At 49.2% G+C, this 114,941-nt stretch overlaps 2 protein-coding genes across 4 annotated transcripts; one reads left to right on the top strand and one right to left on the bottom strand.

Moving 5' to 3' along the window:
• Positions 1-493: 493 nt before the first annotated feature.
• On the top strand, positions 494-85,952 carry LOC144169705 (amine oxidase [flavin-containing] B-like). Of its 3 annotated transcripts, none has more exons than XM_077699010.1 (16): positions 494-609; positions 36,923-37,044; positions 48,712-48,806; positions 55,208-55,348; positions 61,798-61,908; positions 70,113-70,204; positions 70,315-70,456; positions 71,123-71,183; positions 72,040-72,128; positions 72,771-72,930; positions 75,764-75,860; positions 80,320-80,431; positions 81,322-81,419; positions 83,571-83,682; positions 84,670-84,732; positions 85,551-85,952. In XM_077699010.1, exons 2-16 carry the CDS (start codon positions 36,957-36,959, stop codon positions 85,716-85,718), a joined length of 1,629 nt encoding a protein of 542 aa, XP_077555136.1. In that variant the 5' UTR covers positions 494-609; positions 36,923-36,956; the 3' UTR covers positions 85,719-85,952. The 3 variants fall into 3 exon arrangements, with proteins under 3 accessions (XP_077555136.1, XP_077555137.1, XP_077555135.1); XM_077699011.1 differs by lacking the exon at positions 494-609 and adding an exon at positions 16,384-16,402 and having other exon boundaries at positions 85,551-85,951; XM_077699009.1 differs by lacking the exon at positions 494-609 and having other exon boundaries at positions 36,783-37,044; positions 85,551-85,951.
• Positions 85,953-87,400: 1,448 nt separating this feature from the next.
• On the bottom strand, positions 87,401-104,525 carry LOC144168459 (jmjC domain-containing histone demethylation protein 1-like). The gene is made up of 3 exons (XM_077697440.1): positions 103,977-104,525; positions 92,069-92,312; positions 87,401-87,501 (listed from the first exon to the last, which is right to left on the bottom strand). The coding sequence occupies exons 1-3, from the start codon at positions 104,523-104,525 to the stop codon at positions 87,401-87,403; spliced, it is 894 nt and encodes a 297-aa protein (XP_077553566.1).
• Positions 104,526-114,941: the final 10,416 nt, after the last annotated feature.

Here is a 114,941-nt window from a genome sequence, read left to right on the forward strand (position 1 = left end):
ATGGACGTGGGCAGGGCATGTAATGCGAAGGCAAGATAACCGCTGGTCACTAAGGGTAACAGAGTGGATCCCTAGAGAAGGCAAGCGTTGCCGGGGGCGGCAGACAGTTAGATGGGCCGATGAGATCAAGAAGTTTGCGGGGATAAATTGGTCACAGTTGGCACAGGACCGAGATAATTGGAGAATAATGGGAGAGGCCTTTGCCCTGCAGTTTGCGTAGATAGGCTGGTGATGATGATGATGATGATGACTTTACGCTACTTTTTCATTATTTCTTAATTCATCTATAACACCTGATTCTAGACTCTGCTGAGGCCTATAGTTGCCTGCTTGTCGCGAAAGTCCCCCCACTGATTTCCCATCATGTAGAGACAAACGGGAGAGAAGTGCGTGCAGGTAGCGCTCTTTACGAGCAGCATGAAGATTAGGAGTCGTCGAAATATTCATATCTACGAGATAAGACGGCCTCCGTCACGCAGTCGCAGGTATCAGCTTCGAAGTTCACATTCCATGGTCGAGTTACCGAAGGCAGCAGCCACAGCGCAGGCAACAGGAAGCCCGCCTTGTGTCAAACCACCCGGACAAAAGCCAAGCAGGGAACTGCGAAACGTAAGTACACCCAAGAGGTCTGCGCGCTGTACCTGGTTTCTGGTAGACTGTGACTTTCATACGGAGTTCTTTATTTCAAACACCCTCTGGACCAACATGCATTGGATAATGCAGGGGTCAAAAGGCTACGAAAAGTAAAAAGGGCAGTGAGAGGCTTGGTTAAAGCCCAAACAGGCTTCTGATCATTTAAATTTAGTAGAAGTAGAAAACTTTTATCTTCCCCACAAGTCGGCTACGAAGTGGCTTCATATTGTAGAATCTTGAAGGAGCAGGGGCCCTATTCTCGACTGCATAAACTCACGGTGAATTCGCCATGTTTGTTTTTTTTTTTTTTCGTAAGCAACACGTAATAATCAGTAAAGTAATGCATGTATAGATATGACGACATGCAATGTAATTTAGCGCTGAGCCTATAAAGTTCGCAACCAAGCTATCAAATATTGCGCATAAAATATGTAAAAACACTTCGCATGTCTTATAAAATTTAGGACGACAGCTGAGGCTGGCAAGGGAAACACATTTCTTCAGGTTAAAATTGGCGTCAGCACCACAAGGGATCAAGTAACGTTGATCAACAATGGAGTGAAAGTCGGGTGTTAAGCTAAAGAACATCACACAACCTTTTTTTGCCTATTTATTTATTTATTTATTTCAATAGCTTTTAGTAACATAGTTGAGTTCTCTGCTTCAATACAAGCTTTGTTGCGTTATCGCCTTCCCGGCCGTCACCACCGCCACTCTATCGTCTGCTGCTATGTTTGAAGTTTATGGCGTGATCACAGAAAAAGACGGCCGTGACCATCGGTTGTGTGACGTGGTAAGGACAGCGAAACTCTACGCATGATAACAGCCTATAGCGTGCTGAAGTGACAACTAGTAAATAACGAACTATTTACTGAAGAACTAATGAATGAATGAATGAATGAATCTTGTTGATGATGGTATTCCGCCTTTCTTATCGTCGTGCAGGCGTGAGATGAAATACGGGGACAGAATACGCGGCCGACATCATTTCATTTCGTGTGGTGGAGTAGGTTACCGTAAAAACAAAGGCGGAGAATTTTTTCGTGAGACTCCCGTGGAGGTATATGGTTAAGACTGCACTTAAGGGAAGTTGGGCTATCAGTAATAATATATTGTCACCAAGAAATTAACGGAACATAGTTATTTCGAACCATTTCCAGAAAGTATACTAAATCGTCCTCACCGGGATCCCGAACGGATACAATATATTTTAGATTAGAACTGACTCGCATTTTAAACAACATTAGTGTTAGACGTGAACGTGCTTTTCAGATGTTACGTGGGGGTATTCCAACAAGCGGTCAGCGATTTCAGTTCAACATTGGAGGGTTTCAGGCTTGATCTGTAGCAACGCGTACATTCGAGTATGAATAAGTTGGCACGGTTGACGCACGATCTAAACTCGAGTTATGAATAACGTAAGCAGGAATGTGATGGCTGTGACGTATACGTACTAGCACTGCTCACGGGGTGGAGGTTCGATTTCCCCAGACTGTCCTGTCAAAAGCTAGCTTTGTTGCCTGTCAATATCAGTATACTGCAATGATCCACGCAACTTGTGTGCACGTAATATTGCCGTGTTTAGGGGCCATGCAGACAAAGTACAAATTTGTTTTATTCGAAAGCATCCCTGTTTTATAGTGTGTTGCGTCTTGTAGCGAGTTGTAGCGACCGCAGTCTGCTGGTAGCGGGGCCGGTCGCCGTCGCTTCGTCGAGCCAGGACTAGGGGAGAGCTTAGAGCAAACTCAACGGGTTTATTTACATTTTTACAGTGAGTTGTCGAGATGAAGACAGAAGACAGATCTTGGCGGGCCGCAGCACGCCCTTTTTGTTGACCCCCGATCCCTAGTTTCCTAGGTTAGGGATCCCCATACAAAACAATGCGGACCAATGGTGATGTGTACGTTCTTCGCTGTGAAGCACCGCCCTCGGGTAGTGATACGCCTTTCAGGAATGTCGGCAGATGCACAGCACACGCAGACACACACACCCTTGCCACTCGTCAGGAGCCTGTAGCAGAGGGGAAGAACGGAAGACGCGCGGGCGCCGCGTATTCTTTTTGTGTCTGCCGCGCGCTGCGTTCCCAGGGAGCCTAACAGCACAGATTAACAAGGTTCGTGGAATCACTCCGGGAAAGGTTAATGGCTTGACCATTGCCACTGCCTTCTTCGCTGTGCTGCCGCCGCCACGGGGTCCCATTGTCCGGTCGTCGCCGTCTGGGCTTTCACGCGCACACGCGTTCAGTTGCTCAGGCCGGGGGAATACCGGCGGCTCCTTAATCCGTTTTGGGGCAACAACACTCAACGCCGCTCAAAAGCCGCTGTCAATCAGTGGCCGCCGCGGCGTCTTGCCGGCCTCCTTTCGTTTCCGTCGACAAGCGGTGGGGTGGTCGACCGGCGGGCGACTGACCCGCGCAAACATGGCGCCAGTGAGTCATAACAAGTGCCCCCAGCGCTTGCCCTGCAGTAAACGATGCCGTATTCACTGAGAAATTCATCAATTTAGGTTAAAATTTTCCTTCTCCCGCCAAATCGTGTGTTTTCGTGACGTCTGCCATGAAATCATGAGAGCGGGTATTCAAACGAATTTCCACTGCGTCATTCCGCTCTGCAGCCTTGCTTACGGTCAGTCCTCCCAGAAGGTGCTACAATACTCAGCTGCAAACAACAGTCCGCCGTTGCTTTGTTTTTGACCGTATTTGCACATGGCTTGTTTTTGTTGCGGTAGAAAGTAATTGTTTCGTTAAACATGGGGTATACTCGACAAGCAGGTTCACGTAAGAAAATGTCGCTTATGCCAATCGGCCAGTATCATGTGAGAAAACCCCAAAGCGCCGCGTACGTCTTGTTTGTGCGATGGGCGTCCGCCAGCCAAAGCGACAGCCAAGGAACATGACCACGCTATTGCAGTGCTGCCACTTAATCGTGTCATTCAAATGCTAATGTGCAGTTAACGCACTGATAACGAAGTCTTTACTTTTCCCTCCACTGCGTCGCCGCTGTGGTCAAGTAGCGTATTTTTTTTTATATTTCAATACATACCTGTTCGGGGTACCTTTTCGGAGGGGGGCGGTGGTCGTTGTAACTGCCGTCAAGGGTAACCCACTGTGTCTGGAATCTGTCAGTGCTTTTCCATCACCCTTATCGCATTATGGGGACGTTATAAGCCACCGAAATCTAAGGCTCCGGACTTTCAAGACTCGCTTAGCAAATTATTAAATGCCACGCACTTGTTTTTCCCTTCCTTTTCTTTTCATTTTTTTAAAATTATCGGCTCTAATAAACTTTTTTCCAACCCGCTCTTTTCTCTATCTCTCTACTGCTTGTTTTTTGGGGACTTTATTTTGTAACGTAATTGACTGGCCTAGTTGGTATTCCGTTATGTATGTTTCAGCGCAAAAAAAAAAAAAAAAAAAGACAGGGACTAGAAATGTGTGTGGACTTTATTTTCTTTGTACATTATGGCAAATGGATTCACTCCCTTACTTTAAAGCCCAGTTCAGCCTAGTACAAATTGAAGTTCTAAACTAGTGCTTTGACTGGAACACAACCTAAAAGATTAGTTATTGACTTAAATAATTTGTACCTTAATTCAGATTAATGGTGTGAGTATAGGCTCTCCTCAGTGGCCTGTTCTTGGCCAGTCTAGGATGGAGGGTGGTCATTGACTCGGGGAGCGTAAATAGGCTTGGGATTTTCCGTCACGCGGGTGATCTTCTGTGATTCTAGACTGCTTTTGAGCTCCCATCGACTAGCGCGCAGCTGAGGTATTGCGTCAGTTCCAGAAGTGTTTTGACCCATTGATGTTCGTACATGAATTGCCGGAACCTAGCACCCTAAGGTTCCTCGGAGTTGGGGTACACTTTTCTGGTGACCACGTTTGTTGGCCGTACGAACCACGCGGAAACAAGCCACTCCTATAGAAAACTTCCGACGTACAGGTTGTCATACGGGTCTGCACAAATTGGCGACTATTTGCAAGAAGGCGTATCTTCTGAAGAACGAAGCCTACAAGATCGTCGTTCAGCACAAAACAAAATTTGGGGCATGCGTGTTCAGATAAGGACAGCCAAGGTGGTGTCATGGCCATTTTTTGTTTTGAACGATACTTTTACGGTGCATAGAATATTGTATTCTCACCAAGGACCTGACAGTATCTTAGCGAGAAACACCATAGTTGGCGAACAAAAAAAAAATATTAGGACGCGACAGGGCAAAGCCACTTCTCAGTGTGCCCGGTGTGGCAACTTTGGTGGCCCATAAAACAAAAAGGAAAATTTTCTAAATACGAAATATTTGCAAACTTTTCTGCTGAATTCAGCGAAATTGACTTCTTCGTAACTATATTTCTTCAGAAAATATTTCCCAAAATTAGTTGGAAAAGCAATGTCGTTCAAAAATGACACTTTTTAATTTTTTTTGTTTTTACCCATCGACTCAAAATCCAAGCTCTCAATTTTTTTGCCTAGTTTACCGAGGGCAGGCGAACATTTTGTACCCTTCTCATAACTGTAGGAAAGAAACTTTTCAAAATGACGCTATGTGAATTACGCAGGAAAATGCAAATCTCTGAAAAAGAGCCAACTTTCGACGTCATTTAAAAAAAATCATGTCTCTCAATTTTCTTGAAATTTTCTCAAATTGTGTCTCAATGAATGAATATTCTGAAGCAGTAAAAATGTATTGCATTATTTTTGTTTTAATTTGGGAAAATGAAGTCATATCCGACACGAGTTTTTGCCCGATTTCTAGGGAATGGCAGCGTGCAACGAACTCAGGCAAATAAGTGGGACTGTTCTTACAACTTTACAAAATATATAATGGGAATGAAAAAGAAAACCGGTCTCTATATTCATAATTAGCCATATTTCAACTTGTTAATTGCGGCATTTATAAACCATACATTCTTTGTATACGCGCTGACTCAACAGTTCCTATATCTCAAATTCACTACGGCAATAAAACATCGCTATTTTTTTCATAAATTTCTATCGTCTTGCTTCTGCTCTGTCAGAAACCCATATTTTACATTTGTGATCTTGCATAATCACACCTAATATAAAGTTTGCCCTATTACAAGCAAGTAACCACGCTGCAGATAGTGAGGTGCGGCAGGCAGTCGTCGTAGTCACGGTGTATTTTCGTTTTTCTGCTGCCTGTTAAGTTCTAATTTTAAAGACAAGCTTTTTCAATTATCCACCATTCAGGCTGCCGAGATTTATAAAATAATTTGCTTTTTTAAATCTTGATTTGTGTCCTCCGAAAGTGATGAAATAGAGGCAAATTTTATACTACTGCAAAACTTTTTACTTTTACATCTATAGGATCACTAAACAATAAAACAAAGGTGCAGCTTGCTCTTATAAAGGCCTTTGAAAGTGTCCACAAGCTCTGGTCACAACCGTCGCTGCCATTATGAGTCCGCATTGCGTGCTGTGTACATGAAATTTCCTTCATGTGATTTCACACTCTTCCACATGTGAGAAGACTGGATGCCAGGAACCGGTTTGACATTCTTCCAGTCCTCTTTCTTCATCTCTCTGAATGTGGCAAGTTCGCTGTCGTCCAAATGCATCATGACGACATTTTTCACTTTTCCTGCAAGCGTGTCGACGAACTGCTTTGCGCTTTGTATGGCTTCATCGGCCGCTGAACGCAAATTCTGCGCCGTAGCTTGGTGCTTCACAAGGCCACCCACGCCGTCACACGCATTTTTGCCATGTCCAGTTGCGGAGAAAATCCACTTCATCTCCCTACATTCACTGTTCTGCATCTCGTGGAACTGGTATTTGTTTTTAAAATGGGCGGCAGCACCATCACTTACATATGCAAGCATAGCGTATATTGGTGCGTTGTCTTCGAGATGCTGCTTGATTTTGGCGAGGGCCAAGCATGCATGGGCAGAGTCATGACTAAGGTCGTCGCAGATGATGGCATAATTTCTCGTCGTCTTTCTCGAGGTTACAACACAAGTGAATACACTTATTTGCCTCTTGCGCCAGTGGTAACCTTGTACTTCGTCTGGCAGCACAATCGTCCAGTTCTCGGCAAAATCAAAGTGTAGCACTACCGCGCTCCTTTCACAGTTCTGTTTCGCATCACGTATTGCTCTGGCCTGCACACATCTCGTGAAGTTGTGCGGCACCCATTTTTCGGTCAACCTTTGTAGCTCTTCAATGAATATTGGAGCGGTCATTGTTTTTTTAATAAGCTCACCCGAGTTCCAGGAAGCCATGACCACCTCCTCTTCAAAGTCAACATGGAGCTTATCCAAGGTCAAGTTTTCCGCTTTCGGGCAACGTTCACAATCTCCAAGAAAGCACGTGGCTGTAGGCTGCGCACATGTGTAAAGATCCAGCATGGTTTCGCTTGAAAACGAATGTCCACTTGCATTTTGGAGGGCTACTAGGGCCAGGTGAAAGTTGGCACAATATATGCACACACATACCTGGCGGTATGGAGCGCACTTCACCTATTTAGGACGCAGAGAAATGAACTTTGTAATCCCAACTCCGGAGGTAGTGTGAGCGTGCTTGTAGATACAGTAAGCTTCTCGCAGGGACCGTGTCATGAAGCGCTTAGGAGTCCATTGTTGCTCACCGTCGATCTTAGCACGCACCACATCCTTTTTGTTCGGGCTTTGCCTTGAGCAGTCCAGTTCATCAGTGGTGTAGTAAGAAATCACTGTACGGATGTCTTCTTCACTATACTGTAGGCCTCCACGGTAGACCACACGCCTTCAGAATTTGCGAGTTTTTTTGCCTTCTTGATGATGTGCCTAGTCGCCTCTGGGATTACCCTTTGCACTTCTTTTGCGGTCATGGCGGGTGGCAGCAAAGTCAGCAAGCGGCACCGCTCCTGAAAGGAGGTGCATCTGACATACGCCTGGCGCATGTTGCCTTTCCAGCTGTCACAGTCGCTGCAGCTTTCGTGCGTCATTGTAGATGTGCCTGGGACATTGTATGCCGCCCGAATATTCGTGTTGATTTCAGTGACCACGGAATCATGAATTTCCTTCTCCTTCCTCTTGACGTAGGAAGCCTTGAGGTGCTTCCGCACAGCATTCGGTTTTTTCAGTGGAGAGACCGCCAAGCGCCTGCCGACAAAGTCATTTAGGTTTGCGACAATAACTTGTTCAGGCCGAAAGTTGTCTAGTGCGAGGTGAAATTGCTCTGGCGTGCTTCGGGTATCCTCTTTAAAACGGCGGAAACAGTTCTGACAAAGCATGTCTTCTTCGTGCACCGTAGTGGCTGTGTCTGGGGGTAGTAGTTTCTTGATGGCGGCGACACCAATTTCCCTCACGCAATGAAAATTCCTTTTAAATTGAATTCTGCGCTTGTGTCTTTTTGAGTAATCAGCACAAAACTTCTGCCTAGGAAAAGGCGCCATGCTCCTCCGGAGGTAATAAATGCTACTTGTTCAGGGTTGGCCTAGTCTGGTTCAGTAAGAACGAAACTGAAACACTCACAGAAACGACGCTGAAAGGCACAAAAACTCGAGTGCTTCCGTATAGATGCCGGCCACTGTTTCAAAAATACCAGATGCCCCTAGGAGGTTGCTTGGCTGTCTGGTGACCCAGATGAGTGCAAGCAGGAGCCGCGGAGCTGATAGGGGCACAGGATGACAATGATCAGGCAGAAATGACTCGAAACTCGTGAATTGCGATAAAACTGTCATCAGTCGGGCACAAGAGGTCCACAGATGATAAAGCATTTGCGCTTGGTCATTTTGGCGTTTTACCAAGCGCGCGAGTGACGGCCCCATTTAGTCGAAGCATTTTTCTGGCCTTATAGGTTCTTGATTGTACGTGCTTTCGCACGGTATAATTGGAATTTTCTTGAAGCCTTTATGTCCTCAAGCTGCTGAAAAACATGCTGTTTTTCGATTGGCTGTAAGGAACAAACCTTTATTAGTTGAGCAGTTGACGGACCGCCAGGCAATCGTTGAAAGCAATAATCACTTAATTGATGCTTACGCACCTCCAATTTTGAACAGTGTGAAAATCTAGTTTTGCGATCCGTAACGGTTTATAGTTTGCCGTAACAACAGAAACACACAGAGCCAAGAATAACAACGCTGGGTATCAAGTTGTTGCCTCTCACAGGACTGCCGCAGTTAGCACTGCTCTTTGTAGTAAAACCTCATTCTCACACCCTTCTTCAGTAGTTTATTAACAACCGTCTGCAAAGTTTTCTCAAAAACGAGCCGTCACATGGGTACTAATATATTGTGAGCAGAAATACAAGGTGTACGCTTCCTTCAAGTTGCAACGGCCTGGAAGTGTGCTTCAAAACTACAAAATAAACCAACAAAAAAGGTCGAAAATATTTTGAAATATTATGTTCAGGCTATAATTAAAGCCCTGATCATAGTTCTAAAAAGGCGTTTCGATCCATTATGATACATTTTTTTTTTCTTTCGCCGCCATACAGAAAGCATGCGAAGGCTCACGTTCGGATTATAGGGCTAAGTATGACTTCATTTTCCCAAACTAAAACAAAAATAATGCAACACATTTTTACTGTTTCAGAATATTCATTCATTGAGACACAATTTGAGAAAATTTCAAGAAAATTGAGAGACATGATTTTTTTTAAATGACGTCGAAAGTTGGCTCTTTTTCAGAGATTTGCATTTTCCTGCGTAATTCACATAGCGTCATTTTGAAAAGTTTCTTTCCTACAGTTATGAGAAGGGTACAAAATGTTCGCCTGCCCTCGGTAAACTAGGCAAAAAAATTGAGAGCTTGGATTTTGAGTCGATGGGTAAAAACAAAAAAAATTAAAAAGTGTCATTTTTGAACGACATTGCTTTTCCAACTAATTTTGGGAAATATTTTCTGAAGAAATATAGTTACGAAGAAGTCAATTTCGCTGAATTCAGCAGAAAAGTTTGCAAATATTTCGTATTTAGAAAATTTTCCTTTTTGTTTTATGGGCCACCAAAGTTGCCACACCGGGCACACTGAGAAATGGCTTTGCCCAGTCGCGTCCTAATATTTTTTTTTAGTTCGCCAACTATGGTGTTTCTCGCTAAGATACTGTCAGGTCCTTGGTGAGAATACAATATTCTATGCACCGTAAAAGTATCGTTCGAAACAAAAAATGGCCATGACACCACCTTGGCTGTCCTTATCTGAACACACCCGCATGCATACACAATGTTGGTTATCTGTGAGATTCTCTCGTTATGTGGCAGAAAGTGCAGATATGTGAACACAAGGCCTCGGGAGCAGTCATGGGCACATTACCAGCAAAAAGTAACAGTGTTACAGTTACAGTTACGAAACCCAAAAAAGTAACTCTGTTATAATTACAGTTACAGAATTTTTAAAAGTAACTTAATGTTACAGTTACCGTTACCGTGAAAGAGTAACGTCATTAATTTCCCGTTACTGTATAAAACTGAGTAACTGATTGCCAAGCAAATGATAGAGTTTGTTTAGGATTAACGTACGAAGGAGTGCGGGGAGTCCAAAGTGCACGTGGCTAAACCCCAGACAAAGGGAGCCTAAAAGGGGCACACTCAAGCCCAACACCAACAATCGTTCTGTACTCCTCATTTCGTCGCGTCAACATTTTTTGCTTGTGCGGCCTTGGTGTAAGGGAATATTTTTGCGAAACTTCCGAGAGCTTCCCTCTGCCGTCTATTTTGCATCCGAGAGCTTCTCTCTTTTCAGAGGTCTATTTTCCAGTTTCTTTTTTTCTTGTTTTTGCTCGCCCAAGACAACGGAATATTTTTAGACATCACCTCCAACCTCGGCCTTCTGCGGGAAAGATAATCCATCCTCGTAGCGACCTTCTCTCCTAAACTGCGCGAGCAGCTGTGTTGTGGAAAAGTGAAAGGCGGAGAGAAAAAGTCCGAACAAGGAGAAAGCGCAATCTGTACGTCGGCCTTTAATGTGTGTACCGAATGGATATTTTATATACAAAAAGTAACTGTAACGGTGTTTTCTGTTATAGTTACTCTGTAAAAAAGTAACTAGTTACAGTTGCAAGTTACTAAAAAAGTAACTAGTTACCGGTACCGGTAACTGTAACTAGTTACCGGTACCGGTAACTGTAACTGTAACTAGTTGTAACTGTAACTAGTTACTTTTTTACAGAGTAACCATAACAGGAAACAAAAAAAAGTAACTAGTTACCGGTGCCTTTTGTTTGGCGCTCTTTGCCCCAGCTGGCCTTGCGCTAAAAAAACTCCAACCATCATCATCAGTTACCGGTACCGCGTTACTAGTAACTAGTTACAGCCCAAGAGTGCTCGGGAGCATCATTAAACGTGTACAGCAGCGTAAGAGGGAAATTGGGCATGGACTGTAGATATTGCCAATGCCCTAGAATTCAACCAATGCCAAGTCCTTGAGCGACATGGAGATCAGATAGCGTATCAAGGCCGCGGAAATAGCCAAGTTGGGCGACGTGTACGCATGTTCTTTCGATAGCCTTTTTAACTACAAGGAAGTTGCTTTTTTAGCGGCTGAAACACGGCTCCCGTAACATACCATAGTGACAGCTGGGGCACGGCCGCTCGATGGAAACTAGGACCTAGTTTCCATCGAGCGGCCGTGGCTGACCTAGTTTCCATCGAGCGGCCGTGGGGCAATTGCTGCGTTCCTTTTTGTTACAGTATCGATCGCCGACCGATTTTTCGGACCTGCAAGGGAACGAAAAATATATCCGAATAAAAGAGCAGTCCGAAAAATCCGTGAGTCATTACTCCTATGGGACAACTGGTGGTTTCCAGGGAAAGTCCGTAATATCCAGCAAGTCCGAATTTTCGGAGTCCGGAAAAACGGTCGGTGACTGTACTTGTCCTATCGTTGCTTATCTAGCTTGTTTATGTGTGTTCGCGTGTGTGCGCGCGTGTTTGTCAATGACATGCGTGATAAAGTTCAGTTAAAGTCAGCGTTCGTCTTGTGTCCGACTACTTTCGTCCTTATTTTGGGCCGCGCTGTTGTTGCCCTTTATGGGATTTATTTTCACTGATAAAAGCGTTGTCTTAGTTTGATTAATTGTAGGGTTTATATGTGCCGACGCAACGCAGGCGATGAGGCGCGCCGTATGGACGGCTCCGGATTAATTTTGACCTCCTGGGAATCTTTAACGTGCGCCGAAATCTCATTCACATGGGCGTGTTCGCTTTTCACCTCCATCAGAAAAGTGACCGCCGCGGCCGGGAATGGAGTCCGCGTCCTCGTGCTCAGCAGCACAACGCCTTAGCCACTGAGTCACCGCGGCGGGTGCGTTGTCTGAGTTCAACAGTGCATGGCGTGCTGTCAAAACACTTGAACATGGCAGGTCGCACTACATCAAGAATATTCGCTCGAAAAGTGCTTCTTGAGAAGCCGCAGGCAATGCTTCACAAGGTGTCAATTCGTCTCCTTAAAGCAGCACTCATAGCTTGATCCCGTAAGCTGTTGCAGGGACAGAAATTCTCAGGGAAATAGGCGAAACACTGACAAAGCCAAGATCTACAATGGACACCGTCATGATTCATCAGTCAGATTGGTTTGAGGAATGAAGAACCGCTAGATCATTGTAAACATTATGTACCAGTGACTCAACGGGCTCGCTCTGTGCTCGATGTAGAGTTCAAACGTTCCAGAACTCATTAAACGGAAGTGACACACAGTAAACCCCCGTTAACTCGAACTGCCATATCTCGGAATATCGGTTAAGTCGAACTTTTTTCTCGCTGTGTATTTACCTCCCATGGGTGCTGTGTTTTGCCACCCCACCCGCCTCCCCCTTTATCTCGAAACGTTTTCTTTTTTTTTCTTTTTTTGCTGGGACCAAGGATATATTGTCATAGGAGACACATGGCGAATTCCACTACAGACAGCCGATAGTCTCTGGGTGAACTTTTAGCTCCTACTAAGCTCCGGACGTGGTCGTGAACGGCAAAAATTCCGGTGAAGTGGGATTCCCTATTCAACGTGTGAAGGAACTGTGGGAATGATAACGTGTGCGCTACCATGGCGCCCATGGGCGGCGCCACTTGTGGGCGGGCGATCACGTTTTTTTTTTTTTTTTATCGGTAAGTCAGACCCCGGGTTGATCCACCCAACCCTTGCACGTGCACGAAGGAGGTTGCTCTTTACTTTCGCCTCGTGCGACCACGTGTGACGCATGTCGAATTGAGTCCTGATGTGTAGCGTGTGGTCGGCATTTTCGACATTTCGCAGAAACTTGACACTCCGCTTATCTCGAAAATTTCAGCGGATTTTAGGATTTCGAGTTAACGAGTTATTACTGTATATGACGTTCAAAATAACATGGGTACGTTAAAACTGAGCGGCGCGAAGGAAAGTAAAGCACAGAAATTTTTCACTGAGCTGTTAAATTAGATTGCCCTTTTTTTTATTCATGTATGGATGTACCAATCACTATAAATAGAAGGCACTATTAAAGTGGTCTTTCTAAAAAGATCGATGATTGTATGGGGTGACAATATTCAGAAATTTGTGCCTTAAAATTATTTCCTTAATTTATTGTCGGATTTTCTGCCTGTTTATTCCTGGCGTGTCTTCGTCTGAATCACAACGTATTTCACTGAGACACAGGATCTGTTAGCGATGTTGGCCGTTGCTCCCCGATTAAAGGAAGAAAGGCCGCACTGGGCTTGCTTCTGCCAGGTCACCGGCTTTGCAAGTGCACTCAGCGAGTGTAATGTCATATTTTGTTGGAAGCGTTCAGAAATGGACACCGTAGAATACCGTGCAATGCAGGAAGCACGGATGAATATCTTAAGCGACCTGAAAACGACGCATTTCCTGCAAAATGAATATAGCCCGTCATACAGGCAAAAGAGAAAACGTGCAACTAGGTCGTGTACGCAGCAGTCCCAAATGGAAGCAACATAGTCGTTTCCTTGATTGATCGCGTAGCGGTGCAGGATGCTCACACCTTTTATACAGACTGTTCTGCTTTTTACGGAAATTTTGTTAGGAAATGCGTTTTCCCTAACGTTTCGGGGTATTTTCATCATGGTTAGCCTTCGGCTATTGTTTCAATTTACAGACTTATCTGGGGAAATTCTTCAACATCTCCCAGTCAGCCACTACAACCAGCTGATTCAATCTGTGTCGATCTATCATCAGAAGAGCCGTGTAGATCAATCAACAGAGCAGACGACAGAGGAGCACACACAAAACTACAGGGGAGAGAGAGCGCAGAGAGAGCTCCTTTCGACGCTGCCCGGGTGCCGACGTTTCCAGGGTGACGTCAAGTGAAAGCGCGGCGCGCTACTTACCTCTGCACCACCTCGACGGGTCTCGTGACTCCCGCCACCGCTTGCAGGCAGCATGGAGTTGAGTGTAGCATGCAGCCAGTGCAAGTAGGCAAAACAAAAAGCAAGAGCAAAGCGTGCGCATCGTGCAGAGAGAGAGAAAAATGTAGAGAGAGAGAGAGAGAACAAAACATATAGCATTTATCTTAACAACAACGCGAAAAAGATGAGGACGAAGGAAACAGGCACGACGAGGGCTGACTCAAAATTGATTTCTTCGCAGCGCACGGAATATAAACGCTAGCATCAACAGAAGAAAATGAAGAGAACACAGCATTCCACTCGAACATACTCCCCCCCCCCCTTCCCCCCCACCCTTTCATAGTGAACGCTCGTAAAGCCTTGACACACCCGAAGCTTCAACGACGGACCTCTGCCAGAGTTAAGTGAAGGCATAAGGGAGGAAGAGCAACTTCAATGCGGCACATGTTTCGCGGCATGCGCGGCGCTATTCTATTCGCGCCTACTGCAAGCTTCGCACAGTGCTCTCGTGCTGTGTGGCAGAGCCTACCACTATGTGCGCCTTTCGCGTGGGCGCCTCTCTGTCGGTGACTCAAACCATCGCAGCGACAGCCAATGGATCAAGTTGAAACTTGCACTGGCGGGGTGGACGCCGCAGCCGAGGAATCCTCTCCCGTCTTTCTCAGACTCAGCGAGTGCCGCTGCTGCCGGCCCCTCACGAACTAGAAAATGTTGTGTGCGTCTGTACTATTTGAGTGCCGTGTGCACAAAAGTACTAAGAAAGGCGCGCGGCCGTTGCGGCTATTGTGTATAAAACCGCCCTCTCGGCGGATAGTTCGCGTTCGTTTTGCAGCAGCGAATCCATGCTGTCGCTCTGCTCGAGACCTGTACTGTAATCTCGCCCGTAAGGGCATTGCTTCTGCTCGTGTATTGCTTCGACTCATTTCTCGCTATGCAGTAAACCAGTTAAGTTTGCCTTCGGCTTCTTGTCGTCATCTCCAAGGCAGAAACCTTTGCTGGCCGCTCACCATCACGCTACCACACGCATGACGGAGGTGACGGAGCCCGGTTCGGGGACGCCTTCCCGTATGTCAAAGAACGCACTCTTTGTCACAGAGCGCTATCGAGGTATGGCTAACGCACATGATCGTGTCTCCCATTTTTGGAATATGAAACACTTAGATTATTTCTCAGCCTGTCTGTACATCTGTTGGCTATGAAGGAGCCCTTTTAAAGCGAAGCTTTGTACCTCTACCACCCAAGGGCTCGATCGCGACCGTTGGCATCAACAGAAAACTCCTGCAGACAAGTAAAAGAAAATACTGGCACCACCAGGAATTGAACCTTGAACTAACAGAGAAACGGAGCGAGAGCCCGTTGATTATTGATTGGTAGTAGAGTTTAACGCACCGACGCAACGCAGGCGATGAGGCGCGCCGTAGTGGAGGGCTCCGGATTAATTTTGAACACCTGGGGGTCTTTAACGTGCGCCTAAATCTCGTACACACGGACGTTTTTGGTTTTTGCCTCCACCAGAAAAGCCGCCGCCACGGCCGGGAATCGAACCCGTGACCTTGCGCTCAGCAGCGCAATGCCTTAGCCACTGAGCCCCGCGGCGGGTGCGCGCGTAGCGAGAGCCCGTTGTCTTACCGATTGAGCTACGAGCGCTTTTTTTATTAAATTGAGCTACGAGCGCACGCGCAGACGGGGGAGGCAGACGGTGTACTCACCGAGGACAGCTGCGGGTTTACCCCCTGCGTTCTCGCAGAATGCCACGTGATAGCGTCACACGACATCTCGCGCCGCTGTGCGCGCCACCCACGGCACGTGCAGCGGCGGTGTGCGCGCCTTGCACATGCGCTCGGACACCTCACTTCTCCGTCTCTGCCGCCCACCTCTCGCCTCCAAATTCTACCACGAAAACCACCTGCCCACCCCGTGGTCTTGTTGTGGGTCCCCGCCCATACGGGGATAGGTGCCAAGGAGGCGCCCAACCGAGAAGCTCGAGCTGTGACCACCCGAGTAGGCCCTTCGTTGGAGACCAAACATGGCCTCCCCAGCTCCCGGGACATTCTCATCTCGTACCGGGAGATCACACAACATTACCGCCTCCTCCGCCACCACTATCCCCCCACCCCCACCCCGCACCCCAGCCTCACACAGGAGGAGGCCAGAACCTGGCGCCTCCCCCAAACGCACTCCTTCCCCAACAGAGCCTTCCTCTTCCCCTCCCCACTCTTCCCACTCTGCGGTGCCCGGGACTCTCAACTACACTCTCTCTGAGTCCGCCCGCGCCCCCCTTTTTCCCCTTTCCCCACACCCACCCACTGGGAGCAGGCCCTGCGGAGCTCGACCCTGGAGACCCAGACCACCCTCGTCTCCAGGGCCCAACAGGTCGCGGAGGCCCTCTGGGCCCCCGTCATCTCCACCACCTGACCTAGCCTTAAATAAAGTGGTTCTCTCTCTCTCGTCGCCTCCGTCGGCTGCGGCAAAGCCGAAGAAGTGAAATCGTCTAACACCAGGTTTGAGCTTCCTTTAATTTTATAAAAAAATTCCACTTATGTGCTTCACCAATACAACTCTACGAACCACCATTCATGAATCATGCATTGATTTATTATTAGCAAAAAATATCTTGTTGAATTATTAAATGGTGTGGTTAAATACATTTCACTTGTCTCTGGTTTCACTCTTTGTAGAGCCACGTGTGTGAATTAAATGACGCAGCATGGGTAATCGTTGTGGGTGTAATTTACAGCTTCGCTTTCCAACCACTTTCGTTGATTGATTCTAGGGTTTAACGCGCCGACGCAACGCAGACGATGAGGCGCGGCGTAGTGGAGGGCTCCGGATTAATTTTGACCACCTAGAGGATCTTTAACGTGCGCCGAAATCTCGTACACACGGGCGTTTTTGCTTTCGCCTCCATCAAAAAACCGGCTGCCGCGGCCGGGAATCGAACCCGCTACCTCGTGCTTTCCAACCACCTTCACATGGTGGATTGGCGCGCATTTTTTATTCGAAGGAAAAGGGTGTGTATAGGGTCAGGAGTTGCTCGGTGCTAAGAGACTTTTTCTTGAGCAGAGTGGACAGCAGGCTTGCCGCCAGCCTAGAAGGAAAGGTTGTTCTTGTGTGCCGATAGTATACGCTGATGATTTTCTGGTACTGTTCAAAACAGCAGAACGCGCCAATTCAGGAAGCTCTTTTCTCGACCTTTTTACGAGTGTGGCTTTGGGTTTGAGTTTATGGTTGAGTTTCTGCATAATGGGGTGCTTCAGTCTCTTGATTCTAGCCCGACCTTTTTGCCGTCGTGTGTTTGCTGGTGCTATCGGCAAAGTGTTAAGAAACCCCTGATCCCGTATGCCCCTGGTCCCTCAAAAGTCATTAAGCAAGGTTTCGCCTTTTGATCACTAAAAGCCGCCCTGTTGAAGCCATGCCCTGATAGCGTTCAAAAAAGCTTTGAACAGCAAGTTCACCAACTACTGTGCACCGGTTTTCAACGTCACATAATGTCACGCGCGTGCGAAAAACTGATCAAGCGCCTCCCGGCTTTGGTCTCGGCAGACGCCCCGAGCTCTTCTTCCAAGCAAGAACGGTTTGCCGTTGTACCATACGCACATATAAGCTGCCTCATGGGTTAAAAAATAATGGCGCAGCGTTATGGCGTCGGTGTTGTTTTTGCGGCGCCACAAAAGCTCGGCAAGACGTGTGCGCAAGTGCACAGCCGCGCAGAGGGTTGTTGTGGTCTCCAGCACAAGCCAAGGGATGTTCCTTGCAAAATAGGTATAGTTTATCGGCTCCCTGATAGATGCGTGATTACCCGCCGAAGCAACGTACCATGGGCAGTCTCTGAAAGCGACAGCCTCTTCTCGACTAGCAGACCACTGCTGCGCATGCGGATATTATCCCGTATTAAAAGAAACAGCTGTTCTTTTCAGACATGCCATGGCAGGCAGACAGGCCGGAAAACAATCCAAGCGTTTCACATTCCAAAAACGCGAGACACGATTGCGCTAGCCAAAGGTCGATAGGGCTCTGTGACAGAGTTTGCGTTCCCAACCAGCACATGCCGCGAAACATCAGTGCCGCATTGAGCTTGCTGTTCCTCCCTTATGCTTTACTTTGTAAACTCAGGCAGAGGTCCGTTGTTGTAGCTTCACGTGTGTCAAGTAAAAAGGCTTTACGAGTGTCCCTTATGTGGGGGGAGGGGTGGGGTCGAGGAAGTATGTTCGAATGGAATGCTGAGTTATTTCCCTTTTGTTATGTTGATGCCGCTTTTCTGATGGAGGCGAAAAGCAAAAACGCCCGTGTGTACGGGATTTCGGCGCACGTTAAAGATCCCCAGGTGGTCAAAATTAATCCGGAGCCCTCCACTACGGCGCGCCTCATCGCCTGCGCTGCGTCGGCGCGTTAAAACCCTACAATCAATCAATGTTATGTTGATGCCAACGTTTATATCCAGTGCGCACGCCACAAATAAACTAGTTGTGAGTCAGCGCTGGTCTTACCTGCTTCCTTCGTCCCCGTCTTTTCCGTGCTGTTAAGATGACACCATAGCAACTCGTCTAGCTCACCACTCTGTTACACTTTAGTATTAACCAAGGCCCCCATGAATCATTTGGCTAGAGCTACCCAACGCCTCTCTTTATATCAAAGCTCGCTGCTGGAGGAGGGGGAAAACAGGTTATTAAAGCTCATGGGCTCAGGGACTGGGGGGGAGGTGTCGGAAGTCCACTGGGCCTCCAAGACTTCCAGGGCCCAGGTGATCGCCACCTCCTGCGTGGCTAGATACGAGCCCCCCAGGGCCTGTATCGATATGAGGGATGGGGTGATAAGGGCACGCGGACATGGAATATCCCAGGGTGGCACGTTGGCCGCACCGGGGGCAGTTGGGAGAGCCTCAAGTTCGTGAGGGAGAGCCCGGAAGGGATGTTCGCCCGTTCTTGGAGACCACCAAAGGATCTCCAACTACTTTTCCCCTACGCCATAGAAGGCAATTATAATGACGAGAAGTTTGCGTCTGTATACTGCCCGGAATCGCCATTCTATGTGCAGCGGCATGAAAAAAAATCCCGGGCCGTCTCCACTAACGTAAAACCTGGGGAGGGGCGAGTGTATTCTTGGCGCCTTGGCTTTTCATCCAAAGCAGATGAAACTGTTGCTTTGCTGTAAAAGTCTCTTGTCTTTGGAGCACGAAGCTCACGCGAGGCGTAAACGAGTGTCCCGGTGTTTTTTTTTTTTATTATTACGCGTTACCTTCTAGAGCGAGGCGTAAACGAGTTTAGAAGAACTTGTTGTGGGGCAAGTTGGTGCATCTTGGCGTAAACGGGTGTCCCGGTGTTTTAGTACCGTGACTACATGAGACGACGATTACCATGACCGGAGGCGCCAACAGCCCAAAAGCGACGGCAGGAGATGCCAACAGCGTAAAGGAGTGTCACGTTGTTTTAGTACCATGACTACATGAGACGACGATTACGATGACGACAGGAGACGCCGACAGCCCAAGCCTCTAAGGGATTCGCCCCTAAAAGATTGCTTATCGGATATTAGGAGTTGTCACGCTGTCACCAGCATTTTTGTAATAAAATTAGCGTGCGATGAACGAGACACGAGAAGAACGACAACTGGGCACGCCTTTTTTGCTAGTTTGGACTCCCCGGCAGGAGTTTGTCGCAGGTTGGCCTTGCTGCTACCGGCCAGGAGCGTACGCTGAAGGAGTGGCTCAACGACACCGCGGTTTCTCCGCCGTTCACGACACTTGATGCCTGACAGTTGCAGTACGGCGCCAGGGACGCTCTTCGAAGGCCGGGTGGTCCTCCGCGAGGTATCGGTAGTATCGGTGCCGGCGCTGCCTGCCCTCGGCTCCAGTCGCCGGTGCTCTCGTCAGGAACGGTGCGTGAAGGCGGGCGCAGTACACAGCGGCTCCAACGGCTCAGCCCGTGTGGCGGTAGACCTGCGCCATGACCTCCTAAGACACGGGGGTGCTTGCAGAAGCCCAAGCGTGGCAGGGTCTCGTCCGTGGCTCGTGCTCCGAGGGGTGATGTCTGGCGCAGTCGTCAGCAGCTGTCTCTGCAAGCAAGAAAAAAGGGCCACCGGGCCAGTGCGCACGCCGGTTATGGAGAATTGTCTGGGCCATTGCACATATAGTTCTGCGCAGGGATATTCGCTTGACGTCTTCCTAGCGCGCGCTCCACAAGATACGCCGGTCGCGCTGCTTCGACGCTCGCACGTAACCTCTGTTGTGCCAGAGCGCCCAGCCCAAATTCGCTGCGCGGGGCGACACGCTGACAGCGGGGCCTATTCGCGCTTCGACCAAACCGTCAGCGTCAGACATGCCCAAACATGCCCGGAGACGGCGGCTCTGAGTCGACGACGGCGTCGCCTTCCTTTTCCCCGTGGTGGCGGCTCAGCTGACGCAATCGCTTCGCCTCCATTCGTCGGATTCAAAACTTCGGCCAGCGAGAGTCCTGATTGGAGCGATTCAAACTTCTCGCGGCTGCAACGGACTCCCGGGGGTATAAAACCCCCCCGGAAGCACAGCGTGCGCGGCACTTTTATGAGGCACCGAGTAGAGACGTGCTGTCGCCTTTGTGCGAGCCATGTAACGCTTCTGTTACCCTTGTACATACTATGTTGCTTCAACTCTTCGTCGGCTCGAGAACTTCATCGCTCTGCTCTAAGCCACGTCGCTGGCGGACGGAGCGAGACAACGTCGCAGCACAGGTAACTGCGCTCGGATGGCCAGTCGCAACAGTGGTCGCTTCGGTAAAATGGCCCAATCCCATAAGTGGTGACAGCGTCGGGATGGCTGATTCCCAACAGTGGTGGCAGCGGTGGGATGGCTTATTCCCAACAGTGGATGGCAGCTGCGGGATCGACCGGCAACGGCTACTACCTAGTGTGGTAAGTGCTCAATGTTCGCTCTCAGTTCCCCAGACTTCTCTAGCACAGGTTATCGTAGTTTAGAGAGGGCTGTGTGAAGCACTGTGTGTAGCTTTGGTTGTTTCAAGCCTAGATAAAGTGTTTTGAAACCAGTGCTAGTGCCGATGGTGTAAACAAAGCAGCGTAGGGAATTACTTGCGCGTACCTTACTAGTACCTCGATGGTATAAGAACGGCAAGGGAATTCTAACGTGGCCAAGCAGCAAGAGGCTAGTGCAAACGATGGTGCACATTAAAAGGAAATCATCGAAATTTGCGAGGGGCTAGGCCTTGACTCAGGCCGTGCGAAACGGAAGCATGCGATCCTTGAGATCATGCTGAAGGAGAACGTAACGGGTGAGGAATTTGATGAGTCCAGGGCTGAAATCAAAAAGCGCCGTGAGCGCGAGGAACCGAAAGGCAGGAACGGAAGGAGGAAGCCGTAAGGCAGGAACGGAGAGCAAGCCGAAAGGCAGCTCGAGTTGATGAGGCTAGAGTTGAAGCTCTGGCAGTGCTCGCCGGCGTCGGGCGTGGCTTGTCCAACGGTTCAGGCAAGCGGTCCGAGAATTCGGGACCAACTGGCGCCGTTCGTTGTTGACAAGTCAGGGCCGAAACGCGGAGCGTCCCAGGACAAACGCGAAGCGACCGCAATCGTATTCTTGGACAATGAAACAAGCCTGGAAAACGAGAAGAACGCGGAGGCAGAGGAGCTGCGTCGAAAGAAAGATTTCGAAACGTGCGAACAGTCCGCGAATTGTGGCGAGCGCATGGCACTCACAAGATTGCAAGCGGGGAAGCTCTCGCAAACTTGACTCTTCCCCAGCGAGCGAGACACGAAAAGACGCCGAGCAGCGTACCCCGAACTACGAGACGACAGAAAACTCTTGTGGTAGCGTAGTCGCGTCGCCAGCGGCTGAGGTGGTTGCGTGAAACCCTTCGGTGGAGAAACGCAGCCGGGCGAGACGAACAGTACGTTGTCACCGGTCTCCGATCAGCTGTTGCTCGAAAACGAGTTCAAGGTCGGACCGCCGCCGAGAAAGAAATCCAGTGAGCTCGTGGCGAATGACGCGAAAAGTGAAAGTTCTGCCGTCTCGGAGAGCAAAGGGGTAGCTAGACGAGATAACGTACTAGCTGAGACTTCCGATAGATGGCCGTACGAGTCCACTGATTGCGTTCATGTATCAGCCTCGGTTAGAGCGATCTCGGCAGAATGATCAGAATCAGGGGAGGCCTTTGAGACTGCTTCCAACCGGAGCGCGAACAGTGCGTGAGATAACGAGGTTTCGCGAAAGAGTGTGAACAGTGAGGAGCCCGACGAAGCCGCACGAGCCCCCGGAAACAGAAAGGGTTCCTTCGGGTGCGAGCTCTTACTCGGGCGATGTTGTGGCAAAGCCTGTGAGCGGGACACGAAAGACGCGCGAGCAACGAAGCACGTGCGGCGAGCGGACCGAAAGCTCTGGCGGTTGCTTAGTCGAGCCGCCAACGGCCGAAGCGGATTGCCATCCCCATCGGCGGGAAAACGCAGCTGGCCTGGCCGGGCAAGGCGAACTCGACATTGTCCCCAGTCCTTGATAGCTGTCATGCAACCAAGGTAGTACACAGCTCTAACTTTCATCCGCATTCCAACCCAGTGGAGCGAATGCACTCGGGGCGAAAGCGATGGTTGAGAGCTCTCTGCTTCGAGCGAAAACGTGATTAGGAGGCATGCGTGCCCGCCGCTGTTGGCCTTGGAGTCAGCTCCGCACTAGATTACGGGCGTCAGCCCTGCGAAGCTTGTATATGACCGGGGAAAAAGAATGCGTTTAGAATGACGAAACGAGCCGGGGGCGAAGCGCTAGTTCTAACGCTGCCGTCGTTTCCCCGTTCGGAACAGTCCGTCCCGTCATGTTGAGCTTCGGCCTCAAAAGCGCGCCGCATTGCTTCTCGAAACTAATGAATTACGTGTTTCGTGGCCTGTCAGTGTACGCGCTCTCTTACCTCAGCGATGTCGCCATCTTTTCTAACACATGGTAGGAGCATGTAGAGCACTTAGTCGTGTTGAACAGGCTCAAAGAAGCCGGCGTAACAGTCAAACCGTGGAAGTGTCACATAGGATGCGCTGAACTGACGTATCTAGCGCATGTTGTGGTAGCGCGGCCGAAGCAGACCGTCAGAAATCAAAGTAGCCGGAGTCGTGAACTATCGCCGACCAACCACCATAAAGTATTTCTTTCTCTACGCAACCACTGAGTCCGAGATAAGGGCTTTTTACTGCAAAGCAGTATATATCTCACCCCCCCCCCCCCCCCACCCTTATTCTCATCCCCAGTTTTCATTCGGGTGAAGCAGATTTACTCGGCGCCCCTCTGAGGCTCCTCCTCGCCACCGCCGACCCCTCTTTCACAACGGTTATCACCACCGATGCGTCTTTCGCAAGTTGCGCAGTTAGCTGACAGCGGCCGTAGCGCCGTTATCAGATCATTGTGGAGAATCAACACCAGCGCGAACGGGTGTAAAGACGCCCGAAAGGCGCCGCCAGCACCGCCGCCGAGAATGTAACCCTGCCGCCCTGCCGTTGCCGCTTCAAATCGAACCTCGCCCACTATCGGCGCGCCCCTGCCGGTTGAAAGCATGTTGCCCACTGCAGTTGGAACGCCGGCGTGAGCACATTATTCATTAGCCTGAAAACCATTCCGAGCAACATTGTCGCGTCGGTGGCCATCGTTGACCAGGGGCGGTATTCTCGTAACTGTCCCTTTTGAAAACGTCCCTTTTTAGTCCCTTTCATCGTGACGTACTTCCGGTTAAGCAGTGGGCGTTGACAGTAGGTTTGCCGCGCTTGCGTTACGTCACTTCCGGTAGTTTGCTTTTAGCCAATCAGGGCTCGTAAAAGGGACACTTTTGGAAAGGACGCAAAAGGGACAAACCTCGAGAATACCGCCCCAGGTGGTCATAGTTCTTCTGGCGGAAGAATAGATCTTAGTCTGGTCGCATATAAAGTCTCTCTCCATTCGCCAGTGTATTTCACGCCTGATTAGGCGTCTATCCACCGTTGCCGGTTTAGGCGTGAGCGGGTTGGGGTGAAGGGGGTGGGGCATGCACGCACAGCAGGGCTTAATGCCGCTACCGATGACATACCTGTTGTGGTGGTGGGAGATTTAAACGTGGCAGTCTCATGGCTCAATGCGCCCAGTCAGCTGTCCTCCGCAATCGAGCGGTTGGGTCTGGGTTGGTGTGTTGCACAATCAATAAGATACCTGCGAGTGGGCAGCGAAAGGGAAACCCATGTGTGTGTCCATTAGTATAGAGGTTGAAGCCCTCCAGGTGTTAACTCGCTATGGGACGGACGCATGTCGCTCACTTGGAGGAGGAAGAGCGGGAACTTCAGCGTCAGCCCGAACAGAAGCGTGAATGGGCGCGAAAACCACAGAATGCCGCGGCCGCCGCCGTTGCCGCCTCAAGTTCCAGCTGGTCATGTAGCTGCGAAACCCTCCCGGATGAACAACAACTGGTACGCTTGGAACGCCGACGTAAGCCAATACCACTCGTTTAGCTGAAAGGCCTTTCAGAGCGACAATTCTACAGTACCTTTCCCTTCTAAGCACCCGCGCATGACCGGTTGCCGGTTTATGCGTGCACGGGTTGTGAAAGGAGAGGGCGGTGGGGGGGGAGTACGGGCGCGCACAGGTATAGGTTTCATACCCTTACTGGTGACATGTCCAGTGTGTTGGCGTGAGGTTCAACGTGGCCGTCAAACAGCCCAATGCGACAGGTCGGGTGTCATCAGTGGAGTGGATTATTGGATTGGTGGGTTACACAAACAGTAAGATGCCTACGACACGGGAGGAAAAGAGACAGCTCTACGTTTGGCCGCTAGGGTAAAGCTCGGGTCTTTTCCAAATTACATTCAGGTAATTGGCTAGGAGGTATGCTCAGCCTTAAATTACAAACAAACGTGTTTTGTTTCGTGCACACCAAGGGGGACGTGCTGCTTTACAGGTCATCCTTCTTCACAGAGTGGAAAGGCACTAAATTTTGGGGGGGTTTGGCTGGATATTACCAGCTCCACACTTGCTAGTCCTTTAACTGACGCTCCTTGAAAGACTGAGCCAGTAAAGGTGGAGTGGGACATAGAGAAGGAGGACGAGTTTCAAACGCTGAAACGAGCCCTGAGCGAAGAGCCAGTTCTAATGGCCCCCTACTTTTCAAAGGGTTTTGTGATTCAGTGCGATGCTAGCGATCGTGGCATGGGAGCTGTACTATGCCAAGAGGATGCGAACGGCTGGGAACGACCAGGTTTGTACTTAAGCCGCAAGCTAACTTGCAAAGAGGCGTACAGTACATCCGAATCCGAAAAGGAATGTGGCTGCGTCGCGTGGGCAGTGCCGAAGTTGGCGTGCCATCTAGCCGGTTCCCAGTTTGTTGTAGAAACTGATCACTGCCAGCTAACCTGGATAAATAACATGTCGTCTGGAAGCGGTCGTTTGCTAAGGTGGAGTATGATACCCCACCAGCACAATCTTGCAGTTCGCTATAAGAAAGGAATGTTGAACGCTAACGCAGATGCACTAAGCCGTGCGTTCTAAGTAATGCTGCCTTCGTCCTCTCCGTGTCTTCGGTTCATCTCTTCGTGAACAGCTTTTAGTCTAGTAGGTATATGGGAGAAAAATTATTGCACCCATTTGCTGCCTCAGTTGATTATTTCTGCACCACGTGATTTCAAGTAATCAACGTTAGTTATGATCATTTCATGTGTCGTGTGTTATCTTTGACACATAGTTTGAGTTCTTATTTTAAGAGTCTTGCGTCCCGCATGGGTCTCTTGATGTAGAGGGTCCAAACTGGGGATAGACACTTAACTTGGCTAGGAGAGCTTATCACGTTGTTTGGAGTCTGGTGTTCTGACGGAGGATAGATGGTGCTTGTTTGCGCTGGGTGTTGCCTGTTGCCGGTCGGTTCTGTGCAAGCTGCAGAACGATGAGCGACTGGCGCTGAGAAACGACACCGGAAGAGCCGGGCGAAGCTGGTTGAGACACCTGTGCGGCACGGCGATGTACCTGTGATCCGGACCTGGCAGGTGGTGCCTGTTCGTGGAAAGGAGCGTGGTGGAGCCGCCCTTTTCCTGGAGCACTGGAGGTGAACCTGGATGAGCCTGGCGAACGAGCGCGCCCAGCCAAAATTAGCTGCGCGGGGCGACGCACCGACAGCGGGGCCGATTCGCGCCTCGACATGCCGCTACATGCCTGGAGACGGCACCGCTGAGACGGGGACGGCGTCGCCTTCCCTTTCCCCGTCGTGGCGGCTCAGCTGACGCAATCGCTTCGCCTCCATTCGTCGGATTCAAGCCTTCGGTCAGCGAGAGTCCTGATTGGAGCGATTCAAACTTCTCGCGGCTGCAACTGACTCCCGGGGGTATAAAACCCTCCCGGAAGCACAGCGAGCGCGGCACTTTTTCGAGGCACCGAGTGGAGAGGTGCCGCTGTCGCCTTTGTGCGAGCCATGCAACGCTTTTGTTACCCTTGTACATACTTTATATAAATGTTGATTTAACTCTTCGTCGGCTCGAGAACTTCGTCATTCTGCTCTGCGCCGCGTCGATAGCGTACGGAGCAAGGCAACATCGCAGCACAGGTGACTGCGCTCGGATGGCCAGTCGCAACAGTGGTGGCAGCGTCGGGAAGGCTGATTCCCAACACCACATGCACGTGCCCAAGCGTAGATTGGCAGTCCTGGTTCCTACAAGCTATAACGCAGTGGTCAGGGAGCTCTTAGATGAATTTCATATTAGGAAAAATGGTGAACAGCGTGTAGGCGACATGTCTGTACTTCTGCGTGGCAGAGGAAAAAAAAAATGATTTTCGGGATTTTCAGGCTTTTCAGGATTTTTAGGTGCCTATCTCAACTTTTTGTCCGCAATTTTTAATATGTGTGCTCCCAGCAATTAGGCATAGATTTATGTTGATTGATTATGGTGTTTAACGCGCCGACGCTACACAGGCGATGAGGCGCGCCGATGGAGGGCTCCGGATTAATTTCGACCACCTGGGGATCTTTAACGTGCGCCTAAAACTCGAACACACGGGCGTTTTCGATTTTTTCCTCAATCAGAAAAGCAGCCGCCACGGCAGGAAATCGATCCCGCGTCCTTGGGCCATGAATTTATACGAGACGATGCTTAAATCCAGTTGCGAGTCAGCGCTTGTCCCGTCGTCCTTATTCCTTTCTGGTTGTGTTCTTCGCGCTCTAATATATATAACCTATGGTCAAGCCTGCTCAACGATGTGTTTTACTGAAGCTAGCATTCTTGTTCATTTTTTAGAGTAGGCTGGCTTGATTTTTTATTCTTATCGGTGTGCCCTAAGGTATATTTTTTGTCTTCTTGGTTTTTCTTTTTTATACCCTTGTGTCATCGCGATCGTTACAGGCAACCCGCTGCCCCGTTTAATTTTGGAGTCAGTGCTCCTCTTTATTGATTACATTTTATCCACGTGCCATTGTTCGTGCTATTTTGGAAGAAGACTCGGTTTACGGCTTGCACTAGTTAAAACATAGAGCTAGGTTTACCTAGCTTATTCAAGTCCAAACAAAAGAGCCCTTTTCAGCTTTCACATGTTTTAGTAATCTCCTGAAAATACTTTTTTTGTAAGTTGTGTCGGCTTTTGAACTACTCATGCATATTCTGTCACATAACAGCGGAAATGTGACCTTTTTCTTCGCCGCACTTACATGCTCTATTACGTTCTGCCGGAAATGCAACCTATTCATGCCTTCTGTGCCCCGAATCACACCATCGTTTTTTTTTTTTTCAAGACTCCGTCGTCTTGCTATCCCGAATTTGCATCTATTTTCGATGCCCGCTATTCGTACAGTATTTGTACTCTATGTGCAGATTTTACTTGTCGTACATATACTGTACCGAATTGAACGTATTCCGTCTTTTAAATGAATTAAATCAGCCAATGAACAAGTGAGGCGTTTTTTTTTTTTTTTTTTTTTGAGATGAGCCAGATCCACCTAACGCGAATTCGTGAAACAAGCGGAGGTTTGTTACCAGACCTGAATGCAGCGACGTCAAAAGTATTATAATATATATTTTACATGTCAGGTAGGGGAAGTTTATGGCCACGAGTAATTAAAATTATGCCGTGAATTTGAGCAATATTGGGGTCATAAGTTCGGATTCGGCTCATATTGGATTGAAACACTCAATTTGATGCTGCATTCTTATGAAAACTTTGTTGAATTGACTTTCAAGCAGTGTGCGATTGGGTTTTAGTGGAAAACGCATTAAAAATATGCAACGGGGCATCAAGAACAGTATAACTATACGTGGAGAACAGGTGAGTCGTCTTGGCGCCATTAGCTGTTCTTTTCCAGTTATTCCCTAAGGTAATTATCTCGGGCACGATTCAAGGCATTAACGAAGCAAGCAAGCTCTCCCTTGCTTTGCCATGAATTTCCAAGACGCTTCACAAGAACGCTGCTCGTATCTTATTCTTCACCTTTAACGAAGTGGTTCGCACTCTCGAACCGAAAGGGGGGGGGGAGGGGGGGGGTTCTTTCCAGGGCTTGTAAGCGGCCGCTATTTAGTTAAGCACTGAGATGGTAAATATGGCAGTAAAAAAACAAATAAATGTAACCAGAGTTACTTCCTTGGAATGGGGAAGACGAAATGAAATCATCGTTTCACATCTCTGTTTCGTTTCGTTCACTTCATTCGTTCAATTGGTCGTTGACATCTGGGGACACATCTTTCGCCGATCTCCTCATTACCGTCCGAATTCATGATAAGCCAGCTCCGCAACGCAAGAAAAAATTTCCGAAAACACCCGTGAAACAGTTTGAACACTCAAGCCAAAAGCAAACTCCCATTGGGTAAATGCATTTGGCTCATTTTGATCCGTGAAACGGCAGGATCTGGCTCATTTTCGATACGAACTACGATCTGCGTACACGTTTTCAAGGCATTATCTCAACTATTTTTAGCCACCCCCTTTTTTAGGAAAAAGTTGCCGAGTTTTTCTTGTCACTGCAGCTTTATCCGACTCAGTTTCGATTTCTGAATCTGGCTCATATAGAAAAAAAAAACGCCTCGAATTATGCCTTACGTGACTCATTTATTGTGCGCATAGAAGATATGCGCACATTGATATATTTCTAGAAATCATGCACCCCTCCGTCTTAGGACGACGATGTTCGAGCACGAAGCTTTCCCGCGATGAATTTTTTGGTTGGCCAATCCCACAGCGCGAGTATGTGCTACTCTGGAGGTACGCAGCCATTTTCTAGAATACCCACTGCAACTATCGGGTGTGCACCCCGTAGGCCTAACGATATGGTTTGGGGTGTACGGCGCGAATCGCTACCTGCTGTTTGGCGTTCGCTTCGGCCATGCCGAAATGGAGCAAGGCGCAGGCAGGCCGTCGAACTGCGCGAAAAGGCCGAAAAATGGAAAGGCACTGGTCTTTCAATGTTTGCGAGAGCCTCAGTGTACAATGTGTTTTTTTATGAGTAAACTATGTTATGTTCTACAGGTATTGTACTGTTCGCGGTAGAACGTACATACACTCCACCACGTTTTTGCAGTGTTTATTTGGGAGACAACATGGGAACAAACGATCCGCACGAACCTGTTTCGGCGCGTGCGCCTCGCAGGCTTTTCGCTCTCGCATTTGTTTTTGCGGCAGGTCGTCAACCGTTTTTTGTTTCTGCGTGACGTACCTTTCTTGCGCACTGCCTGTCAGATGAAACTAGGCCGGGGTTTATTGTTTCGACAGCGTGTTTTTCATTTAGCGCACACAGAGGATTTTTCCGTGAAGTGGTTCTGGCAGTCCAATTTTTGCAAGCCCGCTTCACTCTTGAATACTTGTCCAGTGTGACGTCAAAAAAGCTTTACCAAGGCCTTGCAGATATTGTATTACCTGTGCTATTGCATAGATCAATGCACCGCGCAGGGCGAGGCCAGGGTGTGCTTAAGCGCGTCAAAAGAATGGCGGTACCGCCATGGGTGAAGACATTTTTCCTTAAACTTCACACTGGCGTGCTACCTGTAAAGACGTGGCAGAAAGAGAAGGGTTTCTACCTTCCAGGGGGCGTTCAGTGTTATCCGTGCAAGAAACCCGAGTCGATAGAACATGTGTTTTTAGACTGTTGGGATAGGGTATTTTTCTGGGACGTGCTTTAGCGCACATTAAAGAAGGATTTTCCTCTAGACGCACACGGAATACGGTTTTTGCCCGTTGAAAGTGAGGAAGGTCTACCGTACGGCCGCGTCATGGTTCTGGCCCTGCACGGCATTTGGAAGTCGTCTATGGCCATACGCCATCGTGATGATGATACCAAGCGCTCTAAGGAGTATTTTTCTGAGTTTATTCGGTTGATTATTTAAGTATGGAGGGCTCAGCCTGAGCCTCCAGAATGGTTGCCTGTGATGGAAATGTTAACAAGCATGAAACAATTTTAGCTGGCTTTCTGCTACCCGAGTGTCGGCTAGCAGTTTTATCAATGTAGTGTTTTGTTGTGGGTGTTCGTATTGTCAAAGTAAGGCAATAAAGAAAAAAAAATGTCGAAATGGAGCAATCGGATAGACGCCGGCTTCAGAACGCGAGGGAGCCAGGTTTGATTACGGCCACGGGAAGCGTTTTTTTCCTTATCTTCACCCGCGATTATTCATCATCATCGTCAGAGAAAGATCTCCTCTCTGCAGGGCGTATTGGCGCACTACGGCATCAGTGGGGACATTATAAGGCCGGGTTCAAACTTCTTTCGCAACTGTCGTAATATCTTTAAATAATGATGTCATTTCACGTCTCAGCCAACCGAACTGCGTGAAACGCCGTTTTTTTACGTCCGTAGCGCCCGATATGTCTGCTACGTCGGTTGTCTGAAGATAGCATAAAGCTTCGCATTAATATTTATACGTGCCATTCCTCAACGCGAATATCGGAGAAGGGTGTGTTAAAAGTGAAGAGATCCTTGCCTGTGCATTCAGACGATTTGATACAAGATGAGCGTCGTGGCCAATTTACTCCGCTTTAGATTGAATCCACTGGCCGACTCGAAAAATACCGACAGTTAAACGACGCGGGAAAGTATGGTCGGGTACATAAACACCCGGGGACAAAAGCATTCTCAGCTCGTTTCGGTGTTCCTACGTGTGCAGGACCCATTAGTTTCGTGCCACTGGTGCTTCGCTGCACTGAATGCTGCTGGGGCAATGACGTTACCGGTACGGCCGTCATTGGAAATCACGACGTCACCGGAAATGGCGTGCTGACGTCATTGCGGCTTCATAACACCGAACTTACGGCCGCTTGAAGTGCTAACAGAATCGGGAACTCAGGACAACTTTTTGCCTTACCATGGCACGCTTTTCACTGGAAAAGAATCGCTGGAGGGAAATTTGGTAAGGTTCCTGGAGGATAACTCGCCAAAGGCGACCTTGTCTATGCCTTGAGTCCACGCTTGTGGTTTCGCACGGCCAGCGATATTACTGAGTTTGTCTTAGGGACAACTCCCAAAACGGTCAGCATGAAACGGTACAGCTGCCTCGACCAAAAATCACCGACGGCGAGCAAGGCATATATCTTCAGGTTTGCCCTGCCCAAGGGTGAGACGAAGCCACGCGAGTGCACCCAAGCTGGGCAGGCGGCTTCTCAGCAGATTGAGTCAACTGCTTGTAGGACAGTGTTAAGGATAGGAACAAGGATAACAACGAGGCAGCAAATGATTTGGCTTAGAAAGTGGTGGTCACGGCACGAGGGTTGGGGAAGTCGACAACAGAGAAAGATGTTAACTTATCTCATCCGGGAAAACAGACAAAAAGATGTACCACCAAGGTTGCTTGGTGGCACTTTTAAGGTTGCGACAGGTATAATTTTATATATTGTACGTAGATTTAAAACAACAGCTCTCCCTTGCTTAGAGACTTGGAGCACCACATACTGAACAGAAGGCATGTTTTTTCCAAGGCGGCATTGTATTTTGCGTCTCGTCCTTGAGTTTCAGCGAGCACAGTATTCAGGGCGAATTGCTCACTCACTCACTCACTCACTCACTCACTCACTCACTCACTCACTCACTGCTCTGTCCTCTCCGTTCTATCCCCATATTATGTGCACCCCTGGCTCCGGACTTTGTGTGTGTTGAAGCTTTACAAGTACAAACCGTTTGGTGGCGCTGAGGTCATATATTCGGCACTGCATACACCTACAGTTACACGCCATATCGCCTGAAAGCGCGCGCACTGCGCATGTGAACCTCATCTACATACAGTGGCTGAACGTGTACTCCACTTCAGTGCAAACGTTGCGGGCGACTGGACTATGCGACGGCCTCCTGCCCAGGCCCCGCGAGGTGTGCGCGCTGTGGGGGCCGCGTCGACTGCGTTGCCAGACTGCCCACCCGCGCAAACTGCCGTGGCCGCCCCCACTCTGAATGACCCCCGGTGCCCCCGTTGGCAACATGCACGACGGGTGACGTTACAGAGCTGGTGCGGGCTACACAGCCTGTCTCACGAGTGGCCCTCCAGACCTCGCTCCGCCAACCTACACCCCCTCAACCAGGTTCCTAACCCGTCGTCCTGCAGCCCTCCTCAGCTCCCCTGGCAGAGCCTGGCTCCACCTTTCTGACACATGGCCAGCTCTAATGAGCCAAGACCACGCGTTCTCCAGTGGAACGTTCACTCACTGAGGAGACGCAGTGCAGAGCTGGCCGACCGCCTCCTACGGGCTTAATTCGATGTACTGGCCCTGCAGGAGGTTATGGTGAGGGGGAGCCCCCCCGGCTTCCTGGCTACGTAGGCTACCTCAGCCGCACTTCGTGCGAGCTAGAGTTCTGCACCCTGACCCCCTGTCTGGATCTCAGTCACCCACAGGGAACGTCACGGGCGGCCCTGTACGTGAGACGGGACCTATCAAGCCTGGCTCTGAACCTGGATGAATCAGCTGGTGGCCCTATGGAGTGCGTCGGCGTTACAGTACGTGTGGGTGGCACAGACACCTAGGTTGCAAGTATTTACATCAGGCCAGGAGAACCTTGGGACGCCGGCCACCTGGGCCGACTGCGGAGCCTCCTGGGTCGTGACTGCCTTATCTGCGGGGACTTCAACGCCCACCACCGGCACTGGGGAAACCGCCGGAACACCAGAAGGGGTAGGGACATCCTAGATGCGTCGGTCACTGCAGGACTGCTGATAATCAACACTGGCAGCCCAACCTTTGTACGCCGAGCCTGTCAGACGTGCATTGACCTCGCACTGGTGTCCGAGCGCTGTACCTACTACTGGGAGACGGCAAACGACACCTGGGGCTCCGACCACTTCCCGGTCCTCCCCACCCCGTCCTCCCTGTACCGGCGTTTTGACACCAGACGCTGCAGAGTTATCAACTGGACCATCTTCAGGCAACAATTGAGGGGGCGGCTGGAAACAGCAGACGACAGCACCCTCCTAAAGGAACTTGTTCCCTGCACTGAAGCTGCCATTACCCATACCGAAGTGACCCGGGGAAAGCCGGTGCCTGATATTAAGGCACTCAACCTTCGGGCCGCCAGGACCAGAGCCCAGAAGCAGGCCGTCCGCCACAACACCCCTGCCCTTTGGACGGCCTTCAGACGACTGGACGCAGCAGCCAGACGGCACGCCAACCAGCAGCGCAAGACATGCTGGCAAAGCCTCTGCAGCTCCCTTGACAGCAGCCGGGACCCTGCCCGGGCGTAGAAGCTGTTCAAGTCTATCACACAGCCGGCCTGCGCTCTGCACCCGGTCCACTCCGTGGCCATAGTGGCAGGGATAAGGGAGCAAGAGCTGGCTGAGCTCCTTGCAGAGCAGTTTGCCCCTTGCGTCAACCCGATGCACCCACCTCCAACGCGGGTCCCTATGGCCACTATCTTCGGGCTGGCCCACACGAGAGCAGGGTGCTACCTGCATCCATACAGCGTCCCCCTCGCAGAGCCACTACGGAGACCAGCTGACCCTCGGGTAGAAGCGGCCTGCAATGCAGACATCTTTCCGGCTGTGCGGTGCTGCCCCCGGGGGCACAGCAACCCTGGCGCCGACGGCATCACTCATGCCATGCTGCGAAACCTCGACACCGACCAGCAGCTGCGGCTACTGGACTTTTTCAACCATGTCTGGAGGACTGGCACCATCCCTGAGGACTGGAGGATGGCTATTGTCACATCAATGCTGAAGGCTGGCAAACTACCGAGCGAGCCTTCCTCACATCAGCCCATCTCTCTGACCTCAGCGGTGGGGAAACTCATGGAGACGGTGGTCCTGGGCAGACTAGAATGACTAACAAGTCTACGAAACGCTCTTGATGAAAAGCAGAGTGGCTTCCGAAGGTCCCGCTGCACCGCTGACGCCCTCGCAGATGTGGTGTCGTTTCTATAGAGCAGGCCCGACACGAGAAAGAGGGGGCGTACCTCCTGCTCCTGGACGTCAAGTCAGCTTTTGACGCGCTACCGCACCAGACCATCCACGGTGCCCTTGACCGCCTGGGAGCAGAGGGGAGGCTCAGAGATTATGTAAGTGGCTTTCTCAGAGACCGTACACTGCGTGTACGCGTGGGCAAGACTGAGCGCCCCGCGCGGAGTGGGGACTGGTGTCCCGCAGGGCAGCGTCTTGAGCCCTCTTCTCTTCAACCTTGCCATGGCGGCCCTTCCCAGCCGTCTTCCGGAATCCCTGGAGTGCCCAGTAGAGATGGCCAATTATGCCGACGACGTGGCACTCTGGACCCGGGGCCCCACCAAAGTCGGCAGGCGGGTTCGCGTGTCCCTACAGGCGGCCCTCGACGCAGTGGCGAACCACCTGACGAGTAAAGGACTCAGACTCTCCGAGGCCACAACGGAGGCCATCGCAATCCATCCGCGCCTAGCCCGAGCCCGACACACTGCTCCACTGCATCTCAACGGCAGACCCCTCCCCTGGCGACGCAAAGTCGTCTACCTCGGCCTGGCCATCGACCAAACCCTCTCATGGAGGTCCGCCGTTGGGGTACAACTGGACCAAATGACCCGCGCCGTTATGGGTACCAACCAGCTCGTGGCACAGGCTAGAGGGTGCTCGCACCAGTGGGCCCTCCGGATCTACAGAGCCTGCGCTGTCTCACGTGTTCTATACGCACTCCCCCTGGTGAACCTCAGGGACGCCCAATGGAAGACCCTGGAGCTGGCTCATCGAAAGGCCCTTCGGTGCATCGTCGGCCTTCCAAGAGACTCCCCAGTGGCCAGCACTCTGGCGGAAACCGGAAGCTGGCCCATCCAGCTGCTCGCCACGTAGATAGCGCTGCGACATGTGGAGCGCCTGCACCGAGCACCTAGAGGTGACCACCTCCTGGCCAGGCTTCGCTCGAGAGGCCAATCCCGCATGGGCAGCATGGCCGCTCTATTCGAGGACTATGTTGAAGTCCCTCAGAGAGCGTGCCTTCTGCCCCCACCGCCACCTGCAGCCGTACCCCTAGACATCACAATCACGCTGCCAGGAGTTAAGTCCCGGGCGAGACTGCCATAGATCGGGATTCGCCAAGAAGATGCTGCCCTCATAGACTTGGAACCGCCGGGACAACTGCTGGTATGCACAGATGGCTCGGTCCTTCCAAGTGAGGGCCGAGGTGCTGCTGCCTGCACTGCCCCGGCCAGAGGAGCCCATCGGCAATGCCGGCTGCCGTTCCCCACCAGCTCCACAGCGGCCGAGCTGGCAGGCCTACACTTGGCCGCGGACATGCTGCGGGACGATCCACCACCAGCGGCCACCATCTTCTGCGACTCCCGGCCGGCGCTACTTCACCTGAGGGAGGCATCTGCACCACGAGGGCGAGGTGGCCACCTCGAGATGTCGGTAGTTGCCAAGCTGCGCGACCTGCAGGGACAAGGCTGTAACCCCCGATTGCAGTGGCTTCCTGCCCACGTTAAGATACCGGGGAACGAGGCTGCAGACGATTTAGCCAAAGCAGCCCACCATTCCCCAATGGCCCCAGTTTCCGCGTCCCTGGTGCGCTATGATGTTGCCAGGGACGTCATTAGGCGAGAGGTGGCCGCCCGCCACCTCTGCAAACGAGTGGCCACCGGTGACGCCCCGCGGCTCCTCCCACCAGAGGGATATCCCGAATAGAGCGGTCCCTCCTCCTACAGCTCCGCACCGGCTGCTACAACACAGCAGCACGCCTCCACAGGGAGGGTCGCAAGGCCACACCCACCTGTGCCCACTGCCCCGACCCCGAAACATTAGATCACATCCTCTGCTCCTGCCCTGCGTACGCTGGTGCCCGGAACAAACTGGTGTCTGGGTACCGGCGGCTGGGGCTACTGTCAAGCACTGCAGAGGACATCCTGCGTCCTCGGGGACCCTTCATGCTGCACCGAGAGGCCTTCCGGCTGCTCCTCTCGTACCTCGACGAGTCAGGCCTCAACACGCGCCCATGAATTGTAGAAGCTAGACCCCACCGGCTATCCACCCCCTGTTAACTCTCTTGTGTGCGTGGGTGTGTACGTGTGAGTGCGTGTGTATGTAAATAGTCTGTATGTAACCTGAGTGTGTATGTATATAGTCTGTGCATTGCCTTTTATAGCATGTTATATTTAATTTTCCATTGCCCTTTCACTTTTTTTTTCAAACCACTTTTTCCCCCGGCGAGACCTGTGGGCCTCTGTCGAGACGCAAAACTTCGCCTTGTCAATATTTTCATTTTAATAAACACTTTCTCTCTCTCTCAGAAGAAAATGGCAAGTGTTCATAATCAAGAGCCAAAGCAACAAATACGGGCCGGGCGGATGAGTACGCACTCAATTACGCCATCTGTGACATAGCTTTGCGGTTTGTACCGGATGCCGACTCGACGGAAACACACGTGTGCGTTACTGGAATCGCACGTGTTTTTAAAAGCTGAGCGAAAGGTGAACGCTGCTTTCCCCCGCTTTCTCTCTTCTCTCCTTCAGCTTCGTTGTCATTCAAGGCTATGAGAAGAGAGTTCATACAGGTTTCGTTTATATAAAAAAGCATCTTTTTTCCAATGATACAGCTGGAGAGCCCGTTATGCCAGCAAAGTGACTCAGTAGCGGAGCCATGAGCTCAGAAAACGAACCGGCGGTACCGCGGCTGAGCGGCGACAAGGGACAATCGTCTCCGCCCTTGCGACGCAGGTTTCGTCACCGGGGCTCGGCGTCGCAAGACGGGATGGCGCAGAATGGCGCGGCCTGCCTCGCGGAGCCCGCGGACAATAGGAGGACGACGACGGTGCTCATCATCGGAGCGGGCCTAAGCGGTAAGAGAGGCGCACTACCGCCGCGCTTCTGAAAAGGCGCCTTCTTAGGTATCCGCAAGCGTCGTCTAACGAGCATACTGATGTATTCATCATCACCATCATTACGTTTGTATGCAGTGCAGGATGAAGGCCTCTCTTATTAACTTGCAACTGCTCCTATCCTTCTCACTTCGAACTCATGCTTTACTGCCAAATTGTCGTCACCCGGTGGATTGCCGGTTGTCACTTCTCCCCGTAGTATGTCCAGCAAAAACTTTTTAAATGCAGATCATTTGTATAACTCACGATGTCACCCGTGCGTCGGCGTCCGCAGCAGCCAGCCTCCCCCTACACTATAAAAAGAAATAACAGTTACCGGCGCCTGGTTTCGATCCCACGACCCTGCGGGCGGAACGCAAGGTACATGGTGCTCTACCCACTGCGCCACAAAACCGACACAGAATGAAAGGCTACGAACGCGCCTTATATCCTTGACTCATTCAAACTACGTCAAGAAGCTGCTGATACAACGCATTCACTACCTGTGGGCGGAATGCGAGATACATGGTGCTCTTCCCACTGCGCCACAAAACCGACACAGAATCAAAGGCTACGAACGCGCCTTATATCCTTGACTCATTCAAACTACGTCGTCAGCGGCGTGCGCTGGCGACTCAGCGGCGTGCTAGCGGCGTGATAGCTGCGCGGTGTACCCGTGATAGCACCAACCTCCCAAACACTAAACGTTAACGCAATACACCCACCCCCTATGCGACGCATTTACTCAAGTCCCCTCGCGGGGAGATGGGCCCATTTTTTGTGTTCGCTTCGTGGTTTTTCCTAGCGGCGTGTAAAAGGAGCGTAAGAAGAAAAACAAATTGAGAAAAGAAAGTAAAGGAAGGAGGGGCATATGAAAATAACACTTGAAAACAAGAACAGTGGTGTAGTGGGTGAACAAGACTGTCCGGTTATGTGTAGAAACTGCAATAGAGGCTTGTAGCAAGCGCTGTTCTGCACCCAGTGGTTATATAGGTATACGCTTTCACTCTTTTCTCTCAATATAAGTGAGAATGTGAGCTCAACATGAGTTAAATAGTTTGACAAACACCCCCCCCCCACACACACACACACATATTTATATATATATATATATATATATATATATATATATATATATATATATATATATATATATATATATATATATATATATATATATATATATATATATTTATATAGCAGAACAGAGAGATACGGGACGAGGGACTCGGTAAAGATACATATCAATGTTGCAGTCGTCATTGCCAGTGCTATTCGGCTTTTTTCGAAATATTTTAATAGGGCCGAATGACGTGTGCTTGTCACGTTGCTTTGATTCATTGATAAATAAGCGAAAATATAAGTCGAGAAAAAATCCGCCGTTTTCCGGGAGCGGGACTCGAACCCACATCTCCGCATAACCGGTGCGGTGCGTTAACCAATTACGCTATCCCGCAGCGGCTTCTCTCTCGACTTTAAAGCGGGGGTTTATATTTACAAGAGCTCTGAGGCCGGTCAACTAGCGCCGCCCCTCGACTACCGCGGGAGACGTAGAACGTCTTCTTTCCCAGCGGCCGCCACGTAGAACGTGGTCGGAGGTCGGGGTTAGCAATTGGCATATCCGAACTGCTGGAGCCAGTGCCTCGTAATGCATGTAGCAGAACAGAGAGATACGGGACGAGGGACTCGGTAAAGATACATATCAATGTTGCAGTCGTCATTGCCAGTGCTATTCGGCTTTTTTCGAAATATTTTAATAGGGCCGAATGACGTGTGCTTGTCACGTTGCTTTGATTCATTGATAAATAAGCGAAAATATAAGTCGAGAAAAAATCCGCCGTTTTCCGGGAGCGGGACTCGAACCCACATCTCCGCATAACCGGTGCGGTGCGTTAACCAATTACGCTATCCCGCAGCGGCTTCTCTCTCGACTTTAAAGCGGGGGTTTATATTTACAAGAGCTCTGAGGCCGGTCAACTAGCGCCGCCCCTCGACTACCGCGGGAGACGTAGAACGTCTTCTTTCCCAGCGGCCGCCACGTAGAACGTGGTCGGAGGTCGGGGTTAGCAATTGGCATATCCGAACTGCTGGAGCCAGTGCCTCGTAATGCATGTAGCAGAACAGAGAGATACGGGACGAGGGACTCGGTAAAGATACATATCAATGTTGCAGTCGTCATTGCCAGTGCTATTCGGCTTTTTTCGAAATATTTTAATAGGGCCGAATGACGTGTGCTTGTCACGTTGCTTTGATTCATTGATAAATAAGCGAAAATATAAGTCGAGAAAAAATCCGCCGTTTTCCGGGAGCGGGACTCGAACCCACATCTCCGCATAACCGGTGCGGTGCGTTAACCAATTACGCTATCCCGCAGCGGCTTCTCTCTCGACTTTAAAGCGGGGGTTTATATTTACAAGAGCTCTGAGGCCGGTCAACTAGCGCCGCCCCTCGACTACCGCGGGAGACGTAGAACGTCTTCTTTCCCAGCGGCCGCCACGTAGAACGTGGTCGGAGGTCGGGGTTAGCAATTGGCATATCCGAACTGCTGGAGCCAGTGCCTCGTAATGCATGTAGCAGAACAGAGAGATACGGGACGAGGGACTCGGTAAAGATACATATCAATGTTGCAGTCGTCATTGCCAGTGCTATTCGGCTTTTTTCGAAATATTTTAATAGGGCCGAATGACGTGTGCTTGTCACGTTGCTTTGATTCATTGATAAATAAGCGAAAATATAAGTCGAGAAAAAATCCGCCGTTTTCCGGGAGCGGGACTCGAACCCACATCTCCGCATAACCGGTGCGGTGCGTTAACCAATTACGCTATCCCGCAGCGGCTTCTCTCTCGACTTTAAAGCGGGGGTTTATATTTACAAGAGCTCTGAGGCCGGTCAACTAGCGCCGCCCCTCGACTACCGCGGGAGACGTAGAACGTCTTCTTTCCCAGCGGCCGCCACGTAGAACGTGGTCGGAGGTCGGGGTTAGCAATTGGCATATCCGAACTGCTGGAGCCAGTGCCTCGTAATGCATGTAGCAGAACAGAGAGATACGGGACGAGGGACTCGGTAAAGATACATATCAATGTTGCAGTCGTCATTGCCAGTGCTATTCGGCTTTTTTCGAAATATTTTAATAGGGCCGAATGACGTGTGCTTGTCACGTTGCTTTGATTCATTGATAAATAAGCGAAAATATAAGTCGAGAAAAAATCCGCCGTTTTCCGGGAGCGGGACTCGAACCCACATCTCCGCATAACCGGTGCGGTGCGTTAACCAATTACGCTATCCCGCAGCGGCTTCTCTCTCGACTTTAAAGCGGGGGTTTATATTTACAAGAGCTCTGAGGCCGGTCAACTAGCGCCGCCCCTCGACTACCGCGGGAGACGTAGAACGTCTTCTTTCCCAGCGGCCGCCACGTAGAACGTGGTCGGAGGTCGGGGTTAGCAATTGGCATATCCGAACTGCTGGAGCCAGTGCCTCGTAATGCATGTAGCAGAACAGAGAGATACGGGACGAGGGACTCGGTAAAGATACATATCAATGTTGCAGTCGTCATTGCCAGTGCTATTCGGCTTTTTTCGAAATATTTTAATAGGGCCGAATGACGTGTGCTTGTCACGTTGCTTTGATTCATTGATAAATAAGCGAAAATATAAGTCGAGAAAAAATCCGCCGTTTTCCGGGAGCGGGACTCGAACCCACATCTCCGCATAACCGGTGCGGTGCGTTAACCAATTACGCTATCCCGCAGCGGCTTCTCTCTCGACTTTAAAGCGGGGGTTTATATTTACAAGAGCTCTGAGGCCGGTCAACTAGCGCCGCCCCTCGACTACCGCGGGAGACGTAGAACGTCTTCTTTCCCAGCGGCCGCCACGTAGAACGTGGTCGGAGGTCGGGGTTAGCAATTGGCATATCCGAACTGCTGGAGCCAGTGCCTCGTAATGCATGTAGCAGAACAGAGAGATACGGGACGAGGGACTCGGTAAAGATACATATCAATGTTGCAGTCGTCATTGCCAGTGCTATTCGGCTTTTTTCGAAATATTTTAATAGGGCCGAATGACGTGTGCTTGTCACGTTGCTTTGATTCATTGATAAATAAGCGAAAATATAAGTCGAGAAAAAATCCGCCGTTTTCCGGGAGCGGGACTCGAACCCACATCTCCGCATAACCGGTGCGGTGCGTTAACCAATTACGCTATCCCGCAGCGGCTTCTCTCTCGACTTTAAAGCGGGGGTTTATATTTACAAGAGCTCTGAGGCCGGTCAACTAGCGCCGCCCCTCGACTACCGCGGGAGACGTAGAACGTCTTCTTTCCCAGCGGCCGCCACGTAGAACGTGGTCGGAGGTATATATATTTATATATATATATATATATATATATATATATATTTATATATATCCAGCGCCACTCAGACTACACGGGGAGAAGGGGACCTTCTTTTCAACTCCCGGGGCGTTACGCGAACGTCTACAGCCTGTCATAAGCGGGTAACTGGCGGGAAACCCTGTTATGCTACCTTGGCATCAAGGCTGCCATAACTGAGGCCCTCGCTAAGCTTTCGCATGATAATAGGGTTAGGAAATGAGGGGCTCGTTAGTAAATACAGAAAGAAATGCCGGCAGTCTACAACGCCAAAGAAGGCATAGGGGAATGATTAGACTATTTTTTTTACCGTTAGTGACGTTACATTATTTTTTTGTTATTAATTGCATGAGAAAGAAAGAAAGAAAACATGCGCCCAGAGTGGGGACCGAACCCACGCCTTTCAATTAGATCTCGAATGCCTTACCAATTCGGCTATCTGGGCGACTGTTTTCTCCGTCACTTTCTGGGGTATTTATATTTACTACAACTATATCTGACGCTTGAGGTTGGTAGCCAGCGCCACTTAGACTACACGGGGAGAAGGGGACCTTCTTTTCAACCCCCGGGGCGTGACGCGAACGTCTACAGCCTGTCATAAGCGGGTAACTGGCGGGAACCACAGACAACGGGAACCACTACACAGGCGGGAACCACTACAACCACAGACAACTACAGACAACTACTTTATGGACGCGAGCCGACCTGTACACTGTACACCATCCTACCTTACAACCCTGACGCCACAGAATTTAACCCGGTTTCGCAACTAGCGCAGCACGCCGAAGAATGCCGCCAACTCACTCGTTCCTTTACAACTGCAGATCAACAGCGCCAGCCGTGACGATTTCACCACTCCTCCGACATTTTACACTGGCTCGCATGTCTGGCTTTGGGTGCCCTGCCCAGCACCGGGTCTATCCTCAAAACTTGTAGCCAAATATTACGGCCATTACAAAGTCATCGCCCGCACTTCGCCCGTAAACTACATTGTGAGACCAGTCACCCCCTCCTCTGACCTTCGCCGCCACGACCCCCTATTGTCGTCCTCACCCTAAGTCGCCAGGTTGGCTCCTTTTCACCGGGGGCGGTTGTAGCAAGGCTAATGAGCAGCTCTTGTAACGCGTCAGCTTATCGGGGTATGCGCCGCATCAAGAAAGAATGCCATGTGATCGTGGCCAATCTATGCACGACCGTATGCGCGCACGCTGGTAGCAGCGGAAGAAGAAGTACGGCAGAAGGTGCTCCGAGTTGGGCCATCGTCTGTACGCTTGTACCTACGCTAGCCTTGCTTCTGCTCCTGCCAATAAACGACGTTCGGTCTACTACCGGAGGGTCAACAATATCCATGGGCACATGAAACGTGCCTGATACTTCTGTGTCCAATCCACCTTGCACTCCGTCTGCTTCTCACGACCATTATCATCATAACGTCGTACGTTATATGTTTCTCACACCCATCCACATAATCACTCCCGGTGCCAGAGTCCTGGCTGCCGGTCGGAATAAACGCGCTGTGTCGACTGTATCTCCGGCGCCCTTCCTGTGTGACGGCTGTCCTTGACGCGTCTCTCAATATATATTGTTACGTGGCGGCAGATGACACGAACCATGTAGCGACGAAGCGATGGATTTACATAGTGGGGAAAAACTATTTACATCAAGCCCACCGAGTCCGCGCTGGCTGCATGCGCCGCGCACACAGCTCTTCTTCGTCGTCATCATCCTTGGTGGTGGGCCATGGCGCTGCGGGGATTTTCCGCCACGTCCAGTGACAATATATATATATATATATATATATATATATATATATATATATATATATATATATATATATATATATATATATATATATATATATATATATAATATATATATATATATATATATTTATATATATATACATACATATATATATATATATATATATATATATATATTTATTTATTTATTTATTTATTTATATGAATATAAAGTGGAGGGGAAAATAGCCCCGCCGCGTAGTGGTCATCCCACCAGATGCGTATTCTGGAAGTCGTGGGTTCGTATCCCACCCGGCGGGCATTTTTTCTCCACTTTCTGTCTTTCCAAATTCTTTATCTGTTTCAATGACCTACCACATTCTGCCCTTTGCTTTCTGCCAACCCTTATTTCTGTCTTAATTCACCGAGCCCCTCATTTTCCCATTCTGATTTTTCTATATATATATATATATATATTGTGAGGGTGAAATTGGCAAAGAAGAGGTTTTGTAACAGGAAGCGGCCAATATCCCTTTTATGCTTCGTTGTCGTTTAGACAGTGTGCGCATTCATGATCATCTCATTTCATCTTCCTTCTCGTCGGTTGATCATCTGCTCCGCTGCTGGAACGTTTGCTGTCCTTTTGTGTCCGTGCTCGGCGATCGCAAATAAAGCGTACCTCAAGCGTTCCCGTCGACTCTCTGAATATACATATACATGTATATCTTTTATATATATATATATATATATATATACAAGAGAAGAAAAACTTCGAACAAGGTAACAGCACGATTGTGGCCTACGTTTCAGCAAAGAGAACTTGCTTTCCTCAGGGCCATATATATATATATATATATATATATATATATATATATATATATATATATATATATATATATATATATATATATATATATATATATATAAAGGGTGTTACAGGGAAACCTTTAAGTAATTTTTCAAACGGCTTTCAGAGGTAAAATTGTTGTTCTTGTGCGAAGTGGTCGGAGACCGTGGCGGATGCAATAAAACTGGTTCGAAGTGCTATTTACCGAAATTATTAGCTATATTTTGTTAATCAGCATTGTAATTATTCTAGTTAGGTGTTTGGTGGTAATACGGCAATTGTAGAAGAACATCGAGCAAACTGATAACCATCACCGGAAATGATAATTGCGTGCACAGCTGCAGCGCTCAGAACCCCACAGCTCTGCAGGTGAGCGCCACGGGCTCGCTCCGGCAGCTGCACCCACGTCACTCGGAGCTGTAAACGTCACACGCCCACCACGCTTTATCTTCGTACGCAGATGACGGCCACGGTGCAACAATTTCCGCTCATCGCAGCAGATGCGCCTTCCTTCTCTGCTTTGTTTTGCGTCATTTTTCTGAGAGTTGCTATCGAATGCATTTACAGTCAAACCCGGTTATAGCGAACTGCAATATGCGCCACTATTAGTTCGATATATCCAATAGTTCGATATAGCCGAACCCGCCTCTAACGAGTTTATTGTTACGAGTTCGCAACACGTGGGAATCCCCCTGCCATCCCCGCATGCAGAAACGAACAAAATAAAGTATGTCATTACCATACACAAAACATTCGATTTATTGCAAATAATAAAGCCACTTTCCGCTTTAACTGCCTACTTCCAAAATAAGCGGTAATTTTTGTTTTCCCTTTCGTTTCGGCAGCGTCAACTAGCACAGCATTCTTTACACGAGACATTGTTTGCACCAGTTCGAGTCTGCGTCCTTCGATTTCGAAGAAATATTGGCGGAGGACATCAACTGCCGAAAACATTTCATTAAGCGTCGGACGGCATTCATTCGCGACATCCTCTGCCTCCTCGGTGCTTTTCATCAGCATTACGACGGTGCTGCTGACGTCGCCCGCGTCTGAGGGGCTTATAGTGACGGAAACGTCGTCGTCGACACTCAGGAAATCTTCAAAGGACACTCCTTTTGGCACAGCATCGGGAAGGTTGGCGAGCTGACGTCTTGGTCCGGACTCACTGACTGGGCGGGTTCCGTCGTGAGTTCCGCGCGTCGGAAACTGTTACGGAAAGTGTCGGGTGTCATGTCGCTCCATAGGAGGCGCAATATGTCTCAGTCGGGGCTTTTGCTCAGTGGTCGCGGCTAATCAACATCTCAATCGCCGCTCCGAGACCCAGCATTTTGGTGGCCATTCTAGGCACCATTAGTTCGATATATCAGATGTGAACTTCGTTATAAGGAATAAGTTTCGCGTGTATTTCCGTAACTGATTTATTTTTGTTCGATGTATAGCACAATTCCCTCTATCCGGGTTCGTTATAGTTGGGTTTGACTGTATTGTTGCCCTGTTCCAGGAATTTTGCTCTGGGCGACAGGTGTCATTTCAGTTGTGCGGTAATTGCTTTTGTGTGTGTGTGTGTGTGTGTGTGTGTGTGTGTGTGGTTTTCCTTTTTTTCTTTTTTTCATTTGACCTAGTTATTTTCCCCCTTTCCTTCCTTTTTTTTTGACCTGGGGCTTCCAGACACCTTCTAATAAGAACTTCTTCACCACCTGTTCTGCTTCCGGCGTTTCTGAGAACCTTGCTGTAGGCCACGCGGCGTGGCAACAAACCCCCTCTCACCTTTTTCTCCTCAATATCTCCCCTTGCACACGCCCAAACCAATCCGGTTCCTACATTCCACTTCCTTCTCTCTTCTCTCCTGGGACCTACCCCTATATAAAGCGTGCGAGTCAGGCGAGGGTTTGCCCTGACGAAGGCAAGTCTCTTTGCTGAAACGTTGGCAACAACGGTGTTCGCTACAGTTAAATTTCGCCTCTCCATCTTCTTGGCGAACTGATGGAGACGAATAAGCGATGTTCTTTTGATGCGCGAGCCGAGAGGACGATCTCGACTCGCTCCGATGACCGACGACCGATGCTTGGAGCAGGTGAGGGATGAGGACTGCTTTCCTTGCTGGATATTAGGTTTATTTACACTATTTACATTACTCCAAGTTTACATCAGGCCAGAGTGGCGGTTACATTGTCACTCTGCCAGCAGCAGCCTGTTCGGCCGAGATCTATACTGAACTAGATCCCCTTTCGACCGACCCCCGACAAAACCCAACACTCCGGTTTTGATACCAAAAACCCCGCCTCCAAAAAGGGGGCGTTCAAGAAAGAGAGAAAAACCTTTCAAACAATTACTAGAAACCATTGATTGGCCACGGGAACCAGCCAATCACACATGTGTCCCCACCTGCGGTCACGTGACCCAACCCTCTCTCTTATACCCTTATAGTGCGTTTCCCACGCACGCTTATTACACCCGACAAGCAAATACAGGACGTCTGCGTCCTAAAGTGGACACACCATTACGTTCAGCGGGCGGCTTCTGCTCAAAAGCCAAGCCAACGACTTGGAGCGGTCTTCGCGCGGCTAACCTCTTCCTGCGTCCTCGCCTTGGCGCCTTGTCTGCGCGCGCGCCGGGACAAAGAGGGAGCCGTTGCTAATCCCCTCCCAGACTAAAGGGGCGCCGCCGCCCGCCTGAACAGCCCACGGGAAGAGACGCTGCCGGCCCAGGCGACCATCGTCGAGGCGAACGACCCGTCATCGAAGAGCGCCCGGCGCCGGCTTTGCAAATTCTCAAAAACTTACACCGCGCGCCTTTTCGACACTATGCGACACACCGTCATTCAGCTTCTTGTCAGCTTGTCATGCCGAATGACCCAGCCACCTCCGATGCGACAGAGGTACTCAGGCTAATCGCCCCCGTCTTTTGACACACAAAAGGACGGGCACAAAACACGCTCTCCGCGGCTCCGAACTTGGCGTCCGTGCGGTTAAATGAAAGGGACACGGGATAGCCTCAACCAGCGTACGCGACGCCGAACATGAGCCACCGGCGGCTTTCCTTAATTAAATGAGGAGCCCGAACTTAACATCTACCTTGTTCAAAGTTTTCTTTCCTTGTATGTACGTATGTACGTATGTATGCATGTATGTATGTACGTATGTACGTATGTATGCATGTATGTATGTATGTATGTATGTATGTATGTATGTATGTATGTATGTATGTATGTATGTATGTATGTATGATGTATGTATGTATGTATGTATACTTAAACCGGGATATAACGAAGTTGACGAAAAGACGCAATTTTTCGTTACATGCAGGTTTCCAGTTAAGGCTCGCGTGAACGAAGTAGAAGGGAAACCAAAATGCTAGACATCGGTGACGGTGAACTCACCCTTCAAAAATTTATTTCACCGTGAAAAACTGCGTGATTTCCGCCTGCGGCTTTCCCACGAGCTTAGTCACTGCACGGCACTCCAAAGAAGCAAGGTCACTTAAGCCTGTATTAACAAACGTGACTTGAGTATCGCTTTTGCTTTTGGCACTTTTCAGTGTCTTCACGCGTTTCAAAGACCAAAGTTATGCTGAACTGTCGCCTATTCGCGAACTTGATGCTCTTAAAACTGGTGAGAGGGCGCCAGCTGGGATACTGTATACCAGACGGCGACATACTTCTTTCTCGCTGACGGACACGGAATTTAAAATTGGCAGCTTGTGTTGAGAAGACAACGTTTCGTTTCCTGGGCGTAGAAATCATCGCCGACGAACCGACACCACAGATGGAAGTGGAGAGTCGTGACTACACGTGATCGACACCGCACTCACACGTGAAAACGCGCGGTAGTTTGCGGGGCGGGCAAAATTCACTAAATTAGTGCATTTCTCCAGCCGATTGTTCAGAAAAAGTGCAAAAAAACAAGGGCTCATTAGCGTAGCGAATTCGTTACACCCAGGCACGGCCGGGCTATAGATAATAAGCCCATTCCATATGGTTTACGACGTATTGGAAATTTGAGGGTAAGTGATTGGTGAGGGTAAGAGGAGTGTAGAGGTGGAATGGGAGGAAGGAACGTGGTATATATATAGACAGTACGGGAACAAGAAAGTGAATTTTCGTGTCCCTGTTTGTGTGCGCTATTTGTCAAGATGCATCAATTCCAACTGGGCCGGCTTGCAGTTATGAAAGCTACTGTGCTTCCACCGAGCGACCTATACTTACTAGCACCCGAAACGATACATTGGCGCATGGGCGAGCGCGTGGAGGAAGTGTCAGGTGTAGCATGAATGTGCAGCCACACGCGGCGGGGATAAAGTCTTGGGGCCGTGACTATAGCAAAGGAAAACCTCCGACGATGGCTTCTTCTGGTCAGCCGGCAGTTATCCAAGCGCTGGAGTGCGGCGGGACAAATTCTGGGACTTACGTCACATTCGCCAAATAGCAACGACTTTTCGCCATGCACAACGTTAGCTGCTTTAGAGACTTACTTCCGGCACTTGCAACGACGATGATAGGTGGCTACCAAACTTGGATCTTCCTGCACTATTATAAACGGCTGGCTGAAACGAAAATTCAATTGAAGAAGAAATGAGTATACATAGCAAGTCTTCAAAGTTGATTTATTTCGAAGCGTTAGTTTCTTTAACTCCCAACGCTTCATTTATTTTTTTCCTGGTTGTGTTTTGCTGCCTCACGGGGCGAAAAAAAAAACAGGTCTATCGGCGGCCAAGCTTTTGACCGACCATGGCGTCGACGTGATGGTCCTCGAGGCTCGAGACAGGGTGGGTGGTCGGACCTTCACCGTCAAGGTGAGGCACGCCCCTCTAAATTCTCGGCCTTTTGTCCAACAGAATGCGCAAGAAGTGAACGGCGCTGCGCTTAGGAAACCACTCAGGAAGGCAACGGAGTATGCATTTTTAATAATAATAATAATAATAATACCTATTGATGGCGTGAGTGCAATACAATACAAGAGACGGGCCTGCCAAAGCCGCAGTGGGCTTGAACGGCAGTGCCTGGCAGACAGCGACAAAGCCATCAGTAGCAACTAATTAGCACGAAAACAACAATGAAATAAAAGTTCGGAAGCATTACAGGATTCCGATCACGCATTAATGTGTCTAAGAGCCTTTCTGAGACTACGTTTCGTTTTAACTTCTAGTATGCAGGGGGGAGTGAATTAAACATTGCAGGGACATAGTAGTTACGGAGTCCTCTACAGTATACTTGTATTACAGCGGGGTGTAACATCAGGATTTTTAGGTCTCAGGCAACGAGCAGGCACGTGGGAAATTTTGTAGTGACTGTACCATAAATGGTTTAAGACAACGGTTTCGAGAAGCAGAGAATTGAAATCTGGTAATGACAGGATTTTAAACACATCGGATTTGGGAGAGAGATCATAAGCAACACTTTTCAGGATACCACGAAGGATGGAATTGACCCGGTTTACCAAACATTGGGCGCCATGACCATATATATATCCCATGCCGGACTACACAGTATCATAAGGCATGAACTACGAGCATTCGGATAGACAATGGCATGTAGAACTTAATATTGTAATTCGCCACACAGACATCTGGATAGACGATTTTGGCGAGCAACTATAGGTTGCCGGCAGCGTTGCCACACTAGAGCGACTACATAAGTTACGCAGGTATACACATAACTGCTTATGACTGCCCTTTCTTCCCTGTGGCGAGGGAAGAAACAATTAACAATTAATGGATTAACAATTCGCATCGTAAACAAAAAGACACAGTTGGTGGCATACCCCACTTGCGAGGTACCACTTTGACCGGAAGCGTGTTCGGATTTGCTTGGCTTTCAGTTGTTTCACGTGCTTCCAACTGTTAAACTGGGTGTAGGTTAAACAGCTGTTAAACCTGGCGTTCCACGACATTTAGGGGCGCTGGTTCTAAGGTCTACCTGTTTTAGAGCGCAGCTGTTAGGAGCCTGTCCAGGTATTGAGATGTCAGCGTAACCGACAGAACGCAGAGCACAGCGGATGATTAAAGTACGGCGATAGCGAAGAGGGCGACAAGGAAAACGAAGAAAGAGGTGGAAGCTTGGGGAGTACACCGGGGGCCGAGAAAATGGCGGGAGAGGGAAGAGGTAGGCGAAAAAGAAAGCATAGTTACACTCCTTCCCGATCGTGGTATCGCGGAGCCAATCACTTGACCAACGCCGTCGCTATGGTTGCGCGGAAGAAGTGCGCTGTTATAGTAAGTCTATAGGAAAGCTCCACTTTAAGGGTAACGCGGAGGGACTAATCCGTGAAAGCGGCATACACTTTCTTTAAGGGCACAGTAAAAGTTGACTCTCTCTCTCTCTCGACCTTTTGAAATCCCTATGTCCGTATAGTCTGCCTAAACAGACTGCAAGATTCAAATATGACAGCTGAAATACGCGCATGCATGATGCTAATGACCAGTAAAAATCGGTGATTTTGAAACCGAAATTTAGAAGAGCGCGGCCATTACGGCATGGCTGAAGTGACCTTGCAGCCGACGAGCCGGAACCCAGCGCGCAACCGCTTTGCGAGCGCGACAGCCATTGGAGAAGCGCCCTGCGGAGCTCGACGGGCTCTCCTGGCTGGCATGAGGACCAAGCACCCGGACGACCGCCATGTCACTTCCGCTACATGGCTGTTTGCGCAATCCGCCAGCATGATCTGCACCCACGTTTACATCGACCCGACGAGGGCAAGTTGAGTCAACTAAACAGGTTTTTTGGACTCAACCCCCTCATGTATAAGCGAACGGGTTGGGTCAGAGAGCCGTCGTGGTGAGTCCAGTCGACCCAGAGTCAGGGGTACGTTGATTCGTTCGTCGGGCTAAGTCAGCGGGCCACGAGGAGCAGAATACCGTATCTGCGCGATTCTAACGTGCCCCCAATCGCAACGAGTGGGTAAGTTCGCGCAGAAAATTTCAAAAAAATAATTTCACACTGACTCATCAGTCACCTCACCTACAGCTGCCCTTTCGTCAACCTCAAGATACAGGAAGCTAACAAGCTGGACGCTCTGATCAGCAAGACCTACAAAGCAGCCTTAGGCCTCCCTACCTACACCTACAATACACGCCTCCTCCAGCTTTTCCTCCACAACACCGTCACAGAAATCTTGGAAGCCCAACGCACTTCCCACCTGCACCGACTCTCCCTCACACCGGCTGGTCGACTGGTACTTCAGGTCATCGGACGCATGGCCCCTGCCATCCCACACGTGCCCCAACGTATTCCCCTCTCCATCCGTCAACGCATCCACGTCCCTCCCGTCCCCAAGCATATGCACCCCTTCTACAACCAAGGCCGCCGCAACGCCCGCGTCCGATTCCTCGAAAAAAAAATTTTCACCATCTTCCGCAGCGGAACCCTGAGTAGTATGCGAAGCAGCCATGGGGTCGACTCAAGTTCCCAATAGTTTTCAGTTTGATCGGGGCGTTGCGGAAGGAGAATAGACAGATTTAGTTGGGCGTTCCGGGCGTTAGCGTATTGCTGGGCGTAAAGCGGAGCGTACGCTCGTCGCGACGCGCCCATGGATAGTTTTAGTACAGCGTTTTTCGTAGCGTGCGCTAACGCTTGTGGCGCCACCTGTTGAACCCAACGCGAAGTACCCAAATTTAACCTTGCGGCGCCACGTGTTGAACCCAACGCGAAGTACCCAAATTTAACTTTTTTACGTGGCTAACCAAGGCAAACTGTAGCTGGACGGCGTTTCTTTTTTTCAATGCGTTAACGCTGGTTTCGATTGTAAAAATCTTGCAAGTACGATAAAAAAGACCCTCTTACCTTGATTCAGTATTAGGGAAAAATATGATACACCCGTCGCGATTGTTTTGCTCAACCGCGCGACGCCGAAGTTTTGAAGCAACACGCAGTGCTCGGGATACTCACTTTATTCAGCTCTGAAATATGGCAGGACCATGCGACAAATACAACTGAGCATGGCATGCGACGCGCAAAATGAAACAGCGGGTAGGCTGACACGGCGGTTTAGTGATACACTTCACCCGGGTGTAGCAACTCAATAAGATACACGATGCGTTCCTATTACTCACTTCATCTTATTCGTGGAGTCCAACTACAAATCCTTCACGTTTCACACGGTAGCGCAAAGTCCTCAGCTCGCACCCGAGGGCGCGACGACGGCGCAGGCGAAAACTCTTGAATTCCCTAAATGGAGGCCGCCGATCTGCACCAACACTGCGCGCATTCCACCGCCGCGACACGCACACAAACACCGCCGCCCGCTTCGGGAGCCATCCAGGTTGTCCTTGGTCGCTCATTTCTGGTCTGCATGCCTGTTGGAACTGAAACGTCGCCTAACGAGAAAAACACGCGACGGTCCACGTTTTCAGTCGGGGAACCTCCTGCCTCGACCGGCCGCCGACATCGCCGAGGCAGCAGCCATTTTGAAAGCAAGGGGCCTCCCAGCAGGTCCGCAGCGCCCCGCAAGCGCCCCGGAGCGTATACGCTCCCAGCCGTTGCGTGCGTAGCACCGCATCGCCGGGGCGTTTACGTAGCGTACTGCGCATGCGCAGTCGCGAGCCGCCCCGCCGGGGCGTACGCTCGTCCAATGAGGGGAGCGGAGCGCGCGCGCACGTCATTTATACCGCGGAGCTACAGTGGCGCCCCCAGCGGAGTATGCAGTGGCTACCGTCGTGTCTCTAACCTTAAGCTGCTTCGCATTATCGCGCGCGGAGCCGCAGGTGTTGCCATTCGTTGCGCAATCTCGGAGAGGAGAGGAGCTTCGGAGAGGAGAGGAGGAATGCCGGAGAGGAGAGGAGCGTCGGAGAGGAGAGGAGGAATGCCTCGCATACTACTCAGGGTTCCCCTACGGGAAGATGACGACGGTGGTTGAACGCGAAGCTATCTCGTGATGGATTCTTTGGTTGGCCAATCCCTAGGGGCATCCTGCCACAATCATCATCAGCGGTACCTGGCCAGGCATGCGCAGTGAGGGTATGGTGGCTGAGGGTGTGGACTCCGCACAACGGCGCCCACACAACGGCGGAGGGAACAGGCTCGACCATAAGCTGCTTCACATCTAAAACGCTAAGGCACGGATGCCAACACCCGCCATACCGACATAGCCCAGTCCTCCACCCGCCACAGCACCACCATCGCAGTACTCACCAACGAGGGCCGCCTCCCCACCGCGGCCTTTTACCGCCACATCCCCACACTCACCGCCGAGTCCCTCCCCATCGCCCATGCTGCCCTGATCCGCTGCCACCCAACTCGCAGCAAGCCTGCCGCCTTTACCAAGCCGGCCTCGCCACGCCAGCAGCCATTCACCTCCTTCAACACCTCCCCGAAGACATTGACCTCTCCATTGTCTGTACCCCCGGCCACTCCGGCCTGGCAGGGAATGAGGCGGCCCACGCCGCAGCCCGCGCACTCATTACCCGGGCACTTCCCTCGCCTCGCCTCGACCAAGCAACTCCCCCACCCCCCGACCCAGCAGCCCTGACACCTCCAGACCTCACGTACAACTCCATCCTCTCCCACCACACTAGCTCCCGCCAACGATACCCCATCCCCACCCTTCCCGCACCACCCAACAGGCCTACATCCTCCACCAACTACAGACCGGAACCTACTTTAACCACATCGTCCTATCCCACATTTCCCATTCTCTCTCTCCGCCCGACTGCCCACATTGTCACATCCCTCTCAACACCTACCACCTTGTCTTCTCCTGCCCCCAACACCCACACCCCCACCCCTCCCCTTCCCCTGAGCAGTGGGAGTCCGAGCTGACCAGCTCCGCACCGAAGCGCCAGGTCGCCCTGATGCGGTGCGCACTGGAGGCAGCCCGGACAAGAGGCCTCCTGGACTTAGGAGGCTGACCACGTACGCCCTTCTACCCCTTCCCTTTGGCTCATTAAACGTTTTGTCGCCACCACCACCCTGACTCTAGATTAAAAAGACAAGACACCACGTATCCGGAAGAAGGAAATTTTATTTGGCGTATGTAACTGTGGAAGTCAAAAATGAATTGTGCTTCATAAATTGCTTATCCAGCTTGTGCTGGAGATAATGTTATAGCGGGGAACATTGAAGCTGTTTGCGATTCAAGTGCCTTGATATTCATAATTCTAGGCGTGACGGGCTATTTGCAGCAGCACAAAAAATTGTGAAACAGCTGACCAAGGTATGCCGCATGCCATTGAGGAATTAGTGCTCCGAAATTCACTCACGCGGTGTTGACGGATTGTTTTTATTGGATAGAGTTGGATTTGGCGGGGACTTTGTGTCCGTTCCGTATGAAAATACTGCTGGCCGCTTTAAAGCCTATTTCTGTTTTGGGCCCAATTGTAACGCGCACACAAATATTAAGGCTACGTTTTAGCAAAAGAAGGTGCGCGTTAGAATCGAGAAAATACGGTAACTCCTTTTCCTGGAACCCCTCCGCTCCCCTCACCTCGATTCTTTGGACGGGGTTCATATAAACGCGGGAGGGGTCAAGGTAGTTGAACCCGCCAGTCGACTCGACTCGACGATTTCTCGTCGAGTCCATGTATGCGGGGCTTGCTTCGTCTGCTACGGGGATATGTTAAACGCTTCTAACTGATTAAAACGTCTTTCCTGGAGCAACCAGTCATGCGCCAATTGGTTTGGTGGTATGTACTGTATATACAGAAATAAATTTGTCCGAGGCGAAATTTTAGTAGAGTTGGCCTTTAAATGGGCGTAACACCTGTGGATCGTCGGTTAGGCCCCATTTGTGTGCGCCGGAATGAAAGGGAGCACACTGAAAGCAGCCACGCTAATGAAAATAATAAACCCTCCTATTCTCTTCTGTGCCCCTATAGAACCACACCTAGTTTACATTTTCTTTACGGTCTCCGAAAGAACTCCCAGTTGTCGCTGGGAACCTTTACGGTAACTCACGGGCACAGTAGCCCAACTCAATGGTCAGCGCAGCGGTACTTTTCTTCAGAATAAGTTTCATTTACCAGCAGGAAATGGTGGGTGTTGCTGTTGCTGTTGCCAGTGAAACGGTTTTTAGTTAAGAGGAATACTTATCCACCAGCTGTGTACATCGTTCAGAAAGGGGAAGAAAAGCGGGTCTTCTCGAACCACCAATTATATATTTTACCAATCCACCTTCGCGACTTCAACGTCATGTGCTGTGCAACAATGCGCAACACATGTCATTTTCCTATTTATTCCTTTGTCTTCTGTTCGCCCCACACAGAACGACACGGTTGGTTGGGTGGACCTCGGCGGCTCGTACGTGGGCCCTACGCAGAACTACATCTTGCGCCTGGCTCACGACCTCGGAGCGGAAACCTACAGGATCTTCGATGGCGGCCTCAAGAATATCCACTTTGGAGAGGTACTCACGCTCGCCGGGCAGTACTAGAGACCAACAACGCTTTGTTCCTTCCTTCCTTGTCACTAGTAGTAAGCTCCTTAAAGTCCAATGCATGAGCCACAGAAACTTAGCCAATCTAAGTGTACGCCAGTGAAAACTAAGTGAACTCACACTCGGTGCTTGGAAGTCGATAGCGAGCGCCGAGTCCCGTTCGCCCGACGGGAGCTAAATTACATGGCTGCCCGTTGCACACTTCTGACCAAACTAGTATGAAGATATCGAACTGCGATAGCTGGTGAGCTAGGATTCATACTATTTGAAATTAGCGTTACAGCAGCACCGATGTCACATACCCAGGGCACACACTACACGACTAGGCTGACCGCACACCGGTATCTTTCCCACTAACCTTTCCTTCCTCTTGCACTTACCGCCACCCTCAGTGATGACCTTAGGTGAAAGCGCCGCCACCAGATGTGCGGGGCTAAAGTCACACCGTGCAAGCTCGCCGCCTAGTTTTATTGTTCTACGGTACGCCACACTTCCGTAAAGGCACACCCCAGTTGCTACAGCCTCTGCATGGTCCTTCTTTAGATGCACATTCAAACAACCCAAAGAAGGCGTAAACCACCTGATCGAGACTCCAGGATTGCTAGTTTAACGCCATGCAACCCACGCATTTTTAAAGCTGATAGCCTTTCTTGGTGAGGAATGCTGAGACATGCGTCAATTGTTAGGCTGGAGCTTTCCCGCCACCGTCATTGATTGATTGTAGGGTTTAACGCGCCGACGCAACGCAGACGATGAGGCGCGCCGTAGTGGAGGGCTCCGGATTAATTTTGACCACCTGGGGATCTTTATCGTGCGCCGAAATCTCGAACACATGGGCGTTTTTGCTTTTCGCCTCCATCAGAAAAGCGGCCGCCGCGGCCGAGAATCGAACCCGCGACCTCGTGCTCAGCAGCGCAACGCCTTAGCCACTGAGCCACCGCGGCGGGTGACCGCCATTCCTGCTGCTTTTTTTTTTTTGGGGGGGGGGGGGGGGGGTGCTAACGACCTGTTGTTTACTTACACACGCCAGCTGTGCTTTTTCGCTCTGAAATGCGTAATGCCGCATTTAAGACTACTCAAGTGGTTTCGCCTTTCGTCTTGCAGATATGCGTCAAACACGTCTAAAGTTGTCTGGCAGTTTTTCTTGCAACATCTTCGGATGACCTAGTCGCTCTATAGGAGTGACTCAGGTTTGGGGTGTTACCCAACGCGGTGGCTCAGTGTCTGAGGAGTCAATTGTGCTGCTGAGCACGAGAACGCGGGTTCGATTCCGGGCCGCGGTGGCCGCTTTTCTGAACGAGGCGAAAATCAAAAACGCCCGTGTGCACGAGATATCGGCGCACGTTAAAGATCCCCAGGTGGTCGAAATTAACCTGGAGCCCTTCACTACGGCGCGCCTCATCGCCTGCGTTTGCGCTAAACCCCACAATCAACCAATAAATCTTTCTTCGGCTACTTAAAAGCGGAAATCTGGTGTCTTGTCCGTCTGTCTGTCTGTCTGAGTTTTATTAATTCAAATTAGTCATGCATGCTTTTTTGTGCTATCAAATAACAAACACGTTAAAATTATTTTAACTGAGAAAGTCTAAAAAGGGCTCGCGCTGCAGCCTCTAGCTGGAGACGCACCCCCCGTCCAACCACAACAAACAGACTCAACAGTTGGCACGCCACAGTACGGACCCGGTAAAATTAACCTGCATTCAGCGAACCTCCATTCCGTTTATAACGAGAGGTGCGAAACGCGAGGGCAGGAGCGTCAGAGGTGGGTGGTATACTCGGTGAGAACGGCACCGAACGTTGCCGCTGTGCCTTATCACCGTAGCCGGATGTTTCTCCGCGCGGCGCAAGTAGGGAATATTTACTGGGAATATTTTGAAAATGGCGTGAGCCGTTCCCGTGATTTTTTGGACTTAATATGCTTATAAACGACTCCAGTGACGACAAACCAACTGCGTGAGACAAGGCAGACGATATCACGCATTCATAACAAACCCCTTTCAAAACGCGCGCGCACTGACATCATGGGTCCGGCGTTTTGACGGAGTGATACACTACATGAGGTGGCGCCGTTCTTGAGTTGTACCCGAGTATAGAGAGAGGTGAGGCAGTCACGTGTTAGGGGCGGCAGAATACTCCCGTCTTTCGGCGGCGGCATTTCCAAAGAAGCGAGCAAGTAGATGGACAAATATCTATTGAGTGAGCGTTGTACCGTTACGTCACTGTTTAACTGCGAAAGTCTCCCTTAAAGTGAAACTTCCGGCAGAACAAAATTCATTTTTCCATGATCCAAGCGAGTCAGCATAATTTTATTGCCTATTTGTGCAGTTCCCAAAATTCCGCTCATTATAGCACTGCCACGGCTACAGAATTCGCATACCAATTGCAGAGAGAAGTGAAACGCCCACTTCTACATGGCTTTAGATCAAGTACAAAATTCTATACGACTGTTGCTCTTAATTAACAAACTGATCCGTCTTCCTTGTCACTCGTGAGTGGTACACGTTTAGGGAGCACAGCCCTTACAATCCATCTGTGAGACGTCCGTGTGGATGCACATAACCTCCAACGAGCAACACTCGGAGGAACGCAGGAAGGCAAGAACAGTAACCGCTGCGGCGGCTCAGTGGCTAAAGCGTTGTGCTGCTGAGCTCAAGGATGCGGGGTCAACCCGGGCCGCTGCGGCCGCTTTTAGGGGTGAAGCCCTTTAGGGGCTCGAGCAGTTGGCGTCTCACGTCGTCGTAATATCATGTAGTCATGGTACTAAAACACCAGGACACTCATTTTCCAACGCTTCACGCTATAGAACGTAACGCGTACTAAAAGAACACACCGGGACACTTGTTGTCCAATGGCTCGCGCTAGAACGTTTCATCTCCGTGGGAAAAACGCATACTAAAAGAACACGCCGGGACACTCGTTTTAAAGACGATAGTCTCTCTTGGGCTACTTAAACCCAGAAGTTTTGGTCTGTCTGTATGCCTGTCTGTCTTTCTGTCTGTATGTAACTCGATTCAGCCACCCGGCCAAAGTAAAACAGTGCCTGCACAATAGTCTTATATAGTCACAGCTAAATCTACCCGTCTAAGTCCGGTGTAATGTTCATATTTGTCAATATTGGTGAAGAACAACAAGGCATTACGCAAAAATTACTCCCACCTCCCCTCGCGGGAACCCCTGTGTAGATGCGACGCATAGGGGGTTCCGTTGTTGTTTCCGTTAGGTTGATTCTCCCATCGCGTGAAACGTGCCGTGAACCCCCTGCCGCGGCTATGACGCAACACAATCCAACACAATCCACTTTAATCCAATCCAATCCAAATCCAAGCCAAGCCAAGCCAATCCAATCGAATCAAATCCAATGCCCCTTGCGAGAGAGTGTTCGCTATCGGAGAGGAGAGGGGGTGAGCGGCGGAGAGCGGCGGAGAGCGCAGCTCGCGCGGCGAGGAGAATGGGGCAGGGGTGTGGACGGACAACGACAACGCCGTATGGAGGGACAAGGCGAGTGAATGAGATGCCGTCGCATCTAATATAACGCAACAAATTAATACAGAAGTGATATTTGCAGTGTACCTTTATAGAAAGTCATACATGCTTGATTTTCGCGAAATAAAATACTTCATCAACTGAAGAAAAAAAATTCACTCCGCCGTCGCTTGCTGTCGCCCGCGCCACTATAGCTTCTTGCGCCATTTTAAGAAATCAACCGGCAACAGTTACGAAAGGTTCCACTAGATTGGTTCCACGTTCTGTTTGCAATGCACGTGGAGTATGGAAACGCGGTTCTATAAACGTTGAAGTAGGGCGCCTCGATTCACGCGCGCTTCGCCGTACGGCAGCGTTGGCATGATTTAAATGATTTAAGCAAACCTTTGGCGTCTTTACCTTGGGAGGAGCGCGACGCAAGAGGAACAGCATGAGAGGTGAGCGGGAAAGCGAAGGGAGGTATTTACTTGGCAAAAGTCGATAAAGACTATCGTCTTTTGTCGACATTTGCAACGAAAGGAGCAGATACGCGGCCAATTTTTTTCAATGCCTTGCGCTAGAACGCTTAGTGCTTAAAAGACACGTGACGTACGGCAAATCTGTATACCTCTACCTCGAAACGGTTTCATCTCCGCGGGCAAAAACACCAAGGCGCCAAGAATACACCTATACACTGCATGGTTCGCTCCTCCGCAGGTTTCCCATTAGTAGAGATGGCCCGGATTTTTTTCTGATGGAGGCGAGAACCGAAAACACATGTGTGTCGAGATTTCGGCGTGCTTCAAAGGTTCCCGGGTAGTTCAAAATATTGCTTAGCCCTCTAGTCTGGCGCGCCTCATAGCCAAGGTGTAGATTCGGCTCGTGAAAGACGCCTATGTTGAATGAGAAAAGCAAAGGTAACGATGTATACTCTGCGGGAAGGCACGGAAACATACATTCGAAAAAGAAGCTTACTGCCAAATTCAAACACAAATCTTAAAACGAGCGCGAAAAGCAGAGGCACATAGGAGAACACAAAAATACTGACCGAAAATAAAGGCAAGATATTACCTGAAAAGCAAAAAAAGAGATATGCTCGGCAAACAGGCGTTCCGACAGACATTTTCTTGTTTGAACTGTCTTTTCGCAATATCACATACATAGTGTGGGAACGCGACCTTAGCGCGTTCCCTTTGGTTCGGCTTCGCCACACCGCTTGCTCCTCGCGGGAACTTGCTCGGCAAGACGTCGGCGAGGGGGATCTACCTCCTCGCCGTAGGAGTTGTCTTTAAGCCGGCGAGCACGCGCGGGAGGCAAGCTGCGCGGGGGGAAGTCGGAGCTCGGGAAGCGAGGCGTCAGGACGCGCCTGGTGATCTCCTTCCTTCGAGGATCGGGCAAAAAGGAGGGCGACGATGGCTGCCATCGGTGTCCCAGCGAGGCAAACGCGAGCGCGCTGAGGCGGCGCCCCGGCGATGACTGTTGTCGCGGTGAGTCGAACCTCTCGATTCCCTTAAATTGCCCGGGCGAGGAACTAGATCCTCGCCATCAACCAGCTAGCCTGCATGCTCTTTGGATGTTTGTTATTCAGTAATAAATGTCAATGAGCGAAAACACTTGTCGCTTCCTTTGTTCCGGTGAGCCACGGCCCGCCGCGGCTGGCGCGGTACAGCGCGCAGCCGCGGGGTGGGGGCAGATAGCTTGCTAGCTGGACGAAACGAGAAGACGAAGACGGATTAGTCTCTCTCGTCGCCGGTTTCGCTATTGCAGGGAAAAGTAAACAAATCTACTTTACCCCTCTATAACCCCACATCAGTTAGAAAAATGCGCAACCTGTGAACATTGCTTGTCTTGCTATCCTATGCTTGCATACATGTTAAGGCCTTGTCCAGATGGTTTCAGTAGCTCGTCCCGGCTTTGTTGGGCAAGGTGTTAGTTTATTGTTTGACTTACCTTACTTTACTACAGATGCACAGACAGCTGCGGGAATAGGAAAGCTAGGACAGACAACATTACGATCAACCCCCCACCCCCCAACCCCACCCCACTAGAACCAACCAACTGAGGCAGCAGCAAAAAACGCAAATAAAAATGTAAGCGTGTGAAATTACAGCTATATACATGTGTAACTACGTGCGGTATCGCACACATAGCGATTCCTTCCACCATAGCAACCCATGAACGCTTTCCCAGATAAGCACAGAAGGCATTCTTCGTGGATGCAATAAGTGGAGAAGACAAGGAAACAAAATACAAAATGCGCAAAAATTTTTCCTAAGGTGATCAACGCAATAGACACAGATTTAATAAAAAGCTTAAGTGTTGTGGTTAGTTTAATATTTGTCGAGAAATGAGAAAAAAGGAAGTCGTTGGTTCCATGCACCTTCGGCGAGAAGGAAAATACTCGGGATTGCTCATTTAACTCAGAAAACCAAACCACTTCATCGTGAAGCCAAGCCCGGCGAGCTATATGAAGACGTAAGTTGTTATACTCGGTTACAACTCAAGAACGGCACCACCTCATGTAGTGTATCACTCCGCCAAAGCGCCGGACCCGTGACGTCAGCGCGCGCTCGTTTTGAAAGGGGTTTGCTATGAATGCGTGATTTCGTCTGCCTTGTCTCACGCAGTTTGTTTGTCGTCACTGGAGCCGTTTATAAGCATATTAAGTCCAAAAAATCACGGGAACGGCTCACGCCATGTTCAAAATATTCCCAGTAACGCCCTACTTGCGCCGCGCGGAGAAACATCCGGCTACGGCGAAGGCACAGCGGCAACTTCCGATGCACTTCTTAAGTTGTCACCGAGTATAGTTTATTGTTTCCAAAGATGCCTCACGTACAAAGATGGCTCACATACCCTTTCTTTACCACTTTCTAGTCCTCGTTGTGGTTGTACACAGCATACAACATCAGACGGCGTTGTGCATATATACCCCGCCATTTCCCTCCAACGTGCAGGGTAAACCGTACCCCTACCAGGGCTCGTGGGCCCACTTCGGCCTGAGCGACCCGTTGGCCTGGTTCGACATCAACTATGTCATGCACAAGATGGAAAAGATGATGGAGCAGGTATGCGAACCGCCCTCGCACGTTGTGCGCGATTACACGAAGTTTCAGAAGGCGCGGGTCACGAGCGACAACCCGCTAGGCTAAAAAAATGTAACTTGTTTTCGCGAAAATTCAAATTCAAATGAATTGTTGAATAGTTGGCGTGGTGAGTGTTCTTTGTATAAATCTGTACATTGCCCCCGCCTGCTATGGTCTCAGTAGAGACTGGCAGTATTGTAAATAAATAAATATAAATATGTTCACCGTTGGCAGGACGCGAAGCGCCTTCTCGCGACGATATCTACATTTTTCTTGGTCCTAAAAATCTGGTCCCCCACGTTAGCACGTAGTGTGTTTATTAAGTGGTCACTTAATAAAAACACTACGCCTTACCGTGAGGGACCAGATGACAATTGTCCCTGACACCACGGGCAGGCAGGTTCTCACGAGGAAAGACTTGGGGTTTGAGCAAAACTGGTTTGGCACTTAATCAGAGGTGGGTTGATTTAATCCAAGCTCACTTGAAAAGACAGACACGGCTAGTTAATTTCACGCACGGTTAACTGTAAACTTCGCCAAAAAATGTATGCACACGCACAGTGAATGTGTGTGTGTCTGGTGCAACAGTGTTGACTGAGATTGCGCACGATAATAGAAGCATTTCAAAGTCAGTGGGGGAGACCTTCATACCTCAGTGGACATAAATAGGTTTATGATGTTTCAGTATTTCATGACACTTGTTTCAAACCTCCAATCAGGCACATTATCGCAGGGTGTAAAGTTACCCCAGGACTTCCCCCGCTACTATTCCCTTCCCCCACCCTCAAGAGCAGTGGGAGACACTGCTGTCTAGCCAATCCCTCCCGGACCAGCTTATCCTCGTCGAGACGGCAGCCGCGGTCAAAACGGCACATGGACTGCGGGAACAGGGAACCACTACACGTGATCTTCTGATCAATGCTCTTAATAAACTTGTTACTCTCTAGCGATAGTAGTTTAAATTCTTTTTTGTCCCAGATGGGAGCTGGGGGATGATGTGCGAGGGTTTTGAGGTGATCATCCCCGGTGGTTGGCAACCCTATAGTCCGGGATGTCATGGCCTGCCGCAGCACCAGTGTTGTACGGAACGGCGTTACAAGGAACGGCGTTCCTGGAACTAGTTCCTTTTTGGAGGAACGGAGGAACGCCACCGTTCCATTAAGGGTCGGTGGAACTGTAACGGTAACTCGTTACGTTTTTGAAGGAACGGCAGGAACGGCGTTCACCGTTACATCGCTAGGATTTGGCTGTTTTTGATGCCAAGGCTCGAGTACAAAAATCCGCAAAGCGCTACTGGGTCATTCCACGCGAAACGTCCCAGCCCAAAAATCGACCATCGCAAAATTCATTGAAAAAATTTGTGCTACGTACCGATGAAGTGTAGGAGGTCGGCAGGGAGTATTTCCCTTGAAAAAAAATTTTCGGTCGTGGGAGCGCTCCTTGAAATTTCTGCAAACACGCAAAATGCGGTTGGAGATAATAAATTTTAAATAAATAGTGAAACTATGTGTAATGACAAATATTATTTTGGATCATTCCCCTTGCATTGTTCTTTGATGTGGGACTGTGTCTGAAGCTGTGTAATTATTTTTGGCGTTGTATTGGCTAAGTAAAAACACAAGAAATGGCACGTTTTTAGGAATTTTTCGCAAGGGCACCGTGAAAGTGTCACCCAAAATATTTCTATCGTGCATTGATGTGGCCTTTGAGTGTCGAGTAAAAATAATTTAAGCCGATTACAGTGCGTACTTTGCAAGCAAATTGCTTACAAAGATGCAAGAAAATGAGTTTTTGCCGAACTTCACACCTAAGAAAAGCCCCAAGGCCCTCGAGGTAAAATTACATGAGATGGCTCATTATACGCACCAGCACCTTACCTTTTAATTTAGAAAATTTGATTCGGGTAAATTTTGTTTGAGGCGAGAAAAAAATTTTTAAAGTTCACAATCAGCCGCACTTGTGTCCACTATGGAACTGTGCCCCCAACTGGGAACGCGTTCGTGCCGCCACCCCTTTTTGTGGAAGGCATGTGCACACGTGGCTCGATACTGAATGAACATTGGTTGTGTCGCTTGACAACACAAAAAATGCACCGTAAACAACATACTCCACTCTGCCACTTTTGTATTTTAAAGTCTTTGCCCAGCCACTTCCCATCATTGCAGTTTACATATTTAACAGCGCAGTGCTCGGAATACAGAAACAAAATCAGCCTCAACTAAAAGAAAAAATTCATTATTTCTTTGACGGAGCTTCTTCGCAATAAAAGAAAAAAAAATAACTTCGTCTCTTCTACACAAGGATGGCCATAAACTGTCGGCATAATAGAATTTCTTTGCCACTTTACACGGCAAAAGTGGATGTCACGGCGTTGGCGGCGCACTTAAACGTCTGACGGAAAGAGCATTTCTCCAGACACCTTCTCAAGATCAGATTGAGACCCGAAAGGACCTGTATGCCTGGGCTAAAACAATATCAAAGGAATAATGGTTCCAAGTTCTAAAATACAAGAAACAAGGGCACAACTTGGTTCAACATTCGCCATGGCAATCCCAGTCAAAGGAGCGCGACAATTTCATCACTTCAGACCAGCTACTCTTTCAACACTTTTTTTTACCATTGCATCCTAATCAAGCTAGAAAGAAATGAAGGTAAAAAAAAACAAAAAAGAAGAACAAGGGAGACTTCGTTGACGGTGATTATTCACCTGGCGAAGCGTTGAATATCTGTGAACAACAAAAAAAAACCGTAGGCAAAAGAAACAAGTGGCAAGAAATGGTATGTTTGCAGTGAAAAATATTGTGCGTTGAATTTTCTGGGGCTATGTGAAGTGTGGTGCGCAGGCAAAATTACTCTGCGATCGTTCTTCCTCCGCATCAGACAGATTAGGTCCAGCTCGCTGATAACTGCCACTACAAAACACTCACTTGCTGTGTTCACTGTACGAAGACCCAAAAATAAAAATAACGGAAGCTCACACTAACACGCAAGACTTGAAAGTAGCGAAGCTGCATGCAACAGTAGCGTGTTTCCTCTTTTCCACCTCACGGCGTCGTTTAAGCCTCGCCACTTTATGAGTGACCACAGCTGGATATTCATCTTCCTTCATCGCACACGGCTCTGCGCCGCACGTGACATCCTGTCCTCCATTCGTGCTGCGCGCTTATCATTGCGGCGGCGGCGGCTTGCTTGCACATTCCCGTTCCCTCCTCGCCTATCTCTCCCCTGCCGTCTATCTGTCCCTACCCTAAGGCCGCTGCTCCGTGCCGGGCACTTGCGGAAGGGGGTTGACCTCTAGCGCTCAATGTCAAAACTGGTCATCCCGCGAAGACTTGCCGAGATAGTGTAGTGTAGCTCCCGCCACAAAAGTGGCAGAGTGGAATATGTTGTTTACGGTGCATTTTTTGTGTTGTCAAGCGACACAACCAATGTTCATTCAGTATCGAGCCACGTGTGCACATGCCTGCCACAAAAAGGGGTGGCGGCACGAACGCGTTCCCAGTTGCGGGCACAGTTCCATAGTGGACACAAGTGCGGCTGATTGTGAACTTTAAAAATTTTTTTCTCGCCTCAAACAAAATTTACCCGAATCAAATTTTCTAAATTAAAAGGTAAGGTGCTGGTGCGTATAATGAGCCATCTCATGTAATTTTACCTCGAGGGCCTTGGGGCTTTTCTTAGGTGTGAAGTTCGGCAAAAACTCATTTTCTTGCATCTTTGTAAGCAATTTGCTTGCAAAGTACGCACTGTAATCGGCTTAAATTATTTTTACTCGACACTCAAAGGCCACATCAATGCACGATAGAAATATTTTGGGTGACACTTTCACGGTGCCCTTGCGAAAAATTCCTAAAAACGTGCCATTTCTTGTGTTTTTACTTAGCCAATACAACGCCAAAAATACTTACACAGCTTCAGACACAGTCCCACATCAAAGAACAATGCAAGGGGAATGATCCAAAATAATATTTGTCATTACACATAGTTTCACTATTTATTTAAAATTTATTATCTCCAACTACATTTTGCGTGTTTGCAGAAATTTCAAGGAGCGCTCCCACGACCGAAAAATTTTTTTCAAGGGAAATACTCCGTGCCCACCTCCTACACTTCATCGGCACCTAGCGCAAATTTTTTCAATGAAATTGGCGATGGTCGAGTTTTGGGCTGGGACGTTTCGCGTGGAATGACCCTACTGCGTTTCTCTTCGTATAAGATGGTCAGTTTGCCCGCCCTTCAGCCGTACGTGCTTCCTCGAAGGCCAAAGGCAGAAGAATAACCACGCAGCAGGCCGCAGCTTGTGCTTGCTTTCATGCTGGTTGCTTACGCGGCTCTCGACGGGGGAATAGCGTAGCCGCGAGAATGCTTTTCACCCTTCATCATTTGTCTGGGGAGGCCAGAAAGTGCGTCCGGCCGATAGAATTGTTCCCTGGCGGGGAAGGAATAGAGAGTTTTAGCAGTCCGTCCGTTCTGTCGTATGCGTTGTTACTGGGTTGACCGGGACCCGGCTGGGCACTTGGGCATTCGTCGCGGTAGGGGGATTAGTTCCGCGGGCCTGCCTTCTCCATGTCCGTTCCTCCGCACCCTTTCTAGTCACCGTTACACGCGCTCAGGAGCAGACCGGTTGCGGTCAACCCGGTAACAACGTAGCCAACGAAACGGACGAACTGCTAAATGCGATCCGGACTTTTCGGTGTCGGACATTTCGGTCCAGGACGTTTCGGTGTGGAAATTTCTGTGACGGACATTTTGGTGCACGACGTCTTGGCCCAGACATTTTGAGTGAGGGGATGTCTCAGGCATTCTTTGAACATTTTAGCTTTAATATTGTAATTTCGTGACTTAATATGATTTTACGTTCGAGACTTGTGCTTGCGCCGCCGTTCGTGGAAACGAACGGCGGTGTTTTGTTTCCTGACGGAGCATTGCCACGTGAAACCCAATTTCTGTAGCAGATGGTAAAAATTAACGTTGTTAATTTGGATCCGTTCAACCATTTTTTATTATTTTAACATTCATGTGAACAACCCTAATACTTAAAGTGTTACCAAAGCGCTTTCCTTTCACTTCACCCAACGGTGCAAGACGCTGTTTCTTTTAGTCTATTCCTCCCCCCCCCCCCAGCAAAACTTCCGCGAAAAAACAACAACAGAAAAACGAGGTCGATTAGGCGCGTCGGCATTCCGTTTTAATTATTTTCTCAATCAATCTCGCCTTCGTTGCATTCGGTGTCAGTTCTACTTAAAACTAACAAAGCAACGATCGCACTTACGGTGGCGTTACTTAGGGTAGGGGAAAGCTGCGCCCCGCCGGCAATCATCCCCCTAAGTAGGGAGAGAGGGGTGTCACTTGTGTTTCACCTTTGCGTCCACTGGACTTCGAAAACTTGAAGACGACTGTTGCCCCTCTCGTCACACTAGCCTATTCATTTTTTTTTTTGCTCTTTATAATGGGAGGAAGCGATGTATACCTGGGGTGTCCATGATATGCGCGACTTGATGAGTTAATTCACAAGGGGGCGACTGAAGGCGCAGAAAGAGCGATTCCTGGAGTGGGGGCGCCGTCGATATGACCGCGACGCGCGGAAGCGCGTAGCCAGGAAACGATAGTGGCCATTGTGTTCTCAGCGGCTTTTTGGGTGGCTTTTTGTGTCACATTATAGAGGTTTCGTGCGCCCATGGTGAAGGTAAAGCTCTTTCTCTGTTTTAAACGCGAAGTGTGCTATGTCATTGTTCTGAATGTATCACCCACTTCCTGCAAAAGCCTCCACTAAGAGGCTAGCAGTATGTTCTAAATAAAAAATAAAAAATCACTGCGGTGACGCTTCGGAGACCGTGAACTCCACTACGCCAGTAGGATTTTCAGGGGAAACCGAAAATAATATGGCTGAAAAAGAAATCTGGTCGAGATTCGAGCGTACAGGCGGGAGGTACGTGGGAGGGGGTGGGGGCGCTAGAACAAAGAATTAAAATGTGGTAAATGTAGGCTTGTAAACATTAAACGAAGGTTGGTTGTCCCGAAAACAATGGGTGGAATTTGTATGCACAACCGGTACGCGCTTAATCAGCATTTAGGACATTAGAACCTGCGGCTGTTTTCCAAAAGGCCCGTTTTTCCTCCCCGACAATATCCTAGACCAGTGTTCGCGAATTCATTTCAGCAAGGCAGCCCAGCCTACGTAATACTCTTCATAAGGTTTTCATCACTCTGGGGGGCTAGCTAATGTTTGTTTCTTTTTGTATATTGAGTGTGCATGTAATTAATGTAATTTGAGGGTGTGTAATTAGGAAAATACAAGAGAGGCGGTAAACCATCGTAAACACGGGTAATTGTCTTAGCTAAAAAAGAGCGAATATAAATTAACAACCTGTCATAAATGAAAAAAAAAAACGTGAGCTAGAGAATTCAATCGGCTGCATAACAGGTGTCCCTAGGAAGAGGTATTAAACAAAAATATATAAATGTAGAATTTCTAAAAATACCTGGCAAACATCGAACATGGCATCAATCAAGAAAATAAATTCACTGCTCCAGATTGTTGTCCATAACCCACGTTAAGCGGAAATAAAAATATAACGGCTTTCGCAAACAGGCAAGCACCGGATTATTTGGTTGCCGAAAAGTCTGTACACCGAAATGTCCGTACACCGAAACGTGCGTGCACCGAAACGCCCGTACACCGATATGTCCGTACACCGATATGTCCGTACACCGATATGTCCGCACCGAAATATCCTGCACCGAAATGTCCTCGAGCCGTCTGGAGTTTGTCCGGTGCTCCCTGAAACAATTCGCCTAGGAGCGTTTCTTTTGATTATCTTTATGTCCAGATAATCTGCTGCCGGTGGTGTTAATATTCGTATAATATACGTAGTTCGATGTGATTTGTAAATGCCTCACTTAATTTCGACCCAGGATTATCCGACACTATATGTTAATTTAAAAACCTAATTGTAACGTTAATGTAACGACACGTTCCAATTTTCGGAGTGGAACTGGAACGCGTTCCTTTCGCAATAAAGGAACTTGTAACGGGAACTCGTTTCAAAATTGGCAAAGAATGAGGAACGGGCTTTCGTTTTAATTTTGGAGGAACGTGTACAACACTGCGCAGCACGAACTGCCCGGGTCACCACGCCACGCCGGTTATCCAGATTCGCGCTGGTCAGCACGGCCTCCCACTCGTCCGGTGCTGATGTCAGGGTCTCCGGGAGTTCCTTAACCCCCTTACAATCCCATACCATGTGGTACAGGAATTCACTGAAGTTTGGTGCCAACACGACATGTCACCACATTACAACGGGCCATGCCCCGACATTTCGATTGCAACTACAGTGGAACCCCGGTTATATTTCCCCGGGTTTACGACAACCCGGGTTTCACGACGGGCTATTCTAGTCCCGGCAAAATCGCCGTAGAAACAATGCATTGAAAACCTCAATTATCCGACGCGATTTCATGCCTGAACCGCGTTATCCGACAACCCACGCCAAGCGGGCCACCGGCAGACGGACGAAATGAAGTGCCCCTGGCCTGTTCCCCAGATCGTGACCCCGCTCAGCCGATTCTCTCCGGCACTGCTTTCTTCTCCGTCTCACCTTTATTTTCTCTTCCTCATCTGCACAATCTATTTCCCACTCTTCTCGCTGGCGTCTCCTCTTGCTGCGCGGCGAGTGCAGGGGCAGGGTGCAGGTGTTCATTTCTCCCACTCAACAGTGAATCGCCAACGAGGTTACGATGACAGGCTTAGGCTTCCACATGTGTTTGTCGTGATCGCGTGTGCCATTATTCGAACAGGCGGGCGGGGATGGTGGCAGTGGACTGCGCTACAAGGTTTGTTTTAAAACAGCGTGATTGCCACTGCACTGCAATATTCTTTTCGCATTTACTTTTTGTCAGTGATTAGGGTTTCCGAGCACTGCAAAGCATTAGTTTGTAGTTCACATTGAAGTTTTCTAAAAATCCGTTGCGCGAAACTATTAATAGGCGTAATTGTAGTTGTTCAGATTTTGCAACGCCTGAATTTTACGACGCTTTCTCACGATCCCGAGAAAGTCGTATAATCGGGGTTATACTGTACACACAGCACTGAGTCGCGGAAGGGGAACGTAAAAGTACCGCGCAGCTTCAACATTATGCAGAAAGTTCGGGGAACGTATTGGGCTTGCGTGTATGCTTGCTCGCAGATTCCTGCCGTCGATCCGTGGAACTGCCCTCACGCTGACGAATGGGACGCCATGACACTGCAAAGCTTTTACGAGAAGGAGTCCTGGACAAAGTACGTTAGCAGAAGTACCCACACGTACACGCACGCACGCAGCCGTGTATATACCAACGCGTGCGGGGCCTGTATAGTTGCCAGCCTATTTGGGGATCCCTTTGATGCAGGAGCTGCCGGGACTACCTGAGCGCTTTGGCGCAGGTCAACCTGGCCAGTGAACCCAGCCAGGTGTCCCTGCTGTGGGCGCTGTGGTACACCAAGTGCTGCGGAGGCATGCACAGGATGTGCAACACGGACAACGGGGCTCAGGTATTGTGCGCTCCGCTTGCACGCCCGCGGGAGGCGCACGCGAGATGGCGCATGCATGTCCTCTGACTTAAAACGTTTTGGCCGCGTCTTGCAACCGTCTACGGCGCCTGGCGCCGACGTGGAACGGGCGTTGGAGAGGGCGAGCAACCACATGAGACGCGCGAAGAGCGCTTCTCCGATCCAAGTTGCCAGACTTACTTTGGTAAAGGCAGCATCGTTCTGTTTAAGTCATTCTTAATAAACTGAAGAATAATCAAAACTTCAACAAACAAAACACGTTAAATTGATGTTCTATTAAATAAAGTGCTAAAGAGCCGCCAAATAAAGAGCCGCCATGTTGCGTGCGGAGGGGGACCGGAAATTGAGGACAGCAACATCCGGCGCAGACGCCGAAAACGCACCGAAAATCTGGGATGCGCAGACACCGGCGCTCCGAGCGCGCTGCTGTGTATTTGGTGGCGCGCGCTGAACGCGCGTCGCCGCGGACGGTCTCCAAACGCGACCAAAACGTCGCATGTGGTTGCGCCTTTAGGGTGCCTCGATTCACGCGCGCCTCCGCCGTACGGCGGCGCTGGCATCGAGGCATCCTTCCCTGACTGACAAACACGGGGGAGGCATCGGCGGGATGTGTGCTGAGTGAAGGTTGATTGCGCTCAATGTGTGCAGGAGAGGAAATTCGAGAACGGCTCTATGACCATCTGCGAAAAGCTCCTGCGGCTACTTGAAGGTACGTTCATTTAATCTGACAGAGCAATTTGAGCGCAGAATTATCTATGCCTCGTTTGGTTTCACCTCGTGCAAGAAAGATAGCGGCTCTAATGCTTGTATTGGGTATTTATCAGACCCCGCGTAGCAGCCGCTATTGACATGATGATATTGACATGATTCATAGCAGAGTATTTTCAGGTGGATGAAAAAACGCGTAGGAATGGCGATAAGTGCAATCGAAGCACGAATGAAATATTTCACGCTGGATTTGAAATGCGGTACTAAGGTTTGTAAATTCGACATTCATTGTATGTTTGTAAGATATTGTAGCGATTACCTGTCTATTTAGCTCGCTCTATACCGCCCGATTTTCCCGCCAGCATCTCCCGAACATATGGTTAACGTTTCCCCGTTCACTACTCCTTGTGGTGCAGAAAAACTGCGATTGCTTTTTATTCCCAACAGGCATTCTGCTAATCATTTACACAGCCACAGCGACAAACCACCTTGAGACTTTCCCCTTCCCCTTCATGTAGGGGTCGTGCACACCCTCGCATAGGTTTCCCCGAAAGCGCAGTTGCCGATTTGCCGCTGCTTTACCTGGCTTACACATAAAGCTTGGCAAAACATTGTGCTGATCAATTAATGGGGAACAGGACTGGGAATAACGTAGATATACCGGGCGTGTTGGTACATGATCGAGGAAAAACCAGCGAAAAAAAAAAAGACAAGGAGAGAGAGAGCACGACTAAGACTGCGCTGATTAGGAGTGCGAATCTGCTCCCAGCTGCTTTCTCCACAAGTCGCCGGGAATGTGTCCGGCGGGAAGGCGCTTTGCGGGTGCCCCCTCCCATCGTACCTATGGCTGGTTACAGGCAAGGTCGAGTTCGATGCGCAAGTGTGCGACCTCCAGCAAGACGAGAGGGGAGTGGTCGTGGCCACGCTCGATGGCAGGGAGTTCCAGGTGAGTAGGTACAATACTCCGAGAATAAATTTCTGAATGTTTTGTGCGCTTGATACGAGACTATCATCTACCTTATTCTCTTCTCTTCAGTGAGGAACCAACAGACAATGATTAAGTTCGGTTACAAAATACTAGAGCTTAATGCTAGGAACTGTAGGAACGTTTCGTGGGCCCAAACGCTCGCACTAGCACACCGACGAATATGGAAGAAAGGGGGAAAGTAGGTGGGAGAAAACAAATACTACCACCCTTATAAGTGTTTCTTCTTTAGCCCACTGGGGTTTGCGTACGAGATGGCACCTTCACTTCACCGCTTGATACGGCGCCAGGTTAATGTTTAGTATAAAAGAGCTGAGATGTACTATCTTGATCACAGTTAGGGTGAACACGGGAGCCGCCTGTCGGAGTTCCGGGTAACTTCGCAAGCATGCGCAGTTCGTTTGCAACGAGGATATGTGATGCGCGTGCGAAGTTACCCGGAACGCCGGCAGGCGGCTCCCGCGCACGGAATGACGCGCGCTCCCGTGTTTACCCTAACTGTGATCAAGATAGTACATGTAGACCGTTGAGCTCGTTTGAGCCCGGACCTCCTGAGTTCGTTAAGGCCAATAGTTTCACCCCCCCCCCCCCCCCGTTCCCCAGGCTAAGCACGTGATCATGGCCATCCCGCTGCCGCTGCAGCTGAAGATTCACTACGAGCCTCCGCTGTCCCCGCTGCGCAACCAGCTCATCCAACGGACGCCCGTCGGGTCGGCCTTCAAGATGACCATCTACTACACCAAGCCCTTCTGGAGGGAGAAAGGTGTAGCCTCTCTCACTTTGTTGGGATGGACCTCATACCTCATTGTTTTGCACGAAATTCCATTTCAAGGGAATGCACACAAGCGGCGTTTCGAATGTTTTGTCAACGCTATGCCCTTCCAGTGACCAGGATTCTCAGCGCAATCGACCAAACAGTGTAGCCGTCTAGTGGGCGGCCGACGGGCCACTTACTGTATTGTGAGGAACTGTCACCGATCAAGCCTTATCTGTGTGTTTAGCATTTCCATCGAACGCAGAAGGTAAAGGACTGTGTGGACGTTTTGAACACCCACTGTCGCCACAAGGCTAGTGGAGTGACGTTGACGAAAACAACAGCCCTCTGGCGTATACAGCATGTGACGGTGTAAACTGTGGGCAGTGGTGAGCGCTCGTAAATGTTCAAACTGGAATTTTACGCGCCAACGCTATGAGGGCTATGGCTATGAGGTACACCATTCGGCAGCGGAAAAATCTGGACCACTTGTTGGTCTCTTACGTGCGGAAAAAGTCTGACGCGCGGACGTTTTTGAGCGTCTTCTAAAGTAGCAAACGCTTGGGGACAATCCAGTGCATGACGATTACGATACTCCCTAATTAAAAATTTGAGCGCAGCTGTCTAGCTGTTCCGACTTTGCAAATATGTTGAGGCAAATTTCAGACAGAAATATATGCATGGGCAGCGGCTGCAAGCCTCTGCGTCGGCGCCGCGAACATAAGAGACCTCGGGGATAGCGCATAGCTGCTGCTTCGGCGGCGCGCACCTCTGTGTTCTGTCGGCGGTGGCGCTTACGCTCTGCTCAGACTAAGGCCCCTAAAGTAATTTTAGGGACCTTAGCTCGGACAGGTCGTTTAAGGTGCCTGGATTCGGTGCGCGCGCATTCACGCACCTTAAGCTCGTTTAGCTCTGGCCCCATTTCGTAGCGGGTCGCCGCCTCGGCGCACGTCTCCAGCGGCACTCGCGGCACTTCGCTTTCCTCCTCAAACTTGCGCCATACCCTCTGATGATGATGATTGCTATTGGTTTCCCCTTTGTACCGGGGTGATGACATGTCATCTTACCAAAAAGGACTAATATACCCATGTTTTACACTCTTGGTTTAATACTAGCGCTGCTTAGGGCAGGCACAAAAAGCTTATTTGGCACAAAATACTTTTTTTTTCCTGCTACAGGTGGTAACTGTCCTAGGCAATATTCCCCTCTCTGGTTTTCGTCCACCAGCATTCTAATCTTCTTTTCGTCCCCTCGACAGCCTTGAAGTTAACTTCCTCTGTGATACCCTTAAATCCTAGGGCTTCTGGAAACCCAATATTTCCTTCATGTAGATTTGGATGGATACCCTCACATTCTAACACTATGTGCCGCATAGTTTCTGTTTCTTTTCCGCAGACCACGCATACCCCATCATTTTGTGAATACTTCCCCACAAAACTCTTAGTTCGCAGGCAACCTGCTCTAGCCTACATTGCGTGCCATTTTTATTTAACTTTTGTTTTCTCTCTATTGCTGCTTTCCCGATTTCTCACATTCACTTCACTGCATTGTAATCATCCCCATCTGGCGTAGCAAGCACTGCCGCTAGCAGAGCTGACCTCTCCAGCCCACATTAAAGAGCTCTCTCTCTCTCTCTCTCTCAAAAAGCACAGCACTGCCCTGGGAATTATCGTAGAAATTTTCCTTTCTGATGTTCAATTTCTCAGCCCTGCACATCTCTAACGACGTTTTAGCTTCCATTTTTTTCCCTCAATTTATTCGTTTCAATCTGCCTTGCCTCTTTTTTGGTTACATTGGCTGCTTTGGATTCTCCACTGTTCTTTCCGTATTTCATCGTTAGCCTTCTAGTCTTTCTTAACCGCTGCGTGTCCACGCTTTTCAAGTATAGGTACCTAAAAACCTTATCTGCCCACCTTCGTTGAGCCATTGCCCTCAACCTCATCTCAAAGCATATTTTACTCTGTGCTTCTCTAACTTCAAACGACGCCCAGCCCATGTTTCCCTGAACTGCTTCGTTAGTTGTTTTTCTATGCGCGCCTAAGGCCAAACGTCCTACCGTTCTCTGGTTTACTTCAAGGCCTGATGGAACGTCTGATTTTAAGCAGAGTACAGCATTCACAAACGTGAGACCCGGAATCATTACTCCTTTCCACATACCTCTTACTACTTCATATTTGTTATACCCCCCCCAGAGCTCTATGCTTCAATATAGCTGCGTTTCGCTTTCCCTTAACCTTAAGTTTCTCCTCGTGAGTTTATCCCCTTCGTTTATCCACACTCCCAAATATTTATATTCCTTCACTCTAGGTAATTCGCCTTGCTGGATAGACACTACGTCAGTGGTAGCGTCATTGAAAACCATTATTCCTGATTTTTCTGCACTGAAATTTAACCCGATGTCGGTGGCTTTCTGGCTGCTAATATTTATTAGCCGCTTCATATCGGTTTGGTTATCAGCTAAAATCTTATCAATGTCGTCTGCGTACAACATTCCCGCTTCTTTTTTCCACTTCTTTTTGTCGTGCCACTTCTCTTTTTCCGCATTCCTCCTCTCTCTCTCTTCGGTGTCCTCCTCGTTCTCTCGGTTACATCGAGGGACGACGGCGAGGGACGCCGCGCAACCACAGGAGCGGCCGCTTAAGAGCTGTACTCTAAAATAGAACGTATAAATAAATGTTAGATTGTAAGGCACCGATCCTGTTCACATAATTGTTTCGCAGCTGAACACGTGGAAATGGTATGTGTTGCTGCAAATGATATCAATAACGGCCACAGGCTGCGCGCCCTTTTACTGCAAGACGTGGCCAAGTACTACAACGAGTTCTTATGCTGCGCGCGACAGGGTACAACGGAATTGTCAGCTGTTGCGATCAAGAACTGGCCTTCAACAGCACCACGGACGACTGCCGACCGGGCTTTTCGCTGGCTGCACTCACGGTGTAAGGACAAACTTTATCTTGGAGATGCCGTGCGTACTCGACAAAAGCAACACCGCTATAACTAGTACTCGCCATCCCTAAGTGCAGTCCAAAGTTTTGACAGTAAACACGCGCTCCGTTTACGTGCAGGGCGCTTTAACGGACCCACTACCTAAATGCGCTCTTAGAAGTATATACTCGGAGATGAGAGATAAAGACATTTATTCGGTGAAATCCGGCACCGGGGGGTGCGTCACGCAGGACTCCGCCCCGTCCGTGGAGTCCCCGAAAGGACCGGGCTGGATGACTAATGTGCCTGGGGAGACCGGGCGTGAGGGGCATTACAGCCACCATCTTGGTGACTGCCCGATCCGCCTCGTTTCTGTCTAGCCAGAGCTAGCTCCAGCTGCTGGATCACCGTCCGTTGCGCACTGAGGTCCGTAGAGTTGAGCGCGCACTGCACATTCGGGGGGAGCACCCGCGGGTACCCCTGAGTTTCGTGTTCTACACATCCCCACATTACGTGTGGTAAGTCTGCTAGCACCAGTTCACACACACAGCACTTGTCACTTGCGTAGTATCCTGGACACACATAACGCGCCAACGCCGGCGTAATCACTGTGTTTGTCTGTAGTTGACGATAAAGCACTCCCTCGGTACGGGTGAGGAGTGGGTGTGGCTGCACTGTCTTCCTCCGTTGCTCCCGATGCCAGGCGAGTACGTCTCCATAGTTCAGGATTGGGTGCATTTCATTGGAGCTGTCGCAGTCAGTCTCATTTCCCTCCGCCCGCGACGTGAGAGGTTCGGCAGTCGCTACACGGTGTGCGAGCTCTCGTGCAACTTTGTCCGCCTCCTCATTGCGGTTGGGGGTCCCCTTCGATAAGTTTCCCATGTGCGCCGGGAACCATCTGAGGTATGCTCGGGCCATTCTGTTTGTGGGTGCCAGTTTCCACGCGACGCTGCTTATCGCATCTCTGCTGTATCTGTGGACAGCAGAGAGGGAGTCGCTCAGTATCGTGATGGTTTGACCGGGTTGACAGGTCAACGCAAGCGCTATGGCAGCTTCTTCAGCTTGCACGGCCGTACGGGTCCGGACACTGCCGGCCGTTACACACTGACCATCGCGTGCTCGTATTACCGAGAGTGCAAAGACCCCGGTCTTGTGCTGATGTTCGGCTGCGTCGACGTAATATGCCGAGCCATCGTTTTCATACATGTGCGCTAACGCATTTGCTCGTGCTCTACGACGTCCCTCGTCCAGCCCCGGCTGCACGTTGCGGGAAAGTGGAGGCACGACTAGTTGCTGCGCAAGTAGATGCTTCTTGCCCGCGTGTATCCTTTGGTCTCCCTCTTCAGGCAGGGGGTCCACCGGCGACGTCAGACCCGCCCTGTGGAGTATCTCCCTGCCCGCTTGCGTGGTGCCAAGCCGGACTATTTGCGATATGCGTTGCGCCTCCCCTATTTCTTCAAGGGTGTTGTGCATTCCCAAGCCAGCCAGTGCCACGTTACTGGTGCTAGGTAGGAGGCCTAGGATGGCTTTGTAGGCCTTGCGAATGGCCGCATCGATCTTGTCCTTCTCATGTCGGAGCCATTTGTGAAAAGCTCCAATGTAGGCTACATGGCTGACCACAAAGGATTGCGCCAGTCGCAGGAGGCTTGCCTCCCGCATTCCCTGTTTCCTCGTGGCCACCTGCTTGACTAGGCGCGTGGCCACTCCTATCTTTGTGATGAGTCTGTCTACTGCCGTCGCGTTTCCACTGCCCCGGTTGATGTGCATGCTCAGAACGCGGATGCTGGCCACGTGAGGGATGGTGCCGTTATCACCGGTGTGCAGGACGATTTCGGCGGCCTCTGCCTCAGCGCTCTTCCTCCAGTGCCCGGCGGGGGGTAAGACCAGTAATTCAGATTTTTGCGGGGAACATTGCAGTCCTGCCCCTTGCAGTTGCGTTTCTATTCGATCTATGGCTTCTTGCAGCTGTTCCTGTATGTGCCCCGTGGCTCCTCCTTTTACCCAGAGGGTCACGTCGTCTGCATAGATGGTATGATGCACGGAGGGGAGGTCGGCCAGGCTGTTGGCAACCGGGATCATGACCAGGTTAAACAGGAAAGGGGAGATGACCGCACCCTGTGGTGTTCCCTGGCCTCCCATCACTCGTTCCTCGAACTGGATCTGGCCTGCTTGGAGCTGCGCCGTTCTGCCCGTGAGAAAGGCTCGTATGTATTCGTAAGAGCGCTTCCCGAGGCCGACGCGCTGAGCTTGTGCCAATATGGCCGCGTGCCGGACGTTATCGAAAGCGCTCTTGACATCTAATCCTAAAATCGCTCGGCAATCAGTGACGCTGGGCTGGTCCAGCAGGTCACTTTGTATGAGAAGCATGGCATCTTGGGTGCTTAGCTTATTACGGAAGCCGATCATGGTGGGAGGATAGATGCCGTTCTCTTCCATGTAGCGTTGCCATCTGTTGTTTAGGATGTGCTCCATGACCTTGCCCACACACGATGTAAGGGATATGGGTCGCAGATTTTCGATGTTAGGTGGTTTTCCCGGTTTGGGGATCAGGACCGTACGGGCCGTCTTCCACTGCTTCGGTACGTGACCAGTGCTCCAACATTTGTTGAAGAAGTACGTGAGTGCCGTAATGTCTCCGTCGCCCAGGTTGCGAAGCGCCTTGTTGTGCACTCGATCCGGGCCTGCGGCGGATTTGCAGTTGAGTTCACTAACGGCTCTCCTAACCTCGCCTTCGCTGATATCGGCGTCCAATTCGGGGTTTGCCTTCCCTGCATATTCCGGATGGGCGACGCTAGGCGTGGAAGGTAGGTACTTGTTATTGAGATAGTCTCGTACTCCGTCCTCCCCGTGCTGTTTAATCGCTGTGTGCAATATCTGCTCGAGCCGGTGTCTCTGGAAGGACTTGTTTTGTGTTTCGTCTCGGAGAGACCGTAGCAGCTTCCAGGTACGGCTAGCATGAAGCTGCCCATCCGCTTCCTTGCAGACTGCATGCCATTGCTGTCTGGCTAGCTGTTGGCTGTACGCCTCTATATCCCGACCGAGTTGCGCAACACGTTTTCGTAAGTTCCTCCTTGTTCTATTCCTCCTCCATCGACGCTGAAGGGACCTTCGCGCTTCGATCATGTGGGCCAAATGAGGGTCCATTGCAGGAACGGTGTCCTCAGTTCTGACCTCCGTGCTCGCGTCCTGGACCGCTTTATTTATGTTGTGTGCCCATTCCTCGATATCTTCAATGACGGTGCAGGTGCTTTGCCTGCGGAAGGCTGCCCAATCCGTGAGCTTGTGCACGCGCAAGGGAGTGTTAGCGCCCTCGATACCGAGTTCCAGCGTGATTTCTATTATGTAGTGATCGCTCCCTAAGTTCATACCAGTATTTCTCCAGCTTACCGGACCCTCGCTTGGCGCGTTCGTGAAGATGAGGTCCGGGGTCGTGTCGGTGCACTGTGGACGTGCCGATTCTTGAGGGTTGCTTGGCATCTGTATGAAGGGTGAAGCCCGCTGCCTCGGCCTCTTCCAGAAGGTTCCTTCCCTTGGCTGTCGTGCGTGGATATCCTAGTTTTTTGTGAGCACAGTTGAGATCACCTCCCACGACACAAGGTGAGCCCGGAACAAGCTGCTGAACTCTCTGGAAGAGAGTCTTGAATCGCTGGCTCCCGTGCTGCGGGTTGCTGTATACATTGACGAGAGTGAGGGAGTGACGCTGACGCTTTCCCAGCACCACCTCCGTAGCGCAGGTTTCGAGCGCCGTCGAGCCATTGTGCGGCGGATCGAGTGGGATGAAAGTGATGCCCTTGCGTATGAACGTGCAGACCCCCTGCGCCGCTCCCTTTCCTTGCGTACGAGCACTTGGGGGTGAGAAGTGAGTGCGGTACCCCAATAGTTTGGGGGGATCCTCCATGTGTGTTTCTTGTATCAGAATGACCTCCGGGGGGTCCGTCATGGTGCTAACGACCTGTTGTAGAAGGGCTTTGCGGCACCGGAGTCCATTTGCGTTCCAGTGCCAAATACGTATACTGGTCTTTTTACGGGCCATCGTTGAATATACTCGGAATGGGCTGTTAGAACCAACACGGATGCAGGTTCTCAACAAACCGCTTCCGTAACATCACTTCAGTTTTGCATCTTTCCAAGTTGCGTTAACATGGCATAAATTATAAGGAGGTGAATGGTTGCTATAAGGAGAGTCTGCACAGTATTCCCGAAATCTCTTGCGGTATATAGCACGGCTGTCACGCCATCCTCGACACCTTATCCGAACCTTCTCGATACTTAAGCAGGGAACGGTCGCATTGTCCATTGCGTTACCTCGTGCATACACGCGACCCGTTGCGTTTGCTTATGGAACCTGTGCGTTGCCTTGCAGTTTCCAGTCTCCATGCAGTCTAAAATTCTTTAACGAGCACTTGTGTTTCCTGCAGTGTCGCCTTGCTAATTCCTTGCCGTGGCGCATTTTCTTTCAACCGCGAGCAGGTTCGCGATCGGCGACAACGCCTTGAAGTTACAAGAACTTCCCAAGCACATCCGACCGAAGGTTATTGCAGCAGACCTGGCAAGGGCCTTCGAGCACGAAGCAGCTTTCAACGTAAGAGTACCTTCAGCGTCTACGAGAACCATGTATCGTGACGGCTGTCCAGTGACAAACAATCGTCAGATATTCCCCAGAGTTCACTCCTTCATTTATTGTCCCTCCCTGCGCACTTCCGCAGCGCTTGGTGTACACTACTTACCGCGACATGGAGAGCACTCAATGCTATAGGGTTCGGAAGTCGTCTTTAGCGATAACTCGCTATTCCTAGGGATAATGCGTTGCGAAGCCCGCACAGGAGCAAGCCCAGCGCGGAATTCGCTTTTGCTGCCTTCTTTCATTGTACAGCTTGAGATTAACGCCGGTCCGTGTACCTTGAAGTTGTACGAAACAAATTGTAGCTGCCATTGTCGTGTTGCGGTCTGTGATTGCAGCAGGCGGTAAAACCGTGCGGCGTACGGTAAAGCCGGCTAGTGCAGGAGCTGTACACACATCCCCGAAACCTGGTTGTGCGCATGCGTAGATGCTTTGACTCTGCACCGAATACGAAGGACCGGTTTTCCTTTCTGCTCCAACTGTCTCGTCGCATATTTGCCGGTGCATGTTTCGAGATATAAACGGCAGCAACGCAGCACAGAGTGCTATGGCAGGTAGAAGAGTGTTGAATTATGGGGCTAAAACGGACGATTGGGCGAGTTGGTACGTTATGCCTAGTAACAGCGCAAACAGCACGACACAAGAAGAAAAGAGGACACAAACACGGCGCTAACAACTCCTTTAGTCAGTTATTCAGCGCTAACTTCAGCGCAGTGTTCGTGCCCTCTTCTCTTCTTGTGTCGTGCTGTTTGCGCTGTTACTATAGGCATGAATTATGGTACTCGGAAATATATTAAATGTGGAACCAGTATTTTACAGCCCCCAGTAAATTATGCGCGCATGTTATACAGCCGGTGCACTTCGAAGAGAAAAACTGGCTTGAAGAGCAGTACTCGGGCGGCTGTTACGTGTCTACGTTTCCCACGGGAGTCATCAGCAAGTACGGCAGGTAAGCAGGGTGCCAATCCCGAGCTTGGCACTGCTCGTGTTTCCGTCTCGTTCTGTTTTTCCCAGTATAAAATAGGCTTGCTGCCGGGAAGACATACGACACGGGGATTCTTTTGTAGGCAATTAAAGGCGGTATCTTACACCCTTCGCCTTCTGAAAAGCAGTAAAGCATCACATGGCTAAAATAACGCCGTAAAGCGTCGTTACTCTCAGTTAAACGTCATTGTTTAGCAATATAGCGCATAATAGCAAAGAAACATAGAGAATGAAAAGTTGCTTTAGTATTGGTACAACGACATTTTATTTGCATGTGAAGGCTTGGGTTCTGTCTAGTGTCCCATGAAATCGTTTTACGCCACAGACGAGCACAAGGACGCGAGTAATATTATCACGTACATACCGCAGCAAAAACCTCTTATTGGTTCTTTGTCCGGGTACTCCGTAAGCCCGCATTCACACAGCCGTCAGCTTCTGCGTCACGGCACCGTCACGTCAAAAAATTTACACCATCTTCCCGCGAGGAGAACCATGGTGTAGATGCGACGCATCGGGCCCGGGTTGCCGTTGCGTTATTCAAATCATCGGATGATGTCATCGGAGCGCCGGCGGCGGAACGACTGAGCGGAGCGGCGCACTTACCGCGTTTATATGCAGCGGAATGAGAGATAGCAGCGCATGCGCATGTGTTAACCGAGCGCAAGCGCGAGCGCAAGCTGCGCGCTAACGCACAGCTGGCACGGCGACGGGAGCGAGCTGACCGCGCTGACGCACAGATGGCGCTGCAGTTGGAGCGGCGGAGCGCACAGCTGCCGCGCCTAGGATGCGGACTACGCCGCGACAACGACGCGGGACAAGGCGAGTTAAAGAGATGCGTCGCATCTAAAAACCGCGACGGAGACGTAGCGGAGTAGCGTTCGTACTGGAGCTCTCCGTTAGAGTACAGCTAGGGTCGTCTGCCTAGTGATCAGTTTAGCCTATAAAATTGAGCGTGCTTAATCTGAAAAGTAAAGAAAATGGCTTAGATTTTTACGTGTGCTCACTTTTCGCTAAATTTAGTCGTAAAAATTTGTTTTCTGATTGGCTGGTTTACCACGGGGCGTGGTCCCGTCGCGTTGACGGAACAGAAACGTAGAGCTCGGCCTCCGTCACCGTCGCACCGTTTTCGGCGACAAATCGCCCGTTAGACGTTTATCTGAGGGAAATTACCATTTGCGTTTGCATGTGAAATTGATGTCGAAAAAGCCGGTGGTTGCATGCCGATGCGATTGTTCAGCGTTCGCTTGCTCTGCCTCTGCCCCCTCTGCCTCCTCCGGAAGTTCAATTATCATTATAATTGTCGACCCACTCTATAATCGTTGCTGACGACTTTTTTGCTTTTTTCAAGGCAGCACGGGGGTTCTTACTGGGGGAATCCTTTAGAGGCAAGCCCACGTACCGACAACGTAGAGAGAGAGAGAGAGAGAGAGAGAGAGAGAGAGAGGGGGGGGGGCATGAATTGATTACCCACAGAACCTAGGTCCAGGTCCTGATTAATTCACCAGGTCCATGTAGTGCTGGAGAATGTTCGTGCGGATCCGGTGCAAATGTTCATAGAGAGCTTTCTGGGCAGCGTGGATGTTCACTGTCGGCGGTGGAGACAACCAGAGCCCCCAGGAAGTGATGGAGGCGAGGGATGGGGCAAGAGATGGTGGGGTGCATTCCCGATTAGAATGAAGGATGGACGGGTAGGAAGAACAGGTGGGACAGGAAGGATGGCCGGTAGATGCGGCGAAGAATGTGATGGGAGGGGAGTGAAGAAGTTCGAACCTGCAGAACAACGTAGAGGAATGACGTAGAGTAACGGCTAGTTCCAGCACGACTTCGGTCGAAAGTTCGCACGTGTGTTCAAAATTCTGTATCAGCTCAGCTTCGCTGGTCATCCAGCTTCACAGAGTGGAATGGCTCATAATTTTTCTATTATAAGATTCGTGCCCTACAACTAGTTGTAGAGTTGGCTTTGCCGGCATGCACTACTTGTTCACGGCGGACACGAACCATTACGCAGGAAGTAGCATAAGCAGCTTCAGTGTAAAATGGTTAGCCGGTGCAGACGTAATGCGCTCTGTTCGAGGTCTTTCCCAACCGCACCATGTCCTCCCCTTCTACGGTGCAGGACGATCCGGGAGCCGTTCGGCCGGGTGTACTTTGCGGGCACCGAGACGGCCACGTCGTGGCCGGGATACATGAACGGCGCGGTGCAAGCCGGAGAACGAGCAGCGAGGGAGGTGAGTGCACTCCGGTGCAGCCTCGGTGCATTCGCAGACTTACGCTTCTCCGTTCGGGCATCCACATTAGACAAGGTCGGGACACTTACGCCACCCGTGAGGTGAAACCTGCCGAAAGCTTAATTAACTGTGACGTCAGAGCCTCTACCGTGTCATTTCGGAGCGGATGGACTGAATGAATTGTTGAAGGTGCGAGTGCGCACCAGAGCACAAATAACCATTTTATGTTAAACCGAGTAAAACATCGGTACAAGAAAATTCTTTACAATGTTGTACCGAGTAAAGGCGTATAGTGAAAGGCGTATAGTGAAGGATGCATTTAGTGAACATTTGAAAGAATTTTATTAAACACAAACTGGCCTGCTTTGAGGTAATCGAAGAACACTTCCAAAAGTGCGCGCCCATTTTTGAATCTACGGAACGGCCAAACTGCATGTGTAAGCATGAAGCATTCCCTGTCATTGCTGTGGTTGCCTGAAGGTACTACGCAGTATTTTATTCGTATGGCACTCCTAGTCACGCGTGCTACATGACAAACACCAAATAAATAGACTCAAGAAAGTAGACAAGGCGAAGACCGCTCTCAAATGGATGTGTGGAAACAAAGAAGCTCGATTAATATAATCTTTCTGGCGAATAGATTAGAGAATAAAACTCTATCTGCCAGGCGCATAGACGGGGCACTGACTTTCTTCCCCTTGCTTTTGGATAGAGAATACATGGCAAAAGGCTAAGTCAGTTTTAACTCCGCATCTTTTGGTAATTGTCGGTCGCATGGTCACTATTACCAGTGCACTGCCTTCGAGCACCTTCCCATTTCCCATACATATCTTTTCCCAGAGCTCACTCGTACCTCAGGCACTACTGACATTGCTCGATCCACCTACTGCCTTGCATGCATCTTTCCGTCTTTGATCGCCCATGCTGTTTGTTACCTTGTAATTCCGCTCGGCTGTCTTGTCTTCTGTTCTCCCTTCCGCACGCAAGATTCTGCACGCGATGAAGCTGCTGCGAAAGGACGAAATCTGGGTCGAGGAACCGGAGTTCAAGGTGGGTCCACTTGGTTGTCCCCGTTCTCGTTGGGAATTTTCGAGCAGTTGTCGCGTGAGGTATACGCTTAATTAAGAGGTCATGCAATGCCTTTTTTTTTCTAACCTGTAAACATAAACCGTTGTCGATCGACTACTTAGGCCAAATAGTGACCCCGGATCCCAACCATGAGACAGAGATAATTAGAAGGATAAGAATTGGCTGGAGTGCATTCGGCAGGCATTCTCAGATAATGAATGGCAGCCTACCATTGTCCCTGAAGAAGAAAGTGTACGACAGCTGCATCTTACCGGTACTCACCTACGGGGCAGAAACTTGGAGGCTCACTAAGAGGGTTCAACTTAAGCTTAGGACGACTCAGCGTGCAATGGAACGGAAGATGATAGGTGTAACATTAAGGGACAAGAAGAGAGCGGAGTGGGTCAGGGAAAAAACGCGTGTTAAGGACATATCAGTAGAAATTAAGAAGAAGAAATGGACGTGGGCAGGGTATGTAATCAGAAGGCAAGATAACCGTTGGTCATTAAGGGTAACAGAGTGGATCCCTAGAGAAGGCAAGCGTGGCAGGGGGCGGCAGAAAGTTAGATGGGCAGATGAGATCAAGAATTTAGCGGGGGAAAATAGTCGCAGTTAGCGCAGGACCGGGATAATTGGAGATTAATGGGAGAGGCCTTTCCCTGCAGTGGGTGTAGGTAGGCTGGTGGTGGTGGTGGTGGTGGTGGTGGTGGTGGTGGTGGTGATGATGATGAAACATCGACGTGTTGTCGCTGAGAGGTGAGTGAGCTAAGTGGATCCACACTTCGGGCTCCGCGATGCAGGGAGCCAGGGCGAAACCATTCGAGCTGACCTTCCTGGAGCGGCACCCTCCGCACGTGCTGCTCGTCGCCACCGTCGGCACAGCCGCCGTATGCGCCCTGGCCGGCGCCGCTGCCTACGGCATCTGGAGGGCGGCCACTGCCGGTGGTCTCGCCTGCAGCAGGCCATGATGCTGGCCTGATGAATCGGCTGTGAATTGGCCTGCATCAGGCCATCACTGTCAATCCGCACGATGCGGTCCTTTTGACCCAAGGCTGAGCTGTACCTTAACGCCTGCAGAATACATTTATACCGAGAGCACTTGCCCCGAGGCTCTCAACCATCCTGTGCTTGTGTGAACGGCGCTTAGGCATGTGTGAATAAAAATTTCTCTGTTAAAATGGGTAACACACAGAAGTGAAATGTGCAGCGAAATCTGCAGCTGAGCATGATTTGCGGGGCGGCCCCTGTCTTGTGGGTGTGCTTGGAGAGCGACGTCCTGCTGGCGGGTCGCTTCGACAAAGGTGTACTGGCGTCATTTCCGTGACGGATATGACGTCAGTCAAATCTTGATGTATCCCGGCATAAAACACTTTCGCCTTAAAAAAGATATGTCATACGAATGGCACTGTGTCCTCTCGGCGAGGTGGTTGTGAAGAGTAGCTGAGATGATTTAAATTTTCACGTAATTGGTAAGCGATTTCAACGTGCTCCTGCGTCTCGGCGCTGGAATTTGGTGAGCAAAGCTATGGGTGCCCAAATGTGCCCCCTTCAAAATATACGCACATTAATTTCCCCTCGATTCAAAGAGAACAAGGTCGCGGGCTCGATTACCGGCCGCGGCGGCCGCTTTTCTGATGGAGGCGAAAAGCAAAAATGCCCGTGTTGTCGAGATTTCGGCGCACGTTAAAGATCCCCAGGTGGTCAAAATTAATCCGGATCCCTTCACTACGGCGCGCCTCATCACCTGCGTTGCGTCGGCGCGTTAAACCTTACAATCAATCAATCAATCAAAGAGAGGGCGGGGGGAGGCATGCATACACTGATATCATTGGCTGTGGAGATCTGCTGTCGCTTCCGAGCTGAGCGGGCGTGTTTTTTCGCGCTCCTCCGCTTCGGGGGGACTTTGGTACAGCCGGGCCCGTTGCACGCCCACGTGGGCCGTCGCCCTGGATTTGGATGTGGCCCGGCTTTCGCTCTGCTGGTGCGGGCTGTCGTGTGCCGGCTCCCGCCCCTCCATACCCGCCTGTCGGTTGCACTCCATTCCAGCGACCCGCCGCAGACTTCGCTCCTCGTCACAGCAAGCTGGCTCGCCTCCACGCTTCACAATTCCCTTCGAGGCTTCTCGTCTCGCGGACGCAGCATGACGCTGGAACTACTCTCCTCTACTCTTTCCTCACCCTTCTGACCTTTGGTTTTCTCTATCCTATATTTATCCCACCATTCCCACCCCCGGACTGGGTTGAATGCAGGTGAGCTCCCCTCAGAGCTCAATAATATCCCCAGTCAATTTCTTTTCCTTCTTCCTTTAAACACGAATCACTACCCCTCCCCCCCCCCCCCCCCCCCGCTATACCCAACTGTGGACGCGTGGTAAATTTAAGAAGCTTCTCTTCAGGACCACCACTTTATTATTATTATAATCATCGTTATTATGATTATTTCCAGAGATGCCGTCTGCTAGGTTTCGCGCTTACTATAAATGAGGGAAAAAGCACCTACTAATTACGCATAAAATACATAATTATACCCACAGATGACGTAGAAACTTGCGTAGGCTAAAATATGCACAAATATTTATTGTACGTAGCCACGCAAGTATATCAGTTTCAATATTTCAGTACGTGCCGTCACTCGGTAGGGTGCGTTGGGCTCAATCCTGGTACCCTTGGGCCTTGGCTGCAGCCCTGGTACTGGTGACCAGAGAGACCTGGGGTGCGCGGTGGGAGGCCCTCACAATGCTCGGAGGAATGGCTGGGATTGGAAGGAGTTATGGGGCCGTGTTGACAAGCCCACACCATGTGGTAGGCAGTGTTAGGAGAAAGGCCTAAGTGTCAGTTGAGGGGGTATCGAGTAGGAGAAATAGAGTGGAGGATGGGTGTGTTGTAATAGGTGTTTGCAGACGAAGCCAGATGAATGCTTCCTCCTTGGTTATTCAAGGGTAAGGTGGAGGCAGGGTACGGCGAATGTTGCGATAATGGTAGATGATGTCGTGGTAGCGTGATGGAACAGCGCGACGCGGGGGAAACTGGGCCGTGAGTTCTGACCCCGAAAAAAGTACCCGGTGTGGAAGGGCGCCACCGCTACAGAATTATTATTATTGCAATATGACATCAAATGCTCATGATGCAGGGAAGCTGGCCGTCACTGGATAGCAACAGATGAGCCAGGGCACGTCTGCTAAATTTTCGCGTCGCTGCGCAGAGCCGCGTTGATCTGTCAATAGAGCGAGTGATAACAGAGCACAAAACGACACCGGAGAGAGTGTGTAGAGAGAGCTGCCTTTTTAAAAGTGCCGATGTTGCCAGGGCGGCTTCAAGTCGAAACGCGGAGCACCACCTGCCTCTGCGCCGTCTCGACGGTTCCCGTGAATCCCGCCACGGCTTGCACGCGCGGTAGAACGCACGGCGGAAGAGGAAGAAGGCGGAGCGAGGATTGAGTTTCGGGCCGAGCCTCAAGTTCGCGATAACAAGGGACGAGATGTTCAGATAGTGTAAAGATCTCACCAATGAATCTCCATTACTCGTTCGCTGCTTTGTTCGCGATATAGTTGGTATAGGAGGTTATTTTCAATGAAATAAATGTAGGCTCCGTGCAGTAACGCTGCTGCTACTCCTTTTCGCCTTTAGTGTAGATAAAGCATAAGCAGGTAACCCACTCTCCCGGAATTAACCCACATGCAGCGCCAACCCCGCCCCCTGCCTGCATTCTGCAGGAGGCGGTACCCTCCTACCCACCAAGGAATGGGTCAGCCTGGTGGCGGAAATATAAGAAGCGCTGGTCTACGAGCTCCAGTTCTGCATTTATCAATCCAATGGCTTCCCCTCAACGCTCCAAAAGAGATTTGTGCGGCGCAGGGGTCCGTATTGGGACAGCCAAACAAACAACGCCCACCACCGGTGTAGCCTGAGCACAGAGCCGGCATCGATGGAGGTAATGCGCGCTGCGTACAGGATCGCGGAGTAAACCACCATATCTCAGCACAGTACCGTCCCTTTAGCGGTTGCTTAAAATTATAAAAGGGGCGTTCCAAGCGAAGCAGTAAGTGGCTGATGATGATGATTGTCTTTTTATGGCGCAAGGCCGACGAGGGCAAAGAGCGCCAGAAACAATTGTGATTTAATAAAAGCGATGAGAATTAAAATTACAATTGTAAACTAAAGTGAAGCAGAAGCTGTTTAAAAACAAATGAGATGGCTGGTGTAGAGGGCCAGGTTGTAATTACGCGCAGTATGAAATGAGCTGTAAAAAATTAATCTCTTTTAAAAACTTCGAAACATACTTAAAAGGAATTGTAGCATTGTCGGCTAAAAAATGTGAGGGGTGGAGTGGGATGTGTTGTCTGTATAGTTGTGGAAAGTGTTTACGTCGAGTTGTGGTGAGTGCGTTACATTGAATTAGGATGTGGATTACGGATAGGTGTTCTCCACACCTGCTACACAGAGGTCTTGGGGATCCAGTGAGCAGGTGGGAGTGTGTAGCATGTGTGTGGCCTATCCGTAATCTGGCTAGTGTAGCTTCATTGAATCTGTTGTGTGTGTCTGTTGTGTATCGTCCCAAGTGTGGTTTTATTAGGTGTAGTTTGTTGTCTGTCAGTTCGCTCCACTGTGTTTGCCATGTTTTACGAAGTTGTTCTCTGATGTGTGGCTTGAGGTCTGTGTAAGGTAGTGTTGTTATGTCCACTGTGTTCGTCAGTGCAGCAGCGGCGGCACTTTCATCCGCCAGCTCATTTCCGCGTATCCCACAGTGGCCCGGGACCCAGCACACAATCACTTCGAGATTTGAGGCGTACGCGGACATAATGATCTTAAAAAGAAGATTTATCACATAATTTTTAGACGACTTTCCAGATGATAGCGCGCGCACAACACTCAAAGAATCTGTGTAAACGATGGATTTGGGTATTTTATGTTGAAGGATGTGATTCAGAATGAGGAGCACGCCATACGCCTCTGCCGTGAAGATACTACTAAGTAAATTCATAGTCTTAGAGATGCTTAAGTTTGGTCCGTGTGCCGCAGAGGACACAGCGGAAACAGTCTTTGAGGCATCGCTATAAAATTCTAAACACTGATACTTTTGCTGTAGGGACAAAAAGTGCTGCAGAATCGCACTTTGTGGAACCCGGTTCTTCTGGATTTGTGTAAAAGATGTATCACAAGAAACTGGGCGGAGATGCCACGGTGGTAAAAGGTCCGTAAACGATGAATTGTATAAGTCTAAAAACGAGAAGTCAAAGTCAGAAGCTTCCTTCCTCGCTCTAAGGGAGAAAGGTACAGAAACAGATGGACGATTTAAAAACAGTTGCAATGAGGAAGTATCGTTAAATACTGGTTTAAAAGGATGGTTACTAATTGATGAAATTTTAAAAGCATATAATAGGTCTATGTAGATTCGCTGATGTTCTAGGCACCATTTATCACACTCAGCGTACAGGCTCTGGACCGGGCTAGTGCGAAACGCACCTGACGCGAGCCGAAGCCCCAAGTGCAGCAATGGGTCCAGCATTTTCAATGTGGTTTTTGTTGCTGACCCATACACCACACTCCCGTAGTCCAATCTTGAACCTATTAAGCTGGTAAATACACGCAGCAGGAGTTGTTTGTCTGCACCGTATACGCTTGGTGTGAGAGGACCTTTAAAATGTTCATTGTTTTTAGGCATTTATGTTTAAGTTGTTTAATGTGAGATATAAATGTTAGTTTTTCGTCAAACACTACTCCTAAAAACTTGTGTTCCTTTTTAACAGGAATTGATAGGCCGTTCAGCTTGATATCAGGATCGGGCCGGATCGCGCGCAATTTAGAAAACACAACACAGGTGCTTTTAGCTGGATTAAGTTTAAACCCATTTCGGTCTGCCCAGCTAGCTAGTTTATTGGCACCAAGCTGAATTTGCCGTTCACAGATAGACATGTTACATGATTTAAAAGATATTCGAACATCATCTACATACATAAAACAGGATATTGCTGGTGGCAATGCCTTTCCAAGCGAGTTCATCTTCACTATAAACAATGTGCAGCTCAAAACTCCACCTTGAGGCACGCCATTTTCTTGGACATGAACCCTAGAGAGTGCAGACCCAACTCTCACACGAAAGGTTCGCTTGGACATGTAACTGCCAAGTGTGTTTAGCATGTTGCCCGTAAGTAGCATGTAGCATGTAGCTGTAGCATGTAGCATTAGCATGTAGCAGTAAGTGGCGCTGGCGCCGCTGGGTGCGCACAAGATATGCCTGGTTTGTACGCGCAGGGGAACGGGACCTCGCATACGAGCAGCCAGAACAAGGCGGTGACGATTTCTCTCCAAAGCCGCTCGAGTACGTCATCTTCCTCATCGCCTGGCGTTAAGCAGCACCGCCACACTATTATACGCCATTGCACACGTGACGTTACAGTATTTTAGTGAGTCTCCCTCGGCGTAGGAACACAAGCGCCTTGTCTCACTTCGCCAGCGTCATCAACAATGGTATCTGTACCTGTCCCTATCGCTTAATTAACACCACCGCGTGTGCACAATAAGAGTATAAACGCATATGCCCTCAAGCATTTTGCGCTGCCGTTAATAGTATTTTATACAATAAACAAGACACGCAATAAACAATTCCAAATGGCCCATGTTAATTTTTACACAATATATTTTGTTTATCATGTAGTTTTATTTCTGTTATAAGTAATTATCCAACGTATACTTATTGCGACTTCCAGCTATGCTTTCAGCAGGAGTCGGAACCTTGAAATTTATAAATGTGGAGCGAGATTTAGTTCAGCCGATGGTTGAGCCTTTCCTATACACTCCCACTTATAGTGATGAGAAAGGATTACTTTTCACGCCTAATTTAGAGGACCAGCTTAAGCGTGAAAGTACTTGTGGTTAACACGAGGTTAATTAAAGATAGCATATCATGCAGCGGTACGCGACCGGCTCCAACTGCACGACAACTCAACGTTCGGGAGACGAGCCTGGTACGGTGTTTCTAGCAGCCCCTTTCGCAAACACATTTCAGTTCAGACCCATGGACAAGTTATCACGAAGCTAAAACTGATTTTACATAAGCGTTAGCTCGTGGCATCGTAAAATTGTGCACGCAGCTTGCGTTGAATTTCTGTCGGCGAGGAGCATGTTTGTCCACGCCCATCTGTCCGCGGAAGCGCGATCAGTCCATACGTGAAGGGACAGAACTCTCGAAGGCTCCCAGGCATCAATGTATACGTGGAGTATATGCCAACGAGATTTTCTCATCTTTCGATACATCGTAATCATATTAGTGGCGGCGATCCCTCAATTTTTCTCCTCTGGCTCGAGGTACAAGAATTTACATTGGGGCAGTGCGACGGTCAGGTTCCTCTTGGCTGTCTTGGAGACGCGCGGGTTCGCCCTGAGGTCGATGAGCCGCAGGTCCTTCATGTGGGTGCCGATCATCTCGAGGCTCCTGTCCGTGATCTGCCTGCAGCGCACAAGCCTGAGCGTGTGTAGGTGGCGCATGCGCCGTGCGATGAGCGAGATCGTTCTGTCGCTGATGATGCAGCCGCTTAAGTTCAGGTAGCGCAATTGGAGCATGGCCTGCGTGGTTAAAAGGGAAAACAACCCCCATCGCGGTTCGTCATCCGTTACGAACAATTACCTTTCGACTCAGCGCATCAGTGATACCTCCGAACCGGTGGCGTAGCCAGAAATATTTTTCGGGGGTCTTAGACGCCGCCGGCAAAAAAGAAAACCACTAACTTTGCGCGGAAACGTGATTTTATTTTCATTTTCCTTTCTAATTTTCTTATTTCGTTTTTACATACGAATATGCCGATGCCACCCGCCGCAGTGGCTCAGCGGCTAAAACGTTGCGCTGCTGAGCACGAGGACACGGGTTCGACTCCCGGCCGCGGCGGCCGCTTTTCTGATGGAGGCGAAAAGCAAAAACGCCCGTGTGTACGAGATTTCGGCGCACGTTAAAGATCCCCAGGTGGCAAAGAATTAGTCAGGAGCCCTCCACTAGGACCACTACGGCGCGCCTCATCGCCTGCGTTGCGTCGGCGCGTTAAACCGTACAATCGAAAATATGCCGATGCGGAGTGTGAACACCGTGGACAAAAAAAAAAAAAAGAAAAAGAAAAAAAGAGCCGTAATGCAGGGAGTAATGAGGGTGGAATGCACCACCCAGAAACTTTCGGGGGGTGTTTTGACACCGAACCTCCCTGGCTACGCAACTGCTCCGAATAGACCTCTGTCAAAGCAACAAGATTCAAATCCCTGAACGAGAAAAGAATTGGCCAAGCGTTGCTCCGCTCGCCCCATTAGCGCTTTATCTATAAGAGGACTATAACTCGCCGCCCTCCCTGAAAAACAATACAGAGAGAGATTTACTAGACGAAGCTTAATGCAACTCGTATTGCAAGAGACAAAGCCACGAATACCCACGAACACCGAGGTGGGCAAGGCGCCATGACGACAAAATACAACCCGGTTTAATTTTGAAATATTAGCCTTTGGTAAACTTCTCACAACCATCCCAGACACGACGGACCTTTTTATACCAAAAATATCTATTTTCTATACGTGCCCGATACATTTTGGCGGGTAGAAAACGCCGTGTAAATACGATTGCACCACTGGTCTCCTTGTCTTCTCGGCATGCACATCCTACTCCAGCTTCTTTTTTCAACTTAGGAAAAAATTACTGCAGCTTCTTTTTTCAACTTAGGAATAAATTTCTTCAGCTTCTTTTTTTTTCAATTTACGAATAAGTTTCTCCACGGTTGAGAAAATACGCTGCCCCGGTAAACCCGAACACCTGAGTCAGGACACCTAGGGTGATTAAATCTTATTTAGTGACAATGGGGCCCCCTATCCCCTTTCCTGGGAAGCTGCTGAACGTGCGATGTGTGCAGATCTTTTTAAGCGACCAATTAAGGGGGGGGGGGGGGGGGGAGGCATAACCACTCTCCGCAAGTTTTGTGCGGGCATAAATTTAGGTTCCAGCTCGATTTCATTATTAGATTCAATATGATTAAAACGACATCCTTATGTGAAGGCTTGTATTATAGTACACGTAACATATATGCTTGCTCGATCGTGTAGAAAGCGTTCCCAAGAAAGATTTTGTTTGTTTTTTGCGGTGCAGATATTGGTTAAATGGTTTGTTGGACCTGGATTTGTGCAGCGAAATTTGTGCACTAAATGACGCCGCGAACTGCTGTTCATCGAGCAATACAAACCCCACGTTTCCCTCCTGAGAAGACTATTATGAAATATAGTTGGGTTAGTGAAGCTGTAGATGCACATTTGTATTCGACAACCACCACCATCATCATCATCATCATCATCATCCTACGTAGGTCCACTGAAGGACGAAGGCCTCCCCACTGACCTCCAACCGCTCCTGTCCTGCGCTGCCAGAGTCCACAGTTTACTCCGAATTTTTTTATTTCATACCTCCATCGGGTTAATGGCCTTCCCATTCTTCTAGATCGACCCATCTCTTGGTATTCACTCTGTTATCCTAATTTTACAGGCCTATGCGCCAACAACCAGCCATGTTGACGAAGCTATAGACGGCTTCTGCGAGGACGTCGAATCAGCAATGAAGAAGACAACAACGTAGTTCACGATTGGGATGGGAGACTTTAACGCAAAGGTCGGTAAGAAGCAAATGGAAGAAAGATCAGTGGCAAACTTGGGAATTGACAATCGCAACAGTCGAGGAGATACACTGGTGGGAATTTCAGAGAGAAATTTCCTGAGGTTGATGAACACATTCCAATACAAAGTAGGAAATGGACATGGAAAAGTTTCGATGGTACAACAAAAAACCAAATTGACTTCGTTTTAAGTGACAACCCAGGTATCGTGAAAGGCGTATGGGTGTTTAGGTAAGATTCGGAGCAGCGATCATAGGATGGTTAGATGCAAGCTATGGCTGCATCTCAAAATTGAAAGGAGGAAAATCATGAAAACTAAGAAACCCCGCATGGAGTCAGTCAGGGCACGATCGCGGGAGTTTAGAATAACTCTTCACAAAACGAATTCGCGCGTGTGAACGAACAGAACGAAGTCAGTGTAGACAGGCTAAATGACGACCTAAACGGCACTCATTGAATCAGCAGCAGCTGTGGGACAAGCAACATGTAGGGAACAAACTGGAAAACTGACTAAGAAAACTAAGAAACTAATTGCCGAACGTAAGAACACGAAACTGTCAAGTACGGCGGATCGGATGCAATTAGCCGAACTTTCGAAACTTAATAACAAAAGTAAAACAAACGACATCCGTGCATATAACATAGCAGTCATTCAGGAAACGCTGCAAATAGGGGGAAGCTTGAAAGCAACAAAGAGAAAGCTAGCCATCGACAAAGACAGGATGTACGCACTCAGAGACGAGCAGAATAACACTACGCACAACTTGGACGAAATAATAAAGGTAGCAGATCGATTCTACACCAGGCTGTATGCCAGCGACGTTAAACCAGGGGAAACTACAGAAAGTACAGGCTCAACTTGCGATGTCCCACTAGTAACTAAAGAGGAAGTTGGAAAGGCTCTTGAAGACATGAAAATAGGAAAAGCTGCAGGCAGCGGCGACATAACCGTGGATCTTTTGAAGGAGGGAGGAGATGTACTGGAAAAGCTTGCTGCACTATTTCCGGAATGCTTGAAGGCTCAAAAAGTGCCCATAGCCTGGAAAACCGTCAACATTATTCTGATTAATAAGAAGGGAGCTCCCAAGGACCTCAAGAATCACAGACCAATCAGCCTGATCTTAGTTGTTTACAATCTGTTAACCAAAATAGTTAGCCGCATAGGTGAAAGCCTGTATTTTCAACAATCCAGAGAGCAGGCTGGGTTTATAGAAAGGGTGCGCAACCATGTATCGCATCCATGTCGCCAACCAAGTGATAGAAAAATCTGCAGATTACACTAAACCCCTTTACATGACATTTATAGATTATGAGGAAGCTTTTGGTTCCGTACTCACCGCAGCTGTACTAGAAGCACCAAAAGACTAGCGAATAGAGGAAACCTACACACGACTTCGAGAAGACGTGTATAAGAAAGGCACGGGCAGGATAACCTTCCACAAGTAAAGCGATGAATTTCCGGTCCTAAAGGGAGAAGGCAGGGAGACCCCATCTTGCCAAAACTATTCACAGTATGTCTGGAGGTGGCATCTATACCACCTCATGTAGTGTATCACTCCGCCGAAGCGCCGGACCCGTGACGTGAGTGCGCGCGCGTTTTGAAAGAGGATCGCGGTAAATGCGTGACATCACGTACCTGATTTTCTTACCGAGTTTGTTTGTCGTCACAGCGGTAATTTATAGGCAGATTAAGTCCGAAAAGTCATGGAAGCGACTCATGTCCGGTGTGGTTATTGTGTGCGTGCGCTGGCGGTGATTGCTACCGGTTGTTTATCTTGCGTCTATCATTTTAGAACTGATCGATTGTCCACACCTCACCCCACCAGTTCGTGGACGGCGCGAGATTTCGTAATTATGACATAGGAATGAACAAATAAGTTTTAATATAGCGCGTAAAACAGCGAGTGCGTCGTAAATTTGTACAAGATTCACCATGTTACAAAGATCGATGCAGTTATACGTACGTGAAGAACTCAATGTGCAGAAGCATTAATTTCGCGAGGTACGCAACATTATGCGCGTTCGACGACGACGCGGAGAACAATTTTAGATTTTTAGATTATGCTGATAAGTGATAACAATGACATCAAACACTCTTGTGTTTAGTAATGTGTGCACAAAAGCCACGACAATCGGAGGTGCACATAGGTAGCGCGCTGTGTGTAAAAAGGAAAACAACAGAATTGCTTCTTTCAGATCACGCGTGAAAAATAACTTCGCTTCTGCTCCGTTATATACGCGTGCGTTTAAGAGAAGAAGAAGACTTTATTTTTCAGCAGACGTTGTTACAATCCCTGCTGAAGGGGCAGGAGCTAAAGGCATTGAGTGCCTGACGAGGGCTCCTGACCCTCTGGAGTCCACAACAGAGGAGTTCACAGTAGAGGACATGTTCAAATCAAATATGCGTGCTTAGCAATAAGATCCAGCAATACAGAGAAAAAAATAAGTAAATCGTGAAAAATACAAAAAATCGTACATTTCCTATAATGAGAATCACAAGTTATACAATATACATTGAACTTTTTTCTTCAATACCTGTTGCCAGCAGATACAATACAACACGAAATGTTTCCTTACTGAGTGTTCCTCATGTCTATGAAAAAATCACGTCTTCACCCAGTACAGTTTAAATTCTTTAGAGTGAGACACACCTAGTGATTGTCATATCTCACTTTCTTTTCTATAAACATCACCTTGGTTTCAGTCTTAAATACGGTTGCACTGGTGCTAAAATTTAAATTATCCGCTAGGATGTTCAAGACATGTGGTACTTGATAAGTGGCCGATTGTTTGCCGTAATTAGTCCTAGTTTTAGGTGTACGTCTTATTGGACGCCGTACACAGTAATGACGGTTTTCTGCGTCACCATCTACATATAACTTGTTTTTGTGTACCATATGCAGGAGTCTAAAGTAATACAGCTGGTCAGCTCTAAGTATTGAGTGTTTTGAAAACAAAGGTGAAGTTGGCAGGTCTTGGAATTTCCCTTGAAAATTTTCGAAACACCGTAATATCTTTTTTTGCAGGACAACAAGCTTATTGTAATTATTTCGTGAGGTTGTTCCCCACACCAAGATTCCGTACGTTAGTTTTGAATAAAATAGAGAATAATACATGTTTCTTTTTAGCCATAGCGGTACTAAGTGTGATATTTTATAAAGGCATCCAACTGTTCGTGCCAGAGCAGCAACTAAATTATTTACGTGTACTGACCAGTTTAACTGTTCTTGGAACCAAACACCAAGGAACTTTTGCTCATGTACCCGTGCAATAAGATGTCTACTGTCTATTCCTAGTTATTGCTCCTTATATGTGCATTGCCTAAGCACTGCCGTCATTTCTTCGACTGACCTTAATATCGCGCTGTTACGCTTTTTTTTTTTTTTTACGCAGTTTTGCAAGAAAGCCTGCAGTCTACATGAAGCGACCATGAAGTGTCAGCGCGTAAAAATTGTGCTTCACGGCACTGCACATTTTTGGGAAAAAGCGCTCTTAAGCTTAGTTCTGTTCAAGTCTCAACGCAATGCAATTCTGATCGAGTCTACGCAGGCGTTTCCAAATGGATGGTAAATTCTGTATTCCTGAAAAATGCTCTTTCGCAGCTGCCATGGCAATTGCGATTTTGAGAACGCCAATATAGGTTATAACAGGCTATTTCACTTCTTTCGGATTGTCATACGCCCTAACACACGGCACTCGGAGTGTCATTTTACGATACTGGGGAAAATGCCTGTACAGAAAAAATTTTTTGGCGTCATAGTTACAGCTCACCTTTTTATGCCGATTGCTTGAATTTACACCTGCTGGGGCAAGCTCAAAGAAATCGCAGTCCGAACAGCAAAAACGTTTGCTTTTCTCTTAATTATATGTGGGAGTGAATTATTCGCACTTATAATTTGGCTAGAGAACCGCCACTTATAAACAGCATTTGTTTTTATATTTCCTTTTGCGATGAAATGTTTATGAATGGAAAGTTGTAGTGTCTTCTATGCAAATTCAAGTGCCAAAACAAGGGCATGATGCAGACAGTCTCACTGGCAGACATACTCATGGGTACGAGCTTAATTGAGGTACCAATTTACAAATATGAAAAGGTTATTAGAACCCAGAAACATTAGCAGGCGCCTTATAGAAAGCTTGACTGGTAAATCATACGATTAATGATAAACGGAGCATACTTGAGTCATTTGAGGTTTGCGGACGCCATAGTCTTGCTGTGTGAGAATGCAGAACACATGCAAACAATGCTTGAGGAACCACAATCAGAAAGCACGGCCGAAGGGCTAAAAATAAATATGAATAAATATAAAGTAACGAAAAATAAGCATGCCAAAAAATTCCTCTTCAGCGTAGGAAACGAAACGTTAGAAGAAGTAAAAGGACATAACTACCTCGGACAGATGGTTAGTGCTGACCGCAACCAAGAGAGAAATCCGGCGCAAAATAGGTATGGGTTGGGCAGAAGTCGGCAAGCACTCTCAAATAATGAAAAGTAAACTACCTCTCTCACTCAAAAGGAAAATCTACAACCAGTGCATACTGCCCGTGATGACATATGGAGCCGAAACTTGGCACCTCACTAAACAACTATAAAGCAAAGTTAGGTCGGCTGAATGGGCCATGGAACGAATTACGTTAGGCATAACACTCAGGCACAAGGAAACTAGATGCCTGGATCAGAGAACAAACTGAGTAGAAGATAGCATAGTTCAAATAAAGAAGAATAAACGGACTTGGGCTGGCCATGTAGTGAGACGAACGGACAACAGGTAATTGACCAACTACACCTTATACACACTTGATAATAAAATGATTTGATCTGATGTCAAACACTTACAACTCACAGTTTATTAATTCATACATTTTACATGAATTATGACACATTTGTACCCGAAGAATCGTCTCTAGCCCAGGTGAGTGTATCCCATTCTCGACAGGGAACAGCAGTTAAAAAAAGTGATATCATGCCGGTGTTGTGACTGAGCCCGTCGCTGGGCTTCGTCTCATCACTCCTCGGCTGTGCGGCGAAGCTACTACGTGCGCCTTTCAAACAAGCCCCACCGTGTCGGTGACTCATGTTTTCACGTCTCGAAAAGCCAGGGTCAGACGCTTCGCTTTCGGCGCGTTTCAAACTTCGACGATTGCCGGCCCGGCGAGGCACGTCTCAACGCGCCCCAAGGACACGGAAGCCCCGCGTTCGCAGCGGAGTCCTCCTCTCTCCCCTCTCTAGGACTCAGCGTGTGCCACTACTACCGACTGCTCACGAACTCTGTAAAGAGTGTTGTGCGTGTCTGTGACGTTCATGGCGTGTGCCAATCTAGAGGGAACACTGTTTCGACCGTTAGCGCTTTGGGTATAAATAGACCCCGCTCAAGCGCTATAACCCATTCCTATTTGAGAAGTGAATCAATGCTGTCACTCTGCTCGAGTCCTGTACTGTAACCTCGCCCGTCGGGGCATTGTTCTTTGGCTTCGGCTGACCTCTCGCTATGAAGTAAACAGTTACGTTAGCCTACGGCTTCTGGACTTCTTCACGGCTGCAACAGCGGTTGGCCGCTCGCATCAAATCACGCTACCACACGTATGTCGGAGGCGAAGGAGCTCGGCTCGGGTCGGCCTTCCCGGTCGCAACACCTGCCCTTTCTGAAGAACAGACCTGCCCAAGTTCAATCCAAGCACTCAGCATGACGCATTTTAAGCACAATAGTCTTTGTATGGCTTTTTCAGAATATTATGTACGTCCTGATTGAAAAGCTTGTGTTGTGGTGTGCCCATGAATAAAAAAGACATGGATCCATGCGCACACCGCGGCATAAGGTGCGGTGCTATCACCATCGCTTTTCAATATGGCCATACTGAATATTCCGAGAAAGCCATAAAAAACTATTGTGTTTAAAATCTGTCTGTCTGTCTGCCTGTCTGTCTGTCTGTCTGTCTGTCTGTCTGTCTGTCTGTCTGTCTGTCTGTCTGTCTGTCTGTCTGTCTGTCTGTCTGTCTGTCTGTCTGTCTGTCTGTCTGTCTGTCCGTCTGTCTGTCTGTTCGCAGCGAAGCAAGCATGCAGGTACTCAGGCAATTATGCACCCCCCCCCCCCCTTGTAAGAGCCAGGGGTCAGATAGTTGCCTCCTCGGACGAAGAACAATCATTGACACGTTCACAACAGTTAGTTTGCCCTGTAGTGGCTTTTGTTTGATTATAGTGTTGTAGCACATTCCATACAGGTAAATACTTCGAATACAAATAAGTTGTTAGTAAGCGCCTGTCCTGTACCCTCCATGTATCTGTGACTTCGTCGTTCTTTCGCTGTGTTGAAGATGAATCCCCAACAACTAGCCCGGTTTTCTATCCTTCTCCTGGCAATCATTTAAACGGCGTTTCGTCATAGGCCGGTTGGCAACCGGGGAACATTCGCATAGGACGGTGCGACAAATGGGAAAGTTCGTCATACGTTCGACAAAATGAATGGCCACTTTTTTTATTCTCATATGGGCCTAAGCGAAGTACGTAGGACGTGTACGACTCATAATATGGAATTGAAGCAGACAGGTAACAAAGAAAGGCCACAAAAAATAACTTATTCCCCTCTCCATTTTAACGGCCGCCTTGTGTGTCTTTGAAACCCACACGTGTACGGAACATAATAGTGTCATACTTTCTTGCGCTACACAGTACTCAGAAAGGATTTTAAGCATCACGTGGTTTTAGCCTAACACGTCTTTTTTTTTTTTTTGCCTTCGGCTGTCCATTGGGGGAACTTCGGCAATTAATGCCAGTCAGAGTGGACACCTAGCTAGGATAACGTGGTTCCACCAAAATATAGATACAAGGTTAATTAAGGACCCTAGACAGAAGAGGCAGGGATGTATTGATTGATTGTAGGGTTTAACGCGCCGACGCAACGCAGGCGATGAGACGCGCGGTAGTGGAGGGCTCCGGATTAATTTCGACCACCTGGGGATCTTTAACGTGCGCCGAAATCTCGCACACACGGGCGTTTTTGCTTTTCGCCTCCATCAGAAAAGCGACCGCCGCGGCCGGGAATCGAACCCGCGACCTCGTGCTCGGCAGGCAGGGATGTAGCACAATAAAGAAAAAGTGGGCCCATCTCCCCGCGAGGGGGACTCGAGTAAATGCGTCGCATAGGGGGTGGGTGTATTGCGTTAACGTTTAGTGTTTGGGGAGTTGGTGGTAGTGAATGCGTTGTATCAGCAGCTTCTTGACGTAGTTTGAATGAGTCAAGGATATAAGGCGCGTTCGTAGCCTCCCATTCTGTGTCGGCTTTGTGGCGCAGTGGGTAGAGCACCATGTACATTGCGTTCCGCCCGCAGGGTCGAGGGATCGAAACCAGGCGCCGGATAGTATTTTTTTATATATAGTGCAGGGGGAGGGGTGCGGACTACGACTACGGACGTCAACGCGGGTGACATCGTGAGTTACTGAAATGCTCTGCATTTAAAACATCTTCGAAGAGAGGCCACGAAGAAGAACCCGCAGCTTTTGCGGGCGGCATGTGCGTCCTCGAGCGTTGCCTTGAGCGCCACACAGGAAAAAAAGATGCGAAACTCTCTAACATTCAATGCTACTCAGAAAGTCAAGCTTGTCACATGATCCCAGACTAAGATGTTTCATGATGTAAAAACAGCGCGGTAGGACGAGGTCCAGGAAAGAAACCAGGACCAGGAAAGAAACCAGAAATGACGAGCGCTGATTATTCAAACAGATAACGAATTTGGAAAAACAGAAAGAAAGTGGAGAAAAACTGCCCACCGGGTGGAATGTTTCACATCTTGATGTTTCATTTTTTTTTTCCTTTCGGTTACACAACCGGTTCTCATCAGTAATGCATGCCAATCAGAGCGGACAGGGATGGTAATGTTGTTCGAGCCCAAAGTCATTTCTCTCTTTTCCACATTGTTCGCTTCTTCGTAGTAGCTGCCAGGAATATTGCTTTTGAATTATAAAAAAGATAGGCTAATAAATGTTTTTTCTCGTGTGATCATGGGCCATTACGTTTTATTACAATTGTCGGAACTGGTTATTTAATTAGCGAAGGTGCAAATAACTTATGATGACAGGCTTTCGTACGCAGCAAATACAAGGGATAATGAGATGCCTTATCACCGTTTATACAACCCTAAAAGCTCAGTTTACCCACCCCTGTGACGAACTTTCCTCAATGACAAACTGGCCTATGATGGATGATTGTGTGTGACCAAACGGCCTATTACAAACCGGCCTATGACGAAACGCCTTGTGAGGAACGGGCCCACACCAATTTTTAACGTGGCCTTTAGCGTCTCAGTTACGGTTCCTGTTATTTGGCAAGGACGGCAAGTAGGAAGCGCGTCTGGCTGCTTCTCAGCACAATGGGTAAAACGTGGCATACGAGGGTGGCGGCGTCTCGAGGATCTCGGGCCGAAACATGCCACAGCGGTTTTGAACACTACCAATTGAGTGCCCTGCCGTTCCGCTGCGAAATGTCTTGATCACAAGGCCAGCGCGACAAAATTGATTACGTGCTCCAAAAACCAACTCAATAACTTTATTGAGTATGCTTTAGTAGCTGTGGAGGCAACGCAGTCTACCTGGAGTGCATGATAGCAAGGTATAAAAGAACTGCATTAGTGTGCAAGCTCGTCGGCAAACTTACAGGAAAAGAACTATGCTCGTATTGAAAAAAAGGGGGCTATGTGAAACTGGATTCAAATGCCACCAATGCAAAGCTGCTGGCCCTATATACTCGATAACGACATCGTTCATACAATCAAAGCACGTGTTTACCGCAATGATGTAGCGTACTCCGGTGTCCCCGATGCCCGTGAAGCTGACGTCCAATTCGAAAAAGGCGGGCCGAAAGTCGCCGCAAGCGATATCGTAAACACCCAATTATGAAGTTCCTAATTAATTAATTTATCAATTATTATCATATAAATTTTATTAAGTATCCTATTACTGTTTATTTTATAAAAAAAAATACCGTTACGAACCGTTACGGAACGTTTTTTTTTTTTTCGTTCCGGAACAGAAACGGAACGGAACTTTTTTCTGGGGAACGAAACAAAAAACGGAACAAAACACATTTCGTTCCGACACCCTGGTTCTAGAGACCCGCAAGGCTATATGCCGGCATGGCAGCGTGTTAATTTCTCAGCGGCTGCTGCTGTCGCTGTGTTTCAAGTAGTGGTGAATCTCTTCTGGCCGCAGCCCATGCAAAAATTATGTATTGTCGGCTATTGAAAACCCTTCGTATGGTTGTCTTTAGCTATTTGGCCCAATTATCTTAGACGTTTCTATGGCTGTCTTTAGCCATTCCTATGGACATTTCTATGGGTGTCTTTAGCTTCTTCTATAGACATGCGACATCGAAAGAAGAGCTAAAGACAACCATAGAACCGGCTTAAAAGAAGCTTAAAGACACCCATAGGAATGTCGATACGGATATCTAAAGACAACCACAGAACCGGCTATAAAAGAAGCTAAAGACACCCATAGGAATGTCGATACGAATTGCTAAAGACACCCATAGAAACGTCTAAAGATTATTGGGCCAAATAGTTAAAGACGACCATAAAAAGGATTTTCTATAGCCGACCATACAATATTTTTGTATGGGATGGCCCTCGGGCCCCCGCCGGAAATCCTTCTGCAGCCTTTCAAGTTGACCGTCTCGAGGCAGGGCATGCGGCAGAGGTGCCTAAAAGTGCCGTCTCTCAAGTGCGTTGTGAAGCGCATATTAAGCACCCGCAGGCCGGGCAGATGGGTGGCCAACGCCCCGATGCCCTCCTGGGTGATCATCTTGCACTTGGATATGTCCAGGTGTTCCAGCTTGGTCAGTTTCTTCGCCACGAACGACAGGACGTAATCCTTTACGCGAAGGCCAACCATGCGAAGGGTCGTGAGCCCCAGAAGCGATGGGCCGGTTGCGATGCTCAAGACCGCAGTGCTGTCCATTTGGAAGCACTGGCTGATATCCAGGTAGTACAGTGGGAAGGGCCGCGTAGATAGTATGTCGAGCCACAAGCCTGTCATGTTCCTGCATTCGAACAAGGTCAGCTTCCTTAGCGTCGGAATCCTGGCGACGTGCTCGATTCCAGCCAGGGTGATATCCCGAACCTGCCACAATTCCAAGACGACCAGGCGGGGCATGCTCACGCTTATGTAGTACAACCCGTCATCCTTCACGTTATAACAGGTTTTTATGGACAGACATTCGAGTGATCCGACTGAACCAGCTCCAGATGGTAGACCCTGTTCGTTGAGACCTCCTAGAAGGCGGAGGCCGCGGTCGCTTAACTTAGTCTTGACCATTTCGAGAGTCTTGAGTTTGGAAAGGTTCTCAGCGATGTAGCTCGCGCAGAAGTCGGTGATACGCTTGCATCTGTTGAGCCGCATGTTCTTCCAGGTTGCGACACTGTCTTGTTATATGTCCGATGGCAACGTCGGTTATTAGGTTGCAGAAGCTCAGGTCGAGGGTAGTTAACAACGCCCACTGAGGCCCGGTAAATCGTCGGTGAGGTTGTGGCAGTAGCTGAGGTCTAGCAACCTGGTCTCGGGCACGGCCTTCATGAGCCGCGGCAGATGGAGGAGCGGGTTTCCCACGGTTGTCACCTTGAGCTTGCGAACCGCGCGTCTGACGAAGCAGGCCAGCTGCTCCGCCGTTGTGCTCTCATCGAGTCGCACCCGCACCTCTTTGTCCGCCCAGACGCAGGGCGCGTCGATAATGGCGTTCCACTCGCGGCACACCTGCGCTAGGCTACCGCGGTCTTTCATACCGAGCCGGGCGAAGATGAGACGGACGAATTCTGGTTCCAGGTTCTGCATGCCCCCTGTCGGCTCCATTGTGGGCGGGGCCGCCGCGCGACCGACGCTCTATGGCGGCATACGCCGGTGACGTTGACACTTCCTGGGTGGAGTGCGCGCAGCCGCAGTTGATGGCGATGATGATGATTATGATGATGGCGCGTACCCGCGCACAGGCGATTGACAAAGGAGAGGGCGTGTAACAAGGGAAGCAAATAGGGAGATAGAGAAAAAACGGCCGGAATAAAAAAAAAACAAGGGATCACAAATTAAAATAATAAAACTGGTGCACACTTACAAAAGGTGGCGGCATTCACAAACAGAACACTAACCAGTTACTTGTCACAGCATCGTTTAGGTGCTTAGTAACTGGAGGCAGTAAATGTAGCACTTTTACTAACTGCATGCATGGCCATGCATTATACCTAGTAAAAAGCTACGCCTGGCAATGTGGATCGGCTGCGCCCGCAGGACGACATAGAGACACTCAGCACGCACATATCACACTTAGACCACAAACAAATTGAGCAAGAAAACCAACGGGATGCACGGGGAGAGCGAGTATTACTTTTTTGCCCAACAATAACTTTATTTACATGAATAAATATAGCTAAAAGGGACATAAAAGGACGAGGTATGAAAAGTACGAAAGCACAGCCAAGAGTGACTACATTACATGCATATTCACACACGGACATGCTCACACAGCAAAAGGGATCTTGATTGCAGGCAAACAAAAAACTTCTAGCATAGAAAGATGTCTCACAGCGCATCAGGAGAGGAAATGCCAATAACGACTTGCGGACCCTGAGATATTCAACGCATAAAAACCGGCCTGACAAAAAGGTTCAATAGTAAAGAAAAAAGGTGGTTGATATCCCTCTTTTATAGGAATCGTACAACACGGAAGTGAAGTGTGCCTTCACAGAAGCAGTTGAATGTTTATTGTACATCGATGTGAACTTCCACATCGATATTTATATTTCATCGGTATGGCACCGTCAGACGCATGAACATTAGACAGTGGATTTCATGCGCCGGAACATTGCGTAAATCCGACTGAAACCACATGCGCTCGCAAACCATGCGAACGAAACCGAAGTGGTTGTCAGAGAATTGTTTGGTGAAGTCACGGTCCGCTGCAGCGAAAGAAGCCTGATTTGCGGGTCGGCAGCTGTCTTGTGGGTGTCCTGGGAGACCGAAGTCCTGCCGGCGGGTCGCTTCGGCAAAGGTGCGACCACTTCGGTCGTGCTCCGTGGCGTGTACGGCAGACGGTTGAGGTGCGAAAATCTCAGCTTGTAGAACGCGATAGGCAGAGTTCGCGGACCGCAGCAGTAGCCAGCCAGTTCTACTACCTCAACCGCCTGCGCCGCGGATGTGCAAAAGAAGGCCACATCTTCCGCACAGGCCAGGGGCGGTATTCTCGTAACTGTCCCTTTTGAAAACGTCCCTTTTGCGTCCCTTTCATCGTGACGTACTTCCGGTTAAGCAGTGGGCTTTGGCAGTAGGTTTGTCGCACTTGCGTTACGTCACTTCCTGTTGTTTGCTTTTATCCAATCAGGGCTCGCCAAAAGGGACACTTCTGAAAGGGACGCAAAAGGGACAAAACTCAAGAATAGCGCCCCAGGACTCGCAATTCCTCCTCCTCGAGAACAAGGCCTCTGTGTCTGACGCGGCGATCATCCGGCAGAGTGGCTCGAGGTACAGGGCGAAGAGCACTTGTGACATCGGGCATCCCTGACGCACTGATCCACGTGCCAGGGTGGTGATGTCGTTGTAGCAAGTCTTCATCCATTCGAGCATCACGTCCCCAATCCCTGAGTGACGCAGAAGCGTATGGTAGGGGCGGTTTACTTGGTCGAAAGCTCCACCGCTGCCGCCTTGCACGCGCTCATCCGGCGTAAGTTATGATGACAGAGCGGCCCTTGAAGCCACAGGTCTGATGGTTCCCTACCACGCCTCCCAGTTCCGACTCAAGTCGCTTGGACACAATCTTGGCGAGTATTTTGTAGTCAGCTGATAGTAGGGTGGTGGGGTAGAAGTCATTCACATCTGCGGTGGATTCTGTTAAGATTTTTTTGGTATTATAGGACCAGATGACTGCCCCGCATGGATGGCGGCAGGAGTTTCTCTTTCCGTATGCCTTCAGCGAGGATTGGGCCGAGTTCTTTGCGGGTAGTTGAGTTGAGTAAAACTCTGCGACAATTCCACCTGGGCCCGGGTATTTGTGTGTGTGTGTGTGTGTGTGTGTGTGTGTGTGTGCGTGCGTGCGTGCGTGCGTGTGCGTGTGTGTGTGTGTGTGTGTGTGTGTGTGTGTGTGTGTGTGTGTGTGTGTGTGTGTGTGTTTTTGCAGCTTTTTAATTGTCTGCTTTACCTCAGAGAGTATGATGGGCATGTTTACTGCTTCCGTAACATCCCTCGGTAATGTCTTTTTTTTTTTTTTTTTGTGCAACGGTTGTGCAACGGGCGACGGTTGTGCAACGAGCATTTCCTGACTGCGGACCAGGACTCTTACTCCGCTCCTTAATCTTTGTTTTACGAATTGGATGTCCCTTTGGAATTCTCCTGCCTGTTACAGCTGTTACTTCGTTACCGTAGAAGTACACCAGCTCTTGCTTTTGTAGCCAACAGCGGAAGGTCCTCTGATAAAGTCAGTGGGCTTGTCGCAAAAATAAAATATTTTAGCAATATTTTTTGGAATTATGCATTTTGATGTGAGCATATACAAGTCAGCATGTGGATTTGCAAAAAACTTTTTAATCGTGATGTGGAGTGGGAAAAGTGCTGTAGTTATTATGTTTATTAGGTAGTAGAATTTTGTTACTATCAACAAATGTTGTATCAAACAAGCAGCAGTTACTAAGTGCATGGTCTAGACTAGTAACTATATGAATTACGACCATTCTAGAGGCAGCACCTACGTACCTTTCTGAGTGGTGGTTAGTAAATACTGTCGCAAGCTATACGCACTCACCATATGTGCCATGGCTGCTATGTGTACTCTCACAATGACGCTGAACCGTTTCGCGACTTCACTGGGGAAAACGGTAACGAATTCAATCGGTCAATTACGTAGAGCACGACATCATCGCCATATATATTTATTGGAATAATTTTTAGTTTTGGCTTTTTACATATTTTTTTTTTGTTGCTGCCCATTACTTTTTAACCCTTTCATGCTTTACATTTCCTTTTTCCCCTTGACATGAAATCGTGCGTAAGCCACTGCCTCCGGGCGACGCTGAGACCGAGAACAGGGAGCGTATTGGCGGTGAGCGCGAACACAGGCGGCGCTGCGAAGCGCGCCTCCGTGACGTCAGCTTAGGGATTCTCGCATTTGTCGTCTGCTTCACTCAGGATCGCTCTCCCTGCTGTTTCTTTGCGCGCGGTCAACGTCTGATGCTTGTCCGCACCAGAATTGGCGTGTGGGTAACTTTTTATCATAATAATAGGCTTAAAATCGCATACACTAGCTCATGGCGTCAAAATATAGTTTTGGATACCGCTACGGGAGAAACATTGCCGGCGCCACCACATTCCTTGCGAAGCCGGTCCTGTGCGGAGCGCGAAGAGTCGGAGCTAGGCGTCAGCTTCTCATGTAAGCATTCGAACAAAAGGAATAGTCAGCTGCTAATAACCGACAACAGCGAAAATGGAAGACCAAAACAAATTCTAGGCCTTCAGGGCTGTCGGCTTTGGCAGAAGGCATCACGATTCCAGGTAATCATATGTAAGGTAAAACATCACTTTACGTTGTCAAGGCATGAAAGTTTGCCGACATGCACTATAGACTGCAAAAACTGTAGGTTGAGTTCCAAATAACCCAGTGTGTATATACGCGCGTGCTGATTCTATACCAGGCATCTACCCAGTATGGAGGTTTATTGAGCAAAACGAGTCACGTCTTCGTTAAATTTATAGTAACACATATATGTTTGTTAAGACCTGGAGGGATATTTCGGAACATTTTGCACAGCCATATCTTCCCGATATTCGGATATGCGATATAGGAAAACTGCACTCAAGAGGAGGAGGAGGAGGAGGAGTAAGGGGAGGAGGGGAAAACTTTGTTTAACAATTAAATCGATCTGGTTAGTGGGCCGGGTCCTCAGTCCAGGACAAGAGAGTAAAAGTAATTTTCTTCAAATCATAGAACGCCATCCCGAGTAGAATAGGATTTGTTGTTCGCGCCTGGAAGGGTTGAAAAGCAATAAAGAGCTACTTGGAATTCTTCTTCGGTTTCGAGTCTTGTAATATATGCAGGTATACTATTTATTACGTTAGTTAGCGAGTATATCATGCCTTCAACACCGTAATCATGTCATCATTGTTCGAGTTGAGAGCCAGTTCGTTATGATAACGATATAATTACGATAGAAATTCGGAGCACAAAAGCCGCCTTCGAGTACTGTGGACCACGTTGTTAAGGGCGCAATCGCGGTGGCGTAGCACAAACCTTCTCATTGTATTTGCATGTGAATAAACAAAGCACGCTGCGGATATGCACCTTCTTGCACTTAGCCGTAATGAAAGCCAATTTGTGAAGAAGGGAATGTATGCCATACAAAATGAAGGAAATATCCACACGACCTTTGTGAGGCTCCCAAACATCCCGAAACCTCCTAATAAGAAGTTGGTGACGGCGCCGAAAAATTAATGCGTTGGGCAGAAAAAAAAGCAAGAAACATTAATCCGATACAAGACAACAACGAATGAAACAGAAGAAAGCCGCTTTATTTCCTGCTCTGCGATGAGCGTGTAGAGGCCGCTGCTTGGTACGTAGTATTAGACTGTTGAGTCTTCATAGGAGCATCTCTAAAATACGGCAGGGAAGCCTACGCATTTTGAATACTTATCGAGAAGATCTGATCGCTGATCCTCGCGAATAAGCAAGAAAGGACGAGTTACACACGATCTTCTGACCGATACTCTGAAGAAAGTTGTTCTCTATCTCTTCGTGTGTTGCAAACTTGTGGGGGATACAGCTGCAAATTATTCAGATGCGTCAGAAGCTGGCAAAATAACTGAGTCGCTAGAAATACGCTTTTTAACGCACTACAGCAACGAAGCGGGCGATTTCTAGCCCAGGCACTGTTGCCCCTCACAAGCGGAGTGTAGCAGACGACAGCGGCGCGAATCCCTAAGCCGACGTCAGAGCCAGGGGGCGCCACTCAAAGATCTCACCGCCAATACGCTGCCTGAGGCACCGCGTTCAGCTTAAGCGGGCCTCGAAAGCAACAATGAATGAGCTTTCCTTGGTATGAATCCGAACACAGGGGATTAAAAAAAAAACCTTCTTTAAACTTGTCGCAGCAGCACCAACCTTCAGAATGGCTCGTTTAGGCTGTTCTGCTGCGCACTGATTATCGGAAAGCGTCACTCGTCAGTGGACCGTACGGTACCCGAAAGTGTTGCGGAGGTTGTATGTGCAGAAAGCCACATAGAGGTGCGATGGCCGCAGCTAGAATAGCTAGACCCCTCACCTGTAATGTAGGCGACCAGCGACGGTCCGAACCAACGGCACATCGTTTCGGGCGCCGCGCGGGCAGGCCGGTCCGACGGCGCAGCCACGTTCTGCCAATCAGGAGTTTATCCAGAATTTCGCTTTCTTTTTTGGGGGGAGGGGGAGGGTATAAATTCCTCGGCCTGGTACTCGTGGTCGTGGCATCTTTTTTTGGGGGGTGTAGAATTCCTTCTTGGGGGGTTCCTGGCCAGGAATCGGGGCTTCGAGGAGCTGATGCGTCCGCTTCACAAAATTCATGCAATTATGAACTGGGAACGCATAATTGGATGCGCAGTTACGTAATTCACACCGTTAGATGAAAAAACAAACCCGAACAAAGAGACACAAATGCGGTGCAGCAGATAAGCCAGACGAAGCAATTCGCGCCATAAGACGAAGAAACGAAAGCTAAAGACCCGTTCGCACTTGCGGCAAAGTGATGCGGTTTCTGCCGCGGCGACCAAAAATTGGTCGAGACCAAACGACAAAAACTATAAGCGACCGAAATACCGTCGCTTTCAAAGCTCGCTTTCGTCGCAAGTACACATTTTTGTGCAGATACGAGACTGCATGCACGTTTTTCGCATCACGCATTCGGCGGGGTACTCACAAAAGAATGTTTACACATTGAAAATTTTTATTATCGTTTAGGCAGAGTAGAAAGTGCGAAAAGGGTAAGGTGATGGCTCGCACTTACCACGTGGAAGTATATGTCAGAACGTCCATGGGTATCGCAAATGACGCGCTTTGAATAGCGTTGTTTGCGAGCTAGGTCCCTCTGGTAGCTGAGTTGAGCAGACGACACATGGAGGAGACATCACGCTTGGCAATCAGCCAGTCACGTGATATCTCGTTTGTTCGAGAAATAAGCTTGAGTTAACTGTTTCACAATGACTTTCGGATTGAAAGCGATCCTAGACCGGAAGTATAGACCAAAATTACATGCCTCACTAGGAGTACAGTGAACTAGAATTGTAGAAGATATGACAGTCGCCGCGAGCAGTGGTGCCGAAGATTTTGAAGGAGACTTTTCCCCAGCGTTGCTCTCCCAGCCTATTATCGTGGGAGTACTGCTGGTACTGCCGCTGTGGCTGCTCAAAGCGAGGCGAGACGAAGATCGCATGCTCAGGAAGCACCCTCACGAGCTGCAGGCCGAATTTGACTCCTGACGTTGGATTGCTCGAACCACGACCGGCTTTGTTCGAACGTGCGACCGTAAACACTCACAAGCGCGGAGCGGCCTACGTCTGCGTAATGTTTGTCACATTTGCCGATTTGCTGTGATGATTTTATTTGGCATTCTGCTGGGAGTTACCGCGCCCCCCTTCTTTTACATCATAACGGGGTAACGAGGTTCCTATCAGCTGAGAGGTGGTGCGAAAAACTAAGTTTGGTTTTGCCAGAGCTGCGCACTCGTACGTTCGAACGCCTATCGGTGCCCCGGCCTTGTGGCACGCTGTATGTGCCACATTGTCGTGAAGACGTTTGTGGTACGTTTTTGTCTCCTTCAGTGCATTATAAAACAAGGTGCAGAACCACCGACTTGAGAAAAGAGGGAGGGGGGGGGGGTGGAGAGAGAGAGAACGGATCATTCTCGGCCTCACTCGCAGGTACATAGTAAGTACGCGGCTTGTTGTCCGAGGGCTGCTCAATCCGCACGATAGGTATGTAATGAAAAGCGAATGCGAGATTGCATCTGGGAGAGACCGTGGTGAGTTCTGAACTGACTGCAGCCCTGGCAATGAACGGTTGATTTCCTAGAATAGGACCTGAGCGGCAAATTTGGAAAGATAAAATGATCAGTTCTAAGAAAGGGCAGTGTGTTTCGTGAAATAATAAAATACAAGGTGCAGATGTACTCTGCCTGTCGTCTCCACTTTTGCACGGTGGTGTGAACTTCGACGGATCTGAAAGCTCAATAAATTAAAATGTTTTCTCTGTCTCTGCAATCCAGGGGTTTATCCAGAATTTCGATTTTGGGGGGGGTCGTCGAAGTCCTCCTAGGGGAGTGTTGGGGGGGGGGGGATGTTGGAAGGGTGCGTATAAATCCCTGGGAAGGTTGGCGGGAGTGTCAAAATTATTCTGGGGGGGGGGGGGGGGGGGGGTGTATTTTGGGGCAACATTGCCATCAGTGAGGCATAGGAATCTTCGCTTTCTAAAAAGGATCAAAAGAGCGCTTGGTGTTGCCGGAGTACCGGAAGTAAGTACGCTCTCCTTCCCATTCGCACCCTCGTCAAGGATGTCAGAGAGGGCATGCGCACTGTGGGTTTGCGCCTAATAGACTGCGACACAAGCAGCTGAACCAGCGCCAAGTGTGCTTGAAGGAGTGGCAGTACGCACTCACACAACATTCACACCCAGCGTGTAACACTATCATCAAAAACCAATTTCAAAGTGGCACACTGCAGCAAGACCCGTAAAGGGCTCTAAGATAATGACTGCTTATCCTTTTGTTCTCTCTTACCAAGGCCAACACTTGCAAGTGAACCACCAACTTCCTAAAACCCATATGGATCTAACGAAAATTGTGAAATTTTCATGTCATTTTTTGCATGGCTGAAACATATATGATGTATACGAGGGGGTCTTTTCAATATGACTTTAACCAAATATGTTTAGAGGAAGCGGCAATGCCCCTTTCATGAACCGAATTCTCGTGCGCGTTGTTCGGCAAGTGCGACAAGGCCATGCCGCATTGCCCACCATAAAGGCAGCTCGCAGTTCATGAAAGCATTGCAAGCAAGCCATGTATTCATGACATGGCACTCAGAGCTTAGTATTCATTCTTGGCTAGCGCCCAGGAATGTACCATGTGTGCTGGTGGCATATACTAGAGAGCAATTTCGTGCTAGTGTCTAAGAAAGACCAACATCAATGAGCGTGCCATCATGGACTGCTATAAGGTGTTCCATTTTTACTTGACTTGGTTGGCAAAAAATCTTAGTGCCGGAAAAAGACAGTAATATTGTGAAAAATTTATTTAAACGTGTTTCAGTAATATAAAAGTATAGCTGTTGGCCATGTAAAAGGGACAGACAACTGATTTTCGTCAAGTATATTTTTTCTATTCCAAATAAAAGGGCATCACTTAAAACACCTTAACCCGAAACGGTTTTGCCGATAGCGCCCTAGAAATTTTGAAACGGGAATTTTCAGATCTAACAGTCACATGTGTCCCACCAAAAATGAATGCTGGCAACCATGACAGTCAGCTGTGCAGCAACATACTTGTAACAGCACGCGAGATTAAAAGAAGCATCTAAAAACTTGTCCCCGTGTAAAACAATAGTGTGCATCCTTTCCTATTCCATCATGTGGTTTGTGAATCGCGTTGAAAAAGACTGAGTTGTTTGGACACGTAACAAAGTGCCACGTTTAGACACAATGTGCCGCCACCTTTCAGGCTTCGGAAATTTGAGCGCAAACTTATTTCCGCTTGTTTAATTAGATATACCTTGCGGTTACCCTAATATATAAAACGTTGGCTTTCATATGAGCTAGAGGACATGCACTCGATAAAAATTGGTTGCCTGTCCCTTCAAGTCACAGGCCATAAAAAAAAAATGACCGACCATTTTTTGGGGCGATGAGCCCTACTGGGAAGGAAATGAAGACGACGACGACGACCTTGCACAGGCTCTCGTGGATGACCTCGTACGACCACCTACCTTAAACTCATGAAAATTTCCCTGATCCCAGTCTTAGGTAGGCACTTCATTGGCCCAGTGTGGGGCGGACATTACCGGATGACCGAATACTAGAGGCTGGAACCACGTTCCACTGAATGAGGAGAAGGCAAGCCTAAAACGGAGGAGCAAACTTGTCTCTGCAGCATTCAAGCCAGAGTCGGAATTGAAAGCGCAGCAGCAATTAGTGCACAGATGTGCAGTAAACTTGGGCAAAAAACACGAATGAATCTGTGGAAACGTTAGAAATGATAGGCGCTTTTGCAAAATCACACATGGAGGGGCCAGAAATCGACACAGTAAGTGGGCAGGGACAAGGTGAACTGTGGTAGAACACTACTGTTGAATTCCAGTGGCAGATACGGGGCAGTTGCAGAGGTACTCCACAGAGCATGTTGCCCCGAAACTGCCCTTGGAATGCACCCGCTCCTGCTGGAGCAAATGTCGAAGCAAGACGGGAAAAGGGATTTTCGGACAGCCTTTACGTTCAGTCCTTCAAAAAGTGCCTGCTTCGCTGCAAGCGTTTTCTCCTTACTTGGTCTCAACTAAAGCCCCTTCATCGTCAAAAAGCTA

Source organism: Haemaphysalis longicornis, unplaced genomic scaffold (genome assembly GCF_048455015.1).
Source record: "Haemaphysalis longicornis isolate Haplotype H1 unplaced genomic scaffold, Haemaphysalis longicornis Haplotype H1 scaffold_2, whole genome shotgun sequence".
NCBI classification, from domain to species: domain Eukaryota; kingdom Metazoa; phylum Arthropoda; class Arachnida; order Ixodida; family Ixodidae; genus Haemaphysalis; species Haemaphysalis longicornis.

Coding starts and splice junctions, on each gene's coding strand:
- LOC144168459 (XM_077697440.1), bottom strand. CDS start 104,525: ATGCCCCGCCTGGTCGTCTTGGAATTGTGGCAGGTTCGGGATATCACC. Junction 92,313..103,976: donor CCATCCCATACAAAAATATT/GTATGGTCGGCT, acceptor TTAACCACGCAG/GCCATGCTCCAATTGCGCTA. Junction 87,502..92,068: donor GACCGTCGCACTGCCCCAAT/GTAAATTCTTGT, acceptor TTCCAATCCCAG/CCATTCCTCCGAGCATTGTG.
- LOC144169705 (XM_077699009.1), top strand. CDS start 36,846: ATGAGCTCAGAAAACGAACCGGCGGTACCGCGGCTGAGCGGCGACAAG. Junction 70,457..71,122: donor ACACGGACAACGGGGCTCAG/GTATTGTGCGCT, acceptor CAATGTGTGCAG/GAGAGGAAATTCGAGAACGG. Junction 75,861..80,319: donor TCGCTGGCTGCACTCACGGT/GTAAGGACAAAC, acceptor AACCGCGAGCAG/GTTCGCGATCGGCGACAACG.